Here is a 144,179-nt window from a genome sequence, read left to right as displayed (position 1 = left end):
GTATTCCTGTTGCGATAATGCAACACCATGTCGAAAATCGTATTCTTGTTGCGATAATGCAACACCATGTCGAAAATCGTATTCTTGTTGCGATAATGCAACACCATGTCGAAAATCGTATTCTTGTTGCGATAATGCAACACCATGTCGAAAATCGTACTCTTGTTGCGATAATGCAACACCATGTCGAGAATGATGTTCTACAAGTTGTAACGTATATGTCACAAGATTACGATTTTCGACAAGTTGTAACGTATAAGTCACAAGATTATGATTTTCGACAAGCTGTAACGTATATGTCACAAGATTACGATTTTCGACAAGCTGTAACGTATATGTCACAAGATTACGATTTTCGACATGGTGTTGCACTATCGCAACAACAAGAATACGATTTTCGACATGGTGTTGCATTATCGCAACAAGAATACGATTTTCGTCATGGTGTTGCATTATCGCAACAAGAATACGATTTTCGACATGGTGTTGCACTATCGTGACAAGAATACGATTTTCGACAAGGTGTTGCACTATCGCAACAAGATTACGATTTTCGACATGGTTTCTTCATCTGACATAATTAGGAACATTAAATCCAGACGTTTGAGATGGGCAGGGCATGTAGCACGTATGGGCGAATCCAGAAATGCATATAGAGTGTTAGTTGGGAGACCGGAGGGAAAAAGACCTTTAGGGAGGCCGAGACGTAGATGGGAGGATAATATTAAAATGGATTTGAGGGAGGTGGGGTATGATGATAGAGACTGGATTAATCTTGCACAGGATAGGGACTGCTGGCGGGCTTATGTGAGGGCGGCAATGAACCTTCGGGTTCCTTAAAAGTCATAAGTAAGTAAGTAAGTAAGTAGCATTATCGCAACAAGAATATGATTTTCGACAAGTTGTAACATATATGTCACAAGATTACGATTTTCGACATGGTCTTGCATTATCGCAACAAGATTATGATTTTCGACAAGTTGTAACATATATGTCACAAGATTACGATTTTCGACATGGTGTTGCATTATCGCAACAAGATTACGATTTTCGACAAGGTGTAACGTATATGTCACAACATTACGATTTTCGACAAGTTGTAACATATATGTCACAAGATTACGATTTTCGACAAGTTGTAACATATATGTCACAAGATTACGATTTTCGACAATTTGTAACGTATATGTCACAAGATTACGATTTTCGACAAGGTGTAACGTATATGTCACAAGATTACGAATTTCGAAAAGGTGTAACGTATATGTCACAAGATTACGATTTTCGACAAGCTGTAACGTATATGTCACAAGATTACGATTTTCGACAAGGTGTAACGTATATGTCACAAGATTACGATTTTCGACAAGCTGTAACGTATATGTCACAAGATTACGATTTTCGACAAGTTGTAACGTTTATGTCACAAGATTACCATTTTCGACAAGTTGTAACATATATGTGACAAGATTACGATTTTCGACAATTTGTAACATATATGTGACAAAATTACGATTTTCGACAATTTGTAACATATATGTCACAAGATTACGATTTTCGACAAGTTGTAACGTATATGTCACAATATTACGATTTTCGACAAGTTGTAACGTATATGTCACAAGATTACGATTTTCAACAAGCTGTAACATATATGTCACAAAATTACGATTTTCGACAAGTTGTAACGTATATGTCACAAGAATGCCATTTTCGTATCAGTTGCAATGTTTATCACAAAGAAAGCGGGTGTGAGACTAACTTGTTCTCCGATTACATATAACAGTAGAGAATCTCGATATGATGGTATAAATCATTTGGTACAAAATATCCCATTCAAAAGTCGGAGGAGATGTGTGCAAAAAGGGTGTAAGAGCGTTGTTCGAACACAATGTTCAAAGTGTCTTATTGGATTATGTATAAAGTGATTTTACTCATATCATATGTTTAGAAATGTAAGTATGAGTTACTTTTTTTCTTACTCAATGCATTGTATTTATTTTTAGGAATAAATATATACGCATAATTTTATGTTGTTACTATTTTCCTTTACCAAGCACATCCCCATCCCCAATGACTAGGCTCAGTTTAATCATTGACATTCTCACAATCATCCTCAAGTTATATCATACAAACATGTAATGAATCCACCGCTCCCAAATCAATAAGCTACCACTGGAATTATGTCATATTCTTGTAACATATATGTTTAGAATAATCTCAGCTTATACACCAATTCTTAAGGATTATTAAAATTTGAAAACCTATCTACCAATTCTTAATATTGGAAAAGGATTACTAATATTTGAAAGGAAATTGTTATAGGTTAATTTTCTAAACGAACCCAACCCTTTGGTTATGTGACATGGAAATGGATGGTTAAGACATAAAAGAAATTACAGTGCAAAACTATTTTCAAAAAGAACATTTATTACAATTAGTACATTCTTCATAATCAAGCTTAACATCCACCACGCTTCACCATGGTCACTTTTTTTTACACTCAGAGCATTTAAATTGTGCGATTTCTTTTTCTTCAGCTCAAACCGAGACTGGAGATGCAGTATCATCTAAATTAAAATAAAAAATAAATATTGTGAGACATTATTAACGCTATGGCTGCTATTACACTACCAAAGTTTTTTTGACAAAGATCTTTTATAAAATATGTGATAGTGTAATAGTTGTATAAATTCGAGCGTATTATTCATCATCTTGCCCCCCCTCCCACTGCTGTCTAAACTTGTTCAATGTCAATTATTCCAAACTGCAATACTTCTTTCATTACACTTCTAAATAATTCACCTCATTATCCAGCCATATTACCTCCAACCGATATGTTTGTAGCTCTATATGATACAATTACATATAACTCCTTACACATTCACACTTATACTGATATAATTAAGCAATTGTTACTCACCTTTCTTTTTCTTAAAGTCCAACTTGTGCATTTTCTTTCCATTACCTATCTCCACCTGTCCTTTGTATAGTAGAACAATGTCTGACTCATCATTCACCTTATTCAACAATGTGTCCGACATACTGCTAAATCGTTGTGGTAGAAAAACTGAAAATTCCTCTAGAATTGCGAGGATTGTTTCCTCGTATCGAGTTCTTTTCTTCTCCATGCTTTTTATTAAATATGGTTTTCCAGGTGTTAACTCTCCAATATTGTAAATCTTGTTCACGTATTCTCCGGTCCCCAAACGTGTAAGCATCGAGCAGGAATCCATATTGATTTACTACTACATATCAATTTCATAGCCTTAATATAGGTGGTTATTATGCTACATAATCAAAAACATGTTTTTTATCATTACTCAGCAATTTCATCGTCGGATATAAAATTAGCAACCTTGCATAATATTTGCACACATAGCAGATAGCTATTATTTACTTGTAATCAATACAATATTTGTGTAACATAAAACGCTGTGAGAACAATCGCCGGATGTCAATTAACAGCTAGCATATTATTTGCATCATGCAATATTTGTGTAATATAACACGTTCCAGGTGCTTCAAAAACATATTTTTATCATTACTCAGCAATTGCATCGTCGCCGGAAGTGATTCAGCAAGCTTGCATAATATTTGCACACTTATGCATATGTAATAACATTACACAATATATACATCTACATTGATTTATCTGCTACAATTACTGTATTACGAAATAATAATGTCACATTCTGATGAATTTAATGTTGGTAATAATGTATGGCTTAAATTAAATACGCTAAACAAACCACTCAATTTTACTTCAAAATGTATTACGTTGGAATAATAATAAAATGAGAAGAATGTATGTGTATAATTTACAAGTGTGCTAGATTAATTTTTTTTAAAATTGGCTTAAAGTACAACCATTTACGCCATAAATAATTCCCCCATTCCATTTTCAATTAACATGTTATAAATTGGCTTAAAGTACAACCATTTACGCCATAAATAATTCCCCCATTCCAATTTCAATTAACACTTGCGAATTTCCCTTACCCATTACTAATTATTAATTAAATTACTATTACATTAGAATTTTATCAAATCCCCCCCCCCCATTTCCAACTTCAATTACTCCAACTTCAATTACATATTTATAACGTTGCACTTTAATCTTCTTTATGACGAATAATAATAATAATGAGAAGAAGAAGAAGAAGAAGAAGAAGAAGCAATTACTATATTACGAACTGCTTCGGTAATAATGTATGGCTTAAAATAAATCCAATAAATGTTATTTCAAAATGTATTAGATTATTAATCAATCCAATAAATGCTACTTCAATACGTATTAAATTGGAACCATAATAATAATAATAATAATAATAATAATAATAATAATAATAATAATAATAATAATAATAATAAGGTGGCCATTATTCAGCACTTGCGTCTTCACCGGATGTGAATTAACTGCTTGCATATTATTTGCATCATGCAATATTTGTGTAATATGACACGTTGCAGGTGCTTAAAGAACATGCTTTTATCATTACTCAGCAATTGCATCGTCGCCGGAAGTGATTAAGGAAGGTTGCAAAATATTTGCACACTTATGCATTACACAACATATACATCTACGTTGATTTATCTGCTACAATTACTGCTCTAAATCATAATAATTTCACATTCTGATGAATTTAATGTTGGTAATAATGTATTAAATACGCTAAACAAACCACTCAAAATGTATTACATTGGAATAATAATAATATGAGAAGAATGTATGTGTTTAATATACAAGTGTGCTAGATTAATTTTTTTTATAAATTGGCTTAAAGTACAACCATTTACGCCATCAATAATTCCCACATTCCAATTTCCATTTCCCATTGCTATTTATCAATTCAATTACCAGTACATTAGAATCTTAATATTTTTTATCAATTACTCAACAATTGCCTTAAAGTACATTTTTACCCCCCCTCCCCCATTTCCAACTTCAATTACAAATTTATAACGTCACTTCAGCCACATCCTGTTTAATTTACAAGTGTGCTAGATTAATTTTTTATCCATTTATGTCCCACATTCCAACACCTATTCCCCAATCAATTAAATAACCATTACATTAAAGTCTTAAGAAAAAGAATGTATGTGTTTAAGTGTGATAGATTAATTCTTGGACACTCGCCGGATGTGATCTTGCATAATATTTGCACACATAGCAGTTTTCAAACATGTATGAACTTGCGTCTTTCACCTGAGAACAATTGCCGGATATGACTCAGCATTATATTTGCACACATAGCAACATTGATGAGATAAACATGTATGAACTTGTCATGCCACAACTTCAATTACATACCTGCAGGTGTGCATGACGCCACACTTTACCTTGAACGCTTATGACATAATTTAAGTTACGCCCCTTTCCTACGTCATAATTTAAGCCCCCCACATTGAGGAGATAAACATATATGAACGTGTCATGCCATTACATACCCGCATGACGTGACACTTTAACCTTGACGTAATTTAAGTTACGCCCCTTTCCTACGTCATAATTTAAGCCCCCACCCCCTCCGTGACGTCATACTTTAAGCTCCGCCCCCTCCATGACGCCATACTTTGGCCACGCCCACGTCTTACGTCACTTGCCACGCCCCCTGTGACGTCAAATGTAACCCCCTACCTCCACCCTACCGCCAGCCTACCTCCAGGGTTACCCATCATTTCTTATCTACTTAGGTCAACAAGAATGCCAAGGCAAAGAAGTTATGAAAATTTTGAAGGAATTGATTATGAAGGAGTAGGTATATTAAAGGCTATTGATTTATAATTAATTTCTTTATCTAAAATTTGCCTTCGAACTGAAGAAACTCTTGAAATCTGAAGGCTTGAACAGCTTATCCAGGCTCTTAAATCAGTCCGTTGAACTTTTGGATATTTATATCCATTTGAAGTACGACGTAGTATAAATGCTTGACAACCGTCATTAGTTAATGCAATAACGCACCTTCATTAAACTAATTTTTTTCAACCTTTCACACTTTCGACAATGAAGCGGTCACTTCGATTCCACCGGAATAATTTTACATTCCCGTATACACTAATTTAATCCGTAAACAAAACTAAAACAAGAGCACGATATTTATACTTAATAGGTTTTATGCTTTCAACTGTGATTCGAAACAACTTCAAAACATATGAATAAACAAAACAAACGTACCGGCGACTGGGAGACCACTCTGATGTATGCACACTCTAGCTGAAACATCTCCACCCCGCCGCCCACCTTTTTGTTACTCCCGCAAGATGTACTATCCACACATCACGGTAGGCTCCGCATTGCGCTTATATCCGAAGTCATCTAAAAAGCAGCCACCATCTTGTATTCTGCATGAAATATGTATTACAGCCTCCGAGAGGGTCTGTCTGTTACACTGAACTTCACAGAGAATCTGATATTGCAGGAGTAAATAAAGAAAATGTGTTTTATTTTTGTCATTGCCCAGCTACGAATGAGAATTTTTATTTTTATCATTATGATATCACCCAAAACTATTCACATTTTAGTAGTAGCTTTCGTACGTATAAAATATTCAACACAAAATTTTACGAATAAAATAATAAGCTTAATAATAATAATAAGAATAATAATAATAATAATAATAATAATAATAATAATAATAATATAAGGTAACACTGTTGATAAAAAACGTGTGATTACATTTTAGTTAAATTAGATGTTAATTTTGAATATTCACACACCACTACTCAGTTTCTTAAAAACAATTAATAGCATCACGGGCTTTCGTTCATCCAGAAGAAATTACCGTAATAAGAAGGAAACATATTATTAAATACAGTAAAGTAACAAAATCGAAAAAATGCACAATGAATTCATTTACAACTCCTACTGCAATATGGAGTTTGAGTATTGTAAATCACAAGTAAAAGTTAATATTGATTTGTGTTCATTAACATTGTTAGTGTGATAATAGACATATGCTTGGAACTATTTTTACAATGTACATGGTTTATTCAATCATTAGGCCTACAATAAGATAAATAATGAAATATTTGTTTTCCAGCTAAGTGCGGAATATCATAAAGCATTATTACGTAAAAACCTGTATTATTATTGTGTCACAATAATAATAATAATAATAATAATAATAATAATAGTAACAATAATAATAATAATAATAATAATTTCTTCTCCTTTTCATTATTATGGTTGTGACACAGAGTATAACTACCCTATAGCACTATTTCTATTGGCCTGTGATCTATGATCATCTTAGGAAATATTTTAGAAATATTGTAACGCGTCATAAAAGCCTCGAGAAGGAAGTTAATAAGTTGTGAAGAATGTATTATCTGAGGAAGGGAATTCGCTGACATAGGTATGAACTCTAGTCAGTCGTCAGAAGACGTTGACACGCACGTGGATAAGAATCACAGTCTTCAATGTGTAGTCATTCAGTCACATCAAAGTAAGATCGCTTAGGTATGGTCGTGTTTAATTCTAATTGGTTATTGATGACGGAATGTTAACAGAACTATTTTCCTGAGCGGAATTCCATTGTCTTCACGTCTTATAACGTTGTTAAAGGTAATCCGATGTTCTAATTTATATTCTGTGTTTATTAATATGATTTTCTTAAGACATTAACGTCTTAAGGGTATTTTGCCGACTGAAGATAAGATGCAGTTGTTGAGAATACAAAACCTGTTGCTTCAAGCCGTGTATAGGATTGGATCATTATTATTGGACTATTATTTGGTTTTTGACAAACATATATTGCGGATGATATTTCAAGAAAGTACGTAAGAAATTATGACATCAGGTGTAGCACATAAGAACGAAGATAACGGATATTTCTTCTAAGTAAATCATCATGTTAGTAAATTCAGTTAATCAAATAAAGTTTTGTTTGTAATTAATTTAATCGTGAATCTGAATTAAGAAACTAAGTAGATTTTCTATATATCCTGATTAAATCTAGCCTAATAAATGGAACAAGTATTATTATCTAAATTAAGTATAATGAGTGAAAATTAGCTAAACAAGTAAAATGTTAAGATAAGTGGAAACAAAGTACAGTCACACTTTTTCCATTATATGATATTATAAAGAAGATGTCAGAAATCCTGTTAAGTTTGAGTATGGTATTTATTTCGAATGCAGTTCTGCAAGTCATCCTACTGGCTTTAATTCTGCCAGATTAAATAAATAAATAAATTATTATTATTATTATTATTATTATTATTATTATTATTATTATTATTATTATTATTATTAACTCCTTCGAGAGACAACCCAACTAGAAGAAAAGCACTCCTATAGAACATCATGCTGTGTAGAACTAGCTCATAGAGTTGATCTAAGGGTAGGAGTCTTGAGGTCATATTCTGTAGTGCTCCACATTTGGGAGTTTTTTTCGGAATGTCGGTAGCTTTCTAAAGTAAAGCAAAAGTAGAGCTGCACCTTCCGCAGCCGTCGTAGTATTTACGTGATTTAAATGTCACGTTAATTAAGATTATTGAACATTGATGGATTCAAGTTTTATCAGTAATATATTAGGTAATTCTGCTGAAAATTAATTAGAAGTTTTTCCCTTAACCAATTTTAGCAGAATTGCTGGGTAACTTCCGGCATTAAACCTCGAACTCATTTCGCCATCTTAATTTCACTTCTCCTCTTTCATCATGATCTCAATTTCTTTACTAGGTTTCGGGCTTGCTCCGATTAAGAGTCAGATGAGGGCTGCCGCCGGCCTTGGACCCCGTAGATATGTGGTCATCGTTGTTGGTGGTAGCGCTATGCAGCGTGGGTTCTCCACCAGGGCTCATGGTAACTCGTGGGACCGGGGTTGTGGGACCGCGGTGAGGCCTAAGTGGGATTGTAAAGGGATCATGTAGGCTGTAGGGGACTTCAGAGGCGGCGCGCAGAGGGATCTGCGTGCGGGGAACTTAGGACATGCACACCATTCCATCCAGGGTAGTACATTGGGCCCACCCGAGCGGCCTGCGTACGAGTCTGTGCTTTTCCCTAAAGGAGGAATAACAGAATAGAACCAGTAGGTTAACGCCTAATACTCTACTATTGATTTATTCGGGCTCTCTGATTATATTGGATAACAGGTAGGCCTATTTAACACAGGTGTGTGTATGTGTGTGAGTGTGTGTGTAAATGTGGACCGGATCTCCTTAACGTTATCGGAAAAAGAACTTAATTACTTTTAATTTTCTTGCTTTGGTTCTATTGTTCACGATAGATTATTGTTTGAATATTTTCATGACGTGTTCTGATCGCAGCATAATGGATTCCAACAGGAGAAGCGTTATGAGATAATTAGTTCAGAATTAGCCGGTTCGTGTTCGAATTAGTTTTAAATGTTAATTATGATTTGGTGGACGTAAGCAGACAGGACGTGAGAAATCATCGCTTGCTAAGATTGGGGCTGGAAAACTGAGGCATTGTGAATCCCAACGCATTAGAGACATTCGCTTCACATTTCTTGATATATTTAATTTACTTTGTAAAAAATGCTTGTGTGTAATCTTCTGTAAAATGGTGTAGACATACCCTTCGTCTCCATGACTCGAAAAAGAAGGAACTACACTTCTTTCGTGAACGTTGTATTTCTCCAAATCCTTCAAATTAATTTCATTGAGTATAGTATGCTAAAGCGTTGCAGTTGGATCGCGATGTTATCGGACATAAATTACTGTCACGGTGTCCGGGTCAACTGTCGTTTATCAGTTTCCATAGAACTTTAATAATCTTTCGGGTTGTCTTATTGTCTAAGTGAAGATAACATTAAACGCCATTTACTTGGACAACAAAGAAGCAAATTTTAATGAACAATTAAATTTAAATAACAGAATGAAACAATTCAAACAATATATGAAATAAAACTATATAACCCGGATCACTCTTACATACTCACATACACTCCTAATACAAATTATTGCATCGATAAAAACACTAATAAAAATTGATGCAAATATACACTCAAGCCTAAAAACCACCATGTGCCAAAACCTTAATAAAACCTGGAAATAACTTTTCCTCCCCTCTTTCCTTTCATGTATCGCGCCGTCCTTCTTCCCTGCCTCTCTCCGTTGAAATAGCACCATAGGAATGTGTATAAGCCTCGAGCTGAATAGGATATATGCTAATTAAGGTTCATAGTCGATTTCAACAAGAAACTTAGAATCCAGCGCGTACAAAATAACCTGGTTCCAATTCAATATACAAGTCATCTAACAATCGGTCTGATAACACTCTTTCCATCCTCATAAAAGTCTAAGTTCTACATTTTCTGTCTCCAGAACGTAAACCCTCGTCCGCAGGCGAACAGAACGATCATATCACTTGTCCCAGACGATAATCCCTTGCTGCACAACTCACGCCACAACTTCAAAATGGCGTAAGCTCGGATATGAACTCACCATGTACGTAGGCTGGTAATGTTAATGACATACGACATTGCGAGGCGATGTCGCGGTAAGAACAGAGGGGCGGCGAGAGACTCCGTAGAATCGGGCGATCTTAACAGCTTTACAGTCCGGAACTCACTCCACCATAGTGAAGCCCGCATCAAACAGGAAAACAAAAGAATTCGTTACGATTCAAAAGATCCAATAAGAATACACAGTCTCAACACCAAAACGAAAACGAGATTAATATTACTACCTGTACGCATATAGAATGAAATGACGATACCTAACGGACAAAACCAAAACTAATAAGAAGAAGAGACACCTAATATAGAAATTAGTAACTAATTAAAAGCTACTAGAAAGAATATAGAAATGAATGTAAATAAATGAATATAAAATAATGAGAAAAAAGAAAGAGAAGAGACCATCACGTGATTTTCGTCGCAAGCCATAAGCTACAAGGGTTTTTAATGAGCATACAGTCTTTCCTGCGTCCTATTTTGAATCGTTCAGTATTCTACTGTCCGATTTTAAAATATAATTTAATCATTTGTGTTGCCAGTCTTTTTTCAATAAGTGGATTTACGTAGTTTTCAGCTCATATCCAACTCCTAAGCTCACAAGTGGACCTCACCAGTTCGCCTGTGCCTTTGTGAACTGCATCTTTTATCATCGATAGTAGAGGTCACTAGTAGTTGATAATGTAAATATAGGTTTCTAACGAAACTCCTAGTGAGACCAGTGACAGTGCAAGTCTGTGTAGGTTATGACGAAGTAAGAAACCCAAGGAAATGGATTTAAATAAATCAAATATAGCTCATTACATTGCGGAAGATTTGAAGACGACACATTTCAGGCAAAAGCAACTGTCATCACGTCACATGAGAAAGCAATCGCGAATTACATTCTCGGTAAGCAAATAATAATCATACCTGGACGATAGCAGTTTTGAATATAGGAATTCACACAGTTGTAATAAATTAAAAATATTGCCATATTGTTTACAGATGTCGTAACTGATGAAGAGCTACTATTCGAAACAAGACATACTCTTTGGGGTATTTGGGAGCAGAAGGAAGACATACACGGGATTCTGATTGTGAGGATGACGTTATAAGATCGACAGCACATGGAAGTGCATCAGATGCTGCACTTCCATCACCACGAAATCGCAAGAAAGATGTATCGCTTTCCACAGAAAAGCAAAAAAAAAAAAAAAAACCATTCTTGACTACATGACGCAACACCCAAACCATGTCAAGAAGAAAATCTGTATCCGTTTTCTTATTAATCAGTGCGTATATGAACGTGTTGTCAAGAAAAAGCAACAAGGTCTATCACGGGAAACCAGGCTTCACTATTAAGATCCAGTGTATACAACACATGTTTACATATGCGCGTGAATAACTGTTGCAAATACTGCCTGACAGTGATCTGCAACGAATATCATGACAAGTGGCTGGTGATATAGAATATGAAGATTTCAAAGCCTCTGATACCTGGCTATTGAACTTAAAACGACATTACAATATAGGACTACGGAAAGTTACAGTGTTTAATACAAGAGTTCAACACGAACGCCAACCGCACACAGTGCAAACTGCTGCAGACTATGTTAGCGGCATACAGCAGATGTTACCTACTTTTGACTACAAATATGTCTGTAACGCTGATCAAAGTGGTTTTCAGCTTGAAATGGATCGCCCAAGAACTGTGGCTGTAAAACACAGAAAGAAAATTGAAGCCGTTGCCATGAATGCATATACTATGACACATTCTTATAGTTTAATGCCTTTAATTAATTTACAGGGAGCATTGGTTGGTAAGCTCTTCATTGTCCTAAAGAAAAGGATGGAATAGTACCCGTCACGTTATAGACTGAATTTAGAGGAGATTAGTACAGAGATTTGGCAATCTACACATTATTGCCTGAACATCTGGTAAAATGTATTACAATACCTGCGGGAATGGTACCATTGTTATTGGCCAAATGCAAGTAGCACGAATTATCTTATGGTGGATAGCTGGACACCGTTTAACAATGAACATGTAGCAGCTCCGGCTGGGAAGTCAGTGCAAGTCCGACAAATTCCAAAAGGAACTACCGGTATGATTTTTGACGTATTCTTCTTCAGACAATACAAAACATATTGGAGGACTATATCTAATTTCGCAATCAAGGACGACCATTTTCATTCAAAACTTTATGACAGAGATACCATTGTCACTCTGCATTCATTTTCCTACAATCTGTTTCAGTCACCGCGATTCAAAGACATGATTCGACATACATTTTATAAATCAGGATACAATGATGATCCCATTGAATGGTTTGAAGTGCCGAAGCAGTACGCTTTTCACATACCAGGAGTTAATTTTTGCGACATTTGTGGAGGTTCTTTCTATATCATGTGCTCATGGTGCACAGCAAAGTTCTGTTTTGATCACTTTATGAATGCTGGTGACTTGCACTTTGCTCACTGTCGCATTTCTGTCCATTAAGACTGATAAATTAGCAGATACGTTCATATACAGGTTGTTTCAGGGCTGGTGTTACTAACTTTCAAGGATAATGGGGAAGGGCACATGTATCAATTTTACATAAACAACCCTGGTCCGGAAATGACTGAGTCAAAAGTTATAAGCAAAAATAGTTGTGTGGAAATGAAATAATTTTATTCCTCTGTACACCCTATTAATGTGTATTTATCTGTACATCGTACATATACCTGTATTGTATCCACAACAGGTGTTCAAAGTTGCGTACCCCAGCTTCGATGTAGGCATGACATCGTCGCACAAGATTCTGACGTATCCTTTGGAACGACCCCGGTTGTGTTGGAACATTGTCACAGCCAGCGAGAATTCGTGCTCGGAGATTTTCTTCCGTGTCGATTGGTGTCTCATAGACAAGACTTTTCACACAATCTCACAAAAAGAAGTCGAGTGGACTCAGATCGGTGAACGAGCTGGCCAGTGATCGCGTGGTAATTGAAGGCTCCTCCTCCACACGAGCAAGCACCCTTCTTCCATGACGGCAGTCCGTAAAATGCGTTGGCTTCCTTCTCGCTCGTAGTAATTTGGCAACACGTCCCTCCTTCCCTTAACGTTTGCAACAGTCGTGTAAAGATGGTGTGGGCCGGATGTCTCCTACTTAGTACCCACTACTTAGCTTGATACAATCTGTGAGCTTGTCTACTGTTCCCATTGGTTAGTCCTTATTCGAAAATCATGTCAGCAGTCCACACCTGTGGAGTAACGGTCAGCGCGTCTGGCCGCGAAACCAGGTGGCCCGGGTTCAAATCCCGGTCGGGGAAAGTACCTGGTTGAGGTTTTTTCCGGGGTTTTCCCTCAACCCAATACGAGCAAATGCTGGGTGACTTTCGGTGCTGGACCTCGGACTCATTTCACCGGCATTATCAACTTCATACCATTCAGACGCTAAATAACCTAGATGTTGATACAGCATCGTAAAATAACCCAATAAAAAATCATGTCAGCATATTCCGTTCACGTGTACTCCTTCATTTCACTAGGACTGATCGACTGGACACTGCATCTTGTACACATACACTGCTGTCTAAAGACGTACATACCAGGACCGACCATGTCCATTACACATTACGCCAGCTGCAATGCTTTAGTGTAGTTTCCTGTCCCCAGCCCTGAGACAGTGCATTGAACGAAATACTGTAGGTAGACAACTTAAACAACGTCAGATGAATACATTATGTGTAAGATGTATAGATAAATAAGGTGTACAAAGAAATAAAATTACTTCCTTTCCCCACAACAATTTTTGCTTACAACTTTCGAATCAGTCATTTCCGGACCAGGGTTCCTAATCTCAAACTCATACATGTGCCCTTCTCCATCATCCGTGAAAGTTAGTAACATCAGCCCTGACACAACCTGTATATGTCGTGAATACAGTACAGGTATGTGTAAGATGTACAGATAAATACATATAAATAAGTTGTACAGAGGATTAAAATTATTTATTTTCCACACAATTATTTTTGCTTATAACTTTCGACACAGTCATTTCCGGACCAGGGTTCTTTATCTCAAATTGATACATGTGCCCTTCCCCATCATCCCTGAAAGTTAGTAACAACAACTCGGAAACACCCTGTATATTGATGTCTTTGGAGTTCACACCGAATTTTTATCTCTATTTCCCATGACCATTAGCAGCTAAAAGGTATATAAATAAACTCTACCAATGCTTACTACGTGTCAGTACAGGTTTCATTCTGAAAACTCACAGGCGAACTGGAGAGGTCTACTTGTCAGTTTCATTTCACTATTATAGGTTTTTGTTTTATCCTATTTCCAAGTTCTTTTCTCAAATAGTAGGCTAGTATTTCTACATATAGTGTAAACATTGGTAATATCGTGATAATTTCATGAAAATTAATTTAAAATGCGAATGCGTAAATATATACTTATTCTCATTTTTTATCTAAAAGACCATAGTTTGCTGTACAAATCTGGAGACATAAAAGATAGGACATGTTCTTGAACAAGTTCCAAAAACAACTTTTACAACTTAAGCTAAAAGGTTGGTTATTTCGTGATAACCTTGGTAATTTCGTGATATTACATTGATAATTTCGTGAGAGGTAGAAGAATTGTGTAAAAATTCATTAAAGTCAAATGAAATTCTCATTTATTGTTACAAGACTTCAAACATAGTAATTCCGTCTAATATTCACAGAGCAAGAAAACATAGAAATATATATCAACACATAATAAGAATGAAATCAAAGTAAAAATTCAAATTCAAAGGCCATCTTCTTTGTCCTGAAAGGATGAATACTTTTATTACGGACTTTACTATAGCCTATATTACTAGGGTAACTCAAAAGCAATCATAACATTTGTTTAAAAATTATATTTTTATCCTACAGCTTTGGTATTTTCACAGAATGTAGATGCATCCTTTAGGAACAAAATGTCACTTTTCCACATAATCCCCGTCCCTTTCAACTGCCTTACGTAACCTATGAACGAGGGCCTGTAGACCAGTACGGTAAAAGTCTGGACCAACACGTCTGAGCCACTCTTTAGCAGCATGCACAAGGGAGTCATCTTCTTGCCTCGTTCGGCGAAGGGATCCTTCAGTTTACCAAAGAGATGGTAATCGCACGGTGCCAGTTCAGGACTGTAAGGCGGATGTTTCAGTGTTGTCTATCCGAATTTTCTGATCTGGTCTGTGGTCTTGTGACTGACATATGGCTGTGCGTTGTCGTGCAATAGCAGAACATCCTGCTTTTCCCGATGTCGTCGAACACGACTCAGTCGATCTTGAAGTTCTTGAGAGTTGCCACATACACGTCAGAATTAATGGTGGTTTCGTGTGGCATGATGTCCACAAGCAAGAGTCCTTCTGAATCGAAAAAAACAGTAGCCATAACTTTTCCTGCCGAAGGTGTACTTTTGAATTTGTATTTCTTTGGTGAATTTTCATGATGCCACGCCATTGTCTACCTCTGTCTCCGGTCCAAAATGGTGGACCCATGTTTCATCTTCTGTCACAATTCTTGCAAGTAAATCATCTAGCATTTATCATTGACACTTTGCATGATAACAAATCGAACAGAAGCTACACTGAACCCATTGCGTCCCCCTTTTCTTTTTTGTTATCACAGCTTGTCTTCAGATTTCTAAAATTCGTATTGTAATACAATTTTTAAAATGGTATAAAATGTAGCGCTTAATACTCAACAAAATTTCGCCTCAAACAGCTAAGATTTCTATCAGTAAATCTAAGCCTATATGGCGACTACAGCTGTATCTAAAATTCCAAAAACAATTCCTAAAATTTCATGAAGATACAATAAATCTTTGTACCAAATATCATTTGCTTACCTTTCGTAATAAGCCTGTAATGTAATTACGAACATCCACAAAATTTGTAGTGAAGCAGCTACAATAGTCACACAAAGCGTAGCTGTATGTTTCTGGAAACTGGACAACATATGCAATCTCTTGGCGGAAATTTGAATCTCGTAACACCATTGGTTAGTTTACCAAAGAGCAAAGAAAAAGTATCACGAAATAACCACTGCCACGAAATTACCAATGTTTATCCTATATCAAATCTCAGCATTTCAGCATCATTATATAAACTGTTTACATACTCAAGGATTTAGGTTTCATAAGCACTCATTTACTTACATTTAGAATAATATGTTTTTTTTTTCTATTTCTGTTGGGAATATTACTATGCTTCTCTGAGATCACCTTAACCACAAATCTTCTTGTATTTTATAATTTAGATGCTAATGGTACTACTAGTACTACTGCTACTACTACTACTACTCTACTTCTACTACTACTACTACTACTACTACTACTACTACTACTACTACTACTAATACTACTACTACTACTACTACTACTAATAATAATAAGTTTACAATTATAAAAATATACTAATACATTCTATACAAAATTCTAGCACTCGCCTGAAAGAGAGTGATCTCGTACTCAGGGTATGATTCGATACATAACAAAATTACATCTAAACTTAATATTCACTAATAATATGTGCTGATATACATATTTTTTTAAATTTGAAACTGTTTGAGTTATATAGATGAGGGCATTTCTTCTAGGGCCGATATTATTTCTATGATTGAAAGCAGTGCTCGTTAATCATTTGGGTTCAAACATATTTTATCCAAGCCTTTCGTTTTGTGTTTTTCAGTATTATGATCTGAAATATGTGGGATATTTATGTATAAAATTTAATAATGCATTGATATAAATTTGACGTATTTTCAAGATAACATTTCGGTAGGTTATATTTAATTATTCTTGTCTATAATACAGCTAGTGAATTAAGGTTACTTTTATAAGTAATAATCCAAAGTAATTTTCCATATTGGGATACAGACTGAAATAAGGCAAGAAGAATTATAAGTAATACATCTATTAGTAAGTAATTTCGAAACTGAACAGAATAATATGTGATATGATTCATTGTTATTCAACCGTTCGGTCCTGCTGGCCCTTCACATTCCTCTATTCGAGCCAGCATTCTCATTCTTACACAACTTACATCAATTATAAACTTTGTGAACGATTCTTGCACTTTTCTTCCTTTATTCAATGCTGTGTCTTTCAGTGTCCAATCTTTTACTTATCACTCCATCTATTTCGCACATTATTCATCTGAAACTATATCGTTCTAAAACCTATGTAAAACTAATTTCCCTATACCTACCATTCCGTTTACTATTTATTTTAGTCTTTATTTTCAATACACATACTTTTCATTACCATTTCTATATCTTACTTGTTACACTCATATGACATAAACAATATATTTTTTCGTATTCTCTATCCCACCTGATACTATATTCCTTACTTTTATAATTCTTAGTCCTTACTGACATGTAACGTCGTTAATTCATACTTCTGGCTCACTTTGCTATTTATATCACTTCACTAATTAATTTATTATCTTTACACTATATTCTTACACATTACATCATTTTAACGATTCATGCACTTGCCTTCCATTGTTCTACATTGTATCCTTCCATTTCCTTTCTTTTCTTATATTATTTCTTCTGTTTCGTACTTCACTCGTCCGACACTATTTATCGGTCAAAACCTATTTAAATCTAAATCTAATAACCTATCCCACACACTACGTTTACTATCTATTCCAGACTCAATTTTCACCACACCAACTATTCCATCCGTATCAACCTTTCTTTCCTACTTCTTAGACCTTACTGACATGTATCGTGTTACTTCCTACTCCTAGCTCATATTACTTCTTACATAACTTCAATTATAACCTTTATACTATATTTTTATACACTTCGCAAACTTTATAACTAATTTTCTGTTTTCAATATCCTTTGCCACTTTTCCCCATTTACACACCATTTATTAAATTGTAGGTTGATTTTTCTTAATATTACATTTTTGCAACACACTCTCTGTTTGCTTATCATTGCCAGTGCTTCTTTTACTTTTCGACCTATCTTTCTTTTCCCTTTATCTTCTTTCCAGTCTTCTCTTGATTCTTCACCAGTTGACAGTCTTCATGCTCCTCTCCTCTTGCTCGGCCTTGGGATGATGTCAACAATGCTTTCCTCCAAGTCTCGAAGCCGCTATTCCCCACTCTTTTTCTGACTCATTCCCTCCGTTCATTACCTTCGTTATCACGCCTGTTAAGGATCTTGGTCTCGCGCCTATGGTATTACTGGAATCTGTTGTGTCTAGATGTTTAACCGTCTTCGCACTCTCTTGTGTTCTTGACTTTCCTTTTCAATTTGTTTCGACTGTTTTCGAATGTTTCTCACTACGTATCTTACCTTGTCTTTCAGGTCTCTTCTTTTCTCTTTATTTACATTTTCCCCTAATTCTATATGGTTTATACTTTCTAGGCAAAAGTATATATCAAAGAGCTCGCCGTTGATACTCAGCTTATCTTTGTATAGCTTCACAAAATGTCCATTTCCCCTTGCCGCCAACAAAAAAAAAGGTACCACAATCTTCTTCCTACATCTCACTTCGTATTGTAAGTCATTTTCCATATTAATATTTGAGCCTTTTAATAATTTTCTCTTTCTGAATGTCTTTTCCTTTGTCATATTTTCGAACTTTACCAATATAGTTTTCTCTTCCCAACCTGAAAACATCCTTCACTTGTTCATTCCCAATGTCAAGTTCTAATATTCCCAACAGATATTCACAATCACTTCATAAGTTTCCCATCATTGTTCCCTGTCTTTTTCACCCACATAAAAAATATAAAGTTTTTCTTCCTTTGTTCATCTTCCAAGTATTCAAAATTTTGTTTCGGCTTATTATTTTTTTATTGTAGAATCTTTATGTTCCTATTTATTTCATCGATGTTCGCCCTTACAATCACTGTATCCGTTATGATCTGTTCTTTTCCACACATTTTCTTCCACTCTTCAGGTCAACTATCTCACTTCGCTACTATTGAAGGAGTTAAGTTGTCTCCTTCTACACTGTCTCGTTTCTGATTGAGGACTAATAAACAAAATAATATATAATATTATGTAATTTGTTATACAGATAGTTGAATGGAAATACGAGTAGTTGGTTTCTTGATATCCATTGCCAAACACTTAATCAACTGAGTTATTTTCTGAAGAAAACTTAACAATAATTCTACAGCATCACAGCGCATGAGTAAATAATGTACAAAAGTGTCGATTCAAAATGAATTTAAATCAATGTAGGCTATGTTAAGAAAGGGAAAGTAAATCTGCAATTTTCTTTATAATATTCAATTAAAAATAATCAATACCCTATAGTTACCCTATAAAATGGAAAAAAATTCAGAATATAGTATTCCCAAAGAAGTAAAGAAGACAGTAATAATTCAAATACCTGAAATGTAAGAACAAGATTCAAAATTTTAAATCTTGTAGCAATTTCTCCTACAGAAGAACCAGTAAAGATAAATTCAATATGAATATACAATTCGTGCAACCTTCCTTCCATAGTAAAATCATTGACTTATTCAACAATATACAGTACAAAATAAATGAAATTGTTACAAAATTGACGTAAGTACGTCAATGAGGCTGTACCAATTCCTCAAATTATTATAGATACCGAAATTACTTGATACATTATTATTGTTCCCTAAAAGAGTATTATCAGGCACGACGTAGCTAACAGAATTAATGAATTTCAATTAGATAGTAATACTACAGTACATTATGTCCACAAATACTGTATATTCGAAATAAATAATAATCCTTTAATAACTAGATAAGATACGGGTAATGTCACTGTAATTCTGAATAAAATATATTACATAAAAAATGAGAATTCATTTCAGATACTAATTTTGCATAAATTCAAAAGGACCCCACCACTCAATTAAAATAAAATTGAAACGTATCCTAAAAACAATAGAATTCACTTTAACCGACAATAAAAACACTCGCTAATATCAGTGGACCCGCAGCCACCAAAAATGAAATCCTTGCCAAATACTCTGAAAATTTTCGTAAAACCAATAATCAATGTCCGTACTGCTCCCACATATACAGTACACTGTATTATAGCTAAATCTCACAAACGTATTTTAAGATAAGTTTAAAATTAACAAAAAATACAGCATAAGAAACAACACTCATCTCATTAAAATTTTTACAGGAGAGAGTATTTAATGATGAATTCAGAATTGTTTCTTTCGATGTCGTGAATAATTATGTACACTAATATCCTTCTTAGTGAAACCTCATACACAGGGTGGAAATGAAATAACTCTGCAGATTGAAAGGGAAATAATGTACACTTAAATGAATAGATAACCCACATTACGTTTTGTGATTAAATTCACTGTTAATCAGAAAATTAAGTTGGAAGATTCAGCACTCTGGCAATATCGTCGATAACGCACCCCTCTTCCTTCAATGAACTCAGGTCTGTCTCCCTTGGTCATTCATGTCAAAGTGAGCCATAGATGACATTTTCCATAGCGTCCATAGACGTGGTTCGTATTTTCTACAGATGCCAGATGATTGAGAGCTCAACTGAAAGTTCAACTGCTCGGAGTTAAGTTGTTAGTCTCTTGTCATAGTAAACATACCAAAAGCATAGGTTGTACTTTTTGTTTTTGTTTTACTGTTGATTGAGTTTACATTTTGTAAGGTGTATAATTATTGTAACATTATAATAACGTTTCCTAGTAAAAAGTTTGATAATTTGTGAATATTGAAAAACATTTTAAGTACAATTGTAAGTCTTGTACGATACTTACGAAGTAGACATTTTCTTGTGCAATATTTGAAGTGTGAGCTAATTCAATTTCAGGGATTTCAAAAATCAAATGTTTATAAACCTCTTTTCCATACTTCAAAATTTAAAAAATAGCAATAGTTTAGAATCTATTATTCATTATGTGAGGAGGGGAAATAGTATATCATGTAGTTAATGATTAAATATTTTTCAATAAGTATGTTTAATATTACAGTTTCGAAGTAAACCGTTTGTATGAATCTATTCAATACGTATATTTTGTACACAGACTTGTAGATTTTATGTATAATATCATAAGGGTGGTATTCATAGACATTTCGCAGCACGCGCTAGGAGCGTACAAGCTAGTCCCGGCTATCCGCTGGTTACTAGTACAGAATTCAAATCATATCCTATCTCTAACACTGGTTTATGAATACGAAAAACGCTGATAATCCACCGAAAGCCCGCACTAAAAATGTCTATGAATAAGGCCCATAAATTTAAAATTCAATGTAAGAAAGTTGTTATATTTGTAAGTACCAAGGTTGTAGTTCCTAGTGGATTATTTTATAGGAGACAGCTGCTACAATTTCCATGTGAAGCAAACCCTCTCGTAGTGGCGAGTGACTTTGACAAGACTGCCCTTGATGAACCTGTCCCTCTCTGGCACTGTTGCAATCTGTTCGCATGTTTAGTGGCTTAAAATTAGTGGTTTTAAATTGAATTTAAACGAAAACCGCCTACGCTATGAACATATGCGAAAGGAATAAATTATTTTTATTACATGTCTTATTTATATGGACAAAAATTACGATCCTACTCGCAATAGTTACCTAATAAGAGGGTGTTAAACATTTGGATAGCATATTCTTTCTGAGAAAACTATGAACTTTTCACCAATATGATATTATATTTTTTATTAAATGCAACATGAGCTATTCGCTCTGGAAATCTGCGGGGTCATTTCACTTCCACTCTGTACATATATAGCCTACCGGTTGGTCTAAAAGTCGCAGTACTGCCTATTATTTCAAACGTTGAAGGAAAAATGAAAATTTGAATACACCTATGTGAATTGGGTATGGGAGCCCACCTTTCGGGGTATTATACAAATGTGGACACTATCTTAAAATCCAACATTTTGAATTTACGTCAATGTTTTTAAATGGGAAGGGGGTTTTGTGATATATCAAACATTACCAGAATTTCCCCACAAATTCATTTATGTAATCAGATTTCACCTAAATATTACGGTTTAGGCGTTATTGGCATCCAAATTTCTGAAAACCTATTTTGTTGAAGGCCACATACGATGGCGTTGTCGAAGCAAGAGCGAGTTGAGGTGATCCTGATTCTGATGAAAGAAGCAGTCGAGTCATTGCAGCATATTTCAACAGGCACCACTCAGAGAGACCACCGATTTCGCATAACACTGTTGCTTTCCTCCTATCCAAATTGAAGGACACTGGAAGTGTTTCTGATGAGCGACGTATTGGTTGTCTCACATCCGCTACTGATGAGACAACCTCGATGATGGTGTTGGCACTTGGTTCTATAGCCTTATAGAATGCTCATTTCATTCCACCATGTACATTGAGGCGCTACCGGTTATATCATGAATTATATAACTTCAAGTTTACGATATAATTTTATCTCGTAATACTGGATACCCGAGACCTGAGACCTCTTGTACCTCTATCGATATAGCAGAATCGGATCTACAACTCTAGCGCTAGCGGGTTAATCTTCCATTCACTCCGCATGGGATTAGACCCTCGGGCTGTTTGTGATGGAATTTCATCATCATCATCATTATCATCATCATCATCATCTCCATCACGGCTTAAACCTTGTGGCTCGTTCCGTCTTCAAGAAAACTGATCCGACCATCTCATCCGTTGCCTGCCGACATTTCTTCTACCTACAGGTTTATACTTATATATTATTTGTGGTATTCGATCTTCATCCATTCTTTGTATATGATCTTGCCATCTTTGTCTGTATTCAATGAATGTTTCATTTAGACTCTGAATTTCCAATTCTTTGCTAATAGTTTCACTCCTCTTTTTATGTATGAGTCCATAACCTGCCACCTGTCTCAAAAATTTCATCTCAGCAGCCTCTTTCTTCTGTTGTGAGATAGTCAAGACCCAACTTTCACATCCATAAAGCAAGGTTGGGATCGCCATTACTTTGTAAAGCTTTAACAGTGTTGCTGTATTAAAATTTTTAAAAGTTATTTTTATTGTACCACATAGTGTTCGGAATTTCTTTAATTTATTTTGCACATCTTTATTGCCGGTATATGACACAATGTAACCAAGGTAATTAAAATCACTTTGTTGTTGGATGGACTTATTATTTATGCAAATTTTCGCTCTTAACAGATCTGTTCCCCTAATTTTCGTTTCTTTCATATGAGATTTGAAGTTTATACACTTGTAATATTACTTAATTCATGTGTGGCTCTTTGTAAATTATCTTCCGAATCTGCAATTAAGATCTGGTCGTCAGCAAACAACAATGTATCAATGTTTCTCCCTTTTATTTTAAAATGTGTTTTGAGCATAGTTTACCATCATACAACAGCGTCATTAATGTATATATATATATATATATATATATATATATATATATATATATATATATATATATATATTGAATAGGGTAGGTAATAATAGACACCCCTGTCGTACTCTTAAATTAATCTCTACTAAATTATCTTCTTCTATGAATTTCTCCAATTTAAACTTTGTATTTACATACATACTTTATGTTACCCTTATAAGATGTTGAGGAAAACCGTTTTTAATCATTATTTCCCATAGCAAATTTCTTTTAACTTTATTAAAAGATTTTACATAGTCTATAAAAGCTATTAAAGTTGGTAGGTTATATTCTCGTCGTTTCTCCATAAGTGGTGTTATCGTAAAGATACAATCATTGCAGGAACGCCCTTTTCTAAATCCATTTTGTGAATCCTGCAGTATAGTTTCTGATATTGGAGCTTTTCTTTGTATTATAATTTCTGCATAAATCTTATAACCTGAATTAAAAAGATTGATTTCTCTATAATTATCACATTTAGTTCGATCTGCCTTTTTAAAAATCGGGAATATCAATGCAATATTCCATTCCTCTGGTAAATGTCCATTTTTCCAACACATATTAATAAAGTTCAAAAGACTCGTTTGGAAATTAATCGATGCATATTTAAATAGTTCCATGTTCAAACCGTCAGTTCCTGGACTTTTTTTTCGTTTTTGAAGTTCTCTAAAGTTTCTTTTAATTCATCCATACTTATTAAATCTATATATACATTTAATATTTGTGATGGAATTTGTGGTGGACAAAGTATCTTGAGATACTTTTGTTTTCCTCTATCATTCCATAAACACTCTCCATTTCCTTCTCATTTCATCTATCATCTGCAATTATTAAAAATGGCCTTGGGCAAAACATTAGCGGTACTGCGGGAACTAGTAGTGATCTGAATAGTTTAAGAATGAACCTTAGCATTTAATAAATTTTAATAAGGCAATTATGCTCATTTTTGCCCACCCTCCCGTGGACTACCACCTTATTGTGGAGGAGTGTCTAAGCACCAATGATCCAAAAGACCAGTTTAAGGAAGTCTATTTTACTAGTTCACTAGCTTACTAGTGTAAGAGGTGAGGGGGCGAAGAGTAACCTCCAGCGAATGATGAGCATCGTCTGGTCCCAGATTGAGCAGCTGCCAACGAGTGGGACTCCAGCCCGGGTTATAGGTGAAGCCCACAATGGCATGGACGATTAATTTGAGCCTTGCTCACTTCTTCGGCGAATCTGGCAGAAGTGGCGCCCCTCCCACGGGGATAGTACTTGCGTAGATGTAAGTCTGAAGGTTTAAGACGACAGCCCCGTCATCGGACTAACTCAGCGACAGGCTGGTTACCTGTTCTGACGACATTTAAATAAACTCATAAGCTTACTTCCCAAAGGAATAGTCGGATGGATTCACTGAAGACGAACTTGCATAAGAAAAAGATATGTAACTATGTAACTTGGTAAAATATGTGCAATTAAATTAGGCATATGGGATGTGAGAGGTCAAACTTATAAAGTAAACCCGTTAGAGAAAGATTTATTAAATTTGTCAGTAATATCGTGGTAATTAATGAGACGAAAAAAGAAGTAACGTGCTCCTGAAGGATTATATATTTATGTTTATAGATGTATGTACTGCGGGATTTCTGGAAATTAGCGTGTACCTACCGGGGTAACAATTGCAGAATGAATGGAAGAATCAATATATAGAGTTTTGCTTTTAAAGATCTGAAAATTATGGTATTAAGATGAAAGTATCAAAGGGAATATATAAGCATCATAGACGTTTATGATTCGAAAATGGAAGAAAATTTGACTTAAGAATTCTATGATAATCTGAAAAGAACGCTAAATAAAATAAATCCAAATTATTATTTAAAAAGTTGCAGGAAACTTAAATGGCAAAGTAGTTAACAGAATTATCGTACATGTTTTAGGAAATAAAAATGAAGAAGTAAAAAATTATTATAGCAAAAATCTTCAGATTCTGCTCTTTCAATAAACAAAGAATTAAGATTTCTATCTTAAAATACAAGAACATAAACTAATATACATAGACTGACAGAAGTCATAAAAATATAATTTACTGTACTATTGCATCTCAAATGGTAGCAAATCTAATGCAATATAAGAGAGTTTACAGGAATAAAGATTGTATGTTCTCATATAAGATTTTATTGTAATGGCAAAATGTATCTATAAACAAGAAAGGAAAATACAAATTAAAAACAAGTAAGAAAAAATCTTTGGAGTTAATGTATTAAAAGAAAAACGATTTAAGATATTGATTTCTTCCTAAACAAAATTAATGCCTCTTAGTAATAACATAAACCAAGAATTGGCAATACTAAAGGAAGCAATCCTTCAGGCAGCAGGAGAGGTACTTGGTACATGAGATGAAAGATTTAATAGAAACGGCTTAAAAATGTGGTTCATCACAAACATTACACAATAATCTGCAAAGAAGGAGATATATCTAAGTTATATATTCGACATAATAACACTCAGAACGTAATGGAATACAAAAGAATAGATAAGTCTGAAAATTATGTCAATGATGTACAACAGGATGCACTGTACATGAGAGGAAATAAAATTGTAAAAGAATATTCAGAGTGTTTAGTAGTATGTCCTGTCACTCTTCTTCATAGTGGCGGCTCGTAATATTTGATGTTGGGGGTTCACATAATGAATACCGGTACTGAATAGTCACAACATTATTTTTATTTGGGAACAAGTTCATGTTGACGAAAAAGTACTACTATTATATTAAATATAAAATAAAATTATAGAATCAAATAAACTCTCACATAACGCAGTAATGTGGAAGAGGATGGTGTTATTGTTGTTATTTATACTGGAAAGCCACCCTTATCCCTATTTTGTTGAAAATGCGATCACTTGAAATCAGTTTTCTTTTCCTCACCACGTCATTATGCATTTCAGTATTCCTCCTGAACGCAGTGCCGAGTTTTTCCCTGATATCTCTTTCTTCAAGCATTGATAGATCCTGGGATGCATTCTTATGAACCATAGATTCTTCGTGATTTTTCAATTATAATTTGTGTGAGATTATTTAAATCACACATCCTTGTTTTCAACCAACTGGCATCACTCTTTTACTTACTTACTTACTTACTTACTATCTTACTTACTTACTTACTTACTTACTTACTGGCTTTTAAGGAACCCGGAGGTTCATTGCCGCCCTCACATAAGCCCGCCATTGGTCCCTATCCTGAGCAAGATTAATCCAGTCTCTACCATCATATCCCACCTCCCTCAAATCCATTTTAATATCACCATCCCATCTACGTCTCGGCCTCCCCAAAGGTCTTTTTCCCTCCGGCCTCCCAACTAACACTCTATATGCATTTCTGGATTCGCCCATACGTGCTACATGCCCTGCCCATCTCAAACGTCTGGATTTAATGTTCCTAATTATGTCAGGTGAAGAATACAATGCGTGCAGCCCTGTGTTGTGTAACTTTCTCCATTCTCCTGTAACTTCATCCCTCTTAGCTCCAAATATTTTCCTAAGCACCTTATTCTCAAACACCCTTAACCTATGTTCTTCTCTCAAAGTGAGAGTCCAAGTTTCACAACCATACAGAACAACCGGTAATATAACTGTTTTATAAATTCTGACTTTCGGATTTCTTGACAGCAGACTAGATGACAAAAGCTTCTCAACCGGATAATAACAGGCATTTCCCATATTTCATCACTCTTTTAGCAGAGAGTAAATACGGAAAACATAATTTGCTTGTGACTTTACATCCCCTGATCCAGTTCAGTTATTTATTTCATAAATATGAGGTTCGGACACTCTACAAAGCGATTTACTCTTACGTAATTGGTCCTAAGACATTTTTAAAAGTTAAAGAGAACCCCAAGAACTTTTATTAAATGCTTTTTTCTAGCGTAAGAGTCGAAAAGGTAACTTTCTGGAGTACAGCAACACCATTTTCTGCCATTCTAATTCCTTCATTCATAGTTTTATTTCCAAAGGCTGATCATTAACTGCAAACCGATCATTCTCCAATTTTTCAATTTTTTTGCCTTCCTCTTAGTGCCGCGCCGTTTTATTACTGTTACAAGCTAGAGGTGGGACGAATCCTAAATTTTGTCGAATTCGCATCCTGAAAGTTCTCTAATCCATCGAATATCATGAATGTCGAATCATTCTAAACAACAACAACAACAATAATAATAGTAATAATAATAATAATATTAATAAAAATAAAATAATGTAATAAAAATAAATCAATATAATGATAATAAAATAATAATACAATTATAATATTATAAGAGAATAAGGACAAATTGCGAGTTAATATTAGATTATATGACTAGCAGAAGGCGAGGTCAGGGTCACGTCATGGGAAACAGATTGTCACAATTATAAACTTTAAAAGAGTATGTAATGTCACAATTTTGTAGGTCAAGATCGTATGGATCTACAGTTCACTGTTGGCATCTGCAAATGTGGGCACTAGAAGCGTCTAAAGTGGTTGGCCTGAACAATTTCACAGCTTTGATTACTATTATTAACAAAGGCTGAATATGACATTTCTTCCAGTCATATTACTATGTTCGTCACACGTAAGGACATACAAGAAGATCATACTGTATTAATCTTCAGAAGGCACAAGGGTTTGTGGAGGAATATTTAACAGACGGTAATGTGGAAAAAGAAAATATTTTGAACAGTGACCAAAGTCAATTTAATTACGAAATGCCTTCAATGTCAACACTATCTGACAGAGGAGAGAACACTACAGCCGGTGTGTTGCAGTCTGTGCATAGGTCTACACACAGTTGTGTGGCTTTATCAATGAATGGCAGATTAGCTAACAAGCTCTATATCTGTTCAAAAGAGACACAAGGCACTTTTGGCCCAAATGTTTAAAAGAAACTTCAAGCAACATTTCCACGAAAGATTCATGTGGAGGCAAGCAAAAGTGGAAAAATGACGAAAGAGCATATGAAAAGTTTTCTAACTACAGTCCTTGGTGAACATGTATGTGACGAAGAGAAGAGCCTATTGCTGTCTGGTTCCTGGGTAGGCTATAAAAATCGTTCTCTGTTAGATGAAAGTTTTTCAACAAGGTTGTTACAGTCAAGATATTGCCAGCTAAGACAAAAAAAAATATTGCCAACCTCTTGATGTGTACTTCTTTTGGCAATAGAAGTTCTACATGAGAAGGATCGTTGATTTTGTAAGACTACAATGTGAAACACCACACGAAAAGTTACTTCATTGAAATCCAACACCTGCACTTTGAAGACTGAATAGCTGTGCAACACTATCAGGCCAGTAGAAAAACTTTGTTGTTCAGAGAGCATGATTATTTTAAGCAGAGGGAGATATAGCAATATAGTCACGACATTGAAATATGTGCGTTTTTGGTCCTAATATCGATATTTTGTTTCTTCGCGTTACCAAAGTTCCTCACTTAGACCTTGAATAGGTGATCATTCAAATATCTCCCATGGTAAGATGTGCAGTTTTGCATGAGAATGATTCATACCACTGTTTTTGGGATGAGCAATTTATATTCTAAGCACATTTTCGTGCGGTTCTGAGTGTTCGAGGTCATGCACACCACTTGGTAAGGCCGTCACAAGGTAATATTGGTGGTGCGGGTACCACCGAAATTGAAATAGAATTTTTGGTTAGTGAACGCAACTATTGGACGCCAATGAATTAAAACTATCCTGTTTAAAGTTTTAAATTTTTTTCTTTACTATTCAAAAGTTCTCAATAACGAAAAATTACGATGATTCGCGTGATATGAATGTTCCATTCTTATTAGAAAAATACGTTCTTCTGTAAAACGTATTTCCAATAATATTGGTGTAACGATTGTTTTTCGGAATTTTGTTTCTCTTTTCTATATTTCTTTTATTGATCATATTTCTGTTGATCCCTTGCGATTTCCATCCTCTTCTATATCGTTTATTTCTTTCCTCATAAATGGCGCTTTCTTGGTTCTTATTTTTTTTCCCGCTACGTTCTCTTATTTATTTATTTATTTATTTACTTACTTATTTACTTATTCATTCATTCATTCATTCATTCATTCATTCATTCTCTCATTCATTTTTTGATTCATTCATTCATTCATTCATTCATTCATTCATTCATTCATTCATTTATTTATTCAATTATTTATTTATTTTATATACCGGAAGACAAGAGTACCTTCGTGTACGAGAATTTGTCTCTCATTTGTCGATTCAAATCCTTAACCGTTCTTGTGTTTTCTTGGGCGAGGCGTTACACCCTGTAGGATGGTCGGAAGTCTACCAACTCTGAGGAAACATCGGGAGTCTGCTGAGAGCGCAGATCGCTGGGCGATCAGACGTTTTCCTATTCCTACCAATAGCGTAGATCGGCAGACGCTCGAGAGATGAGTTGCTTTCTACCAGGTCCAGGATGCGAGCGGGCCTCGGCCGGCTTACCCTGAGTAAAAGTCGTGTTTCGTCATGAGGTGTATTAGCAGCAGGTGACCAAGGTTTGAAGCTGGTCAGACTGATATCTAGTTTTCATCTGTATATGGGGATCACTCTCTGTCGCTGATTTTAGTGTATCTTCTATACGTCTCGCCATTTTATGAGCCTGCTCTTTCTACGTGCCACACGTGGCATTTTACTAGTTACGATGGACTTTATGTTTTGTAAAGTGCAGGATATTGTGAGTTACAGTAAACTGATCTGAGTGTTTCAGCTCCAACTCATGTTAATAGGATTACAATATTTGTTATTAATCAGAATATAATTTGATTAATAGGGTAAAATTGTTAAATCAGGAAAATTTTCTATTTCTTTTAAGAAAGTGATTATCGCCTGATGACTTGTAACGAGAACCATCTTGCGAAGTTTAATGGGATTACTCTACCTTATTATTGTTGTTGTTACTATTATTATTATTATTATTATTATTATTATTATTATTATTATTATTATTATTATTATATGAAATTTCTTGCCCTTTTCAAACATACTATGTAAAGTGGATTCAGCTATTGTATAGCGATGGAGAGTAAGCTGTGATTTCCCCACCCTTTTTCTTTTTTTGCTCTGCATATTATGGCAGTTAGTTTTTGGAATACGTAAATATTTCATCTTATTTCGACCCTTGTGTGGTTATATATTTTATACTTTGCTCTTATCCTATGGTTGGAAGGTGTATTGTAATGCATGTGTGCGTGTGTGTTATTTAAGTGTTTTTACCATATTGTTTTTTTTTTTTCATTGCAACGGCTTTTCCGTTTTTATGACTTAAATCACTTGACTTGTTACCTATATCAGATCATATATACCCAGAAAAGTCGGCCTTATAGGCTTTGAAGTTAACAATTTTTGTCGGGTTTACTACGCTGCCACCTAGTTGTTACATAAGGAGTCACGTCATAATTCCCATTTGAATTGCATTAGCGACTGTACTGTCATCTCGTGTTCGTTTACGGCGGACGGGTGGCGATTCTGGCGGTCGTTCTCTTCAAAGTGCAGCCGATTTTAACATAGCGATGAGTTACCTGTTACATATATGATCTAGGCCTATATTAATAAATTATTGTTGAGGCAGATGGTAATTGCAGTTTATTTTCCTACTATCCAGAAAGAATTTCCGACCATTATCTAAGGTTTTAGGGACCTTTATTTGAGGAATGGAACCCCAGGCAGAGAGTGACATGTATCGCTAGTATACAGACGTTCAGTGTGTCCACGCAGCGGAAACATAATCTTACAATTTGAAACTGCTATTATATGCTAAAGACAGCATAATTTCTGACAAATTCGTAAGGAAATACTTTCTGACTGTTATCCCCTCTGAAGTGTCAACAAGGGAGAAGCCTGTTCCGCAGGTTTGGAGAATGGCAGAGAAGAGTAGTGTGTGTGATAGAGAAAGACAGTATTGGAGCCACGATTTTCGGTGGCGTCTACGGCGTTTTTCTTAAACATACTTTTCCTCTATTTCTTCACATTTTTCAATCGCCGAGGGCTCTTTTAGCAGCTCTTGCTGTTTAACTTCTGAGAATGAACCCTGAGATGCCACTGGCTGCAATATTCAATCCCACTTTACTGGTTATAGTTCGCTTATGATGTGACCAAAAGAAGCTGTTATCCTTCGAAATATCAATTATGACAGGAATGAGCAACATCAAGAGATAGGAGGTTCAGTGAACCATGAACCTAATGACGAGCCGCGCCTGCTTATCCAGAGCCTTGAGCCTCAACGAAGCAGCACCAGAGCACCCGCTTGAGCTCTGACCATGTCTTTCTTGTTTCCTCTTCGATCCTCCACGACAATCGCGGTCTTCCTCTTTTCCTCTGACTTTGAGGGTTCCAAAATAGTGCTTGTGTCTTTATGGAATTTTGATTTTTCCGGTGAGTTTGCCCTGCCCACTTTCACTTCCTCCTCTTATTTGGATATCGATTGGTTCCTCTTTCGTTTTCAAAGGTCTTCATTGGAAATGACATTTCGCTAGAAAATTCGGAGAATCTTTCTCAGACATCTGTTTATAAAGACCTGCTGGCTCCGTGTTATCTCACAGTCAGTGGTAGGGGGAAGTCTTGCAGCGCCGGTCAGCATACAGTACCGGTCAGCGTGTGTCTTTAAATACCGACAACAATTAGCAAGAAGCGAAATGTAGTGTACTTTACTTCTAACAGTCAATAATCACTGGTAAATAATTCAAACTTAAATCTACATTCATTCGTTAACAAAGTCCGTTGAAAGACTTTTCTGTTTGCTGTGTCGCGAATCGACTAAATCTAAATTGACTGACACCAAGGCAATTCGGTAAGTATAGTTATAAATCTTGTTTCATTCGATTCAGTCATCATTTATGAATTACTTTAGTGCATGATCCATCTTACATAACATAATAATGCTATAGAAAAAAAATATTATATGTTTCGCTGCGTGTCAGCCAGTACCGGTCACCTCTTGATCTTGCAGTACCGATCACATTCTTTCATGTAAGTTATGTTCGTTTAATATTTTTATAGGACGTTCATGATGCCTCCAGTGATAAGTACACCTTCCAAAGGAAAATGGCATCCAGATTCTATGAAACAAGCTGTAGAGAATGTGTTAACAGGCCAACTTTCTATCCGCAAAGCTGCTAAAATGTACAATATCCCCAAAAGTACGTTGATTGATCGTGTTTCTGCCGTAAAAGGAGGTAAGGAAATTACATTCACTCCTGACTTGGCCGTTTTAAACCCACGTTCAATACCGAATTCGAAGGAGTTCTATTGGATCATGTGAAAGATCTATCTGATAGATTACTACCATTCACAAGGAAAGAGTTTTTGAATCTAGCTTTTCAACTTACTGAGGCCTTAAAAATTCCTCATCAATTCAACCGTGACAAAAAGACTGCTGGTAAGCAATTTTATTATGATTTCATGAAACGGCACCCGAATTTGTCTCTCTGAACTCCTGAATCGACAAGCCTTAATAGATCAATTGGATTTAACAAGCCACAAGTCGATCGATTTTTTTAGAGTCTTACAAATCTAATGGAAAAATATGAATTCACACCCTATAAAATCTATAACTGTGACGAAACTAGTTTCACTACTGTACAAAATCATTCCAAAGTTATTTCGCTGAAACAGAACCGTCAAGTGGATAAATTGACTTCGGCTGAAAGGGGCAGAAGTGTTACTGTACTATTCTGTATGAATGCTGGGTGTCAGTACATTCCACCATTTTTCATATTTCCTCGACAACGCATGAATAAAAGACTCCTCATTGGTGCTCCCAAAGAGAGCATAGGTGAAGCTCAATCAAACGGATGGATGACATCCCAGTTGTTCTTGAAATGGATGCAGCATTTTGCTCACTATGCCAATCCTTCTGTTCAAAACCCCGTTTTGTTAATTTTAGACGGCCATATTAGCCATAAGGACTTGGAGGTGATCACCTATGCTCGGAACCAGAATATTCATATGTTAAGCACTCCACCACATAAGACTCACAAGCTTCAGCCTCTTGATCGTGTTTTCATGAAGCCATTTAAAGATGCATATTATGAAGCTTGTGGACTCTGGATGAGAAACAATCCCGTTGCAAGGATAACAGAGTATGAAATAGCAAGTCTTGTAGGTGATGCTTTTGCAAGAGTTTCTCGGGCTGAAATTGCAGTAAAAGGATTTCAGTGTACAGGAATTCATCCCCTCAATCCCAATGTATGCACAGAGCTCGATTACCTACCATCAATGATGACAGATATAGCAATGGATTCGAACGTGGATCAAACTGAGAGCCCAACAGTTAGGCCTATGCTTCCATTCCCTGGCATGACTTCTGCACCTTAGGCAAGTTCACATCATGAGACTAGTCCTAATAGGTCTACTCCTACTGATAGGTCTAATGATACCACTGTTGTAAAGGAAACAATTCAGCAGCTCAGCCCAATTCCGGATGCCAGTAAGAAGCGAGAAGTTAGTCAACGCCGAAAATCTGAAAGAAGTGAGGTTTTGACATCCAGTCCTTACAAGACATATCTAGAAGAAAAAAATAATGAAAAGCTGAAGAGAGAAGTCAAGAGCCTAGTGCGTGGGCAACGTTCCCTATCAGGAAAATTCTTCCCAAAAAGCTCAAGAAAGACAACTAAGAAAAATGACAAAAAGGAGGAAACTACATGCATTTTTTGCGGGGAATCCCATGACGAAGATTGGATCCAATGTTCTTCATGCCAAATGTGGGCTCACGAAGCCTGTGGCAGCATTCCTGAGACATCTGACACGTATGAATGTGATTTTTGTCAAAAGTAATATGTGACTGGTACTGCCTGCCAATTTTCTGATTGTATCGATTTTATGGACATTTAATTTGTTTATATTTTATATTAATATTAATTTCAGAATTTTTTTTGTAATTACCATTGAGTTCAATAATATAATATGTACTTACATTATATTAAAAGAGTGTGTCAAAAAGTTGAATGTTTTCTCATTTATAACCCAAAGACCTTAAGCGGTCGGTACTGCAAGACTTCAGACATCTGTTTATAAAGACCTGCTGACTCCGTGTTATCTCACAGTCAGTGGTAACTTTCCACGTTTTCACTTCCTTACAACAGTACTACTTTTACATTTGTTGTAAAAATGTGAAGTTTGGTTGATGTTGCAATTTCTCTAGTTTTCCAAAGGTAAGCATCAGTAAGCACGGATGGATACCAAATTATTTGTATCTTTCTGCAGAGAACATAGGTAATGTAAAGGCAGATTGCCGTGACGATATGAATATCAAGATTTTTAAAATGTGGCTTGTGATTAACTTACTAAGAAATTCCCTGCGAATGGAAAGGGTATTATAGTTACAAATAATGCTAGACTATTATTTCAGGCAAATTTTCATATTCGTAAAGAAATACGAAATGCTGAATTTCATTTTTTTCCAAATGGCGTATCTTTTAAGGGGTTAGGTACAGCTTACAGCAGTAAACTTTTGGAAATATTCAACATTTTTTCCTCCATTACTGTGTCTTGAACGATAATGAAGATTAGTATTTGTAAAACACTGTCCTTCTACTAGGGGATACCCGGGCAAAGCGGATAAGCTAAGAACAAACAATGCCACAGGCTATACTTTGGTGCTCCCGAAATAAAATCTTCATGACATTGGTTGTGACACATGTTGTCCACATATATAAAAAACACCACTTCTTTTCTCGTACCTACGCACAGTAATATGATTTGAGAAAGAAAATATAGTTAATTATTCCCTTTGCCCGGGTACACGGGCAAAGAGAATATCCCTATAAAATTTTCACCTTTCTATTTCATTTTTATTCACTGATAATAAAATTAAATCAACTCATAAACATGATGTTAATGAGTTATATTAGACGATAGGATATGTTATTTACAGCCCATTACAGCACGTTAGATTAGTACAAAATACAAATTGAACAAGTCGACGTTTCACTAGCACTGACGACTTGGATTTCTTCTACTTTTGCTCCTGCCCGTAAGTTACTTCTCTTTCAACTTTTTTAAACGGCATAGATGTAAAAACTTCAGAGCGCTGACATTTTCTTCGTTGAACTCGTATCTTTCGAGCATCCACTTTTGGCACTGGTATAAATCAAAATAACTGACTTGGATTCTCTTGCTGACGATGTTGAGGGTTTTGGTGTAACCGGAACTGAAAATCTGAGTGTAATTGATGTATTGAATATTTCTTCAATCTCTGACGATAACGACATCACAGAGGTGGTTGATTCTGAGTGAGCATTAACTGTTTCTTCAGCCGCTTAAGAAGCTGGCACCGCAGAATTTGTTAAATCTGAGCCAGCTGTCGTTTCGCTGATTTCTATCTCAAGTGGGCGATTTGTAAGTTGATCTGGAGCAAAATCTTCACCAATAAACACGTTATGGTTGTATGCCCAGAGAGGAGAATCAATGATTGGAAGATTTTATTTCTTTAAGTGCTTTCTTCATGGCTACTTCAGACCATTTGGCTTGTTCCGTCTTCCTCTTGAAAAATGAAACCATCTGAAAACACATTACGACCTTTTTAAGTAAAAATTAAGATCAGCGTTACTGATTTATAATTTAATTAGTGTGACTTAATCCCTCCACTATGTAAAATGATCTAACACGCTTTATTACAATAGACAAATACATACAATAATACAGCTGACACTTATATAGTCAAATAAAAGTGGCAGGGCAAAGCGGATAACTTATCCACTTTGCCCTATTCACTTTGCCCGCAGACGCCATTTCACTTTTCATTTAAGGTTATACAAACATAAACGTCAATAATCTTCTTTGTAAGTACGGCACTTTAGAAGTAATCGTATCGCCTATATATTACTATCACATAACATAAAGTTTATGCAGTATTGTGTGTTGTACATATGTTCTTACCTTGAAATATTTTAAGAAAACAGTCAATTTTCTTCAAACACACACTGACTTTTTCTCTCACTAGCTAGAATGACGACAAGTCAGTTCCAGCAGCAAAATATGGTTGTGATTCTTCCCCAACATAGCAGAAAGCAGTACCTGTTGGCGTTTCTAAGAAATAGACATTATTCTCTTTCCAGGGTTATTCGTTTTGCCCGGGTCTCCCCTATATAACAAAAATAATTTTACGATTTAAAAAATTATTTACATTTTTTCTATTTTCAAAATTCAGTTCACTGTGCAGTGATGAAGCATTTCCCACATAACTCAAAAAATTATCCAACATTCTGTGATGAAATTTTTGTGCATATTTATGCATGTCACATCTACAATATGATACAAGATCACTTCTGTACCTTTGATAGATTGTCTGATAAAAAATAAATTCATTAAAAATGGCCAATTATCTTCTAACACAAAATAAAAAGAATTTACTTATTAAGGAATGTAGTTGAAAGAGCATGATATTGTAAACATGAGTTTCAGCAACAAAATAAAGAGAGAGAATATGAAAAATTAACACGTTTGTGAGTTATGAGGGAAAAGCTTCATCACTGCACAGTGAACTACCTGTATTAATAATTAGAAAATATATATATATATATATATATATATATATATATATATATATATATATATATATACATAATTTTTTTAAATCGTAACAATATTTTTTTTCTTATAGTAGAAGGAGAGTGTTTTACACATACCAATTTTCATTATTGTACAAAGTACTGTAATGGAGGAAAAAAATGTTAAATATTTCCAAACATTTTAGTGTTTTAAGCTGTACCTAACCCCTTAAGTCCGTAATAGGCTATTACTGAAGAAATTTAAGAATAAAGTGTAGAAAAAAAATTGTTGTAGATGTCATAGCTGCCATCATGCCATTCTATATTAATTGCCATAGAAGTAGTTTGGACCAATAATGTGACGTACAGTATAATTTTAGGTCTACGCGTGTTTTCTACTGTATGTGTAGGCTAATCTACTTCTAGTGTATATGGCTTTTTTCATGTAAGTTACTACTCGTTAGTAGGCCTAGATATAATATTTCCTTTATAACTGCAACTACTACAAATGTAACTATAATTTCACGCGACTTAGTTTATACGCATCTTCTTCTTTGTAAATACAATATTTAATACTGTACAGTAATATTTAAATTTCCATCACTAACAGCGACTGAATCTAAACATTACAACTAGGCACCGTTACTTAACTGCGAATGGCTTGTATTGTCTCGGCGACTACAAAGCCGCTACGTCCATGAACTAATTCGCATCAAAAGGGATAGATGTAGCACAACTACTAATATTATTTTACCTACAAATAGTAATACTAATAGGCTATACAACTGAATTCGCCATGATGTGCTTGCATCGACTTAACTACATCAAATGGCAATGCGCTGTTCGCAGATATCCATTCCGAAACTACTGAGTTCATGCATTTTAATGTAACCTCCTCTGCATGTGCTTGATGTGAAAGACAAGCAAATATCTCACATAGCACTTACCTTGCTCGCTGCAAGCTTGGCAGACTATATAGGCTACATAGATCGTCCTCATCCTGATATCACTAGCTGCAAACGTCACATGCTCCTACATCCGGACTAACGATTGTTTTTAGAAGTTGTGTGATGCAACCAGAATATAATGTCTTACTCAAGTTTAGACATTGGTTCAGATTCCTGCGAGACCATACCAAGTTAATGATTAAAATTAAATATTCTGGAGTAGTTTTTGTCGAGTTGTTCCTTTTCCCTTAAATCGTATTATCCTGGGCTGGCGGTTTCCAATCCTTGAAGTAGAAGTTGACTGTTATATTTACTATTGATGAGGAGAGAAAGGGTACCTAAACAATACAGTTTAAGAGTACTGTGCCAAAAGAGACCAATCGGAGCATAGTAAACGAAGTAAGGCAATGCGACCCTGTGGACTATGAGCCAATAAATATCTCACCTCATTCCATAACCACTTAACACGACTTTGCTTGCGCGTGTTGTCAGAAAAACCTACCGGATATGTGTAACTAAAAGTAATGTTTTAGGTAGAAAACCGCTAGCCCTAATATTATTACACTGATTTCTGTACAGTTCGAATAATCAGGTGGTAAAAATACCTACGCCAATACTTAACATAGAAGAGCTCTGTTGACTGTTACATTTATTGTCGATGGGGAGGGGAATGGTACATAAACAATACAGTTTAAGAGTACTGATTCTAAAGAGATTGATCAGAGCATGTTTATTCTTTATGTGGACAGGAACCTTTTGAGTCCATATTCTTATATCAATGTACAGTGGAAGATCGGACAATTGAGTTTTATTCTATACTATTGGAACAACAATATTGGATTTCAATGATTCAATGACATTAAAAAACCAGTCCAGAAGTCGAGAAATAAACTTTCCTCTTTCAGAATTTGTGTAAAATTAATTGACAGTTCTGGGGTGGAGTAGGTCTACTGAATAACGAAATTCAGACATTCGTATGTCGAACCATCACTAACTTTTATAACACACATATTAAATTTCTCGCATGAAACTTACTTGGAATATTCTAGCTATGTGTGTTTTTACTCGGTATCTAGTTCTACAAACTTCGCTTAGATCCTTTTTCGAATTAAACAACTCGTAAGTCATTTTATTCTTAATTTGGAATGTGTGTGCGTGTTATCCGATTTATTGAGGAGAACCAGAATATCCGAAAAGAACTACCATCATTCCATTCAAAATATCAGAGCTAAAACACCTATGTCCCATAAATAGAACCAACTGATTTTAAAACTTCGTGTGGGGCTCTCTGTTTACAAAGGTTGATTCTGTGACATTGTTTCTTTTAGAGTGATGACGTTGGTTAACATGAACAATTTGCATACAGGAACTTGTATCCGAAAACGTTACATTTGGTAGTTGATATGTAAAAGTCAGTGTACCCTACCAGGATCGAGCCATCTTTCTGAAGTTCGGTTACGGATTTCCTGTTCCTGCAAAGTTGGTGAATTCTTATAAACATAATATGAGCTAGTTGGGATCGTAATAATGAAGTCTTGTACCTTTTCTTATAAGCTTATTCTCCATTTGTCCTTCCAAAAATGAAATACATATTATCTTAATATGAATCTTCCCGTGATAACAAGATATTCAGGGTTTTTCCGGGCTGTGTTACAAACTTTCAGAGATGATGGGGAAGGGCACATGTATCAATTTGAGATAAGGAACCCTGGTCCGGAAATGACTGAGTCGCAAGTTACAAGCAAAAACAGTTGTGTGGAAATGAAATAATTTTATTCCTCTGTACACCTTATTTATGTGTATTTATCTGTATATCTCACACATACTGTATTCATCTGACGTTGTTTACGTTGTCTACTTACAGTATTCCATTCAGTGCGCTGTCTGAGGGGTGGGGACAGGAAAATACACTAAAGCAATACAGATGGCGTAATGTGTAACGGACATGGTGGGTCCTGATATGCACGTCTGTAGACAGCAGTGTATGTGTACAAATTGCAGTGTCCAGTCGATCAGTCCTAGTGAAATGGAGGAGTACACGAGAGCGGAATATGCAGACCTGATTTTCGAATACGGATGAGCCAATGGGAACAGTAGACAAGCTCACAGATTATATCGGGCTAAGTACCCACGTAGGAGACATCCGGCCCATACAATCTTTCCACGACTGTTCCAAAAGTTAAGGGAAGGAGGGCACGTGGTGCGAAATCAGAATTCTATTTCCACACAACTATTTTTGCTGATAACTTTCGATTCAGTCATTTCCGGACCAGGGTTTCTTATCTCAAGTTGATATATGTAGCCTTCCCCATCATCCTTGAAAGTTTGTAACACTAGCCCGGAAACATTCTGTATAAAAATAATCATTGCCTGTAGATAGTACTACCAAACAATCCTTATGTGATTCAAGAACGACAACTTCATTTAAACTGAGATGGATTTCCATTACATTGTCCATGAGTTCGATACCAGATGTTGCAAACATGGTTCTTTACCGATTCGTATGAATTTCGAAATGTTTACAAAATTTTCCATGTCTATGTTTTCGCATATATTGAAGAAAACAAAGCTTCCTGTATGAAAGTTGTTCATAATGAACAAATAACTTAACCGGTATAAAAATAATTACTAGGTTTTGAGAATTTGTAAAGCAACAGAAGATGTGGTTTTGATTTAGTAACCATAAATGACATGTTCTACAAATTGTCGAAGACTGCTGATTTTTAAACATGGTCCGCTTATTAAATCATTTATTCATTGCTTTTATACATAGGTTTCTTATATCAGTGTTAAATCCTATGTCCCTCGGCCTTAAAAAGTACACACAATACATAGGACTGCATTTATAATAGCGGTTTTTTTAATCCAATGTCTTCTTAAACCTTTGAATAGAAATCAAAATTTTCTTTTGATATGAAATTGCCGTTACCGAGCGAGTTGGCTCAGACGGTAACGTTTGAGACTCTCATTCGGTAAGTCCCGGATTCAAACCCCGTACCCTGCCAATCAATCACAAAGGCAAATGTTGGATTGCAAATTTTCATCACCGCCTCAACCACAATGTAATAAACATTAATCAAGGCAGCTGCACTCGCAAGCTTGAAGGGTGGCCAAGGAGGAGGGGTTATCGGTTCGCTACGACTCGGTAGCAGAGCCTTAACTGCGATATAGTACTCCGCGCTGTTTCTTTTTTCTGTGATTGCGCTGCATTGTTGACTGTTAGTTTAATCAAAAGTGCATTTTGTGTAAAATGGCTCATACCGAGAGAACATTGAGGTCATTATCTGTAGAATTAAAAGAGAAAGTGTTTCCAATTTGGGTGTATGAAACAAAATGAGCTTACACAGATAGGACATTGACACTGTATTTACATATTAAAATAGTGGATGGAGGGAAGACGAAACATAAATTTTCAATTTTCGTGGTTTAAGAATTATCCGTGACTAACATAGTGGTCTAAGAGAAATAATTTAAATTGTTATACCTGTATTCTGTTTAGGGGTGAAAATTAGTGGTCATCATCCTCTTGTAGGATCTGTGTCACAAAAATTGTTATAGGAAAGCCGAGCAACATCTGCTTTATAAAAAGATATAAGGTAAGCAGATTTTTTAGCCTATCCAGTATATAGACCGTAGCTTCGCCACTGGTTTATAGTACTCGTCGAAAAGTTTTCTTATCCATTAAAATCTATTCATTTACTTTTCTGCCATCAAGATTATTTTTGTTCTATATTTTAGTATTCCATGAACTGAAATAAAATCAGAGAATAACATGACATAAAATGTGGAAAGTGCTTCTTAAGACATGATAGTCGTAACACTAAATTACAGATACCAGCTAATGACTTATGATCATTAGACATAATGATGGCAACATCACTAGCCAAAATTAATAAATTTAAAGGAAATCAATGCAAAAATAATAGTCTAATAAATATTCATGTGAATAACCCAAGGAACAAGAATAAATACCGGAATAATATATACCATGCTGACTATAAGAATATAAGGTATAAGTAGCACCAAAAAAAAGATAAAAAATTACAGTTTATATAGTTAATACTATTTTTAAATCAAATAAATGTAAGAGAAATCGTTATTATCAAACAAAATTGTACAGAACATACACGTCTGCATCTCGGATACCTTAAAACTATACAAACGTTACAGTAGTGTTCTACCAAGAGCAGGTCTTTAACTTCAAACCCAGCATCTCCCATACTTCCCAATTTCTTGCTTTCCTATTAATATCCCTATATAATACCTCAATGCTATTTATCAACTGATATCTTTTACCCCGAACTCTTGTCCCTTTCACCATTCCTTAAGCATCACAAATTAACAAATTAGGCATACACCAAAATAATAAAATAAATAAAATAAAATAAATAAATAAATAAATAAAATAATCACCGCACTCACACACCTACTCGCACTTATGTCAGAAATAGTGTCATATCCAGTATGTAAATATATATTTATTATTATTTATGTACAATGGCTGGAGAGGGCATCCTGCGAGTATAAGACCCTAAAACGGCCTCTGGCTCATAGCCAGTAAAGTCAATAAACATCAACATCAACACGTTACAGTTTTGTTTACTTCATAACAGGTGTATTTCTAAACAAAAATGCCCTGATTGTGGGATTTCGGTGGTACCGGTAACACTTGATTTCGTTATCGTCATCGCCGAAGTCTTCATCATCATTATCACCATTTCCGCAGATATACTGCACTAATGGAGTGTTAGAGGAAAATACGTGGGTTCGAACCTAGATATAGAGGTTGTTGGGTCTGAAGAATGCAAACTTTGACAACAATATGAAAATCATAAAAGTGTTCAGGCCACGAAAAACAATACCCTGGCGCCGCCAGGGTCAGCCAGGACTGAAATGCACTCCTGCCTCAGAATAGAATATTTATATAGGTACATTCCTGAATTGGCAGAAGAAGATTATTATTACTTGGTCACCTCATAAATATTGTCTCTTTTTCTGAGTTAGGTGTTTTGTGACAATTTAATGATTTTATTTAGTTGGGAAATGCATTTTACAGGACATTATGATTATTATTGCATACTGTGAGCATATGACAGTTATTACTTCTTAGTACATATAATATAAAATGGAGGTGAAAAGGTTTTAATTTGGAGTCCTTTAAAAGCACTGCTGAAAACAAGATTATAAAGCTGCTGCCGCGGCTCGAAAAAAATGTGAAGTCGAGGGTGAAGGTATCGTTAGTGAGAATATAGGAGTTTTGAAATGATATCCACAAAATTAGGCCTACTTGTAGATTGCCACAAGACCGTGTTTCAAAAATTACTCTACGTAGCCATATTTATAATTCACACAGAAGTTACAGCTCCGTTCTGATGAATTGATACCTAAACAGGCTCTACAAAGAATGGATATCTTTCTTTTGCTTACTACTAGTCTCATGGATGATAGGTTTATCGGGAGAATTGTCACATATGATAAAAAAATGGGTATATTACCGCAACCCTGACTCCTAAAAACAGTGGTTCGATCCCCATCAGTCTCCCTGATTTGCGCCTTTGTATTATCATCTGATTTGATCTATGGTCCAGTTCCTGCGTGGAAGTAATTTCCGAAATATTGAAGCCAACGAATTCTCCGCATCAAAAACCAGAAACTGATACCGTCGCGGGATAATAAACCTCGCTGAAATGTGGTCCAAATCCTTAGAATCTAATGGACTTTACTTTGAAGATTGGCTTAATTTCTTGTCACAGCACACTCCAACTTAAATTGAGGGCCTAGATACAATAAACGCGTAAGTAGATTTAAGTTATTTTGACAAAAAATTGAAAGACAAAGATTTAAATTTGAATAACTGAACAATAAACACTAGTATGAGGTTAAATGTTACACAGATTATTGTTAACAATCAGATAAGGCATTTCTAAAGTTTGTTCTTTAATATCTTGCATGATTTCAAGGATATAAATACTTAAATTTTCTTAACATGCGCTGTTATTGCATGGAATGCACAAATATTATTTAAATACAAGTTTGGACTAATTTATCAAATGAACATGACTGCACTATGATTGGAAAACAGATTTGGATGATTCTTTGAAGTACTGTAATTAACAGGATTATCATTCAATTAGGTTTTTATTTCTCTCATGAATTGTTACAATTAGATTCATTTTCAGAACTTTCTGACTCACAGAACACAGTTAAGATTCTTTCATACCACTCTACATTTTCAGGGTTCAAATACTTTGTTAAAGAGAGCACATCAGCTCTTTTCTGTGATTTTACACCTGGCCTTATTACATTATTTAATTTTAGTTCATTGTAAGAGAGAAATTTAACCTTCTTATTTATGAACGTAAATGGTTGAAAGTTTGCAGTGTATGTCTGAAACGCAACTACATTGTCATTGTGATAATGAAGTTTCACATATTTATGAATAGAAAATTTGTACCCTTTCACAGTAGGTACTCTTACAAACAATGGTTTCAGCGCTGAGGCCCAATCTTTTATCAAGTTGGCTGACATGCAAGAAAGGGTACTGGATTTTTTTCTAGTCAGTTTGATTATGTTCCTGTAGTCTTCAAGAGTTTCCATGTTTTCAACCTGAACATCCGAATCACTACAATTGGATACCGGTACACTAGATTCATAATTATTATTATCACTTTTAAGCACTATTCTCGCACATATCTCACTAGTCGACGCTATTTTGTCCTACTCACGCTGTAGTAGAGGTATCAATTTTATTCCGTGCAATAAGAGATTAGCACATGACAACCATTTCTGTAAGCTCCTGACTTCTAGGAGCTGCGGACTGAATTAAGAAGAAGTTTATCAGATAGCAGAAGGATTAAGGGTTTTGAAAACGATGCTTATGCAATAATAGCGTGAGTAGATCTACGCTGTTACTGTATCCAGGTCCTCAATTTTGTTCCAAAACCGATATTACTTATAAGACAGTATCTGCATGTCTAAGAAATGAAAGACCTATATTACAACAATAGTTGTATTCATCCATTTGTTCCTAAATAAACTTGTTTTGCTTTGAATCTACCCATCATTTTGATATTTAATAACATGTTATAGTATGAAACCAGATGATGGCTACACCAGCTACGAATCTCGCAAAACTACGCTTTATTTTCTTCGAGAACTATTTATTCAAGTTCTCTTCATTATTATGCATTGTATCTTGTAACGCCTGTGACTTTTTTTTCTTCTTGCTATCTCGTAATTTCATTTAGGTTAATTTGATACCGTGAATTACTATGATGCGAGCTCAGCCTGGAAGATTCAGACACATTTCTGTGAGGGCGCTACACACGTGTCGGTGTGAGTAACGTCGCGTTATGAAAATGCGATTTAGAGCATCAAAGTAAAGCCAGTGTCGAAAGAAGAGATGCGAAGAAAGAAAAATGTGAGAAGTGATGTCACACACTCCATACCAATTTGTTCATGCAGATTTTTTCACTTCTCTATCGTTTGCTTTTATTTTCAACACCTTTCGCAAGCTATTTTTATTATGTACTCTCCCTAACAACTAAATTAATCATATCTGAAATCTTCAGATTATAACTGAAATTGTACATTTTCCGGAAAATAATGAAGACCATGAGATACGATCGTTATAGTTATTATTTGTCATCGTCATCATTCATTCTCATCATGCAGGCAATATAAACTGTAATATTGGTAGCAATGTCGATACCAATGTATCCTAGATTTTTTTTCCACATTAACAACCAGCATCCGTAATAACAACACTAACAATAGACTCAATAATAGCAGCAGCAATGTTTTGACCACAGACAACAATCAGTAGCATCAATATCAGTAGCTCAGAAAAGAGCCTAACAGCAGCTGCAGCAGTAGTAACACTAATGTCCTAAAATTAATCCACTAAGTTAATGATCATTATCAGCATCAGTAACAGTAGGCCTATCACTAACAACAGGAACAATAATAGCAGCAGCAGTAGGCTATCTTTAACAACAGGAACAATAATAGCAGCAGAAGTAGGCTATCTTTAACAACAGGAACAATAATAGTAGCAGCAGTAGGCTATCTTTAAGAAGAAGAACAATAATAGCAGCAGCAGTAGGCTATCTTAAAATCATCACCACGTTATAATAGCATCAGTACAAGCAACACTTGCAACTGGGAAATAATAGCACCAGCGACACTAGCAGAAGCAAGTGTTTTAAATATTATTAAGTAACGAATTAAAGATATAACGGTATGTTTAAGTAGTTTCTTTTGTAATCCGGCAGAATGCAATCATGTGTATGAAATTACATCGGATGTTGATGCTGTAATGCAGGCATGCCAAAACCCTGCACATTGTGCAGTCGCAGACATTGTGCAGTAGTCTCTGTGCGATATGCACTTTCTATTCCCTTACCTGGAGGGAGTCAATCGCCTTGGACGGGAACGCGACAGGGCTATACAGACCTGCAGCAGCATATCAACTTTTGTTTCAGTAACGCAGTTTCAGTAGGGGTGCTGATTTGGCTATCTTTGATTGAGTTATGATAAATAAATTAAGGAGTTCACAGATAACGAAGAAGAGAATTTACGAATCATATAACACAATTGTTGTAATGTTTTCCTCAGCCAACAATAATTATTTTAAAATGAAAGGCTTTCATCAGCCATGCCGAGGTAATAGTGTTGTGACAGTTTAGATCAGATTAGTAAAGATCTCAAAATATGACATTTCCAGCGCTTATTTCTTAATCAGTACTCTCACGGCAAAACAAATTTGAAAATGGCGTTGTTTTGTAGTCTATACTAACACAGCCATCAAAGATTAGACGACTTACGACTTCCATTTCATAAGCTGGTAAGTGATGAGAATCTAGTGAGGAATAAATGCGAGACTTTTCAGGTAGTAAGGAGCGAAGAAAGCAACTATTTGCAACGCGGAAAAAATTTCTGGAAAAATATATAATGGCAAATTTTCCATCTCACGGCACTATAATATGCTAATATACTTACATTAATAAATCTTTAAACCTGACATAAATAGAATATCGTCGCTTCACAGCTTGTGAACTAAACTTTTAATTTCTTTCAGTAACGCTCCCAACTTGTCGATACTTGCTCTCAACGTTTTCCAAATAAACTATATGTGAATTTAAATTCTACGCTTAATTTATAATATCTATTAATATTAATGTTAATTTATACAGCAAGGAAATTATTTCAGTGTAAAAACTTCACAATGTCCTACTGCAAGTAATTAATTGCGAGTATATTGTCTTCAACATTTGTGGATCAATGATCCCAATAAATAATAATGCTTGACGAACAATGAAAGAATAGGGTCTATTACTTTAAAATAATTAGTCCCTACTACGTAAAATGAAATATTTGTTCGTTTTTTGTTGTTTCGAAATTATTACAATATTCATTTCTTCAAATACTATATAAAATCATGTTAATAAATAATGCTTTAGAAACCATTACTTTGTGAAGTATAACTGAGTAAGCCTAAAGTTTCCTTTATTACAATTGTCAAATGTAGACACTGATAATAACTGTGTTTTTTTCCTTCTGCTAACTGTGTTTATAATGTCCAAATGCCTATTTAATCCAACCCTAGAAGCGCAGAATATATTATTGTACACCCCTCCAGCTAAGAACTGCTAAGAACAACCCTTGAATGATGTACTCTGCACAGAACGGCGATCCGCGCATATAACTGCACATAGGGTGCTATTCATAGACATTTCGCTAGCCCGCGTTACGAGCGTGCTAAACTAGCCCCGGCTATCGACTGATTACTTGTACAGGATTCATATCACATCATATCGCTAACACTGGTTTATGAATACGAAAAACTTTAGTTCGCTGATCATCCACCGGAAGCCCGCGCTAAGAATGTCTATGAATATGGCCCTTACAGTCTGATTTCTGGCATGCCTGCTGTAATGGTTCGTATAGATTATGATTTGATTGATAGAGTATTAAGAATCATGTGCTAATTGTGTTGAGATATGAGATAATGGAAATCTTGAAAGACTGAATTCTGATTTAACAGTCACCGTTTAAATCCAAAGATAATTGTTGTCAATTTTAAAGTTGTTCAAAAGGATGAAATTTGGCATACTTTGGTTGTTGAATTGTTTCAAATATTACGAGGTTGTTTAAATAAAGGTTATAAAGTTTAAAAGGAATTTGTTAATTTAAGGAAGTGATTGATTTAAAAATAAAGGGAGAAATAAACCTGATATAAATTGAATTTATTAAAGGTTCCATTGAAATAGTAATATCACTCATTTGCGATAAGAGTGACACAAATTAAAAAGTGTTAATTTTACAGGAGAAGCATTTTAAAATTTTCATATTCTTAAAAATCAAATTGTAGGCATATGCTTTTTCCAAACGGAATGCAATTTTGCACATGTATTATATTTCTAGTGTAGTACCATAATTATTAATTAATTTCAATAGTTTCAAAAATTATTTTAAGTTGTGTCGTCCTTTTTTTAAATAAATATATGTCTGTTTTTAGTTATGACAGTGAGAATATTTACCTGACGTACAATAATTGTACAATTATTGCAATTGTACAATAACTTCACAATTATTGTGTTTGTAGAAAAGTAATTTTTCGATAAAGTAATGCAATGGAATAATTTATTGGCATGTCCATGCACAATAATATTATAACAATGCTCTGTGACATTCATTAATAAATTTAAATTTTAACAAAGATGTTATTGTATTGACAAACGAATGTAATAACATTTTATGAAAATTATACTTCATAATTAAACGTATAATTTAAAAACTATTTTCAAATACATGACTATGAATTATATTAGAAAAATAATACAGGGACATCACTTTATTTTTACCAACATTTTTAACATTAACCTGGCTATACTCGGAAACACTGTTGCCCCCTTCCACTACAGGAGTTTGATGTTACTAGTGCAATATGTAAACAAATCATTTTACTAGGTATAGGAAGAGAGAAAAGTAGTGTATCCATTTATTTTGTAGGGAAATACGATATTACGATTTTCAGTTTGATCATCACTTCTACGGAATTTATCAAAGTACAATAGAGTAGTAACATTCTTTTATCAAAAACTCAAATTTTCAGGCGGTTATGTTCGTTATGTAATGTCTACTTTATTTAGCATATTAATTATTGGTGTTAACATACAATATAGAGAGTGCATTTAAATTGAGGGGGTCATAAGTAAAGGGCTGTAAGTGCACTTAAGTTACTTTTGAGAAAATGAGGTTTAAATATGTAAGCTCTCGTAAAATCGGTGAAATTTTTATTTAAATTTTAATGTGTGATGCGATTAAAATATCTCTTTGCCACTAAAATTTTAGATACTTTTGCTTACACTGGATGCACTTAACTCATGTTATTACAAATGTCACTAGCATTCCTTTGCTTCTAGCCACCTTAATTCAAAATAAGCTGATCTGAATTTTTAAACAAGTTGCTGAAAATAGTTGCCGTTCATTACAATGCAGGCTTCAATTCTTTACGCATATTATTAAAAACATTTTGAAGCATATTCTCTGAAATTGAATTTATCGTTTCTTGAATATAATTTTTAGTACGATATTATTAATATAGGTTCTTTCTTCTATAGAAAACGCAACCATATTTATGAAACACACTATACACTGCAGTATTTACTTCACTGCTTGAAGACTTCGAATGCAACAGCGGCCGTAAGTTTGTGTGTCTGACGGGAGCAAGGACATTATTGAAGGGGTGAGAGTGAAGTACATTCAGAAATGCAGGTAAATTAAAATGCAAGTAAAAATAAAATGATGTCCCTGTATAATAGCAGCAATCTAGATTGAGAAAGCATTATACAAAATCTGAAATTCTTTACACAAAATTATTTTAGAAATAAATTACCCAGTAAACATAAACTACAGCACAACACTTTCAATACAGTTCACAACACCTCTCTACACTTTCAGAGAGATACAAATAATTATTTATAGAAGCTTGGAATGTGATTCGGTTTAATCAGATCTAGTAAATTTGCCTTTTTCCTCTCACTTATACCTATTTTTTCATTATAAACTTGTGGCAATTCTGGAGTCTCGGTTTTGGTTTTACTTCTTGAAGAACATTTTTTTGGTTGTACTTCTTGAAATTCTTCGTCGAAATAGAATGTTTTGTAGAAAAATGACAATGGATGACTTTGATGCACTGTCAAAACCTTTACTTCGTTGATTTTCCTTGTGTTCCTGAAGTAATTTGCGTTCTTGTCATTTGTTCCTAGATTCTTGATATTGAAAACGTCCTTATGGGATGTTTTCTTGGTTTTCTTGGTTTTTCATTGGTTATCAAACCTAACAAAATTGTGTCCCCAAAAGGAGCATAGTCTGTCCATCTTCAAACAATGGCAGAGAAAGGAAGAACAACAATTGTCTTGCTAGCGGAAGCGGATTCGGATTAAGCCTAAATAGGTCTCATAATGAATTTTCTACCTTTGGCATAATGTTTAATGCAGATATGTGTTACATAAATTTATTAATTTAAATTAATATGCAAGCCTTTTCCTGTTATTAGTGTTAATAACTGAAGCCTAGTTGTTCTACATTTATTGGCTAGTTTGTTTGTTAGTGTTTGTTCAGTTCATGTCTGTAAACATGTACTGATGTCTAGATTACATTAAAACATATTTTGAGTATTCTTAAAAATTGCATTAGTGTTACTGCGAAATTGCTCGAGCAGTACTGCGAAGTTACACGAGTTCCTGAAACACACACACATATTATCATCTGTGACTACGATCTCAAGATGAGGAAAAACAACTTAATAATTTTCGGGGTCGAAGAAAGGGGCCGGGAAAAAGAGATGGATACCTTTGAGAAAGTGGGAGATTTGTGTGAAGTGATCTTTAATATCGAGTTGAGAGAAGAACATGTCGACCATACGTACAGGTTAGGGAACGGGACCAAAAGACCTATCTTCTTGAGCTTTAGGAATATAAAAGTAAAGGAAGCTATTCTGAATAACCTAGAACGGCTCTGTGGTTCAGGAGTGAGAGTGGAAACAGATATGCCATTTGAAGTAAGAAATAGAAGAAAACAGCTACTACCTTATATGAAAGCAGCGAGGACGAAGGGTCACTTTTCTAAAATGTACGAGGATAAACTGAAAGTGAACGGAAAATGGTATGATCTGGAGTTTTGCCTGAGGAATGAAGATCATCCAGAATTTGGACTAACGAGAAGAACGAAAGAGGACAGTGGATATATTTCAACTCTGCAGAGGGAAACAACGAGAAGGCAACAGAGGGTCGACGTTAGCCACATAAGCGGAGAGAAGGAGCATGAAGGGTGGAAGAAAATCATCCCAACTTCAAGGACGGAACAAATGATTGTCGCAGATCAACACAAGGTAACAGGAGTGAATAGTAATGAGTTCAGGAACCCACATACTGACGTATGAGGAAGTGTAAAGATGTTGGCGCAGCAAGGAGAAGAAAACAGTAACGTGAGCGTGCAATGTAAGCGGATTCCTAGTCTCCATACGATGGCGGTAAGGTTAGCGCACTCCAGAAGGAATGCTGACAATAACGGAACAAACAACACGGGTGCTAGAAAAAAGGCGATGGGTGATAAAAAGAGAAACCAAGAGTCAGGAAGTGATAGGGAAGAAAGTAGTGTAAAGAATAAGGGTGCAAGTGTAAGTGGATATCTAGTATGTGAAAGTGAAAGCATGGGGGGAAATAAAAGAGGAATAGAAGAAGAAATAAATAGAAAGAAAGACAAAGTCAGAAATAAGGCAGAGACGAACAGTAAAGAAAGGTCAGAATTTGCGACAGTTGAGGATTTAGCAGAGATATTTGATATGTGTAAAAAAAAAGAAGTGGGGTTGTGATCAAAAAGTGCAAGTATAGTGAAACTGGAAAAGATCGAGAAGTATAGGAGAGAGAGAAAGTGTATAAGCAGATGTGTAAAATAAAATATAAGTATTTATAGGAAGTGAGAATAGTGACAATGGATTAGGTGTAAGCAGAATAGTGTGAAAGTGAAAGTGAGCGCAAATAGAAATGAGTGAAAATAGTGAGAAAGGGTTTAGAGAAATGAACAAGTGTCAACACAAAATTAGTACTAACATTTGAAGGTTGGAACAGTAATGAATAAAAGGTCAAAGAATAAATAGGCAAATAATTCAATATGATAATTTATAGAGAAAAATTGAAATTGAGATTTTAGTGAATAGTAGTTAGAGGAAAAGGGGAGGTGTGAAAGGAGTATATAATATTAGATATATTAGGATTAATGAACAAATAGAGAATAGCAAATGAAATGTAGGGAAATAATGAAGGGGAGATTGACCAAATAATAAAAAAGGTACATAGCGGAATTGGGAGTATGTGTGTAGACGTGTACTGCAAATAATGTGTTATTGTAATAATATGTTAATGGTGGCACCGGATACAGAAATGTGAGGTACACCATTACATGTAAAGAAGTGCTGTGAAGAAATATATATCAATATCAATATCAATATTATCGTCTCATGTTTTAGATAGAGCTATTTCCCTGATGAGATAAACTTAAAAATAAAATTTTTAAACCAACCAATAAAATAGTGTCTAGTGATTAACTGCCGCATGAAAGAAATTTGTTTATGCTGTTTTGGGTATAAAAATAGATAGAAAACCTTAATACTACGAAATTAGCCGAGTTTGCCTTATCGTAAACTTAAAATCACCAATTATTCTTCGTGGATTAAGTTAAGTTTATTTATATACCTCTAATGTTTGTGGTCATATCGTGTGTTTAGGATCTTTGGGTAGATATCAGTAGATCGTGTTAACTATTATTTCCCTTTCCTATTGTCGTGTGTTATAGATCATACCTTGTATTCATGTAACTGATTTTATAATTTGATTAATGTTTATGATATTGGTGATTAAGGCGATGTTGAATCATGGTATGTAAATTTCCAATCCATAACTTGACTTTGTGACTGGAAAAAAGTATGAAAAACCCCACACAGATTGGTCGGCACGGGGTTTCAACCCTGGACCTCCCGAATTCGATTCTCAAACGCTACCGCCTGAGAAAACTCGCTCACTTTCACTGAAAGAATAATTTCACCAATTAAATGCAAATTTTTAATAATTACTGTAGATTACCCTAAAATTCAAAAGACACCAAGATCCCCCACTGTCTACTCCATTAGTCTACCTTCTTCTGATCTAAATTCCCTAACTCACTTTCATTCAAAGCATCATGGAATTCACGTGTAGCCTAAAAGTTTGGACCTTACAGAATATTACATAATATTTAAAACAACATGATCTTTACTAGGACGAAAGAATTGCTCGTATCGTTGAGATGATTTTTTCCCTTTCCTCACATTGATTCACATTCAATCTGTAACTTGCAATCTTCAATCTCATGCATATAGAAGAAGACTTAAGTCACCAGAGCCATTGTTTACGTGATGATGGAGAGACAGACCTCAATGTAATTAAGTCTCGATCCTACAGTTCAAAAAACATTCTCTTGTTTAACCTTGTGCCCCAGCGTAGAGCTGCTATGTGCCTAGAAATTAATATCAAGTGTATTGGATTAAGAAATTGAGACATTCGCATTACGGTTTCCTATAAATTAATTGCTCTTGTGCTGATGTGTGCAACGATGTCACTCATCTTTGAGGTGCTAACTTGATTTACACCAGCGCCACCCCTACTCGCTGATTACGGACTGATATAATGGCTGCGCTCCCTGAACTAATTGCGCACGCCGCGAAACGTTAATGATGGAATATGCCTATATTGTTTCCCTGCTATTGGAGAGGTGCCACTTGTTTCCATAATGTTAGGTCGTTCTGTATACAGCTAACCACTGCAAATAATATTATCTTCGCTTTCATTGTTTTATTTCTAGTCATCAATACACCTTCAATAGGATATATCATTTGTTTTTACCAATCGACAAAATAGTGATGGGTTTCTACTCTTTAATCGATTAACGTTACCTATAATAAATTAACAACTTATTCGTAATGTATCGTAATGTATAATAATAATAATGATAGTAATAATAATAATAATAATAATAATAATAATAATAATAATAACAAAGATTGTTTAAGAAAATAAAAATTTATTATCTCACCGAAACTATTGTAAGAACCGTGAAAAATAAATTATAGCTTAGTCAATAACAAACAAATTAATAGCATTAGTAAAACCATAATTACTGTTGAGAAACACGTGGTAGCGTTGCAGTTAATTAGTTGTGCAGCAAGCCGATAAGTTAGGAGTTCGATTCTCACAGCTAATCCATTACTTTTTACTTATTAATGGAGAAAATTTTGTTCCGGCATCGGAAATCAAACCCAGGACCCTCAGCTTGGCGCGCTGAGTGCTCTTACCATCTGAGCTATGCCGAGACCCGATCCACAGCGCCGGCTGAACTCTTCTCCTTCGCGTCGTCAATGGCCTACTGCCTGCATTTTAGACTCATAATATGTCATACATGCAGGAGCGCATATTTTATTCCTGTGCCGGAATGAATTTTTCTCCATTAATAAGTATCTACGTGATGACTACATAAAGTCAGTCATTGATTACACAATATTCAATAGAGGACGGTAGGGTCCTCTAATAAGAATACACATACATATTATTTTTAGTCAATCATTTAGCGACGCTGTACCATATATACGTTATTCAGCGTCGATCGAGTTGGTGATAGCAAGATGGTATTTAGCGAGGTGAGGCCGAGCATTCGCCATAGATTATCTGACATTTGCCTTACGGTTGGGAAAAGCCTCGAAAGAAACCCGACCAAGTAATCAGGCTAAGCGGGAATGGAACCCACTCCAGAACGCAGCTCCACATATTAATCCACTATGCATACAAGTTCCAGAAGATAAAATTGAGATATAGAACTTATGTGAATTTAATAAAGACTGGTTTTGCGGCCTCAGATAGACTCAGATACAGGGACATCATTTTATTTTTACTAACATTTCTAATATTAACCTGGCTATACCTTTGGATCAACGATTAAGAACCGGAAACCCCCTTTCACGACTGGAGTTCGATGATACTGGCGTAATATACAAACAAAACACCTTACTAGGTATAGGGGGGAAGAAAAGTACTTCATCCATTTACGTAAACTAGGAAATATCGCGATTTTGAGTTTGATAATTTTCATTAGGTTTTTGTTTAATCTAACTTAAATACAGTACAGTATTAACAAAGAGTGTTTTTACTCACGAACTTTTTACTCACGAACTTTTTACTCACGAACTGAGCTTTCCATGCGGACGTATTCATTATGCACTGTATACTGTCTACAGCACATTAGCGTACACTATAGAGAATGAAGTTAAATTGAAAAATAATCATAATGTGGATATTTATACACATTTTTGAAAATGGTAGCCGTTCATTTCGATACAGGCTTCAGTTCTAATGTGCATATTATCGCACTATAGACTTTGTACGTAATTCCTATTACCAGGTTGAAATAATTCTGTACCTACTCTATAAAAGAGACCTTACGTACTGTAAATTCAATCTTCACTTATGCCCGATCCGAAAAGAAAATTACTCAGACATGCTATGTACTGTCCATCCAAGTGGTTACGTCGCAGCGTCGTAGAAAGGGAGGAAATCATGTGACAGTTAATTACTTACTGAGGTCCTTTTATTTAAGTTATTTTAAACAATTGTATGGGTATAATATTACGTAGACGTCCAATTTCTAACAGAAATTAATGTTCTCAGAAAAGAGCTAAGACAGCCCATCCACTAGCATTTAGCATCCTGGTAAACTGAGAGGCGAATAGAAGCAGGTGGGGGAAACCGGGTTGCGACGTAGGCAAATGAAAATGATGCAATATTGAAAGCTCTTTCATCACTGGAAAACGCGAACATATTTTTGGAACGCACTGTTTACTATGACAGTAACGCTACTATGACTGTATGGATCTGTGTGGAGAACTGTTGAACTTCGTTAGTAGAACGGGTGGGAGTGAAGTACATTCAAAAACTCAGGTACAATAAAAATTGAAGTAAATATAAAATGATGTCCCTGTATAACTGAAGCAGGTCTCCATTGTCACACTGCGGAACAAATTTTAACTTTTTTTTTTTCTTTTGCGCTGGGCATGTGATACATGTTTTTAATATATATTTTTTTTTTGTTATTTAACGATGCTGTTTCAACTACGAGGTTATTTAGCGTCGATGAGATTGGTGATAACGAGATGGTATTTGGCGAGAAAAGGCCGAGGTTTCGCCATAGATTACCTGGCATTTACCTTACGCTTGGAGAAAACCTCGAAAAAAAACCCAACCAGATAATCAGCCCAAGCAGAGATCGAACCTACGCCCGAACGCAACTTCACACCGGCAGACAAGCGCCTTAACCGACTGAGCCACGTCGGTGGCTCTGTATATAATTTGAACCATCTGAGTACGAATATGACAGTAAAAAATAGTTGTTCATTACGGTTTTTTGAGAAATTTTCGAATTCATATCTATTCAAAGTACTGTTTCATTTAATGACAATAAGGTTAAATATTCACTGTTCAGAAGATCACAACTTTCTTGTTCTGCATTTTCTTCAATATTGGGCATCAGGTACATCACTAGCTAAAGTCGAATCATAGTCTACTACCATATTGGTACTCCACTGTCCTTGGTATCTTTTTTCCACAGTTGACATTTCTTGATGAAAGAGCTCGCCATGCTCATCACTGAAATCGCCACAGTTCTCGGGGAAAAAGTCAAGATGAGAGTGTAGGACAGGGACATGTTACAACCAATAGTTTCATATGCCAACAGTAAATTTTGCACTATTTCTACATAGTTCTCACTTCTACGGTTACCCAGAAAATTTAATACAACCTGCTTGAATGCAATCCAGGCGCTATCTCTTTTCCTTCCAGCAAAGATTCGAACTTATTATCCTTCATGATTTCTCCAATTTGTGGTCCATTGAAAACTCCCTCTTTTAGTTTTGAGTCAATGATAGCAAGAAATTTTTCCCTCCAAATCATTGGTACGGCAAACCTCATGGCTCGATTCTTTCCCCCTTTAATCAGTATTGTAAATTTGAGATACAAGTTTTACAGCAAATATTAGGGGCGCATTGTTTTTATAAAAATCGTCTACTTTGCACCCGAAATATAATTCGTATGCTCTTTGAGTTAAAGGCGTTAAATTGCATTTTTGTTTAACTGTAACGAACTCACCACAAATATAGTAGAAACTGTCAGCTTTGTTAACACACTTACGAGAAATTTTGCACTTATCAGGTATAACATAAACTATTAATTTATCATTACAGCACACTTAAAAGAAATACACGTCTTACAAAGAATACTAACACCACGGAAATATCCTGGTAAACTGAAGCGATTTTATATAGCAAACTTGTTTCGTCCCCCCCCCCCCCCAATGGAATTGAAAAGAGCAATACAGTAATACAATTTCCGCTTCTAGAAGTGGTTTTGACAGAGTGGTCTATTGCAAAAAATTAACTACATCATCCGTGGTGCTACAGCTCGTGAAGGACCCTGACCGACCAGCCGGCGGCTGCTGGCCTCACGCCCAAATGCGGAAATAGAGGTGGACGATCATCCAACCAGAATGGAGATATCGTGTGGTTAGTACGATGATCCCCCCAACCGTAATAGCTGGCTTTCGCAACCGGATTTCGCTACCTAAAGTAGCTCCCCAAGTGCATCACGATGCTGGGTGGGCACCGGTCCCATACGCTGTCCGAATTTTCATGAGAAAATTTCTTCCCCCATGAGGTTTCGAACCAGCGCGTATTCCGTAACTCGAGTCCTAGGCAGAATGCCTTAGACCACTACGCCACGGCGCGGGACAAATATAAACTACAGTAATGTCATTAAAGCTCACAGTGAAAGAAATACACATCTCAAGTAAAATTAGGTAAATTCAAGTGAATTCATACCGCGAGCCTGTTTCACCCTCACCAAATAGACTCGTAAAAGAGCAATAAAATATTTTCTGCTTTTACAAGTGCTATCATGGTGGCCTACTTATACTAATATTATTTTCAGATAATGGGTCGTCACATTTGTAAAAGAAAACAATTACACATGAAATATAGTGATATTTTTAAATAAAATGCATACAAAGTGAATTATATTGCGTGTCTGGAAAACTCGAACTGATAGAACATTTTGCTTGTTATTTTTTTTTTTTAATTCAAGAGGTCGAAATTAGTAAGTATTTGTTAGTTTTATGTCTGGTGCAAAATGGCTGTTGACCAGAGTCACCTGAAATCTCAGTAGGAATATATCCCCGAATAATTACGTATCTCGCCACTTAGGCGTGCCATTAACCATATCCAAGTGGAGTTATTGGGCAGTTGTTTACGTTTCACAGAAAATCGTCAGCAAGTCAGCCATGGTACATTATTACTCTATTACTCCTACTACTATACTACTACTACTACTACTACTACTACTACTACTACTACTACTACTACTACTACTACTACTATTATTATTATTATATTATTATTATTATTAATATTATTATTATTATATTATTATTATTATTATTAATATTATTATTATTATTATTATTATTATTATTATTATTATTATTATTATTATTATTCCGACTTGATGAAAGAACGAAACACAAAATGCCTTTGAAGTAAAATTATTTAATTACTATAAACGGCAATTACTTAAGCTGATTTAATATCGGGACTTCTTAAAACGTTGTTGTCGATCCTTCGTATCAAGTTTTGCTATATCCTCTTTAAAATAAAATAACACATTTAGAAAACACAGCTTCATATCTTGACTACGGTTAGAGTAAAATTCCAGTTCTTAATTTTTGGGCGAAATCAACATCGTTGTCATCGTCATCATCACAAACAAAAAAACCACTGCTACTAATACCACTATACTATTTCTATTACCACTACAACTATTGCTACTACAACTATCAACTACCTCCACCACTACTACTACTACTACTACTACTATTACTGCTGCTATTTCTACTGCTACAAGACAAACAAGCCTATAAATGTGAATCCGATCCAATTATATGTGAATTACACATTAAGAATTTTATTCTTACGATTTACTGCTTCTATAGTTTTACCTAATCAATATGGATCTATTCTTCATGTTCTTTCCTTTTATCTTTTTTACCTGTAATCTTGTCGCCTATGCTGGGTTTGTAGTTATTCCGATTTTTGGAAGAAATAGAAACTAATATGCGACCCATATATCTCTAAATTATAATCATAATTATTATTGTTATTATTATTATTATTATTTTTATTATTATTATTATTATAGAGAGTAAAATACTTTCGTGAGTTAAACTCTATTGGGAACATTTTCACCACAAAGCAGGCACAATGGGTACGAACCAAAGAACGGTGATTTTCTTTCTGTCATTGTCTCCGTTTGATTAAAACTTTTTTGGCGTGTGTCCCTGTGGAACAGAAAGAGAGAATCTAATCTTGAGCTGCCAAGTTAAAAAGACGGGATTTCTTGCACTTACAGTGATAAAGAAGTATGAAAATAATTCCCAGAAGAGAATAACCCTAACTTTACTAGAGTCGACGGCAGTTCGGTAGGCGGTCGGGTGCTATGTGCGCCATAGCATTCCTGGCATGTGACGTCACAAACTTGTATTGCAGAACCAATCGGTATCAGTCAGTAACAAGCGCTTACCGAGTTCGTTTGTTCACGTGTGAGTGTTCAATACATTGAATAAGTAAAACTGACATATACTATGTGTGTAAGGTAAATAAATGGAATGAGAGACTGTAAGACATATACTATGTGTGTAAGGTAAGTAAATTGAATGAGAGACTGTAAAAAGAAGAGTACTGCACAGGCAGACGCGGGAAATTGTGTCGTATGGGTCTGCGAACCGTGCAAAATATTATTAATGAAAGGAACAGGATTTGTTTGGTGTTTTGCTTACAGTAATCAACGTCAAAAGTCATTATTATCTTTTGAGAATTTAAATTGTCTTCAGCTCTATTTGAACTGCATGTGCGCGTGTAGTACGATGCGGCAATGCTATACGATCCCTTCCTTACCGCCTTCCGAAATATCTTCGACTCCAGGAATCCAATGTTTGATTGAACACACTTCGCCACACTCGCAGAGCTGGTCTTGGAAGACGACCAGATCATTGTGTTGGGGAAGTAAACGCTAATCTCCATGCATTTCTGGAAAAGGGAAGTGTAATACTCGTTACGGGGAAGCAGTTTACATTTCTACTTAATTTTTATACTGATTATACATCAAAATTATTGTAATTCCAAACAAAGCACATTTTTATATGCATGTATCACGTCTGAAAGATTTGTAGCATTGCTATTGCCTTCCGTTCCATTAGTTATTAACGTAGCTATTCATTTCTAGTTACTTCTATTCAATATTTACGATTTAATTCCTCAGGAAATTATGTACCTGAAATGTAACTATTTTTACCAAACATTTTGTAAAAGTGTGATGAATTAAGGCGTTTCAGCGATATACCTAAGCACTTATTTTTTATATAAAATTGACATAAAGTAGTAATGAAACAATATAATATATCTATTGTCTCTATAAATATGTGCTCGAGGAATAGTCGGTAAATTTTACCTAGACCCCTCTAATATTGGAATAGGATATTTTTATTTGGCGTAAATACTGTATATGATATTGGCCTCTTAATTTCAGTTTCTATGCAACGGAATTCATGCTGATGATATTTATTGCCTTAAAAAGTCATCATTGCTCCGCTTCGATTTGAGGACGCGATCCTCAGTTCCAGTGATGATTAGCAAGTAGACTAGCATTTATTTTATGCTTCTGAAGACTGCCCCGTTTGATGGGTAGTGAACAGAAAATCGTACTTCAGTGTTCGTGAATTTCACGATTATTATTACTCTTTTTTTCCCTTTTTCTAATTATTATTATTATTATTATTATTATTATTATTATTATTATTATTATTATTATTACTATTATTATTATTATTATTATTATTATTATTATTTTTACTTTCACTAAGTTTAATATACATGTTACGAAAAAAAATCCTTTAAATTTACATTAGAAGCAATAATAATGTCTGATATTTTTCTCTAATCAAGTAATTTTTTTTTTTGTCTATAGTGTCCTGATGAAACACATAGGAAATACCGAACTTAAACAATGACGTAAGCCACTAGGCATGCAATAGAAATGAAATATTTTTAATTAAAATATCTGAACTTTATGTCATTCGACTCATTCATACTAAAATAGAAAATTTCGAATGTTGATACTATGCTGCTCATGTCTTTCCGTCCACATCTGTAAAAATTTTCCTTCTGACCTATTGGAGCGATTTTACTTATATTTAGAATCTATGAGAGAATTCAATATGTTAGCAAGCAAGTGAAATATCATTAGAAAATATATTTAAGATATAATTCACCCATTATTTATTCATAGTTTTCTGCCCAAGGACCGGTCTTTCACTGCAAACCAACCGTTCTTCAATCGTTCCTATTTACCGCCTTCCCTTTGCTCTCCGCATATTATGATCCATAGGCCTATATCTTAATGTTATCTGCCCAACAGATATCTTCTTCTGTCCCGAAATTCTCCAGTTTACCATTCCTTCCAGTGCATCCTTCAGTAGGCAGTATTTTCTTAGGTAGTTATCCATCCAATTTAATATTTTTTTTCTTCCTCTTCCTGGTTAATTTGAGGATTAATCTTTCTTTACCCGATATTTCTAACATAGCTACATTTCCTGTACTGTCCGTCCATTTCATACGCATCATTTTTCTCCATATTCTGAAAGACCTGTCATTTCGCAGAACTATGTGTGTGCGTGCGTGCGTGTGTGTGTGTGTATTAGTCGTTCCTCTTCATTTCGTCGAAATGTCCATATTCCTGCCCCATATAATATAATATAATATAATATAATATAATATAATATAATATAATATAATATAATATAATATAATATAATATAATATAATATAATATATAATATAATATAATATAACTTACATAATTTAACGTATGTATTATTATTGGGTTATTTTACGACGCTATATCAACATCTCAGGTTATTTTTAGCGTCTGAAAGAAATGAAGGAATAATGCCGGTGGAAATGAGTCCGAGGTCCATCACCGAAAGTTACTCAGCATTTGCTGTATTGGGTTGAGGGAAAACCCCGGGATAACCCTCAACCAGGTAACTTGCCCCGACCGACATTCGAACGCAGGCCACCTGGTTTCGCGATCAGACGCGCTAACCATTACACTACAGATGTGGACCGTATGTATGTATGTATGTATGTATGTATGTATGTATGTATGTATGTATGTATGTATGTATACCATGCCTATCTAGTATATACATTTGTGTGTCTGTAAGAATGAAACTTTGGTAAAAAAAAAAGTACGACTAAGGTCAATATGAGAAACATAGGCGTGAGGTAACGAACCGAGAACTCCCAATTGAAAGCATGCTGCAGTAGGAACGTAAGGACAGGGGGGGAAGGAAAAGATGAAGGAAATATGGCGAGGGGGATGGTAAGGGGTGGCAATCTCCTACACAGACTGAAGCTTCTTTCAGAATCTCTTTCTTTAAAGATTACATACATAAAAATGTAGACTACAAAATCATATAAAGCGACACTACAGACATAGACAGTCTAAAGCACAAATCAGAGTAAAAATAATAATACCGTGGCAATTGCGCTGACATTTTGTAAACATAAATTATCTGACGCCGAAATTAATAATGGTACTGAAAATAATGAAAAATATTTCCATGACAAAAAATACTGATACATATAAACAAAAATCATGAAACAATGAAAGAATGATCATGAAAATAATAAATAACAATACTACGACAAATGTAATTGACACCTCTTACACATACGGTAGATAATCGAAAGCTGAAGAATAACGTCGAAAAGGTTAAAAAGACATCCGGGATAACCATGGGCGGCCCAGAAATGGATTTATAGTTGCCCCGGAAGTTTTAGGCGGTCGTCCAGGTGCGGTCCGGGAAGCTTCATATTATGTTCGTTCAGGTGAGGCCCGGAAATACCTGAGTTATGGTATGAATACAAACAATATTTTTCTTCCTATTTAGCAAATTTAGGACTGCCTGCAACAATGCATTATTAAATATGAATATAGCTGTCAATAATACGTATAGTGAGATACTGTGTTATTTGCTTTGTAAACTTTGTTACAGGCATGGTTAAAATACTGTTTGTAAAGGTATAGTCTGAAGGTCCTTGTGATAGCGAAACTTGTAACAGTCCTTCACGATTAAATCAATTTTGACTTTTCATCAAATCCATGTTCTCCTAAGCATGCACGACGGACCCTAACCGCGAACTAAACAGCCATCAGAATGCATTCTGCCAGTCTGCACTACATGGCATGCAAGTATCCGTAAGCTTCTCTATAGATCTCATACATGGCGACAATAATGTAAACAAAGAGAAGATTGAAGTGGTTAAAAATTCCACCCTTTTGAATTAAGATTACTAATTTCGGCAAAATAGTGAATTACGTAAATTTAATTATGTATATATTACTTAAATTTTACGTCATGAGGAGAGTTTATTGTTGCAATGTATGTCTGGCCGCACATGAGCCATGTAATAAAATATCTCGGGCCGCACTTGGACATGTTTTCCTGGTCAACTTTTCTTCTGGGCCGCAGCTGGACGGTCCCCAAACATATACTCATGAAAAATGCATCTACATGGATTGTAGAAAGATGAAGATATGATAATATGATATGAAAACAATATAAAATAATAGCATGAAAAATGTCACTGATACTTTGTAAGCATGATTTATTATCGGACGCTAAAAATGATACAGAATATAATAAATGTATTACCATAGGAAATTCCACTGTTAGTTTGTATGGTATACATTATTGACCATTGAAGGAATTATACTGAAAATAATAACAAAAATAACATGACAAATACTATCGATACCTTGGAAGCTTGAATCGTCGAACGCTAGTGCCTAAATAAGGAAATAATAAAAATTGTAACGTAAGAAATTCCACTGATAATTTGTAAAATTTTAACATATACAGTATTATTGAACGGTAAAAGTTTAATACTCAAAATAATAAATAATACTATGAAAATTACTATTCGTAATTTGCAAACATAAATTATCGAAAGCTAAAACTGATGCAGAAAAAAATTAAAAATATTACCATGACAAACCCCACCGATACCGGTAACTTGCACATTAATTTTATCATTTACTGTATGTTACAAATCTGACTCACACTGAGTTTGCTAAAACACAATATTATACAAAATAATACATATCATTGAAACATGTTACAAGTTAAATGGTAAAACAAGAAAAAGAAGGAAGATTATGTATATAGTACATAGATTTAATTCAACACATGTAAAATGATACAGGGCATTATATTTTGGCAAGCTTGTCTGCTGTTTCATTATCCATAATCACACGATATGATGGATTCCAATCCAGGACAACTGATATACCTACAATTATATTATCCGCGCAACGCAGTTTTGCGAAATGTTTGAACTCTACATGATTTTTGGTGCAATAATAAAACCTTCACGACAATAAAATAGTATTAGTCTAATATACATGTTATAGCATAGCTGGTGGTTAAAATTCTTCTAGAACAGGCTAATTTTACTCCTTTTATTCGCTTAAAGTTACTATCTTTTTCGTTCTTTTTCGGTTATTTTTTAAGTAACTGATTTTCTCATGATAATTCATCGCACAAGGGAACTAAGTATTTGGTGGTACTGGAATTTGAAGAGTAACAGCATCATATGTTAAAACATCTCTTTATCTCTTTACCCTAAACCGAATAATTTAAATTTAAATTCTCTCCATTTATTTTCTTTAAGTTATTAATGGAACAATCACAGAGATAATTTAAGCTCTTTTCTTTCGCGGTTTTATATGTTTTAAGCTCTTAGAGGTTTCTAATAAAAAAACACAGTCATCAACATACAATAAACTGATGGGGATCCTAAAGAAAATAGGTGTGGATTGGAAAGAGAGAAGGCTGTTCAGTAATTTTTATATGAAACAACGTGTCAAAGTTAGGATAGGAGAAGAAATGTCAGAAAGAAGTGAAATTGGGACAGGAGTACGTCAAGGATCCCTTTATCATCTACCTTGTCCAACATCTACTTGGAAGATTTAGTGAAGAACTGTTTTCAGAACATGGGAGGAGTGTTAGTAGAAGGAAGAACAATAAAGTGCATTAAATTTGCTGATCATACGGCGTTGTTACCAGAAGAGGAGACGATACTAAGGGATATGCTACTGAAGCTAAATAACAGCTGTGAGCAGTATGGAATGAAGATAAATGCAAATAAGACGAAGACCATGGTCATAAGAAGAAAAAAAAAAGAAGGTAAATATTCTAATTCTAAATGAGGCAATAGAGCAAATGAACAGCTTCAAATACTTGGGGTGTACTATAAACAGTGACATGAGCTACAGCCAGGAAGTCAAAAGAATGATAGGAATGGCCAAGGAAGCTTTAATAGAAAAAGGAGCATCTTCTGCTGACCTCTGGAAAAATAACTAAGGAAAGACTAGTAAAGTGCTTTGAATGGAGTATGGCATTATATGGGGCAGAAACGTGGACATTACGACGAAGTGAAGAGGAGCGAATAGAAGCATTTTAAATGTGGGCATGGAGAAGATTGGAGCGTGTGAAGTGGACAGACAGAATAAGAAATGAATCTGTGTTGGAAAGAGTTGGTGAAGAAAGAATGATGCTAAAACTGATCAGGAAGAGGAAAAGGAATTGGTTGGGTCACTGATTGAGAAGAAACTGCCTACTGAAGGATGCACTAGAAGGAATGGTGAACGGAAGAATAGTTCGGGGCAGAAGAAGATATCAAATGATCGACGACATTAAGATATACGAGGCGCATCCAGAAAGTAAGTTTCCCTATTTTTTTAAAAAGTACACATTTTCAGGAAAACATTTATTGGCAACAGATACAGCAATGTTTCAGCTATTTTTCAACATAGCCACCATCAGAATTGAGACACTTATCGTATCGTGGCATCAACTTTTGTATCCGTCTGTCGTAGGACTCTGCCGCCTGTGAATGGAACCAGCGTGTGACAGACGTCTTCAGCTCTTCGTCGTTGCCAAAAGGCTCACCGGAGAACAGGAATTTTTTGAGGTGCAAGAAAACGTGAAAATCGCTGGGAGCAAGATCAGGACTGTAGGGTGGGTGATCAAACAACTCCCAGCCAAATTCCGTCAAAACAGCTGCTGTGCGCCGAGCCGTATGTGGACGAGCATTGTCATGGAAGAGCACAACACCTGCAGTAAACATTCCACGCCTCTTGTTTTGAATGGCACGTCGCAATTTTCGCAGTGTTTCATAGTAACGATCAGCGTTCACTGTTTCACCTCTTGGAAGGAAGTCAATGAGCAGAATGCCCTTCCTGTCCCAGAACACCGTGCACATCACTTTCCGTACCGACAGCGTCTGTTTGAATTTCGTCCTCACCGCAGATTCACTATGCTGCCAATGCATTGACTGCTGCTTGGTTTCCGGGGTGAAGTGCGAAATCCAAGTCTCATCGCCCGTGACGATCCTGTCGAGGAACTCATCGCAGTCATCGTGATACCGTTGCAGAAATGTCAGTGCTGCTCCTAAACGTTGCATTTTGTGTTCGGGTGTCAGGTTTTTCGGCACCCACCTGGCACACACGTTTTTGAACAGCAGGTGCTTAGTGACAATCTCATGCAACAAGGATCGCGATATCTGCGGAAAATGGCTGCTCAGCTCCGTAATCGTGAAGCGACGGTTCTCCATGATGCACTGCCGCACCAGCTCAACACGATCATCATTGCTGAGGGACGGTCGCCCACTGCGCTCTTCATCATGGACACTTTGACGATCTTCGGAAAACTGCCTACACCAGCGACGCACCATGTGCTTACTTTTGATGTTCGGCCCATAGACCTGACAGAGCTGCCGATGAATTTCAATTGGCGCAATGCTTTGTGCATTAAAGAACTTTATCACCGACCGAACCTCGCAGGCGGCGGGAGAAGGAATAAGAGCTTCCATTTCGGACCACTGCTGCCACGCTACTGGCACCAGGCGGGACCTGTCCGGCTGGCATATGATTGATACGTCATAGATCTGTTACACATGCGCAATTGACACGGCTAATTACGTTTACTTTCAAGGGAAAAAAATCGGGAAACTTACTTTCTGGATGCGCCTCGTATGTACGAGTATCATATGAGGAGACAGAGAGGAAGGCAGAAAATAGAAAAGATTGAATAATGCTGGGTGGGCAGTGAAAGACCTGTACCTGGGCAGGAAACTGAATGAAAGAATGACCAACACCCATTACAATTTTTACTCTCAGTGTGCTTTACTCTACTTAGTAAATTGCTAAATATTGGTGAGTGTGGTAGTCAGAACTACACCTTGAGACAAGCCTCTCGAGTTTGCCTATTTGTGAACTGAATCTTGTTATGATATGTTGAACATAATTTTTGTATTGCGAATTGTGACAGCCATTGGAACATGTCCTCTCATTCCCATGTTCTGAAGTTTTACAACTAAAAAATTTCAGTGACGTATGCTTGAATTTGCGTCACTCGCTCAACCTTCCTCAACTATCAGCGACGCGGCAAAGCTGTACTTCTTTTTACCGCTTTATGGTTGCTGTCTGTGCGCAATCAGAGGCGAAATATATAACATCGCATTAAGTAGACGATGATGATGATTATGATGATCTCTCTTTGTTGTATACGAATAATAGGCCTGTATTCCAAATTTCCGTGCATTTCCGATTTCTAATATGAAGACCTGGCTTCAGCATTCCAGATATGAGTAGGTAAGATACATCTAGGTATATTACAATATCTTTTGCAGTAACACTGTTCTATTAAGAAACAACTCATTTCATTTGTGATTACATGAAATTTATCATTCAGGACTGATGTGTACTTTTGTCATTAGGCCTAATTGTTACAGCTACTCTTTACCGTTCTGACTTTATCTACTCGTTTATCCCACCAAAAGCAACGTGAATATAATAGATTACATTGGATATTATGTATCTGCTTAATATCGAATTACAATGGACTCGAAAGAGAATTGAAAGTTCACTCCAATAAGGGTAGTGGGTGTGGCAGGTGAATTAATATAAATTCTTATTGGTTATCCATCAACTAATACAGTACTGTACTTGCATTTCCTGCCAGCCCCGAGACTTGTGTATGCGCTTCTAGTGCCACAGTGGGTTTCGACAGTTCCGTCTCACAAACGGCACAATTCTCAAATAGGAAAAGAAGAGTTCATTAATTTAAAATCAGTGATCAATATGGATGTCATAATCAACAAAATATTCTGTTTTCCTGTAACTAACGTATCACTACAAGACACAGAACTAATTCCCATGCAAATGGCAAACATACTTCTTAGTGCCCGTATAGGGGCGTGTCTAATTCCCCTACGTAAGCAGTTGAACTATAGAATGTTGAACTTAAGAGCTTCCACTGTATAGAATCAGGCAATAAATCTGAAGTTGACATTATTTGCAAAAGCATCAATTAAAAATGCGGAGAATCATTGGAAGTCAACATGAGCAAAAAAAGAAATCCAAACATTATCATATTTAATGTACCAGATGATATAACAGTGGAAAATGCAGTAGAAGCTCTATCTACACAGAATGAAGAACTTAACAATGATAAGGGAGATCTGAAACCAAAATTTGAATTTCAAGATAGGAATATGTGTAATTTGCATGACTACATAAAAGTAAAAAATAGTGAAATACGTAAATTTAACTATGTATATATTACTTATATTTTACATCATGAGCAGAGTTTATTGCTGCAATGTATATCTGGCGGAACATGAGCCATATAATAAAATATCTCGGGCCGCACTTGGACATGTTTTTCTGGTCAACTTTTCTTCTGGGCCGCACCTGGACGGTCCCCAAACATATACTCATGAAAAATGCATCTAATTCTTTTTAACATGGATTGTAGAAAGATGAACATATGATAATATGATATGAAAATAATATAAAATAATAGCATGAAAAATGCCACTGATACATTGTAAGCATGATTTATTATCGGACGCTAAAAATGATACAGAATATAATATACGCATTACCATAAGAAATTCCACTGTTAGTTTGTGTGGTATACATTATCGGCCATTGAAGGAATTCTACTGAAAATAATAACAAAAATAACATACAGTATGTATATATATCCGAAACTTCATCATAATATATTGTTCTAGAAGAGGCTCATTTTACTCCTTTTGTTACCTTAAAGATAAGATCTTTATCGTCCCTTTTTGCTTCATATTCTGGAAAAATGTAAGATAATTATCAGGAATAGTTATTATAAGCAAAATATGACACAATATTGTAATTTTAAATGTAAATTACCCGAGGCATATATATATATATATATATATATATATATATATATATATATATATATATATATAAATTTCAAGCTTATATGTAGAGGATTAAAATTAGTTAAGGTGATGCATAAATTTAACTCTCATATTATGAAAATGGAAATTGTAGCATAATATGTTAATACCATGTGTAAATTGTTCAGTATAGTGCATGTAATATTACTATGTAATGGGGCATGCAATTGACGTTCTCAAACAAAATACATGCATACATACATACATTCATACATACATACATACATACATACATACTGTTGTCACGCCAGGAGAAGTCGCCTGATGTACTTAGACGGGGCGGAGGGGAAACAGTCGTGCATGCGCACCGCGCTGTTCACTGCAATATTCCTGTTTCACAAACATCTACTACACTTGTCTATGAGTTTTTCCGACTTTGTGAAAATAATAGTGGGGCTTTTATTCTAGTGTTTATTAGTTTCAACAAGACAATTGTTTTCAGTATACCGCAAATCTTTGTATTGCTTTAGTTATCCTTTGCTTTTCGTGCTATTATTGTTGATAATAATATAGTTAATAGAATGTATGTTATTGTATACTGTTATTTAGGTTTATAGCAGTTTTTTGTTTATTGTAAATATGTCGACAAAGAGGAAACAAAGATTGACAGTCTATTGCCAAGAAAGGAATATTATTAGAAGTGCAAAATAATTCTGTGATGAAGAAAAAGAACAACAGTGCCTTTGCATTCCTCTTACGAAACCTACAGCAAAGTTAGAAAAGTACTCTAATCTATCCACAAGAACAATGCAGCGTATAAGGAATTAAATGAAAGACTGCACAGAAGAAAGTGCGTTGTCGACACCTGAGGGAGATAAAAAAAACGGAAACCTCCAGACTACCGAAACGCAAATGTAGATGACTTCGACAGCAGATTTACAAAAAAGATATAATTGAGAATTTTTATTTGAAAAAGAAAGAGGGCCACCGGCGTAGCTCAGGAGGTAGCGCGTTTGCCTGCTGATCTGCAGTTGCGCTCGGGAGTGAGTTCGATTCCCGCTTGGTCTGACTACCTGGTTGGTTTTTTCCGAGGTTTTCCCAAGCGAAAGGCGAATGTCAGGTAATCTATGGCGAATCCTTGGTTTCATTTCGCCAAATACCATCTCGCCATCATCAATTCAATCGACACTGAAGAAGCTAGTAGTTATTACAGTGTCGTTAAATACCAAGTAAAAAAAATTGTACCAAGGTGCAACAAACTGCTACCCTTTTGCAAGAGAAAATTGATTTGAAATGAAAAACAAAATTAAGACGAATACTGAAGAAAAAGGATTTCAGGTGGAAGAAGTGTGCAGCAAAAAAATAAATAAATAAATAAAAATTGAGGAAAACACTGTAAATTAGAATACGTGAAGATATCTACAGCAAATAAGAAAGCTTAGGAAAGTGGAAAAATCGATTTTGTATCTGGACGAGGTGCGGATAGATAGGCCTACTTATTTAACGTTTCCCATCTGCTGGCACGATAAAAATATTTATTGGAGTTTTGACTACCATAAATGTGTCCAGAACACTCATTGTTGTCCATCAGGATGGGGGCGGTGGGGCTAATGGCTTTGTTGAGAGATTCGAATTAATATACACGGCTGGAACATAAACAGACGATTATCAATGACAGATCATACTCCAGCAATTTTGAAAAATGTGATAATGATAGTCATAGCGACAACACCGAAGATGCGGTATCTTTTATATCTGACTCCGTTCCCTTGTAGCCAAGTAAGTGGACTGAAGTTTTCAGGTCAGATTGTAGCGTAAAGTTCCCCGTCCCGCCTATCTACTCCCCGCGCCAACTCGTAGCGCGAAGACAGTACATACATACATACATACATACATACATACATACATACATACATACATACATACATACATACATACATACATACATACATACATACATACATACATACATACATACATACATACATATTGTATGTAAGTCAAGATGGCGGAAAGCTACGAGTAACGACAACGACGGCTCGTGAACTTGCACAATTTTCGAAGGTGTAAAGACGTTGCAGGTGGAAAATATTAGTTGTAGTTATTGATTGTGGAATTGGAAGTATTATTAGTAAGAATGGGCAGGAGAAACCGCAGCCAGGAAGAGGATGTAGATGATTGTGTAAAAAGAAGCATGCTGGATGCTTGGAAAGATCCTGCCATATTACAGCAGCTGGCCAACCTTCTCAGGGACTCCCTACTGGACGAACTGAAAGCCGCGCTGGATAGAAATACGGAGGTGATCCAGAGACTGGAAACGGCCCTGATCGAGAAAGAGAAGAAAATTATAGAATTGGAGGAGAAACTTGAAGAAAAAACGGACAGCCTGGAACAAGATCAGCGACGCCAGTGCTTAAGGATCTTTGGAGTACCAGAGTCAGAGCTCGAGGATACAGACATTATCGCCATCAACATTGCAGCTCAAATCGGCGTCGAACTGGAACCACGGGACATCGACAGAAGCCACCGTGTAGGGAAGAAGGGTGAGAGGCCACGGGCAGTGATAGTGAAGTTTGTGAGCTATGAAAAGGGAAGAGAGATTTTCCAAAATAAAGAAAATTGAAAAATTCCCGAAAAACGATTCGAGAAGATTAAACACAGAGACGGCATAAGTTACTGGGCGAGTGTATATCAAAATATGGACTGAACAATGTGTGGACTGTGGACGGGAATATTTTTGTGAAAAATGAACATGAAAAGAGGATTATCAGCAGATCTTCGGACATACAGTAGATGTAAGTGCAAATCACAAGTCTAACGCTGTATTTAGATACTAGTTTATTCTCCATATTAATTTGTTTATTAGTACATAATTAACTTAGTGTTATTTTTATATTTCACTGCAATTTTCTGCACCCCTAACATTTGTTTATTAGTATATAATTAATTTAGTATTATTTTTGTATTAACTGCAATATCGTCCTATTATACCTACTTTACCAGTAGTTTAGTCATATAATCATAGTTATAATTTCGTACTTTTAGAATTTACGCCTGTAAACTTCAGCATTGAGACAAGTGAATAGTCGTAAAGTTGGCAACATTAGCACATTACTATAGAAATCCGACAGACTCTGACAAGGAAGAAGACAATGACCCTGTCCCATTCTACTCCTCTTGCCCTGTCCCCCTCTCTACCATAGACCCAAACTGCACCCCTGAAGCTCTGTATGTCATAAAAACAGCTTTCTCTAATATCCTCATTCTCTTAAAATTGCTCACGTTAATACTCAAAGTTTAGTTTCTCACATCGATGAAATTCACGCAATATTTACACCTTTGAATACTCATGTTATATTAATATCTGAATCCTGGCTAAAACCGTCACTAACTAATGCTATTGTTCATCTGAATGGGTACACGTTAATTCGTAATGACCGATTACATAGGCAAGGAGGCGGCGTTGCAGCTTACGTTAGGTCAGACCTAAACCCCAAAAATATTTATGCTTCTCCTAGTGAATCTACTGCTCACGCTTAAATGTTATTAGTAGAAATCAATTTATCTTTCTCTAAAAGTCTTGTTTGTGTTATCTATCAACCGCCCAGCATAAATGACATCACTTCTATTGAAGCAGCTTTAGTCAATGTTCTTCCTAATTATGAACACGTTGTAATGATGGGTGACCTAAATACAAATCTAATTGCAACTGAAGACTATTCTACTAGACAACTACTAACAGTTTTCCAATCGTGTAATATGACTGTACTTCCCCTCAAACCGACACATCACACTAAGCATAGTGAAACTCTACTTGACGTTATAACTACAAATAATCCTGACTGTGTATTAAATCACAGTCAGTGTGCAGCTTCAGGCACATCAGGTCACGAGATAATCTATCTCACATATTCTCTCAAGTGTCCCAAGCCAGCGCACAAAACTGTAACATTCCGTGACTTAAAACGTGTTGACGATACAGCATTAACTGCAGACGCGCTGAAAGTACCGTGGCATACTATCTGGACGTTACGGACAGTAGACGAAAAAATTGACCGACTTAATGAATATATATTATCGTTATTCGACAATCACGCGCCCATTCAGACGAGACGGGTTTAGAGAGCTCCTGCCCCTTGGATGACTACTGAAATCAAGACCCTAATGACTTCTAGAGACGTGGCACATTGTAAGTACAGACATGATAAAACTGACGCAAATCTTCAACATTATAGACAGTCACGAAACAAAACGACTCATGCAATAAGAAATGCAAAACTGAGGTTTTTCCATGAACTTATAACACCGAACTCAGATTCAGCCGACCTGTGGAAGAACTTACGAACAATAGGCTTAGGTAGACGGGACACCATTCACAGGTGACGAACTGAATGACCACTTTGTTTTGACACAAACAATTGGCGTGAACGAAACAACAAAACAACATACAATAGACGAACTAAACAGTATTACCCTACCAGAGAGGGAAAAGTTTCACTTTCTATACCTCTCACATGATGACTTAAAGAAGGCAATAAAGAGTATTTCGACCAAAGCTGAAGGATCAGATCGGATTGAAATAAAACTGCTCCAGAAAATTATTGACGTAATACTACCAACCTTGACCCACATTTTTAACGCCTCACTCATAACCTCTACATATCCTCGACATTGGAAACAAGCCCTCATTAGACCTATCCCGAAAAAAAAATTCCTGATTCCCCAAACGACTACAGACCAATGAGCATCTTACCAGCTTTGTCAAAAGCACTGGAGCGCGTAGTACATAAGCAACTGACTGACTACTGTCTTCGCGCTACGAGTTGGCGCGGGGTGTAGACGCGGGACTGGGGAACTTTACGCTACACTCTGACCTGAAAACATCAGTCCACTTACTTGGCTATAAGAGAACGGAGTCAGACATAAACGATTCCGCATCTTCGGTGTTGCCGCTATGACTATCATTATCACATTTTTCAAAATTGCTGGAGTATGATCTGTCCATGATAATCGTCTGTTTATGTTCCAGCCGTGTATATTAACTCGAATCTCTCAACAAAGCCATTAGCACCACCGACCCCATCCTGATTAACAACAATGAGTGTTCTGATCATATTTATGGTAGTCAAAACCCCCGTAACATTTTTATCGTGCCAGCACTTGGAAAACGTTAAATTGGTAGGCCTATCTATCCGCATCTCGTCCAGATACAAAATCGGATTTTTCACTTTCCTAAGCTTTCTTATTTGCTGTAGATATCTTCACATATTCTAATTTACAGTGTTTTCCTCATTTTTTTTTTTTGCTGCGCACTTCTTCCACCTGAAATCCTTTTTCTTTAGTATTCGTCTTAATGTTGTCTTTCATTTCAAATTAATTTTGTCTTGTAAAAGGGTAGAAGTTTGTTCCAGCTTGGTACTATTTTTTTTACTTGTTATTTAACGACACTGTAGTAACTACTAGCTTCTTCAGTGTCGATTGAATTGATGATGGCGAGATGGTATTTGGCGAAATGAAACCAAGGATTCGCCATAGATTACCTGACATTCGCCTTCCGCTTGGGAAAACCTCAGAAAAAACGCAACCCAGGTAATCAGCGCAAGTGGGAATTGAACTCACTCCCGAGCGCAAATGTAGATCAGCAGGCAAACGCGCTACCTCCTGAGCTACGCCGGAGGCTCTCTTTCCTTTTCAAATAAAAATTCTTAATTATATCTCTTTTGTCAATCTCCCGTCGAAGTCCTCTACATTTGCGTTTCGGTAGTCTGGACGTTTCCGTTTTTTTTTCCCTCAGGTGTCGACAAAGCACTTTCTTCTGTGCAGTCTTTCATTTCATTCCTTATACGCTGTATTGTTCTTGTGAATACCTTTGCTGTAGGTTTCGTAAGAGGAATGCAAAGGCACTGTTGTTATTTTTCTTCATCACAGAATTATTTTGCACTTCTAATAATATTCCTTTCTTCGCTATAGATTGTCAATCATTGTTTGTTTACAACAAACAAAAAACTGCTATAAACCTAAATAACAGTATACAATAACATAAATTCTATTAACTATATTATTACCAACCCTATTAACACGAAAAGCAAAGGATAACTAAAGCAATACAAAGATTTGCGGTGTACTGAAAACAATTGTCTTGTTGAAACTAATAAAACACTACAATAAAAACCCCAATTTTATTTTCACAAAGTCGCGAAGTCTCACTGACACATGTAGTAGATGTTTGCGAAATAGGAATATTGCAGTGAACAGCGCGGTGCGCATGCACGACTGTTTCCCCTCCTCCCCGTCTAAGTACTTCAGGCGACTTCTCCTGGCGGGACAACAGTACCTCAATGAGCATTGCTTACTTGACGACTACCAATCTGGTTTCCGTGCAGGACATAATACTACTACTGCCCTTTTAAAAGTGATTGAAGACACTCGAGAAGCCAGCGACAGAGGAGAATTGACACTACTGACATTACTAGACTTCAGCAAAGCTTTCGACAAAGTTGACACGGATCTCCTTTTATGTAAACTAAAAAACTATAACCTTTCTAACAGTGCCGTTGCGTGGTTCGATTCCTTCCTTCGCGAACGCCAACAATGTGTATCAGCCGGTGGTCATTCTTCCAATTGGCGTACAGTCAAGACCGGAATCCCTCAGGGCTCGGTTCTTGGGCCATTACTCTTTACGCTTTATATAAACGACGTAACAAAGATCATCATCATCAACCACAGGGATTAGGCCTGTTCCCTCTTCAAAGTTTATGTCGTCTATCCATCTTGTTCTTAGTCTACCAACATTTCTGTGTCCTCTTGGTTCATAGTTCAGTATCACTAAGGTAACCGGTCGTCATTCATTCTTCTTATATGTTGGTACCAATTATGTTTTTGTCGTTGTATTATCTCAGTCAAATTAAAAATATTTAGTAGTCGTATATTTTTGTTCTTTTGATTATCTAAAAGAGTGAGACCAGCAACACTTCGAAGGAATTTCATTTCGCTGGTTTCAATTTTCTTTTTAGTTGCTCGGTTTGTAGACCAATTTTCTGAACCATAGGTTAATAGTGGGACAGCTAACGTTGTATAAAATTTTAGTTGTGTTGAACGTTGTGTTTTATTTTTTAAGGTCCTTCGTATTGTTCCACACATCTGTTGATGTTTACTCATTTTATTTTTAACGTCTTGTTCTTTTAAGCATGATATATTGCAGCCTAAATAGTTAAATGAGGATACCTGTTCTATGATTTCATGATTTAAAACTATTTTACATCTTCTGTGATCAACTCCTTCAAATGCCATTGTTTTTGTTTTATGATTAGAAATTTTAAGATTATATTTTTCCATTATTAATTGTAGTTGATAAACTGCCACCTGTAAGTCATCCTCCGATACTGCCATCAAGATCTGATCGTCAGCAAAAATCATGGTCTTCAATAATGTCGTGCCTATATCTTAAAATATTCAAAACACCACCTATAAGCTGACGAATTAAAACTTTGCATTCATTCCCGAACTTGTACAATCAATGACTCTGTGACAAGAATTAATGAAGATCTACCATCTTGAAGCAGTAATTAGGAGAGGGAGAGACCGATTTATTAGCGAAATGATATCTCCATATTTTTGTTACATGTATTCGCGGGGATGTTCTGGCGACTTCGTTAGAATTAGCTTCCCCACACAGGTGTTTCGTCACTTGTCAGCATCGGACAGATTTACAGCCACCTTGTGCGGTATTGTATATAGAGACTCGCTGAAGCGTAAAAGCCAAAGTTAGACTAGACCCGTGGGAAAGTAATTGGAAGCTTGGGTTTTCCAAAGAACGGGGTTCTCCAAAATCGACAAACTAATTTGATGTTGTGGGAAGTCGAAAGTTTAAATTTAGACATGACGTATTTCGCGCCCAATAAGAAGAGGTCGTTGTTCAGCTTATGAGGTCACTTTGGACCAATAGAGAATAGTTTTTAGGCCGGTTGAGTGACGTAGATTTTAACCAATAGGATAGTTAGGTTTAGCATAGGATAGGTTTTTATAAATAAGGGTGACGGGGAGCGGAAATGGATCACAACATCTCATCGTGTCGGCGGCCCTACATACAGGGCACAAACACAACATCTCATCGTGTCGGCGGCCCTACATACAGGGCACAATCACAACTTCGTATCATGTCGGCGGCCCTACATACAGGGCACAATAACTACTTCGTTTTGTGTCGACAGGACTACGACTTCTTTTCGTGTCGACGGCACGACACACTGAGTTTTTGGTGTCGGCGGCCCAACGTAATAGTCTTTCTTCCGGCGAAGACTCGATAGTTAGAACTTTGTCATCGGCGAGACTACTCGTCGACGTCTAGGAGCTTCGGTCATAGTGTACTGGGCAGAGTATTGAATTTATAGTATCGGATAGAGCTTATTCAGAGCCGCCATAGAGTCGATACAGAAGTGCGACCAACGATTGAATTATAAGTCAGCCGGAAATACATACTCTAGGGTTTACCAAGTGAATACGATAATAAACTTATAGTTTTGGAGTTTACACTGCCTTTTATATAAGTAGCCGGCTTGGTAATATCCCTGAAATCATCCTACACCACAACCGTACCTCGGCTACCCTGAGTGAATCTCACGCAACACCGAGACGCACCCACCCTCAAATGGCGCTTTCCAACGTGGGGCCACAATAACCAACCCACCCTCAATCTGTAGCTCAATGGGCGCAAAAATTTGGACTCAGACTAAATCCAGACAAATCACAAGCTATAATAATGGGCCACCAACGAGCATTAAACAAAATAGATCTAGCCACTGTATCAAATACAAAAATAAATAATACTTCAATAATATATAGTAAGACAGTAAAAAATTTAGGGGTATATTTTGATTCAAATTTAAATTTTCAAAGTCAAGTGACCTACATATGTAAGAAAACTTTTTCCATAATTCATTCCCTCAAACACTTAACCAACGTTTTACCTCTCAGCCTTAAAAAGAACCTGATCCAAACTTTAGTGATGCCCCACTTCGATTATTGCGATTCTCTTCACGAATCCAAATACTGATCTTGCCCATAGACTACAGCGTGTTCACAATATCTGCGTTCGTTTCGTTTGTAACATTAGAAATTTCGATCATGTAACACCGTCACTAGAATTGTTGTCTTGGAGTCCACTTAAAGAAAGAAGATTCTTCAACTCTCTCTTATTACTATTTAAAATCATCCACACCTCCACACCCTCTTACCTAGCATCTCGTTTTGTTTACCTTTCACTACCTCGAACCTGGAACATGTACCTTCTCTCTATTCCTCTGCACAGAACATCCTTCTTCTCATCGTCTTTCAGCATATCTATTCCACGCCTCTGGAATTCTCTTCCTGACCATGTCAGAGACTGTCGGATATTATCAAAATTCAAATTTAAATTAAAAAATCACATTCTAGTTCGCGAAATTGCTTTTTGTACACATGTCAGGTTGCGCAACTTCACCTTAATCCATGACATATAGTAAATATTGTAACTATGCTGTTGTAAAATTGAAAATTAATATGTAATGTATTTACTATTATTATTATTATTATTATTATTATTATTATTATTATTATTATTATTATTATTATTATTATTGTCAGTTATCAGTATCATCATTGCTATCTCTGTTTTCTTTCTTTTTTCTTGTATTAGCTCGATGAGAGCTCTATAGTGTTCTTTTGACTGTGTTGACCTTCTATAGGGCTTTAACTTAATTTGTATTATTTTCATCAGTGTTTGTATTTCTATTTTGTATTTATATGTGCTATCTGGTAGGATGGAAGAGAAGGCCTTATGGCCTTAATCCTGTCAGATTAAATAAATAAATTATTATTAAATTATTACATACATACATACATACATACATACATACATACATACATACATACATACATACATACATACATACATACATACATACATACATACATACATACATACATACATACATACATACATACATACATATAGTGTGGGAAGAAGCTATCTTCAAAAGAAAGAACATGCTTAAATATTAGAGAGTGCAAAGGTTGATGAATATTAAAATAATGAAAGCTTATCGCACAGTGTCATATGAAGCATCTTGTGTTCTGGCAGCAGTTAAGCCAATAAACATAAAAATTCAAGAAATACTGGAGATATATAAAGGTACACAAATCGCCAGCGAAAATGGTACACTGACATCGCCTGAAGACGCCCCGAAACTAAACGAGTGGCCCCACCCAGCAGTCAGACCAAGAGTCCAAGAGGCACAAGAAAACCTACAATACAACATAGAAATATTCACCGACGGGTGTAAGATAAATGGGAAAGTCGGAGCAGCAGCAGTTATCTTCCAAAAAGGGGAAGTGATTAAGAAATTGAAGTACAAACTAAGCCCGCACTGCTCAAATAACCAAGCAGAACAGATAGCGATTCTACAGGCACTGAAGGAAATAGAAGTCAACAGGGAACTGCAGAACGGAGAAAAACTAGGTGTCGTCAACACAGATAGCCAGATCACAGTAGCACTTCTCAAGAACAGTCAAATCCACAACACAACGATAGAACAAATAAAGGCTAAGATCAAACGTCTGCAGGACAATGGTTGGACCAGGACGAATAGTGCACGCACTCCTATGTTCTCTCATTGTCGGTGGCGGACCTGAGAACTAGTGGCGCTTCGATCGCTATACTCCATCGTTTGTCAGAAGTCAGACACTTCGACAATACAATTTCTCGCGCGTTTAATGGTGAAAGTTGCTAGGGGTTGTTAGTATGCTTTGTTGTTTTTGGTTGTGTAGAATATTGTGTGGTGGTTTACAAAATAATTGCAAAAATGCCGTACTGTTTTGCTCCGGGTTGTAGATCGGGATACGGTAGAAATAGTGACAAAAGTAAATTTTTTCACCTCCCAAAGAAAAAGATGAGTTTGGGAAATGGGCCAGAGCGATTTCGCGTAAAGATAGGCAGCTTTCGGTAAAGAACCGTATTTGTGATGTGCATTTTTCCGAAGATATGATTATAAAATCAGACTGTTTCATTATTAAAGTTTAAAAGGCAGAAATACCGCGAGAGCGTTGGAAATTAAAACCAGGAGCTGTGCCTCACATTTTCCCTAATATACTGAAATATTTATCAAGTCAGGTAAAACATCGGAAATCACCCACGAGACAAAAGAATGGTGAACCCGCAGGGAAAAGAAGATTGCAGACATTTATGATGGAGATCAAATTGACGTTCAAGCTCAGTCTAGCAGTAATAAAGATAATAAGATTCAAATTCAAGATAGTTGTCATGCTGATAAAATATTACATTTGAAGAAGCAACTTAAAAATTTGAATCGAAGGTACACAAGGGCTAAAATCAGTCTGTCCTCGGCGAAAGCCTGAATTTGTTTAATAGAAAAGCAGTTAAAATGTAAAAAAATTGAGGATAGAGGTAGTAAATTCCTTAGTAAGAAGCAAAAAAAGATTATAGATACAATGATAAAGAAATGTGGACTCAAAAATCCCAGTGGAATGAGATATAGTGCTGACTTTATTTTGGAGAGTTTGCTGTTTAGAATAAAATCACCAAAAGGGTACAGACATTGTTTGCGACATGATTTGCTGCCTCTTCCCTCACAAAAGCATTTAAGAAAACTTTGCCGAGGACTTAAGTGTCCATATGGTGTAAATCCACATTCCTTGAGTGCTATTTCAGATTTCTATAAAGATGAATTAGATGGAGTGGTAATATTCGATGAGGTCAAACTCAGAGAAGAAATTCATTTTAATAACTCTTCCCTTAAAGTGGACGGATTTGTTGATTTTGGAGATCTCACGACTGATGTCCAAAAGAAGCAATTAGCCAATCATGCACTAGTATTTATGTTTGTGCCATTTATGCAAGATTGGATTCAACCAATTGCTATTTACGCTAGCAGAAACGCTACTCCAGGTGATATTCTTGTTAAAATTCTTATTCAAGTTATACTACAATTAGAAGCAGTTGGGGCGAGAGTAGTCGGTTTCACTTGTGATGGCAGTCAAACAAATAAAAAGGCCTGGAAATCTTTAGAAATCAATTGAAAAAAATTTCCAGCACAATCCTATATTCCTAATCCGTCCGACGAAAAAAGGAAGATATGGGCATTCTCAGATTTTGTGCACATATTGAAATACATAAGAAATTATTTCCATGATAAAGTCGAACTCTCTTACAAGGAGAAAAACATCAATTTCAGTTTTTATAGGAGACTTTTTGAGGAAGATTTATCTGGATGTGCCGGTCTTAGGGTTTGTCCCAAGTTCACAACAGCTCATCTAGATCCTTCGTCCTTTCAGAGAATGAATGCCAGACTTGCGTTCCAACTCTTCAGTGACAGTGTCGCCAAAGGTCTCAAATTTTATCGTGAAGTAGGGTCATCGGGTTTCGAGGGCAGTGAGGACACTGAAGAATTTACGAGGCATTTAAACTGCATTGCCGACGCATTAAATTCACACACTCCTGCTAAGGCTCTTTATAAAGACTCTTCTAACCACAAATTCCTTACTGATTTTCTTCAATGTCTCAGAACTACAACAAACACATTTGCTTCTGGTATAACAATGGAGTCTTTAGTAGTAACCTTGCAGAGTACCTTAGAAATGAGTGAATGGCTCTGGAGCAAAGGATACAAATATGCCCTAACAGGGAAACTCACCCAAGACTCCTGGAACGTCACTTCGGAATTTTACGTTCACTCAGTTCAGATGACCATCCTTCGAAGATAGATTTCCTCCATATGCATTTATTACAATGTATTTATGTCCCTGCAAAACAGGTCCTTAACATTGCAGGTAACTGTGAACCGAAAAGTGATAATAAACTACTCACATCTTTTGTGAACCAAATGCGAACATTAGCGCGAAATGCGGAATTACGTAACAAAGCAGTTAAGAAGTCTGTAGAAACTTGTATAAAAGAAAAAATTGTTCTTTGTGAAGATATGCATGGTCAAGGCTGGGAAAGTGCTGTGCCCGAGTTAGTAAATACCACTCCTGCGTGCTGATTGACAGATGTTTAGTGTATCATGTGGCAGGTTATGTCGTAAATCATTCCTCTAAGTTTATTGCGTGTACTCTCTGTGTCCAGTCCCTTTGACAGAATAGTAATGTGTCTAAACATTGTGCAGCTCTCACCCAAATCAAGGACTACGGATCAGGTAGGAACGTCAGTTTTTTAACCCATCTCTCCCAAGCTGTGTACGACGTACTTCTTCAAACAGAAATGAAAATTAAAGAAAAGATTAGCTCAGCGAGTGCAATGTGGGGTGATATCTTCTATGACTGTCTTGACACTATTGACGCTCTTACGATCCAGTCTTCGGGAGCAGGTTGTTGCAGAGAACACATCATGGTAATTATTCCTAAATTGGTTTACCACTGCTTAAAGCGCCGATTCTTCTTCAGGAAAAAGGAAATCGGAAGAGAATTGCAAGCTCGTAAATCCGCCAAGTCATCTTGCAAAGTCTCGAAGGTAGCAGGCAACTAATCATTCATATGGTGAGTAATTTAATTAATTTATAAGCACGTAAAATATCTTTTAACTCTGGATTTATTTAACATTTTGTAGAGATTTCTGTCCCTGAATTCGCAACTTGTTAAATACTGAACTTATCGCTTTCATAGCGTTTCAGATTCCATTGTATTTTTTGTTACGAACGTTCATGATAGTGTTAAGTGAGAGAAGGCTATTAATTATGAATAAGGGACTATGCAGGTATTCCTAAAGTTACGAATAGACGGGTTAAATGGTAGAAATGTGCTTTTAAAAAGGGCTACTTTTAGCGTAAAAAGAACTGTGAACTTCCTCCGAGTCAGGAGTTTCGCGATAGAAGCGCCGCGTTGCGGCGGATCCGTGTAAACTCGCTGAGTGCGTACACTATTCCTTCTATTCGTCCTGGTTAGACTATCCACATAAACTGGGTGAAGGCACACGTGGGGCTGTACGGAAACGAAATAGCAGACCACTTGGCGAAGGAAGCTACACAGGAATACAGTGGGGAGGTAATATACAACAAAATCCCTAGAACTCACATCATTCGGGAAGCAGAGGAGAAAGGACTACGCAGGTGGCAGGACCAATGGGAGAAGACAATCAAAGGGAATTCCAGCAAAGGGTTTTTCCCGGTAGTGCAGGAACGACTAAAAATGAGGATGCCACTTAACGGCCAAATCACAGCCATCCTATCCGGTCACGGTAAGACTAGGGATTACTATTACAAATTCAAAATTGCTGAAAGTGCAAGGTGCAAGTGCGCTCAACAAGAACAAACAGTGGATCATTTGATATATGAGTGTTCTTTACTCAACAGTGAAAGGGATGCATTAAAACTAAACATTAGACTAAAAGGAGGTCAGTGGCCGATAAGTAACTGTGATCTCGTCAAGGTCTACTTGAAAGAATTTCTAACATTTGTTACCAGAATCGACTTTGGCAAACTTTAAGGCAAAATTACAATATTGGTTCTTATTATAACTAGAGGAATTGAAATGATAATTGTAATCTAAATAGTTAATTCGTAAACCTAATCCTAATTGTAATTCAAAGAGTTTAAAGTAGTTAAAGAATTGTATGTAGTGTTACTATGTAACGGAGTATACAGTATAATAAAAAAATACACACATACATACATACACACATACATACACACATACACACAATACACACACATACACACACGCACACACACATACATACATACGGAGTGGAAAGAGTATAATTGCTTTAATTTTAAGAACAGAATCTTTAGGTTGTAAGTAACCAAAAAATCAAATGTAATTTTGGTATTTGAATAACGAATAGTGTCTGAAGCTTGAATCCCACTTATGGTAAAACTATTGCCTATTGCGACGTAGGCTATAGGTGGTAAGATATCAACGGGAAGAATAAACTAAAAAAAATATTCCTTCGTCAATTCTTCGAAAAAAGCTTCTTTGTTAATTAACTGATTAAAAACGCATTTAAAGTGTGATGGAACCTCCAGGGAAATCTGGCATCGCTGCACTTATGGGTTTGTCGGCAAGTGTGCGCTTTTTACCTGCGTTCTTGCGTTGTGCCTCAGGAGTAGCAAGTTTTATGTCAGTCTGTTCGTAGAATTCTAAAGGTGAAGTCAATTATGAACAATGCCAAAATTTACTAATCGACGTATGCTTTTAATCAAGGCAGAATTCCCATAAATCAGTAAGGCTGTATCAGATAAGATTTCCTAACAGAATAATACCAAATCCGAGAATATTTTGTTGCTGTGAAACAAAGATTGTTAGAGACTGGATGTGTGATTCCAACCTGAAGAAATCGAGAGCAGCAGTTACTAACTTACCTTTATGTGTTATAGCTAAATATTATTTAATGTTGTAATATGTTCTGCAAAGAGTTGATTATTACCCAAGTTCAAGTGCAATTTGTTTTAATTTCTTGCAATGTAGGCCTAAATAAGCTGAAGGTATGGATAGGCTATGTTAATAAATTGTATTAATTCTATTGTTCACAAAATCTTAATAAAATGGGACTACTTGTGTTGACAATTAGCCTACTATGTTTGGTCATTATGAATTTGCAAAGTTATGTTTAAGCATTCCGTTCTCTTTAGTTTATTCGTAAAAATAACAGGGCATGTATGAATTTTCGTCTTTACAAAGCACACTGACCTACAAATCACCTTTTATCTATCTCTTCCTCACTGAGAGGCATCTAAGAGCTTTCAGTGCAAGCAAAAGCGAATCCTTTTGCTTATCACTTCTGCATTAGGCTCCGTATTTCCGCAACTGTAAACAAAGCATTGCGTTGTTGCAACGTATCAACTTCCAATCTCTCAATAGGAACTCGATTTTCTTCCATAATTATTAGAGATAGAGAAACGAACTTATCTCTTGGTTTTATTGATATCTATTAATAGTTCAAATTAATGCAGTTATACCTCTTTCACCTTGTATATATTATATATGTCGATTTTCATTGTTTTTTAACTTCTCAAAACTTCTACTGGATCATTAAAACTTGTGGAAGAAGTGGAACTGGATTATTCAGAAGTGCGCATAACGTCAGAGTGTTGAGGTACAGTCTCACATCTATATCTACTATTTTTGGAGGTTTGTGGTATTAATAATATTGTAATTGACTGAATGATATTAATTAAAGAATTGCCCGTTTCATAACTAGGTCCAGTCCCCACATTTCAGAACTGAATTTTTACTTACATTCTAATTGGAATAGAAATTGTGCACAGAGGTGACCATTCGCTGCTGCTTTTCCCTACTTAAAATGCGTTTCAATAATAATTATTTTCAATATGATAACAAATGTTCCCGTTTGGGCTGATTATCTGGTTCGTTTTCTTTCCGAAGTTTTTTCAACTGTATGGCGAACGTCAGGTAATTTATGGCGAATCCTAGGCATCATCATGCCTCAGAATCCTTTCGTTATCACCAGTCACATCGAAGCTAAATAACCCGGTAGTTGATACAGCGTCCTAAATAACAAAAAAATGAGACTGAATTGAAAATATTGTAAATATAATTATGTTGTTAGGTATATAAACTTAATTTTAGCAAAAGCATTCAAAACAAAACAGAATTAAACATTTGTCACTGCAATTAATCATTTGTAACGAATACATACTAATATACGAGTAAATCTAAATAAGACACCGGTCTTTAAGTCTACAGACCATCGGTATCAGAAATAGTTAATTTTTATTAGGGATAAGGCTATCATGGAATTGTATGGATTTCCTGATAACTTTCAGGTGAAACATATAAAGCAAAAATTAAATTCCTACTCCGCAAAACAGATTTCGCAAAGGTTATGTTGTGAGCAGCGTGGTCTGCGGAGTAATCTACCACACAGGTGAACAGAGAACAAATCTTACTAGTCGGAATTCAAAATTTGGTTGAAAATAATGATTTCCTGACATGTTTTCTCGCGATATTACTGTCTTTCCTGCCATTATTTTCTGTGTGTCCATATCTTAGATTCAGTGGCTAGAGCACTGCACTTATAATTATATTAATCCTGGTTGAATTCCCGATGTACCCCCGATTTATGACTTGTTCATGGTCCCGGTAACACAGGAGTTTCTCCGGGAGCACTGTTTCCCCTGTGGCATCCAAAAAACCTCCATCATCTCGTGTTATCGCAGGTGTAGAGCAGATCAGTCTCCTACGGTGCAACTCTGTCGGTAAATTGGGCTACAGAACAGGCTTCAAGTAAGTGATTCACGAAATTCTCCCCCGATTTGTGCAGGAGATTCCTGAAGTTATTTGGAACAAAAAATGTAAATAAATTAATGGGATCATAGCCTATTCATAATTACAGAGTTACAACACATTTTCGAATTGCGTCTAATAGGAAATGGAGAACTAAACATGTTCGTTGCCATATCTACGTGCACGTTGTTGATAGTCGCTATTTATTAAATTGAAACGTCGTGTATCAGGTTAAGGTACAAACATGTGAAGCTGCGAAATGCTACACGTGCGGTTCACAACTGTGCGGACCGTTGCCTTGAGATTCAGGAAAACATTTTCGAAAATGTGGTTTAAATTTACTCTAAATGAAAGAGATTTATACATAGACAATCAATGGTTTTTATTTTAATATGAAAATGGAATAAGTCCCAGTTTTGGTAAAAATGAATTAAGACTGTAGTCATACTAATTTAGGTATGCTGCATAAAAAGGGAACAGGTCCCACATTTCCTTAGTTTAGATTTCAGTACTTTAGTTTTCATGTTTACTTTGAAAAGAAGCTTAGTCCACGACTTGTTCCCTTCTCATAAGAAATTCAAGTTTGTTGTTCCTGTCATCTAGAGCAGGGGTTTTCAAACTTCCTGCTGCCATGGATCCCCTGAGCTTCGGAAAGTAGCACAGGCCTCCCATCTCGACAACTAACTTTTAATATGCGATAAGGAGAGATAAAAACTTCTTCCATATGTTTATTAACTATTGAAACACTTGGAAATATGAGTTATTAATGTTAGAAAAACATAAATTTTTAAAGTTTATAATTTGCTGTTAAATCACTTAACGATAAAGAACCACCAAGTCGGTGGGGTACGAGCTTGGTTGGTTTCACACAGTTTAACGAATCTGGGTTCAAATTTTCAAATAGCAAGGCGCATCTCATTCTGAAGATTTATTCTTGATCTAAGTTATATTTGGACTTGATCACTGCCATAGATGAAAATCCAGTTTCATAAAGATAAGACGTTGTGAAAAGCAGTAGACTGCGTAGGGCCTTCTTACTTAACCCTGGATACTTATTCATCACGGAACTCTAAAATATCATCTTCACTGTGTTGTCTGATAAAAGCTCGATAAGATTATCCTTTTCTGCTGTGGTGAGATGTGATGGAGGATCTGTGTTGAATGTATCCCTAATCAAGTTGTGCTCTGTGACCTGTGGAAAATACTTTTCGAAGTGGATGGACATGAAGTTGAGACATTGCTGCACAAACACAGATTTGATTTCCTCATTCAATATTTATTGTAATTCTGTTTCTTCTAATAACGTCCTCAATGTAGGAAAACAATCAGCACTATGTTCTTCCTCAATCTTCTTCTTCCAAAGCAATCAATTCCTTTTTAAAGATGACACCTTGTCTGATAGATGTAAAATGTGGGTATCATTCCCTTGTAGAGATACATTCAGAATATTAAAAATTTCTGGAAAATATCAGAATGGTATGTCAATTTGTGAATGAAGTCATTGTCAATTACTTTTTCGGCATAGGCAAGATTTTCTTCTGCAAGGTATGAGTTCAATTCCTGTCTCCGTTCAGAAACACGGGAGATTACATTTGCCGCGAGACAACCGACGCGACATGATTTGCAATAATCCAGAGGAGAAGTGCGCTCAGCTCCCATATCAACATACATTTGTGAAAAAATCTAGCCTTTTTGGGCCTAGTTTTGATGTAGTTTACCAACTATTGTTGTGACTGACAATACGTCGTGTAACTCAATGCTGAGGTTCTTTGCAGCAAGGGACTCTCTGTGAATAATGAAGTGGGTTCACAGTGTATCAGGAGTTTTCTTACAGATAAGAGCTTGCAGCCCACTATAACATCCTGACATGGCACGAGCACCATCTGTGCATATTAACACTTTTGTTCCAGTCCAGTTGATTTCCTTTCATGAACTTGTCGACAATTTCAAACAACTCGTCTGTTCTTGTGTCGAATATCATACTTTCACAAAACATAAGATCTTCAAAAAATGTGTCGTTTTCAGTTATGAATCTCACATAACAGATCAAGTTCGCATGACTGTTGCTATCAGTTGCCTCATTCAATTGGATAACAAATTCCTTACTCCTAAGTTCTTCAATTAATTGCTCCTGTATATCAGCAGCCAGGTCAGCTATTCTACAACTGATGGTGCTATTAATACTTCTCAGTTGTTTAGCAGCAGATTCACCATAATCGAGACCTTATCAACTGCTGAAGGCAGAATCAGTTCTTCGGCTATGGTGTGGGGTTTCTTGCAACGTGCTACATGATATGCTACTTTACACGACACTAATATTTTTTTTTTTTGGCATAGACACTTGTTGAGAAAATGTACTTTTATGTCGTTTTATTTCCATTGCTTTACACGAAAAGTACTGTTGATCCTTAACTTGTAAATTGCTGTGTAGAGTCTCAAAATGTCGCCTCAGCTTATTAGGTGGCATATTGTCTGCTGCCAAAACTTTAAGACAAATGACACATTCTTTCATTACCAACAGTAGCACAGATGAAACCGAAGTCCAAATATCTCTCGTCATATTTTCTATACTTTCTTGGTTTCTCGAGAACACTAGGTTCAGCCTTGTCCAGTTCATATTTCTTACACGTACCGGTTTTAAAAACTTATCCATTGAAATAGCACACTCACGAAATGTTAAGTCTCAAATGGAAAACAGACGTAATGGAACAAGCTTCTAAACATCACTACACTTGATGACACTGGTCACTAATGCTGCTCGTCTACTCTAGTTACAATCAATCTTAAGGTGCGTACACACTTAGCGAACGAACAACGAAAGAACGACAAACGATTGCATTCGTTGATTGAAATCGGTACGTGTGTACGTCGCAGCAAAGGCAAACCGATCATTTGGTTTGCCTTCGGAAGTGATCCGTCGCTTGTCGGTACATCAAAGGAAGTTGGTATTCGTTGTGGACGGGATTTGCCACTAGCTTGTAGTTCGTAGCAGAACGCAGCGCTTAGTTCAATTTCACTAACAGGATGTCGAAACTGGAGTGGACGAAAGGCGCTGTTATAAATCTTATTAATGCATATAGGGAGCAGGAAACTTCAGGGAATCCCAAGTATCCTACTTACCACAATAAAGTAAGAAAACATGATGTTTGGGAACCTATTGGAAAGATGTTCAGCTGCAAGATAGGCGAGTCAAACACGTGCAAAATTTGAAAATTATTTTTGTTTATTTATTTTCAGTGGATATATGATTTTGTTTATTGTAGGGAGCAGAAGTCAAAAAGAAAATTGAAAATTGAATCCCTACTGACATCATTCCGGAGGGAAAGACAGAAATCCACAAAAAGATCTGGAATGGGGAGTGATGAAGTGTACGAGTCAACTTGGTTCGCGTATAAACATATGTCATTCCTTTTGGACAAATTCACGCCCAGAAAAAAACAAAGTTCCAACCTTGTGCACACAAAATAAATTATTGGCACTGAAAAGTGTCTTTTCGTAAGCGTGATGCGCATACGACAAACACAGACAAATCTCTCTTTTTTAGTATTTTAAGATAATTATTGTCAGTGAGGTATCCGTGTACTGAAACGTTCCCCTGGGGCCTATTTCATAAAAGCAATAATTTAATACCATTACTGAAAAGGTAATAACATTAAGTACTGTAATATTATTACTGTTCTGTTTCATAAAAGTAATAGTTAATATTATTTATTACTGTAAACGCTCATATTATTACTAAAATAAATAACAATATTACTAAAGTGTTTCATAAACCAGCAAAGATAATTAAATTTATTAATAATATTAACGTTAGTTCCATGACTGTATTTTAAGTAATAGTTTAATAATTTGTAAAAAGTAAATGCCAATGTAGGGTTAGATTTTGAAGATAAAACCGTGAAAACATTTGAAATGGATAATTGTGACTCAAATAGTGATGAAGAGGGAGTGTTTGTCCGACGTCCAAGAAATTTTAGACAACGAATATCCTACAACCATATGCAAGAAAGTTACGAATATAATGAAATAGTTGACCTTTCAATTCGAGAACTTTTCGCAAAAAACTCTGTTTCTTCAAGTTATTTTCACGTCTTTTCCCCATTTTAAAAAGCATCAGAGACAAAATGAATGACTAACAAAGTCCCTCTCCATACTTACAAATATACTTACAAACTGTCATAGGCGCCAATGTAGATGGACCAGGCTGAAAATGAAAACTATCTTATCTAATTGTAAAAGAGGAACAATTGGAAAGGGTGAAACCTAAATTAAATTCAATTACAGTATAGAATTGGTAGAAAGTAATTACTGTATATGTTACATTATTTTATCTTATTTGAATGATTGAACTTAACGTTTTTTCCCTCCTTTCTCGTCATTTTTAAAATTATAATTGTTCAGAAATATATGCTTATGGGACATTTACATCACAAAATACAGTAATATTAATATTTTCTGTACCTATTGAAATGTTTTTTCAATGTATACTTGTGACAACCTGAATCTATATACCTAATTTTCACTAATTAACATTGTGAAGATCTTGGTGAGCCAAAATCTTTTGCAGACATATATCAACAAGTAGATCTATTACAAAATATATGGACTACTTTAAACCATCCCTATAGAGGGCATAAACTAAAATTAACTTACGAGATTTATAGGTACCGTATCTACAATTCCACATCACAATCTCTAATTAGAACATATTTGCATTTTGTATAGTCAGGTAACTTCTTGAACATACTACTTACAACATAATCAGTAATAAAAACCCATTAAGACAATTTCAGTATTTTTATTAATTTCGTCATAACATTAATCTTCTACAACATCCACACCTTCAAACTCAAACACGATATTTTCTAGGAACGACTTCACCGCGTAAGTACTTATGTCGTTATTGCATTACTTATTTGTTTTTGGTAAAAGAGTAATTTTTATGTGTATTTATTTACGCTTGCACCAATAATTTTTAAGCCTTTTTATATAAGTACTTGCGCAGTATTCCGAATTATAACGGAACTTGAAAATATCTTACGTAAGACGCTTTGCAGGGTCCACTAACCCTGTCGTTAACCCTGTCCTTAAGGCTGGTACAATTTTGTCATCAAAAGTTTTCACTGCTTAACATTTTCATGTGGTACTTCTTTAGATAACGAGGTGCAAGTTTTATACACTCGCGCGCACACACACGCTTCTGTCACTGATACACTGTTTTTGTAATTGCAAACGTCACAACAGCAGAGATGTGAACAATTAGGAATGATAAATATCTGTTCACAATATTTTAGATTTATCATATTGTTTCTTTTACTCGTAAATCAACTGACTCAAATAACAGAAACAATAACTTCGAGTTGCAGTGATTTACAATCTTATCTGAAATAAATTGTCTCCCAAACCTTCACACATATTACGACTTACTCTGTTGTTGTTATTAAAGATAGTACTTCAAAACTTATTTCATTCAACAACTGTTAACAGTGAGAATAATATAAATAGCTCTAGAGTGCAGACCAACTTGGTTATGTTAGTCAGCCTTAACCTCAAATCATCTGGTTACTGTACGTATTTTATGACTCGTGCAAAACGTTTATGAAACAGAATTTAGTCGGTTAATAAAATTGTTTTCATGACTGTAATACTATTACTTAATATTATTACTGTGTTTATGAAACAGGCCTGCACTTGCTATAATTATATTTTCGTCTGCCTTTATAGCGGACAATCAGCGAATGTGAAGTTTTCTGACAATTTTCTGTTGATTTGTACGTCGCTTCAAACAGCGAACGAAGAACGAAGTTTTGCTTCATCATTCGTTCGTTGTTCGTTCGCTAAGTGTGTACGCACCTTTAGACATGGACGCTGTTTGCCAGACTGCTCGTCTACTCTAATTGCAATCACGCTGAGTCATGGACGCTGTTGCCAGACTGTACATCCTATGCATCTGATTGTTATCAAGGAATTATGAAAATAAAAAAGTTATTACAGAGCAGTTTTGTTTTATTTCGAATATAATACATACTGTATTTTAAAATTTCGGTACAAAAATCGAGTAAATTCTCGCGCCTCCCTAGGTAAACATTGTCGCCTCACCAAGGAGGTGCGCCTCACAGTTTGAAAAACACTGATGTAGAGGAATAATATGTAACATGAGTAAAATGGCGTCAAATGATGGAAGTAGTGCTTCTTCAAGTCCTGCAAAACGCAAGAAATGTGTTGTAAACAGTGATCACTACAAACAAAATCGAATAAAAGTGGCTAAATTCAGGGGTTTTGTGTAATAAGTAATAACCAACAGCTTTCGACGTTTCTATGTGTTATACTTTACTATTGTTCATAAATTGACATACAATAAAGCTTTTGATTTCAATAATAGAGATAACGATTATTGCGTTTTATATTTTTTTGAAATATATTTCATTATATATGAAAGGGGAACAAGTCCCCACACAAAACTTGTTTCTATAAGGCAGGATAAATTGAGAAATACGCATGTTTTGTTACATAAATATCTTTTATAGTCACGATTGGTTCATAGAATTATTTTCGATGCAATTTGTTTATATTTCGTTGTGTGCAGATATCATTTGCATTTTTCTCAAAACTAAATGAAGGTGACATTCCTTTTTCGTATTTAGTGATTCAATTATGTTTTGCAGTTTTGTTAGTGAATTTTTTTCTACCGTTTTGGAATTACTGTAACTCCGTAATTTTGAATATGATCCCATTAATTTATTAACTTTTTTTAGTTCCAAATTGCCTCAGGAATCACCTCCATAAACTGGGGGAGAACCTTTGAATCACCCTGTAAATATATTTGACTTTATTTATTTGCAATATATATCAACTGAAAACTGTCAATCATATCGAATTCCTACAATATGAAGAGAAATTAAATTTCTATTAACGCTCAATTGCGAAAATAACTATAGCAATATCACGGGCTCAGAATGACAAGGTTCTATCTGACATTTTTTTAAGCAAAATTGAGATTTTTGTTGAACTGAATTCTGCTACTTGACAGCTATCTACCATATAAATTATATGTTGATATCTCAATTATTGTTCGTGATAAAGTTAGTTTGAAAAGGTTCTTATCTGCATTGATTTTATTAACACCAAACTTTTAAAATGCTCTCCTGTAAAATTTATGTAGAACCTTGTCATTCTGAACCCTCGATATCTAATAAAAAATATATAATAATAATAATAATAATAATAATAATAATAATAATAATAATAATAATAATAATAATAATAATAATAATATCCGAAAATGAGAGTAATCAGGCGACAAACTAATGTAAGAAATGAATGTGACGGAAGTAAGACTTTCCCATTGTAGGGCCTACCACGTTTTAAGCGTTTCGAAAGAATCCAACTCCATTAAATAATGCGCATTATATCGTGATTTAAGGTTTATTATTTGAGAACATTTCAGTGTCCGGGTTAGATCCCTACATGTAACTGAATCGGATTTAAGTAATTACGTAAAGATACGATTTAGGTATTGAGGTCAAAAGAAGGAGGAAATAAGAATTTACCTAATAAACACAGTGGGATACATATTAATGTTGTTAGAATCAAATACAAACCGCATAAAATCAGACGCTGATAGTTCAATAAAATGTATACAATAATAATAATAATAATAATAATAATAATAATAATAATAATAATAATAATAATAATAATAATAATTATTATTATTATTATTATTATTATTATTATTATTATTATTGTTGTTAATTAAAGAAAAAGAGCACAATGAATGAATTATATATTTGTATTTTTCTACAACAGTGACATAAGCTTTATAAAAAGAAACCAACTGATCAAGGGACAATAATGAAGTAGGCCTACTATAACTAATCATGTGCAAAGACAATAGTGTACTGTTATTTTGTGATAATAATAGTAATAATAATAATGATAATAATGTTATTGTCATAATTATTATCATTATAATTATTATACAATATTAAGTTTCAAATGAGCCGTCTATGCTTATCTGATTTTATGAAATACTAATTATAACATGAAAGTTTTCGGCACCAGTGTGCCATTTTCAAATGTAACATCTAAACATCGACAATCTGAAGAAAACAAATACCAGGTATTACAATAATTAATCACCGCAACTTACATTACGTGTCACACACCATGTTTCATTATTGCGAAGTGCTTCATTATGTGAAAGTGATCAACAAAAGACAAGTGGACCTTGATCAATAAGAAACGATTTCATGACTTCCACAGTTTAATTAACATTTTAATATTTTATATCGTAGTGCAACTAAACAACGTTTTTTAATATGAAACTGGATCACTCCATTTGACACAGTTACAACTTCAAGTTAACCACAACGTTCATCACACAACGAAGGACATTATAATAGCAAATCAATATTTTAATTTACTGTTTTTAAGTGTTTGTTTTAATTAACTATATGTAAGGGTTTTGTATTTCATGTTATAATTTAAGGGTATACATTATAAGTTTTTACACACATAATGATCATGTTTTACGTGTATCTATTTGACAATGTAACTAGGCATCATATTCTATACATTTGAAAATGGCACACTGGTGCCGGAAACGTTATAATTAGTATTTCATAAAATCAGATAAGCATAGACGGCCCATTTGAAACTTAATATTGTATTATAACTTGCTTATCGGAACAACTCATAACAAAATGAAATTATAATTATTGTTAGGAAGGTCATTTCATAAATAGTACACACTTTGGTAGAACTGTGAAGTGGATGAAACAACACCAATGTGGGATAAATTACGTCAGTTGTAGTTGAAGGCTTGACGAACAAGCACGTGTGTTCGTTTTGTCCATAGCATATACTCTACGTCTAGGCAACGAGAGCTAGGACATATGTGTCTCGGGTATTGTGACAATTGAAGATTAAAGATCGAATTTTTATAATATGACAAAAACGCCACAGACAGTGCTTTGAGTGCAGTTTGTGTTGAATTATAGTGGATAGTAGTACAGTTTCTCATTGGATTACTTGTTTCCATTATGGTCGTGTCAGCATAGATCAGAAAGGCCGAAAACATTAACATCAACAAATGAACAAAGTGTGAAACTTGTGGTGCATACTCTTGAAGGACATCGTCAAGGGGCGTGGGAAAAAATTTCAGAAGCTACGGGAAGTCCACGAACTTCAGAATTCATTATTTTGACAAATGATTTGGAGAAGAGACAAAATTTATGCGCGAATGACCTCTCACTGTTTGATTTTGAACAGAAACAGAAACGCCTGAACATTGCAAACTTACGGAAACAAAGATTCGATGTTGAAAGTAAAGCATTTTTTTATAAAGAATTGTCGCTATTAATGAAACGTGGATAAGATACTTCGAACCGGAGTCAAATGAGTTTTTACCATGTAAAGATTCGATCTTAATGTACGATCTTTGATCTTCAATCGTCACAGTGCCCGAGACCTGTGTAGGCTCCATTTATATTTCTCGTTACCTACAGTAAATACAGAGTATGCTATGGCCGAAACACACATGTCCTATTTCCTTAAGCCTTCAAATTCAACTGATGTAATTTTCATTGGTGTTGCGATAATCCACTTCACAGTTCTACCAACCTGTGCATTATTTATGAAATAACTCTCGTATTGAATTAAATTATGTTTTATTTAACGACGCTCGCAACTGCCGAGGTTATATTAGCGTCGCCGGTGTGCCGGAATTTTTTCCCGCAGGAGTTCTTTTACATGCTAGTAAATCTGCTGACATGAGCCTGTCGCATTTAAGCGCATTTAAATGCCATCGACCTGGGCCGCAACCTCTACCCTTGCATTAGAACTCAAGAAATGAAGTGTACTTTGTATACAATTGATGTCATGACACATATTTTACCAGTTTAGTTTTTATATTATAGTGACCGGCAGTCGGTGACGTCACTAAGTAAAGAATTCCACAGGCGAAGTAATACAACTGTGTCAGAAGATGTAGTATACAGGGTTGAAAGTAACCTTTTACAATCCTTCACACACATAATAGATCATAATTATCATTTGGAAACGTTGTGTCAAATAATATTTTTTCATACTACCAATAGTTTTTGTAATATTTTCAAAAAACGAATGTTGCAATGTTGCAAGTTGTAGACAGTAGCAGTGTTTATCCGCGAGATCATTGCACCCCAGCATAGCCTATTGAATCCCGCTCCATTCAACTACTTGACAGGGAGTTTGAGAAGATATATACACATACTGTTTTGTAAACAAAAACATCTGTTGAGAATGCAGTCAAATCAAAATTTATGTAATCGTAACATGTTAATTACATGAACTATGTTAGAAAACTATGGCATCTCGTTGTGTTTAAACTGTTCCGAACTGCACATAGCCTGCAACTAATGACGAAGTGAATGTAAGTGTATCGTCCGCACCGTACACATACCTCGGCCACATGGTTTGCGTACGTCAGAAATAGTATTGCCAGCGTGTCACTGCCCTGTTCCCATCCAATGTGTCACGATTATTCACGCGATTTATTCGACACCTGTGTTATTTTCCATGCAAATACTACTGTATCATGGTCCATACATAGCTTACTCTATCATCCTACATAAGATAAAATCCACTTTCGAGCAGTTTCATGAAAACCTGAATCATAATTTCTAGTTACAGAAAATAATTCTTTTCTAAAGCCACCCTTCTGGAAACAAAATATAATTAGACTTTCTTGTTTGTCACAATTCCAGATATCATATCCCAGAAGGATTGTAAAAGGTTACCTTCCACCCTGTGTAGAGCAGTACTATGAAAAGGAATAGAAAGAAGAGCTTGATGCTGATTTCATAGAGTTGTGAGGAACTGAAAGCGTAATACAAGATAATTTAGAGCAGAAGGGTGTACAATTTTAAAAAGAAGTGACATAAAATAAAATTATCATTCTTTGTTTCTTTAACTGTATCCACGAAAGCAACTCGAGAGCCAGTGTTATACAGTGAATTTTTTCTAACAATATTTCTCACTAGTCAAACAAAACTATGGCATGACTTTATGTTTGGAAAATAAATGTGTGTTTTCGGCTTTCAATCAATGGCAAGTCTACCAAATAATGTAAAATTTGTATGAATGACTCCCTAATCAGGAAGTGTTGAATTTACGTTACGTAAATTGAGCATGGAATACGCCCTTTCAGTGTGGAACATTAAAACCAAGGTATCCCATATGTTCAAATATTTCCACTAATTGATATATTGCGATTGTTATACTCATGTTGGAAAAATGGTGCAATTATAATAAAGTTAACATATTCAATAATTTTTGGACATAAGAAATTCCACTCAGGCTCGTCGAGAAAGTAAGAGAAAGAAAAAGAGAGGAATTTAGAGAGTGAAGGGAGGGGGGGGGGTAATATTCATCATGCACGGTTAATTATAGTGTTTGTGTTAAATTATCACACTGGCTACAACTTTCTCCATCTCATTCATTTCATGGATATTAGTGAATTGAGAAGTAAGAAACGGTAGCAGAGGAAAGGGTGGGATCTCGTTAAAATATGTCGCTATACAGCAACGGCTCGAGATCTCCTACACTCTTCAATCGCTCGCTTTCAATTATACCTCTCTACTCCTCGTTTCCTTCACCGTTTCATAATCAATTATTTTCGGAAGTGTCTTTGAACGACTTCTTTCCATTTCAGATGTTTGTTCGTATTTTTCCATTCATGTTTTGTTCATAAGCTTTTCTTTGTATCTTTTCTGCCCTCATTGATATACGCTATTAATAATAATAATAATAATAATAATAATAATAATAATTACTTACTTACAAATGGCTTTTAAGGACCCCAAAGGTTCATTGCCGCCCTCACATAAGCCCGCTATCGGTCCCTATCCTGTGCAAGATTAATCCAGTCTCTATCATCATATCCCACCTCCCTCAAATCCATTTTAATATTATCCTCCCATCTACGTCTCGGCCTCCATAAAGGTCTTTTTCCCTCCGGTCTCCCAACTAACACTCTATATGCATTTCTCGATTCGCCCATACGTGCTACATGCCCTGCCCATCTCAAAAGTCTGGATTTTAAGTTCCTACTTATGTTAGGTGAAGAATACAATTCGTGCAGTTCTGTGTTGTGTAACTTTCTCCATTCTCCTGTAACTTCATCCCGCTTAGCCCCAAATATTTTCCTAAGCACCTTATTCTCAAACACCCTTAACCTATGTTCCTCTCTCAGAGTGAGAGTCCAAGTTTCACAACCATAAAGAACAACCGGTAATATAGGCCTAACTTTTATAAATTCTAACTTTCAGATTTTTGGACAGCAGACTGGATGATAAGAGCTTCTCAACCGAATAATAACACGCATTTCCCATATTTATTCTGCGTTTAATTTCCTCCCGAGTGTAATTTATATTTGTTACTGTTGCTCCAAGATATTTGAATTTTTCCACCTCTTCGAAGGATAAATCTCCAATTTTTATATTTCTATTTCGTACAATATTCTGGTCACGAGACATAATGATATACTTCGTCTTTTCGGGATTTACTTCCAAACCGATCGCTTTACTTGCTTCAAGTAAAATTTCCGTGTTTTCCCTAATCGTTTGTGTATTTTCTCCTAACATATTCACGTCATCTGCATAGACAAGAAGCTGATGTAACCCGTTCAATTCCAAACCCTGCCTGTTATCCTGAACGTTCCTAATGGCATATTCTAGAGCGAACTTAAAAAGTAAAGGTGATAGTGCATCTCCCTGCTTTAGCCCGCAGTGAATTGGAAAAGCATCAGATAGAAACTGACCTATACGGACTCTACTGTATGTTTCACTGAGACAAATTTTAATTAATCGAACTAGTTTCTTGGGAATACCAAATTCAATAAGAATATCATATAATACTTCCCTCTTAACCGAGTCATATGCCTTTTTGAAATCTATGAATAACTGATGTACTGTACACTTATACTCCCATTTTTTCTCCATTATCTGTCGAATACAAAAAATCTGATCAATAGTCCATCTATTACGCCGAAAACCGCACTGATGATCCTCAATAATTTCATCTACGTACGGAGTTAATCTTCACAAAAGAATATTGGACAAAATTTTGTACGACGTCAACAAAAGTGATATTCCTCGAAAGTTACCACAGTTGGTTTTGTCCCCCTTTTTAAAAATAGGTACAATTATGGACTCCTTCCATTGTTCTGGTACAATTTCCTTTTCCCAAATAGCAAGTACAAGTTTATAAATTTCGCTATATAATGCACTTCCACCCTCGTGTATTAATTCTGCTGGAATTTGATCGACACCTGGAGACTTGTACTTTTTCAGATTTTCTATCGCAATTTCGACTTCTGAAAGCGTGGGTTCGGGTATAAATGGCTCAGCAGTTTGTGTTTCAATTTCGTCCCGATCATTTCTATTTGGCCTATGTACATTTAGTAGTTGCGCAAAATAGTTTTTCCATCTGTTTAGAATTGATGGAGAGTCTGCAAGCAAGTCACCATTCTCATCCTTGATCACGTTTACCCTTGGCTGATATCCGTTCTTAAATTCCTTTATACCCTTATATAAATCTCGAATGTTTTTATTCTTACTATTTGTTTCTACCTCATTCAGTTTTTCCTTCAAGTAACCTCTAATTTTTATTCCAAAGTGTACGACTTGCTTCCCGTCTTTCATTGAAATAATTATCTCTCTTCTCCTCAACTGGATCCTGTAAGAATTTCAATATTGCCTGTTTCCTTCTTTCTACTACCATGCAACAATCTTCATCAAACCACGGTTTCTTTTTCTTAGTTTCATAATAACCTATACTCTGCTCAGCTGCAATTTTGATACTATCTCTGATATTTTCCCACACGCTATTAACATCTAATTCTTTCTCAACTTCGTCGGAACTTTCTAAAGTGGCAAACCTATTCGAAATTTCGACCTGATAATTTTGCTTAGCTTCCTCGTCCTTTAATTTCAAAATATTGAATTTAGTAATATTAACTTGTTGCTCTACTCGCTTGGTTACTGATAATCTTCTCTTAATTCTCCAATCACCAAATAATGGTCAGAATTACAGTCTGCACCCCTGAAAGTTCGAATATCTACTATACTAGTATGTCTCCGTTTATCTATCAAGATGTGATCTGTTTGGTTGTGTGTCAATCCATCTGGAGAAGTCCAAGTATATTTATGTATATCCTTATGGGGGAATGTTGTACTTTTGACAATTAAATTTTTCGATGTGGCAAAGTTGACTAATCTAACTCCATTGTCACTATTAATTGCGTGTAGGCTCTCTTTTCCAATAGTTGGTCTAAAAATATCCTCCCGTCCTACTTTAGCGTTCAAATCCCCCAATAAAATTTTCATGTGATATCTAGGGAAATGATCAAAAGTATGTTCCAATTCCTCATAGAAGCTATCCTTTATATGGTCGTCTTTCTCTTCTGTAGGGGAGTGAGCATTTATAACTATGATGTCGCACCATCTACCCTTAAGTACTAAATATGATAACCTGTCACTGATAAATTCGACCTTTTTTACTGCTGATTTTATTCTTTTATGAACAAAGAATCCTGTTCCTAATTGGTGATTATTGTTTCCTTCCCCATAATACAACAAGTAATCTCCTATTTGAGATGATGATGATGATAATAATAATAATAATAATAATAATAATAATAATAATAATAATAATAATAATAATAATCATCATCATCATCATCATCATAATAGCATTTTGATCCTGTTGATTGATGTACATTGTACATCAATAAAACACAAGTCAACCTAACATTAATACACATATACAAATTAAATAATATAAGAAACATAAACTGGCAAAAGTTATGATCGCTAAGTATTATGAAAATCTTTTGAAATATCTGAAACAATTTTATCTAATATAACAAGTAAATAAATAATAGATTGTAGGAAACAAATAATTATAAAATACAATTCAATTGAATTAAATTTACTTAGTCTTTCAATGATATTGGACAAGTCCATTAATTATATACAATACGAAACAAATTAATACGGTCAATATAAATAATATAACACAACATGTTTAAAAAACACACGATGTTAGCTCCCAATGCAATGATAATATTATTATTAATATACATTAGATAAAGTTAAAATGAAAATACAAATTTACGTAAAATATTATCATTAAAAAATAAATTAGTATCCCTTTAGAAACTGAGTCCCGCGCCGTGGCGTCGTGGTCTAAGACATCCTAAGACTCGCGTTACGGAATGCGCACTGGTTCGAGTCCTCATGGGGGAAGAAATTTTCTCATGAAATTTCGGCCAGTGTATGAGACCGGTGCCAACCCAGCATCGTGATACACTTGAGAAGCTACGATAGGTAGCGAAATCCGGTTGCGAAAGTCAGTATAACGGCTAGGGAGATCATCGTGCTAACACACGATACCTCCATTCCGGTTGGATGATCGTTCATCTCTGCTTCGGCATGTGGACGTGATGCCAGCAGCCGGCTGGTGGGTCTGGGCTCTTCATGGGCTGCAGAGCCACGGATTATTATTATTATTATTATTATTATTATTATTATTATTATTATTATAAACTGATGATATTAAGTAGACCTTGTAATTGGTTATCATGATAGTCATTATGTTACAAAGCAATGTTCAAATAAAAATCAACGTAAAGAGTATTTAAATTTACTCAGAGCAAGTATTTCTTTAGGATACAGTAATCTAATAAGTGGTTAAACAATATGCGAATGCAATTTTAAATAATATTATTCCTAACTAAACAGGGTTGTATTGAAATAAATGACAAACAGATTTTCTTTGTTTCTTGTAGCCTATTACATGAATGACATTATAACAATCTAAGTCTGATGGATGTCAAAATTTTAGGTTATTCGTAGCATTCATAAAACTCATATCACATTAATTTTTGTGCAACACATTTTATGCTAAAAATGCAGTGATTTAAACACAGGTGTCTGAGTTAGAAAGTCTAAATTAAACCTTTCGGCTAACGGTATAGGTATCACAACAGTAAATGACAGGATAAAATGGAATAAGAGTGTAGATAACTTCCCTGTACCCAGTTACATTACGAGGTAATTGAACTAATTGAAGCACACTTCTTACAAGACTTCGCAACATCTCGGGACGAGCAAATGTTAAGTTATCGTTTGATTCGTTACACGGCGACGACAGGAGTTTCCATTTTCAAACACGAGAAGTACCGGTAGATACGTATTTGCGCTTCGAATTGCTTTTATCATTTTTCTTTTCATCTCTCCTTTAACTTGCAACGCTTGGTGCGCCCGTCTCGGCTCGGGTCAGACTTGATGAAGGTTCGCTCGGAAAAAGAAGCAGAAAAGTTGACAGATCCGGGAACACGACGAAGACGCGCCTTGAATAGGAATAAAAAATAAAGGAGTGGGGTGAACAAAGATTGGGCATAGAAAACCGAAGACTGAAAAACGGACAAATCGAGAACAAAAAGAAAAAAAAAATTGGCATGGCAAAGAAAGGGGGCAAAAGGGGGATAGAGGTAAGACGAACGAGGTCAAGTTGTGAGTGTGTGCAGAATATTCTAGGAATCCTAAAACGCAGGTCTGTGGGAGGAACCCCTGGAACAGTAATGGGAATGTGTACTTTCAACTAGAAGCGTACTACTTCCTAGACTTTCTTTTATCATGATAATTTTTATTTCGGTTATGAAGCAGAATGAAATTCTAACGGCTCATTATGTGACCAATTTTGCATTTGATATTGTTACGAAAATTAAATTATTGTGATTTGTTCTCGCATCATGTATTGTCACATAATTATAAATTTTCCTTTTCAAACGAAGCAGTTATGTTATATTTATCTCATTTTATTAACCCTCTGATAATAACCAAGCGGTTGCAAACACACTCCAAATGTTGTTTCTTAAAGAATTAAATAAAATAATGTCAATTGATAAGGAAAATACCTATACTTCATTTTGTGTTTCATAATAATAATAATAATAATAATAATAATAATAATAATAATAATAACAATAATAATAATAATAATAATAATAATAATAATAATAATAATAATAGTTTTATTTCCCCTGGCAGTGTTAAGGCCATCAGACATTCTCTTCCACTCCACCAAGATCAAAGCACATACAGAAAAATATATACCGGTATGTTGTTGTTTAGTCAACTGTCCGAAGAAGGTCTGAACCTCTCAAATGATACCAAGAAGGCATCACTTATGAGGCAACTAGGTCAGGACATAATGGGATAGGGTGGCCAGTTCATTTCCCTCTCAATTGCATACATCGCCGACTAGTTACATAATATATTAACTATTAATTGAAAAGAAAAGAATGAATGCATATGAATATAATCACATGTATTCATTCATTTTTCTTTAAGTTAATATTTGTATTTGAGAATGTATTTTCTGGTATGTGATTATATTCATATGTATTCAATCTTTTTTTAAGTCAAGTTTTTTTATTCTTTCTACATTATGAAACTGTATAAATAATTAATATCAAACTCGCTGATTCCAAATTTCCATTTCTAATAAAGAAAAATGTGGGATGTGTCTGCTGCACCCCTGTTTGTGAACTATGTATTACTTAGGCCTACTTAATGTTTATTTTCTCATTGTTGACTTCAAACTAAAAACTAATGACTTCTTAGTAGGCCTAGCGATGAGACAAAAATAGTCTATTGTTGACTTCAAACTAACAATTAATTGTTGTAACAAACTTATTGTTTTATTCATTTTCATTGGTTTCGCAGTCGTAGTATGATATGAACACAGACTATTTTTCTCCTTATGAAGTTTAATAAATATGACCTAAAGAGTGGAAACTTTGTGAAAGACGACATCTTTGCAAAAGAACCGGGTTCGTCACAGCCTCTTATAGTGTAAAGAGACTGAAGCAACCCTAGATGATATCCTGGTCAACTACGATTCTGATGTAACAGAAAATAGGTTAAGGAGAAGAAGAAGAAGAAGAAGAAGAAGAAGAAGAAGGAGGAGGAGGAGGAAGAGGAGAAGAAGAAGAAGAAGAAGAAGAAGAAGAGGACGAAGAAATTCGACAGGTATGATGAGAGGGAAAGTGTAAATTTAAGTGCAAGAAGATTCTATGATGATGTAATAATTTATTAGGTAATAATGGAAGTGGCGCAGAAATTGATCCAAGCGCAATTTACATATATTATTACGGAATAGATGGTGAAATATGAAAGACGTCCACTTATTGTTGAACTAGAAGAACAACCCGCAATATGAAAGTAGTTGGCCCTGCATTACTTTGCTACAACGTGATATCACAGTCTAGTATATACAGTCACGAAGCTCAATATGTAGGGAATATGCATCCATAGATAATTGCTAACCACTATGATCGCTACTATCGCCTCATCACATACAATATGAAACAGTACCGGCACAGCCTATTGTTCCCAGAACCCTCATCAACTCAAACTTCGTGACTGTACATATTAGACTGTGGTGATATGTTCAATATTTTCAAATATTCTATTGACAGAGATATAACTGACTGAGATTAGTGTGCTATAAGGTTTGCGAGTGTTTTTGTCTCCGAAGATGATGAGCCACCAAAATACCGTTACGTTGTGCCTGATAGTAGACAAAATTAAGCCCTCACTGTGACCTGATGATATCCACTCCTCTTCCCATATGACTCACAACTGCAACACAGTGCCCCATGCCAGAAAAACAAGTCCACTTGAATGACTTTACTTCAGTTTGTATCATTTCGGATTTCTGTTTGTAGCCATTTCTCACACATTCATGAGTCATATAAATTAATCCACCAATATTTAGTACTAGTAGACGAGTATTATAGAGTAGAAGAGCAAATATAACAAATGGAAGAACCAGAATGCATTACTTACTGATCAAATAAGAGGCCTATAGAATTTGTAGTCTCACAAATACTTCAGCTAGATCTCTTATCAGGAAAAATGGTGATTCTGCACTCCTCATTTCAAGACAGTTTACGAAACATGCAGGATCTTATGTCTATTGTTCGAAAACATTTTCTTAACGCTCACATGCAATCTTCAATGACCTGAAATAGCTACTATTTTTCACTGACACATGAAAAATCCGCTGATCATCCTAACATTTACTTGTATTTTCTCATTAAATCTCAAAGAAATGAAGATGGATAGCCTATGTTCAAGAAAAAGCATTTCGCAGAAAAACCGTTCACAGTGGAGCTTTAAAAAATTATTTTGATAAGGTTACACTTCAATGAGTTATTGCGTTGCTTTCAATGTTACATCTTCCGTGGAGTATATTTAATTACTGTGAAAGCAGATAACTTTCAAAATATCCGGTATTCTTTCTGGAAAATAAATCGGAAAAACCTTACTTGAATTTCTATTGGAATGTGCACTTAGTTTGCAGCATTTTCTGCACAAGCCACTAATATATATATATATATATATATATATATATATATATCTGAAGGAGGCGTGGAAGACAAGACCTGACGAAGATAGAAATATTAACAAGGGCAACGGTCCCATTGATGAACAAGTGATAGATTGAATAAAAGGAAAAAATAATCCTTAGAAAAGTACTTCAATCATATGATTCTTCAGCATAAATTCCACTTGAACTAGCAAAATTTGAATCTAAATTTTTGGACAAGAAAAGATGATACCACATATTTCTCGATGCTGTGTAATTTTCACTCAAATAAAGTTGAGTCCACCGTACTTTCGATGCATCCACATTTTATATCTAATAATATCGAGAGCGGCAGATGTTTCTGGAAAAATGTTCAATACTTTTTATTTTATATGCGATTCTCTCAATTTGTTTGTTCCCTTTTCTTTCTTCCTTTTTTTTCTTTCTTTCTTTCTTTCTTTCTTGTTTTGTTTCTTTGTTTCCATTTCTTCGATGGATTAGATTTCTACGATATAACAAATGCATGGTAACATTTTACATAAATGTGTTATCTTTTCGCCATAGAAAATAAATATACTTAATAACATTACATTGTAAAATAATCATCACCGTGGTAAATTAAAATTTGAAATAGCATCAGTCATGAGGTTAGTTCCCCAGTAGCGGTGCGTGAGAGGTGTTTCTAGGGAATTTGGCATAGCCTACTGTATTTGGGTTAGTATTGCCACCGTCCATCCAGAATAGATCCAGTCAGGAATAAACGTGTCAATAGACTTCAGATAGCTAACTAAAACCGGCAAGGTATGGTATCGCCCAGAAAAATAATGTATTTAAACCTAGAAATTCCTTACTCCTTAAGTATGACATGATCAATGAGACGGAGAACATATTGGTGAAGTGTAAGTAACTTCAGTGCCCTTTCAAATATTTTTGTAAGTATTTTATTGTGTAACTTTAGAAGTTGTAGTATTGAGTATCGAAATCCTGAAAACGATACGCGTATCGAGTATCGATAAATTGTGCTATCAATCTCTCTTTACACTGAAATCGATTTGACAGCTTACATAACGCGAAAGAAGACACATTAAACTTACGGTACATAAACGGTTGCTGTATTTTATACATATCATTTCTAATAATTATTATAATAATAACAATAATAATTAATTTATTGATATGTGTGCTGGACAATAGCCATTGGCCAAAAAAAGTCCAGCACAGTGATACAATTAATACAATAAAATGAACAACTATGGTACAAATTAAATAATTAAGATAACAACAAAATGAAGAACATAGATTACAGTGATTAATTTACAAGAATTAATGCTATAAAATTTTATGGAAAGGAGTTGATTCTTACAAAATTATTACCAATTTGTGTATAAGGATTATGCAAATAATATTAGTAAAGACATTGCCATATTTTAATACTTCTATACATTGAATGGATCGAAATCGCCTACATTTAAGTTAGCATTTTTAATACATCTAGAGACCGGCGAGTAAGATTTAGAATTTCCAATAGAGAAGAGTTTGTGATGTCTCATATCCTTTATAGGAATACGAAGGCTGACACTGTTTAAGAAAGATTGACAATTAATGTCACCTTTAAGGATCTTACATAAGAAGAAATAATCGAGATCATGACGTCTAGCACACAAGCTTCGACATTTAAAGTATCTTAAAGATCATAGTTATACCCGGAGTTATTAGGCAGAAATCTATACGAACATAATGAAACAAATTTTCTTTGAATATTTTTCAATTTTGCCGAATCAGTACTAGTAACAGAGTTCCAAACTACAGATGCATATTCGAGTTTCGATCTCACTAATATATAGTATAGTATTAAAAGAAAGTCAGGTGTTGAAAAAGAATAACTAATTGACCGAATTATTCCTAACATTCATATTACATGGTTATAAATATAATCAATGTGGTTGTGGAAATATAATTTATTGTCAATTAATACACCGAGGTCTCTAATACAATCTTTTCTGTTAATTAATACATTTTTTAGATGGTAGTTATGTTTCAGTATAGAAGTATTCCTTGAAAATGATATTACGTAAGTTTTGGATTCATTAATCATCATCCCGTTATCAACTGACAAATTGCTTTTTGAATTAATGTCATCCTGAAGAAATTGACAGCAACACTGTTGATTTTTCGAAAAATTTTAAGATCGTCGGAGAATAATAGATAGTCAGAACTTATAATAATAATAATAATAATAATAATAATAATAATAATAATAATAATGATGATGATGATGATGATGATGATGATGATGATGATGATGATGATGATGATGATGATGATGATGATGATGATGATGATGATGATGATGATGATGATAATAAAGTAAAATCCATGTTTAGCACTCAGGTAAATTAGTGAGACAAACGAAACACTCGTATGTGTACTAGGTTTCATTATATATGAAAGTACATACTATTAAGATTAAGTTTAGCAAATTCGAGTGACTGCTCCCACATTGGATGCATATAACTGAAGCTGCTAACTGTATAGAGATCTACGTCCGACATGAATGGGTTGATCTCTTTTATTCTCGTCTCTTAATTTCTTTCCAGATCAGTCGTTCTGAATAAGGCCAAACCCTACGAAAGGGTTGCAACCAGCAAGTGAAAATATTGCTGTCCTCTAAGGCCTAGAGAGTCTGTGCACTGCTGAGATTTAATTTAAAAAAGAAACAGGAAGCTGACTTCAATCCGGGGATTGAACGTCTATAAATCAGACAGTTCAGCCCGCGAGCTGATCAAGCTACGCTTTGAACTGTAGTGAAGCTGCGCACGGAGCGGACGGGGAGACACTTAAAACCAATTGCGCTGGAATAGTCTTGCCTGCCACTGAAGCACAAGAGAGGAGCGGTTTGATATCACTTTATACCAGCAAGAATCTTCCCTTTCCTATAGTATTGCCTCACACGAAATGTAGAAATATTTACAGCACATTTTTTTTGTATCATGAGGAAGATACATCTCATCGTACGGTACCGTTTATGAAATTAGATTATGACAAGTTAAGATATTCTTCTTTATTACCCGTATATGATAGATGTATCATACTATATGAAAGAAACACAGACACGATGTCCATTTGGTAATGTCCATAAAATATATGTTAATCATTTTCTGCCTATTACTTGAATGTCTACGAAATGAGGTCCACGATAAAGAAGTTCAAATACAGTAGCTACCATACCATAAAATGTGCACAATCCCTGAAATCCACAAAAAGTAATAGGTAACCATGGAACATGCACTTCTAGTAACATCATTGATAAGAAAATGTATAATATTAATCTAGACCTATGTATAAAAATACAAATATTCCTTGAAGTAAATAAGAGATTTCCATCAGAAATATTATATAATAAATTGTACTAATTCCGTTGGAGCTCCTATCTTCATATAGGTCTATATCTTTAGATAATTAATGTTATTTTCAATTTTGTATACATAATAATTCTGAACTATTTGCTCTACATGCAGGTTAAAGACATATGACTTTTTAATGTCTTGTCTAATATTTTGGTGGTCGCTAACCACCTGCATAATGGTAATTTTGTTATTCCCTTGATGTTTCCTAACGCGGTGTTTCTCAATCGTTGGGCCGCTGTCCGGTACCGGCCTCTGGTATCAATTATACCGGGCAGGGCCGCGAGATATTCTTCCGAAATTCGTCATGTTACTCTTCTAAGCATTTTGGACGAATGAGTATTTAATATTGAAAATATTCTTATGAGAATAATTATCGTTATTGTGTCGAAAATGCAGGTCTAGATCGTCACTGAACTGTAAATTCTAAAATTTAAGTAAATAACATCTGTGTGATATACGTCTGTGACCAAGCCACTTATTTTTAATGATCTGGAATTTTTCGGACCTAGGAATGTTTCGGGAAAGAGAATAGCGCTGTTTATGACCGGTTATCAAAATTGCTTGCAAACAGATTACAATTATGAGCGGCGAACCCTCTGCCCTAAAAAATGAACGTAAAAACATCTGTATTGCAGATAGCATTGACTAATAATTAGTTGAGAAGTACTGTATAAACAAAAGTGTTTTACTTAAATTGAAGTTTAAGACAATCTGTATCAGTTCTCGATACTGAATAGTCATAGTGAATACTGTTTCTTCACAAGTTCGCATTGCAGTGTATAAGGCGACGGAGCACTGAAATTTGTATTTTCCATAGTTTTTAACCAAATGATTTGAAATTTTTACTTCATAATTCATTTTGTAAGTGAAACATCTGTACCAAGTTTCATTACATTATCTCGATTAGTTTTTAGATATTAATTATTACATTAATTTATTCATTAACGTATAAAAATTGCTATTTAAAAAAAAGTTTTTGGAGAAAATCAATAAAATTATTTTTGTATACTCCTAAGAGTTGCACTAACAAAGTGACATATACTTTTTGTTTTATCATGTTTCTTTCTTCTAAAAAAAAATATTATTTTTCATATTTAAGAAAAATAATGAATTTTATTATAATTATTATTTTCTTTTAATGATAGCACAGCTCCTGCATGCAGATTGGAAAAAAGCATATGTCACTATTTTTATTACATTTTCGTTTATATGTGTGGCAAATTTCAAGTCTATTGAGTCACAACTTCTTTTGTAATAGGCATTTGAAGTTGTCAGCATATTAAAAATTTTAAATGGGAGAAAAATAACATTGAAATAAAACATGCTTCTAACATGATATGTTACCTTAGAATTGCCCAGCTCCATATGTGGTTCCCTCTGCTCTCTTTTTCTGGTGTTGAGAAGCCATTTTAGTGAACTTCAACCTTTTCCCGATTGAACGGTGTCCAGTATTGTGTGTTACTTCACTCTGATTAATTCTTCGCTTGTCACGTTGCACACTTACTTTCACTCCACTCTCACTCATGTCCAAGCCAGTTGCAGATTCATTTAGTTTTTCACTAACCTCACAACCCATGTTAAAAACACTAACAGCTGAAGTAACAGCAACGTCCACTTTCTTTTTTGCCACAAAAACAGTCTTAGGGCAATAGTTCCATATGACACTATGCAGACATTCATTGGTGTTTTGTGTCTTGCCTTGCTTGCACCTTTCAAGAAGATCATTACTGGCAAGCTTTTGGTACACTGGTATTATTTTAGCTACTACTGAGGAATCCAGTACTGTTGTCATCGTGGTCTTGTCATGTTTTGGTGGTATTTCACCTCTGGCTGTAGCACGATTGTAGAAGCACCATGATGATGCTCCGCCGGGACACTTTAAGTGTTGAGGCTTTTCATCTGTAGACATTGCATGGTACAGAGTGGCATATATTGCAGTCTTCATGTGTTGCACATTTGGAATATTGTTTTTAATTGCCTGCCGATAATACAGCTGCAGCTTTAGGATTGTTTCCTTTGTCAGTCTGCCTGTTTTAGTACCACCGACTGTCACACGCTTTGCTCTCCACTCACTCACTATATTGTTCAATCCTGTCACCAGTCTTTTAGATACATGATTGATACATTCATCTTTCTGTAACTTTACTTCGTTTCCATACACCTTCAGGGACTGTAGATGGTTGAAGGCCTTAGAGTCACCATCGGAGAGCATAGTAACATATCGCATGCCACATACATTTACTGAACGTTTCCACAGAACTTCAGCTATTGCCACCTCCATCGACCCTGCAGACCCACTATAATTAGCCTCACATTCACCACTTTCTTTATGGTTTTGCATCCATTCTTTATATGCCTCACTGTCTTTATTGAGAGTTTTTACATTGTTACTGCATGTGGCACAATATGTGGAAAGTACCTCAAAATCTATGACAAGACCAGTCAATACATCAATAACTATGCCTACACCATAGTGTGACATATGGCCTCTTTTGTGCCAGCTTCCATCATAAGACACAGTTATGTCTACAACATTTTCAGGACCCTGATCTTGATTCAGACCTGTATATGCTTTTCGAACAGCATTATGTGCCATATCTAAAACATTATGACGCAATATTTTGTCATCTTCTGCCCTATCTTGTAAATGTGAATTGTAAGTTGACTTGCTCATGACATGCATCCCCATTGACATGCAAAATTTTTCAATGGCTGCATACCCCCTACCAAAGTCTGAAAAAGCAGACACTACCCTTTTGTTTACCTCAAATGGTGGTCTAGATGATGATTCACAGGAGACACGAGGGCTTGTATATGTCTGTGCACAGCATGTCTGGCAGGCAGGACATTTCACAGTTACATTAGCAGCAAAACCTTGAATATCTTCTACCACTGTATTCAGACCTGTGGCACCACACTTGACACATATCAAACTTTGAAATAAATTTTCCAACATACTTGTATGGAATAACACATAATGATTTGCCCTTTTACTCTCACTTATAAGAAGGCCTAAATTATCTTGCTCTACATTGAATATTGATAATTTTCTCACACTTGCTGAAGGACGTGAATCAGCTGTAGCTATAGGAATAGCAGTAGGCCTATTTTCTTCAACTAAAGTAGAAGGCTGGGGTTCAATGTCTGGTGTAGGCCTATCATTCTTATTCCACCTCTTGTGCACCAATAATCTTGTTTTTAATTTCTTTTTTGACATTCTACCCATTTTAAATTATAATATATCACTCGAAATAAACCTAAGCTATGTAAAAATCTAATGAACACTATATAGAAAAATTTTCTAACCTACACGTGATTATGTAAATTATATAACTTTATAACTTCACTATATACACTACTATAATAACTGTAAAAACGAGTTTATATCAGAAACAAGTAAACAAAAATACTATAAACACTCTACAATCTAATATAACAACCAAATTAACCTGGAACAATGAAGGTACTGTGAAACACGTGTGAAAGTACGACCAACAACAAACAGCGTTTCTTTTTTATACAAAAACAAACTTGGAAGCTCTGCTCTTGCAGTGCTGACTCTTACAGAAATATCCCTCATTCTTGCAGGCTTACCACACACATTGTCACCTGACCTTTTGCGGGAAATATGAATTAATAACAAACAAATTACATTACTTTCATGCTTCTCGCTTGGCAGGTAGCAGGGAGATGATACGCCCACGCCTGTGTTACGCACCAAGGCATTTAAACGGCCATTTAAAGACCTTTAAATGGTCGGAGGGCAGAAGTGAAACCATTTTTAGAAAGCTGAAACATCAAGGTAATTTTATATGCATAAAACAAAAAATGCATTTTTTGGCCATTTTTTCACAAATATGAGTGCTCCCTCGCCATAAGTGCTTGTTTCAAAATCCGAGTGTCGTGATTTTTATAAATTATAAGTAATAGGCATACAGATTTGAATATTAATATGGATATAAGACAAGGGATTTTGCTTAATTTTGGTATTAAGTCATTTTGTACTGGAGTTTGTGACGCAACAACTAGTGATCCATTCACCCCAAGTCCACAAAGCGTTCTCCAGAATAAGCAAAAAGAGGAAAAAACTACCAAAATACAGAAGAAAAAGTCTGAATTCACTCTTAGGTACATGGACAACCACTTAATATTTAGTTTCGTACAATGCCCTGACACTGACCAATTGCCACGACCTCAATGTGTCATTTGTGTTACTGTTAGAGAAAATGAATCTATGAAGCCAACACGACTTTTTCGATATCTCAACACAGAACATTCCGATTTATTTAATAAACCCATTGAATTCTTCATGTGCAAAAGAGATGCACTTGAAACAGAAAAGCAAATTATTTTCCTAGTTTCAAGCATTGCACTGGTACTCCACAAGTCTTAAGATTACGTACGTCATACTTATGTTAGATAAATGTATGAACTTAAAAAAATGTTCTAATGTAAACACTTCACTATCACTATCAGAGGAATAACATGCTATCTAGTGTCAACATAACAACTCCTAAATCTAAACACTTCACTAGCACATTCAGAAGAATAATATGTAACCTAACATCAACACAACCATTTCTACAATGAAAAAAAAAAATGACTGCCGAGCATGCGAAAGATTGTTTGCCGCCTAGAAGAGCAGTTAGTGCTTGTGGAACTTTGAATTAGATTTGCGTTTCGTTCTTTTAATGAATGAGTATAAGTAGGACATTAATAGTTTCGTGTAGTGCTCCCTGAAAAAAAAGTTTCTATGCGTAGGTATTAGGTAGATAGGTCTGTGCTAAGTACACCTTAAAATGCCAAAACAATAGTCTCAGTCGTACCGTAACTCTCTGTCTGAAAACAAATCAAAATTAGGAGACCTAATAAGAGTGAGAAAGAACAGAAGAATCGTTTACGATGAAGAATTCAAATATATATATATATATATATATATATATATATACATGTTTTTTTTCATATGTGAGGCCTCGACGTCCACATTGAATAATCAAGACTATAATTATGTAGTCAATGGAGAAAAATTCGTTGCGGCACTGGAAATCGAACCCAGGATCTCTCAACTTTGGGCACGGAGCGCTCTTTCCATCAGAACTATGCCGAGACCCGATTCGTGTTGACTACATATTGTTTAAAACAATTCAGTCATTTTAGCGGTTCTAGCAAGAGAAACTAGCATAGAATAGTTTGAACGACTTGCCTATAAGAGATTTCGAACTTACCAGGCTAAAGAAAAAGAAAAGAGCACTGAACGTTCCCAGAGAATGAACGAACAACGAGACCTTACAGCTCATGCATTTTGTCAAGACACTCGCGCAGTAGGGGAACAACGTTTTTGTTTAGAGGGTAGGAGTAGACGGGAAGGTCGGACGTTCAAAGCAAGGGTTAACCAATTCCCCTATAATTCGTAAGTAGACTCATCCGATCTCGTGCGCAGCCTATAGGAAGAGTGGGGGAGTGTCTGGACATAATGCATGAGCTGTATGACTAGAACTAGAGAATGTAATCGATATTGAGGGTGGGTGCGTCTCGGTGTTGCGTGAGATTCACTCAGGGTAGCCGAGGTACGGTTGTGGTGTAGGATGATGTCAGGGATATTACCAAGCCGGCTACTTATATAAAAGGCAGTGTAAACTCCAAAACTATAAGTTTATTATCGTATTCACTTGGTAAACCCTAGAGTATGTATTTCCGGCTGACTTATAATTCAATCGTTGGTCGCACTTCTGTACCGACTCTATGGCAGCTCTGAATAAGCTCTACCCGATACTATAAATTCAATACTCTGCCCAGTACACTATGATCGAAGCTCCTAAACGTTGACGAGTAGTCTCACCGATGACAACGTTCTATCTATCGAGTCTTCGCCGGAAGAAAGACTTAAGTTGGGCCACCGACACAAAAAAAACTCAGTGTGTCGTGCCGTCGGCACGAAAAGAAGTCGTTGGCCTGTCGACACAAAACGAAGTAGTAGTTGTCCTGTCGACACGAAGCGAAGAAGTTATTGTGCCCTGTATGTAGGGCCGCCGACACGATAAGAAGTTGTGATTGTGTCTTGTATGTAGGGCCGCCGACACGATGAGATGTTGTGATCCATTTCCGCTCCCCGTCACCCTTATTTATAAAAACCTATCATACGCTAAAACTACCTATCCTATTGGCTAACAACTACGTCACTTAACCGGCCTAAAATCTATTCCCTATTGGTCCAAAGTGACCTCATAAGCTGAATCACGATCTCTTCTCATTGGGCGCGAAATATGTCATCTCTAAATTTAGACTTTGGATTTCCCACAACATCTAATTAGTTCGAAGATCTTTCGAGAACCCCGTTCTTTGGAAAACCCAAGCTTAGCAGGATCTTTCCCACGGGTCCGGTCCAACTTTAGCTTTTACGCTTCACCGAGTATGAAACCCCGCTCAAGGTGGCCATAAATCTGTCCAATTCTGACAAGTGACGCAGACGAACACCTGCGTGTGAAACTAATTCTAACCAAGCCGCCAGAACATCCCCGCGATTACATGTCACAAAAATATGGAGATATCATTTCGCTAATAAATCGGTCTCTCCCTCTCCTAATTACTGCTTCAAATGCCCATCTACATAACCATCGGAAATTGCCGAGTTTCCAAATTTATGAGATGTCCCCGCTTTCTGCCTATAACTAGCCTCGTAGTTCCCCTTCGCGGTCAGCCGGTGATATATTATTTACAATACAATCAGATTACAATGTCACTACAAACAATTACAATAAATATTACATATATCTTCACAAGCCTTTCTATGTACACAACTCTCACACAATAAGCACAACAATGTGCAATTTATATTCACATTTACATATGTACAATACCAATCATTCACATATTTACATTTATTTATTCATTGATCAATTACACACTCTGCGTGCTTGGATGTACCAGCCGCGCTGTACAGGTTCACCTGGCTGTACGCGTGAGACTAACTACCCTTCCTCTTTCTCATTCCTGCCTCCTTGCCTCTCCTGTTTGAAACGCCTCAAGAGTTGCTTGTGGTACCTTCCAACAGGTTTACTGTTTCCCCTTTCTACCATTTCGAAAGTATGATCTCCGTATTTACTTTTAATTTCGTAGGGCCCCTTGTACAGTAATTCCATGCGTGAGTAACGTCCTCTAAGGGCGGAAGATAACCTCACGTCCCTTAGCAATACCAAATCGCCGGTTGTGGGCTCCCATTTGTGGCGATATCTTTTGACTGTACCGAGTCTATACTCAGCCTTTTTCCTGATTCGGTCGAAAGCTAGTTTACACAGAACTTCATCACTAGGAGGCTCACCCTCCTGTATTGCCTGCGGCAAACTCTTTATCATGGGATCAGGATCGATCCCTAACATCAGTTTGATCGGAGCTATTCCGGTCGCTGGATTGATAGAGTGGTTCATGACTCTCTCAATCACCTCACATTGCCTAAACCAGTCCTTATGGTTTCGGTGACATAGAATACGGAGGTACAATGATATATCCCTAAGCGCTCTTTCGCAGGGATTACCGCTGGGGAAGTATGCGGAGCAATTGTATAGCTTCACGCCCGCATCTTCCAGCCTTTTGCATAACACTTTCGATTTATGTACCGACACATTGTCACTGAGCACCGCTGTTACCGGACCGTAAGTCGGTATGTAGTCACTAACCAGCTTATCAGCACACAACTTGCTAGAGATATTTCTTAAAGGGTAAATCTTTACAAATTTTGTGAATACATCGTACGTAACAAATATGTACCTGTGTCCGAAGGACGATGTGGGCATTGGACCGTGTTCGTCCACTGCTACAAGTTCATTCTTTTTACCACTGATAATGACCTGTGGTACATTGTCATACCTTACATTTAGAGGTTTCGCCCTCTGGCAGACCTCGCAACGAGATATTACCCTTTTAACCTTCTTTGACAGTTGCTTAATATAAAATGATTCTGACGTAGTTAAAATAATCCTATCACTCCCAGAGTGACACATAGATAGGTGAAAGTTATTTATAAGTTCATTCTCCATACTCGCAGATATGTATATCTTCCACTTCTGGATATCCGTACCATGCAATTTATACAGGATACCAGAGCGCAATCCATACACTTCATCTTTCACCTGTGAGATTTCTCTAGCTTTGTCCATTAAGGCCCTTATCGTGGAATCCTCCTGCTGCAAATCTGCAATTCTCCGAAATTTTCCCGTCAGAGCTCCATTCCTCGTGGAATCAATTTCATCACGGCAATTTCGTACGCGGGGGCGGTGATAGTTTCCGGTAGCCCCGATTTGGAATTCAAACGAGAGAGACAATCACCAAAGATATTGCCTGCCCCCGGAATATGTCTAATCGTCACATCATGAGCCAAAAGTTCGTGCACATATCTAGATATTCTAGAGTTCGTCAGTTTGCATCTACTCAGAAACGCTAGGCTGACATGGTCAGTAAATATGATGATCTGCCTATTGAAGATATACTGACGGAACTTCTGTAATGCGAAGTACACAGCAGAAATCTCTAGTTCCGTGATTGATGCGTTGCTTTCTGTACGCGACAGTCCCCTAGAAGCTGTGGCAATCACATGTCGCTTATTATCTTCATCGGTCTGACATAGAATTGCTCCATATCCATATGAAGACGCATCAGTATAAATCTGAAAAGTTAGGCTGTCGTTAGGCCTTTCCAACAGAATTGAGTCGGCGAAAAGCAGTTTCGTTCGATCGAATGCTTCCTGCTCTGCCGACCCCCACCTGAAGGGTGTATCCTTCTTCAATAATGCTCTGAGTGGGGCTACATGCTTAGCATAATTGACGAGAAACCGATTCTGGTATTGTAGGATACATAGATATCTACGAACCTGTTTCCGGTTCCGCGGCGGCGGAATCCTCGAAATGCTCTGAATTCTCTCTTGGTCCGGTCTAATTCCGTCAGACGAAATTACGTAACCCAGGAAAACTGTCTCAACTTTAAAAAATGCTGTTTTCCCCAGCTGGACTGTCATACCAGCCTCTCTCAATTTAGTGAGTAAAAAATCAATATCTCTAATATGCCTATCAACATTATTGCCATATATAAGAAAATCGTCAATGTACTGTGCCAGAAAACCTTTCGTCGAATCACCAAAAATTATGTCAAGTGCCCTTAGTAGCGCAGATCCAGAACTCGCGATGCCGAATGGGCATCGGGTATACTGATAAACTGTCCCGTTATGTAAGAACGCTGTGAATTTTCTCGAGTCCTCGTCCAGAGGGATCTGCCAATACGAACTGGTCAAGTCCAAACTAGTGAATGTTATGTTTTATTTAACGACGCTCGCAACTGCACTAGTGAATATAGAGCAGTCACTGATACGGCCTAACAAAGTGTCCACTGACTCCGTCCTGAAATTATCTTTAACTGAAAACGAGTTAACGTTTCGGGCATCGATCGTTACTCTTAAGCTTCCATTGGGCTTCCTAACGCAGCACAATGCATTTACGTAAGGCGAGTCTGATACTTCTATAACGCCATCTTTTTACATATCATTTATGACTTCGTCTGCCTGATCCCGTAAAGATAGGGGGATGGGTCTACATTTATGCCGAAATTCCTCCATTCCTACCACCTTAATTTTGTGTGTATACACTCTACACAGACCCAGCGCGTCTGAAAAGACATTTAAATGGCTTCCTACAACATCCATTAAGTGTTTTCTTTCACTCTCACTCAGGCCGTGTGCCTGGTTAACTTTATCTCCCACTATTTCGAAAGTATCTGTCCTCGTATTGTTAGACGCGACTACCTGCATAAGATCGCCCAGCGAATCCCCATTACAATATCTGACCCTACCGCTAATGAGATTACGTCCTATTTGTCTCGCTTGGACTAATTCGCCGATACACAACTCGCATTTTCCGCAGTCTACTTGACACACTCCCCTAGTTATCTCGTTACCTTCCCACGGATTAACCTCTATAATTACATTCTTACAAATTTTGAGATGCTCTACGAAAAATAACTCTTCCTGTAATTCTATCTCTCCCGCGGTTCTCTCGTCTATCTCTGGTCTAGAGCTATTGCTACTGAATGGGACATGGCCTACACTGCCGTTACCTGCCGTAACCCCTAGTCTGTTTTCCCTGAAATCTAACAGCGCGTGCCATTCATAGAAGCTTTCTACTCCAATAATGATGTCGGTAGTCAACCTTTGTATCACAAGAAAAATAGCATTTAATTTCACGTCTCCGCACTCTAACTCGAACCACACTTGATATTTTACCTTTTCCTTCTTCTTGCTTAGGGCGCCCGCACAGTACAGTGAACATAAGGATAACGTTTCCAGTTTTATTCCTGAATCCCCAACCTTTTGAAAAAATTCCAGATTGCATACATTATTTGTGGAGCCCGAGTCCAACAACACACAACACTTTATCCCAAATATTCTAGCATCTATATTTGGCAATATATAAGTCCCATTATTTTCTAGCCCTGGGTTAGTAATCTCGCTCTGTCTCTTTACGCTTACCGCGTTGGTGGATTCTTTGGTAGTGGGTTACTGCACTTAGCTACAGAAATCTTCGAACCCTTAAGACCTCTGTCTAGCAGTTTCCCGAGTGTGATGCATTCGGTTCCACTGCTATCTCGTCTCTATTTCTACTATTTATAGGCTCCCGGCCCATATTCATTCTGACCGGACTTTGCTGACGTCCGTTCATATCTCTATTCCTACTTTGTCCCACATTACACTGTGGAGGGGGCCTATTGCACCCTTGTGAGGCCATTTCTTGTAGGACGTCTCGCCTACCTCTCTCCTGCTCTTGTCTCCTCCAATCACCTCGATTTTGCGGTCCCCTGCTAAAATTAGGCTGCCAGAATCCCTGTCTGTAATTTCTGTTTCGAAGCCAATGTGGTTGGGTTCTAAGCCTACTATTTCCGTTCTCTTGTCTTCCCGTGTACCATCGTATGTGGTTAACTCTACGCACGGGACCAACACCTCTATCGTTTCTCATCCTGTTATAACTGCTCTGGTTATTCCTGATATTATTGTAAGGACCCCCAAAGGACGGGTCACTCCTCCTCTCCCTGTTGGGACTATTCCCTCCGTTCTGACCATTGTGGTTTCGACTATATGCATTGTTGGGGCTCCTGTCACAACCCCAGCTACTCTGCTTTTGGGCTCCTGTCCTTGGGGATGAAAAGGCCGTACTTGCCCCCTTCCCCGCTTTCTGGTCGGTGGGGCTTGAACCCTTTCCTTTATCATGTTCATAATCTGCCTGTCCACTACATTTATAATGCGTGGCGTCCGAACCGTCCAGCGCAGTCAATTGATCTATTGTTTCCCCGAAGTCTCGGGGCCCTGCTACGATCAGATTATATCTGATGTTCTCTGGAAACTGCGATATCACAGTTTGGATCAGCTCTGAATCCGGTATTGGCGGATTTAGGCTTTTCCCTTTCTTAACAAGTTCGAGAAAATAATCTATCATAGAGACGCCTCTTCCCGCGTCAAACCTGCTCTGATTAATTTCCTTCCTAATTCTTTGTTGTTGTCTTTGTCCCCAGTATCTCTCCGAAAATTTTTCTCTGATTTCCTCATAGGTGACATTATCCCCTAGGGCCACTAGCGCCCAGTTGAGTGGTCGGCTCTTTAGGCTCTTTCGTACGACAGTCATTTTTAGGTCATCCGGCACCCCTCTTACTCTAAAGTACGTTCCTAGCTCACTTATGTAATTATGTGGGTTTGAAAATTCAACCTCATCAAAAATAGGGTAACCAATCTCATTCATAATGTGAGTGGGGTACAGAGGACGGCCTAAATATGCCTTGTCGTTTACATTTATCAACTCATTACGCACATCATCCTGTGAGGTCTGACATTCCTCACCAACACAATTGTTGACATATCTTATATTTATGTTACTACCTGATCCCGAGCTCTCACTTGTGCCCTCTTGCTTAGAAACTGCACGGTCCGAGCTGCTATGTCCGCCTAAATTTGCGGGACTACCCCCATTTAGTACGTCGTTTATTGAGTTTAATTTACTTCTTAATTCTTCCAAACATTCGTTATCCGCCCTTTCTTTATTCGTTATGGCTCGCTTGAGACCATCCACTTCCTGATCCATCTCACCTATTTTCTCTTCCACCGAATTCTGAATTTCTCGAACCTTCTCCACTATCGCTTCCTCAACAGCTGATTTTAGATCGCTATCCTCTCTCGTAGCGCTACCTCTAACTCTAACTTCTAAATCCTTCACACTTTCTGACATCCTATCCATAGCTATCTTCAATTGGTTCTCCATTCCGATCCTATTCTCGGCTAGTTTCCCCTCTAGCTTCTCTATTTTGTCCTCCATCTTGTTTCCTCTTTCCGCTAATTTCGCAATATGATCTCTAATCTCCCTCGAACTTTCCCCCCAATCTATTTTACGTTTATTTTATTTGTTCTCTACTTTCCCTTGAATTATTTTCTAATTTAGTTTCCATTTGTTTTATTTGTTCTCTACTTTCCCTTGAATTGTTGTCTAATTTATTTTCCATGAATTGTCTCATCTGCGCCCATAACTGTTCTAGCGTCATTTCCCCTTTGCCACTGTCTCTACTCTGTTGCTTTTCCACCGTTCGCTCTCCCTCTATTTCCTGTCCTGCGTTATTCTCGACCTCCTCCCTAATTTCCATAATTTCCTCGTCCTTCCTTTGCTCCATGGTTCCCTTGTTTCTATTTCCTCGTCTTTCTCGTATTTTCCTAACTATTTTACTCCTATGGCTACGTAGTATCATCTATATGCTACTCTGTCATCTATCCGACGCTTGCTTTCCCAATAATAGTCTAACTAGGCCTGTATTTGCACTTTACTCACTTCCAACAAATTACGCAATACACTTGTTTCACTCTTTCCTCCAAAATCCCACGCAAAAAAATGCATATATATATATATATATATATATATATATATATATATATATATATATATATACACCCAAAATATCACACCAGAAATTGAAACATATACACTTTATAATTATTCCCCAAAATATCATATACATATATACACATTTATACGTCCTCCCTTCATACTTGCCACCGCCTCTCCGAGTTGCCTTCTCTGGTGGTCTCCGTGTTGCCTTCTCTGGTGTTGTCGTGATGTCGCGATGGCCTGGTTCTATTCCCGCCTTCCAGCGTCGTTACTCGGCTATGCAGGGCTGAACTGCTCCGTCCGGTCCTCCGCGTTGTTTGGTGCTGTGTTCGCACCCGGGGCCGGTCACTGGAACAGCTGTCTTCCTTCGAGCCCCACGTTGGAAAGCGCCATTTGATGGTGGGTGCGTCTCGGTGTTGCGTGAGATTCACTCAGGGTAGCCGAGGTACGGTTGTGGTGTAGGATGATGTCAGGAATATTACCAAGCCGGCTACTTATATAAAAGGCAGTGTAAACTCCAAAAGTATAAGTTTATTGTCGTATTCACTTGGTAAACCCTAGAGTATGTATTTCCGGCTGACTTATAATTCAATCGTTGGTCGCACTTCTGTACCGACTCTTTGGAAGCTCTGAATAAGCTCTACCCGATACTATAAATTCAATACTCTGCCCAGTACACTATGATCGAAGGTCCTAAACGTTGACGAGTAGTCTCACCGATGACAACGTTCTATCTATCGAGTCTTCGCCGGAAGAAAGTCTATTAAGTTGGGCCGCCGACACCAAAAAAAACTCAGTGTGTCGTGCCGTCGACACGAAAAGAAGTCGTTGTCCTGTCGACACGAAGCGAAGTAGTTATTGTGCCCTGTATGTAGGGCCGCCGACACGATACGAAGTTGTGATTGTGCCCTGTATGTAGGGTCGCCGACACGATGAGATGTTGTGATCCATTTCCGCTCCCCGTCACCCTTATTTATAAAAACCTATCCTACGCTAAAACTACCTATCCTATTGGCTAACAACTATGTCACTTAACCGGCCTAAAATCTATTCCCTATTGGTCCAAAGTGACCTCATAAGCTGAATCAAGATCTCTTCTCATTGGGCGCGAAATATGTCATCTCTAAATTTAGACTTTGGATTTCCCACAACATCTAATTAGTTCGAAGATTTTTCGAGAACCCCATTCTTTGGAAAACCCAAGCTTAGCAGGATCTTTCCCACGGGTCCGGTCCAACTTTAGCTTTTACGCTTCACCGAGTATGAAACCCCGCTCAAGGTGGCCATAAATCTGTCCAATTCTGACAAGTGACGCAGACGAACACCTGCGTGTGAAACTAATTCTAACCAAGCCGCCAGAACATCCCCGCGATTACATGTCACAAAAATATGGAGATATCATTTCGCTAATAAATCGGTCTCTCCCTCTCCTAATTACTGCTTCAATATTTAATACTCAGAACTAACATGTTAGCATTCCATTACGATCTGAATTTAGATTATGATCATTTTGGTACCTTAATAGGTGAAATGGATAAAAAAATGCAATAAATGCAATGAAAAAATTGAAATAATGGGCCAAACGAGTTATGTTGCGCGGCTGGAAAAGTTATTCTTCCTGTACTTCAAGAACTCCCACAACAAATTAAAAACTTAGTTATAGTAGTATTTCCGTTATCAACACACGTTTTAAATAATGTAAGGCAATACAACACTTTATTCCAAATGATATCGTTTGGTGCAAAAATGACACAAAGCCTTCTTCCGTGGCTAAAATTATTACATTACATTACATTACATTACGGTAAACAAAATATATATTCTGAGTTTATGAAATTCATATCTTTTACCATAACTCTCAGTAAAAATTTGTTTAAGCTAAGAAAATGTTCTTCTTGCGTCACAAGACGTTACAGTGACACAAATATAATAACAAAAATCAATATATAAATTAAAAATATTTATGCAATTTTTTTTAATATTAAATTTAACACAATGAATACAAAATACAGATCAAAATTTAATGAAATATAACATAGAATGATAAATTAAAATAATATTAACAGAAAAGTCTGAATGAAAATGCAACTTACTCAGTACCGTATTAGAATCAGATCACAATGTAGTCTTAACTTGGTGTTTTACATAACTTATACAACATTGACGATGGAGGGCCTGTATTGTACTCTGATTCATAGTCTATTTGTACTTGCTTATAATATTAACCTGCTCGATCCGCTGTACGTTTGGTAACAAAAATGTGTTTCCTGATTATAATATAGCTTGAAGTATCCGTTGTTGTTCCGGTTTTCTTCCTGCTTCGCTTTTAAGAAAACTGATTTTTAGTATAAATTAGCAACGCAACCGTTGAAAATCATAGTCAAATCTCAATATTGCTCACCCGATTAATATCCCCCAACTCCACTCATTAAATATTGGCATTTATAAAGTTGTTGATGAAGAGTAAACAAAAACGTTATGAGTAGGCTTAAGGTCCGAGACAACTTAAGAATGAAGTGAAGTTACAGTGCAACGGAATACAGATGAAGTGAGGTGGCACGTTGAGTTTTGTTTACATGTGCGATCCGGTTCGTGATCAGAAGTACAGTATTCTTCCGTCTCTCCCTACGAAACAAACTCAGGCCATCACAGTGCATTTTCAATTCATAGTGAACAGTTTTTCGAACTAGTTACAAGTATGTACCCGTACATAGTTGTTCATTGTAACGCTAACGCCTTCAACGTGACATGAAAACTTGTGAGGTATGTATCCTACTTCATTTTCCACCGCCACTAGATTGTACTATTAACAGTAGAATATAACGCAGCACATTGACGTCGTTGTTTACATTCACAGTATGTCTATCTAGTATGTTCAAGGAACTCTATAGTCAAGTTGTGCGTACATTAGTTGCTAAAGTGTCCTGGATCCTAAGCCTGATTATAATATAAGTAATATTCTAAAATTTTTAAACACCGAATAATAAAACTCGATCTCTATATACTCGCTTACTCTTGACTTAATGATCAACAATGACCTAGGACTGTACTGACATCCATTCCATGTAATTTCACACATATATATGTTTTAACTTTACCTTCAAAATCAGCTGACGATATATACAGTAGGAAATTCCCTTTTTTTCCAGTCTGAACCCTATGGTGTGTCAGTGAGCTCAAATCTATCTTTTTATATGTCGTAACATAGAACCAAAAAATATGCATATATAGAATATAAAATTGCTTTTACATTAGAGGACTTTAATCTTTCCACCCCTTGACTCTGCATGCCGGCTTCAGGGGGAAAAGACAAATCAGAGAGGAAAGACAAATCAGAGGGAAAAGACAAATCAATCTCATATTTGTGTTATACGACACAAAAAACACAACATATTAAATTGTTCTTCGATTTGAGGACTTCGGATATTTCTCCTCCTCTTAGCAGTCATTCCATAAAGCGGCAAGTTGAACCAAACATTCCTCTCTTTGTATAAAAGAACCCAACTAGAAACCGATATACCTATGTATTAAAGTGATAGGGTAATGAAGGCTGGGGAGGGGTGGTTTGTGTATATTTTAATGTAGCCTGTATTTTTTCTCTGATTATGAAGGCTAATTGCACTAAATTTGGTAGATAATGAAATTTCCTTCAGGTTATTGGAGGATCTTGGTACCTATGCGCCGGCTTAGGTGTTTAAATTAGGAGGGAAACAAAGAAATCGATATTATAATTGTATTTCACAACACAAAACCCAAGAATCTCAATTGTTTTTCGATTCGATAATTTCGGATTTTCCTTCTCCCTTTAGGAGTCACACCATGGGTTGTCGTCGTGAGCTAAAACTTTCCTCGTGTCAATGAAAAGAAAAACTCGTCTTCATCGATCGTACACGAGAACCAAATATTACTGATTTAAATGATAACGGGATGAAACCAGAGGAAGGAGTGATTTGTTGATATTTGAAAGCATCCCATATTTTTCTTGCTTTGAAAATTAAGTGAGCCGCCTAGAATCAAACTGCATTATAACCAAAAATATGATTTGTCAGGAAGGACGAGAAACTAGTGCAGTTAGACTGCAAACGATGATTTTACTATTAATGTTAATGCAGATAAATTACATTTTGACTCCTGCATAACTCTGCAATGAAATATAACTTAATACCATATTTCATAATAATTTAGAGAAAGTGCAGTTTGATTCTAGGAGACTCAAGCGTGAAAAAATTCATACAAACTGTGTAGATATGAAATAAAAAGTTCATGTACATTGGAGTATTTTGAACTTTCCACCCCTTACACCCTTGTGGGCCCGCTTAGGAGTTGAAATCAGGGGAAATCCAGACAAATCAATATCATAATCGTATTATACGCCACAAAAGCCTCTCAATATCAAATTGATTTCGACTAGAGGACTTCGGATTTTCATCCTCCCCTCAGGAGAAACCCAATGGGGTGCCATGGTGAGATAAATGTCCTATGTTTTCGTATCAAAGGAAAACAGAAAATCGTCTCTCTCTGTCATAACCCAAAATTAAATATTCCTGCTTTAAATGAACAACGGCATGAAGGGCGGGGAGGAGGTTGGTCTACATTTTAATGAATCCCATATTCTTTTTTACCAGGTTTTGAAGACGAAGTGTGAAAAATTTGGTAAATAACGCTCAAATAGTGCAGGTATATGGTGGACCTATGGATTTTCTATTTATTGACATCTAGAGGACCGCATAGGTGCTGAAATCAAGGGAAAAACAGAATAAATCAACATAATAATGTTTATGCATAAAAAAAATGAACCAGGATTTCAAAATGCATTTCCACTATATGATTTCGAAATTTGCTCATGCCCTTTGGATTTATCCTATGTGGAGTAATATCGATGGCTAGGAAGTGATACCTCGTATCTAGAAAAATTATAATTTAGTTCAAGTATAGGCCTACTATTATTTAGAACTAGCTGAAAGCAGCCGGCGTTACCCGGGTTGTCCTCTTTGCTTTTTTTTTTTTAAATTAAACTAGTTGTTAGACTTTTCGGAAACTTCAGAAACTCAACTATAGACAACCAAAACGAATTGTCTTTAATAAACTTTCCTCGTCTCTTACATGAATTAAATAACTTCATAGCCAAATACCTGAAAGGATTAACTCAATTTAAAACAACTGCAGATCAGACAACGAAAGAAAACATTTCATCACGTGCCTTACTTTCAAATGTATTTTAATTTGTATATGTGTTTATTTATTTATTCTGGCGTAGGTAAGGCCATCAGGCCGTCTCTTCCACATAAACAGAAAAACAAATAAAATAATAAAACAAATCAAATTATAAATAAGATAAAACCAAACGAACATATATATATATAGGCTACAGTCACAGAAAATTTAAAAGAATTAGCATTGTCTTGAAGTTTTGAAGTTCAGCTAAAAAAAATACACATCCTCAGTCCCTATACGCCTACTTAACATTGTATCAATGTTTCACAGATCTTACATTTTATCTCTGCCGGTCAGTGACTGTTAAATTTCAAGTGGCTTATCTTAGTCATGGGAGTCAACGTATTAAAAATCATTAAAACCTTTCCGCCGTTTCCTTTCCTCCCCCGAAAATGTGACGTTGCACAGAGGCACAGATAAAATAATAATTATAAGATCTGTACATTGATCTGAAGCTGTGCATTTCACGTAATTTCATGTCGTGTGTCCTTTAACTTGAATTTCAGAGACAGTTGACGGTAAACAGGGAATTTTCTTGTTCCCAGTCGGAATCCGTTGGAGTTATTTCTCTATCGGTCGTACCAAAGAATCAATATATACGTAAATAATTTAATTTATATTGGAAGATTTTTTACCCCTTGACCGCTATACGTCTATATTTTTGTAAAATGACTTTAAATTCTTATTTTATACATAGAATACAGATACAATATAAACTCGTAATAGGTCATATTTTAACATAAAGATTAATATTCTGAGAGATGTATACCGGATTTCTTTCTTTTTTTTTTTTTAGAGATATTAAGATACTGTTATTTTCACAACGGTTAACATACTACATTGACAACGTGATTATAGGCCTACAGTTAGAATTTCGCAGTATAATATTTTGAGAGATGTATATTTTAAAATAAATAGAGTGTTATTTTTAGTCGCCTTATGTACATTCACACACTACATTAGTAATGTGATAAAAGTATCATTGAATTGCTTTTTGATGTTTGTAAAACCTTTTTTTTTTTTTTTTTTTTTCCTATTTCTTTGTATAAAATATAGTCGAGAATGTGAAAAACACAAAGTTTTTAAGTAAATGTCTGCAACTTTGAGCGACTGTCTTTCAGCATAATTTTAATATGACCATTACAAATGCTAGTCGCACTGAAATTGTTGTTACTTACAATCGAAAGGCATGTTAGTGGGTATTATAGGAATGCGTGGAATAAATACAACTTCTCCTTTCGTTTTGCCAGTTAATACTGTCACTTCTATTACTGTGCTCCAACCACGAGAAAGTCTCTGCCGGATGAGACGAAAGGGAGTAATGCTGTGAATGAATTTTGATATTATAAGATGTCATAAGGTCACACACGTGAGTACTCATATCTCTATTGACTCGCTGTCAGAGCACAAACAATAACATTGATTCACACATGTTTATACTATCCTAGTTACAAAATTAGATCACTGTTAATCTCCTGGTCTTTTAATCTCTCCATACAGGAAATAACATATGCAGGAGAGCGCATGGTTTTTAAACTGACGTTATAACGATAATATTATATATCTACTTCGCTCCAATAGATGACGCAATAGTAAGCACATTCCTTTCACTGTTATCTCCTGGTTGGAGAAGAGTACTACGTTTTGAATGAGTTATTTCACACCAATTATTCTTCCCTTGCATAATTTTTGTGGCTCAATATTTCGCAATAGTGCTATTGGTGATTCAATATTAACTATTAAGTTATATGGTAGCAATCCTTGTGGTTTCAAAGAATTCAAGAATTCAGTTTGGATAAAACACAGTCTGCTCACTATCTACAACTGCATCGAGAAATCCATAATACGGTCCTGGACTGCGTAAAGATATTTATTGCATGAATTATCTAGTTTTAACCTCCATGTTGTGTATTAACAGTGTTATTTAATTTCGTGTTCTAATTATTTGCATGGCCTCGTGAAAGTCGATATTGAATACAACAGACAATAATAAGAGCAATTCTGCAGTGCTTGGGAAAAGTGACATAAGTCAGTTTCCACAAACCTTTTTTGATAATTTATTGACAACTTACACTGGTTCATGTCGATTTGATTTTTTTCTGTACGAATTATTGTAATGGGAGGAATACCTATGTATTTTTTTCCAAGCGAACAGATGTTCCGTAAGTTGTGAATAAATTATCAAAAAAGATTTGTGGAAACTGACTTGTGTCACTTTTCCCAAGCACTACAGGATTGACTACAGAAGATCACATTTTAATATTATGCATGAAGGTTTGATCCTATTTATTTTTATTTTTTATTTAATTTAACGTCCATTTACACAATTTTATCGCCTATGTTTTTCTCCTGGTTTTGAAGATTAAATGTTCAAACTTCGACACATAATGGTCAAAGCGTGTAGATTTGTATAGAGAACATACAAACTTACACACATACATAGATAGACCATACATAGAAATAATCTAAAAGTAGAGAATCTTTTTAATTCGTATTTACAAAATGTTTAAATTAAGTTTAATATTTCTGTGTTGTTTGGGTAAAGAGAGATAAGTCACAAAAATGAGTTTGGAGATAAATGAAAATTAAACTTCAGACTCTGTTTTGCAAATAATTTTGTACACAAATAAAATACATCAGGTGCTAGTATTCTTTTGATTTTTGCACACTCACTTCTAAAATAAATTTGACTTGTGTGTTCATCTGGGGAACAAAATTCCATTCGTACAAAAATATTACTTATTGCCATTTATCCAAACACCACGAAGTTAATGCTCAAAATGTATGGAAATGAAATAGATCCAATTCACATTTCACCATATTATAAACTCTATTTACAATGCTACATCGGAAATAAAGAGCTGATCTTCTGATGCGAGTTTGTACTGCATCGTGATTTCGAGTACTTTTGGGACTGTTTATCTTCCTGGGATTTTTCGTATATTTTCCCCAAATGTAGTGAATGGTTAATTCTTGGTATCATGTGGACGAAACATCATCTGGCTATCATCTATTAAATCAACTCCAATCAATGTCGTAGTTGATATAGGTTTATCTTCCTTAAATAACCGATTAAAATGCTTCACATCAAATTCGGGGGAGACTTTTCTTCGTTATGATATCAATTTGTCGTAATCCCAACATTATGTTTGTTCAAATACGTGTGAGTACTATAAAATTTTCTGATATGCACGTAGGCAGAAATCTGATACCGGATTGTGGCGTCATAGAAGAAAAATATTCACTTTAAATATACTTAGTTGCGGTTAACATAAAAATAAACATTTAAGTAGCCAAATATAATTTTATCTTACAAATTTCAAAGATTGTAAATAGAAAATCTATCCGCATCAGGTAAAGAACAACTTGTTATAATCACTCCTTCTCTACTGCAAAAGTAAGAAGGAACGCCACAAAAATCCTGAACTGAAATTTCGGTTATTTGAAGTATTCAGTGTGGAATGCGAGGTAGGATAATAAGCGAAACCCTAATAAACGTGAAATGTTGCATGTGTTGTTATTTGTTCAATGATATTAGAGATAGACTGTTGTTGCACATTAACCCTGGATATGCTCTAAATGCTGTAAGGCGTTGTTAATGAACATTACTAAACAAACATGTTAACGGATGACCACGTCCAGTGTAAGCGGAATTTTTAATTAATAGCTGTAATAGAATTTTTTGTTCACTTATCGCGTAAGTTTTGTAAATAACGCTTAAAATATTTGCTCCGACCGTAATACTTTAGAGTACCAAAGGCAAACACTGTACATCTCTCTGAAAAATCTATACATTCCGCAAATGAATGAACTCACGGAGTAAGTGTCATTCGCTGAATGTAAACCATTTCCAGAAATAAAAAATCAATATTACATGTGGCTAGTGGGAAAAATATTACAAACACCGTAGGTGTCGTAATGTCTGAGTGCTTAAGTAATTTGTCTTTTAGGAAATAAGACCGTTCCATTTTAGGTATTAAAGAAAAATACAAAATTATTTCCACATAGAAATGGATACCAATGAAAGATGAGTATAATATACATATTTGAAAAGGAGTTCGTAAATTAGCACATACGTGCTTAAAAGAACTGTTCTCACTCAGAGCCAAAAGAAATTCAATTCTTTAAGTCACAGGCACTTGCTGATAATTTTAATATTGACTTGATCATTCTTCATAATTTTGGTCGGCTAAGACCTAGTCTCAGTTTCTCGAGTTAATTGAAGTATCGACAATTATTTAAAGAATTAATTATCTCAGAATTTTTTTTCCCGTGTGCTGCGTCACTATGCTACGCGCTTCACAATATTGGCAAAGAAATTACTTGTCTACTAATAAGTTTATGGAAAACACATATAAAATGATTCTTTCTTGATTTGGAATATTTTATGGCTACCTCAAAAAAGAAAGTAACATTTATTAGCCTTTGAATTGTGAAACATTTAAATCAGTCAGGTACCTAAGTGTAATCTGTATCGTGTTTCAATTTGAGTAGCAAATTTAATGGCAATATTTGTTAGGATAATTCAACAAAATTAAATGTATTTACTACTGATTAATCGGTCAATTTTTGTTGTAACATTAATCGATCAAAGATATTTAATCGAATAATCGAGTCGACTCGATTAAAATTACTCGGTTGTAGTTGATATTAATCATTATTTTGTTAATACAAACTGATACTAAAACTTCCGACAATATTTCTCTCTAGGAAATTGCTTACTTAAAAGCACAATAGTACTGTTATTTTCTAACTGCAAGCCAGGTAGCGTAGGAAAAATCTTTGCACACTTCAGAAAGAGATGAAGATATGAGGACAGTGACCTAGTCTACCTCTATTGAAAGTTGAAACACAATGCGAAACAATTATTAAGTTTTATGGTTTTCCAAGAAAACTCCCACCTTGTTGTCAACTCATCTTCCTAGCATATGAAATACATGCTTTCCTGGGATTCGTCCTCTTCTCTTATAAAATAGCCATGTCTACACTGTGTGCAAGTGAGAGCGTAACTACATTCTTCTCTTTCTAAATTATGGTAATTCAATTACAATAGGGACCAGTCTTCTGTTTCGACCGCTGTACTTTTTGCACTTGCAGATTCTGTACTGAGTGTGTATATGAAGGTTTTGTGTTTAGTTTGCTAAAGAAAAAAAATCAGTTTTCTGTGGTTTGTGAAAAGTGTAAATTTCATTATATCATATGAGAATTTGAGAGGTAAACTTGGTGAAACGATTGGATTTAAATTGAACTATCGTGTAGAAGTGCTTGACAGAAAAAAGATTTTTCGTGTTTAGTGATGCAGGAAACATTGTTACTAAACGCAGAGCGGCACTTAATTCGGAGCATGTGAATGCACTCACATGTTTAAAATCATGGATAAAGTAGTATTAACTAGGTGAGTCTTTATACTTTTTATTATTTATGTTGGTCTAAAATATTCCAAGAGAAATTGGCACAATAAATTATAAGCCTCATCATAAATAAATGTTAGTAAGTAATTGAAATAGTTTTGTAATATAACGATACAATATATACAGATATACAACATTTAATATTTATGCTTATCACCGAACACAAATTAAATTTAACAATAATTGTGTATTACAGTATATTAAAACATTTTTCAACTCGATAAAAACTCGATTTATCCATCGATTAATCGATTAAATTCAAATAGTTAATCGACTAAATATTTTGATCGATCGACAGCACTAGTATTTACGTACATGCTATAATAATATCCGCAATCGCTACTGAATTTTTTTCCTATTGAACCTAATTATGTGAAATACTTAAATCAGTTACGTACCTAAGTGTAAACAGTAACTTGTTTCAATTTCAATAACAAGTTTGGTGAAAGTATATTTAGGATATTTCAACAAAATTAAACGTACTCGTGTTTACGTATACAGCTATAATAACATCCGCAACCGCTACTGATTTCTTTCATATTGAATTTGTTGTCTCAGTATTAAAGAATAATCATTAAATTTTTAAATTGAAATATTAAAGAATAATTGAGGGGTTGGGTGCAAGAAAGGCACTTCTCTCAAATGCAAGTTTTAAGAAAACCGATATTGAAAATTCAAACCGTAGCAATGTTAACCTATGAACGTCTTTACATTTTGGATACTCCTGACCTCTATGATCAAAGTGATGAACTACAACTTGGTGATCATATGCATAACAGATCAGAGAACACAATAAAGCATTTTACTCAAAAAGGGCACATCCTCTAAAATCCCCTTTTTGCATCCAGCTCATCATTTGAGCCTGGGTCTGGTGGAGTTCCTGGGTAGCTTGCGCTCAGCCAAAAGTCCCGCGTTCGATACAGAGCCCAGGAACAATTTTTCTCTTGAAATTATTCAAGTCAGCTTCACAGGGAGCTCAAGGTAGAAAGCAAACTACGCCTATCAGTGTACTTTCATAAAAGACACAATTATTGTTATTTTATAATATTCATGCTTTGAATGTGCCGAGATTCCATATTGCACGAGAATCAAAAGAATGTGTAATACCGTACAATAAATAAAAATCTATAGACTCAGTGACACACTTGCAACATGAAGTCAATTTCCTTTAGTTGGCGAAAATCATGAAACTCATCCCTGTTCGTTCATTCTCACTATTGATCTACCATCAGGTTTATGCTTGTATGTGCATAGGAACATATGTTATTTGAATTACTAGATTTCAGGAACTGTCTGTTCGGATCTGTTATTTATACGATACGTTCAAGTGAGATTTGAGACTACCATATATGCTTATAATATGGATCACTGAGAATAAATTTGACTTTACAGCAAAAATCTATCGCAATATAACTGTTCATTTTATAATTTTTTGTTAAATTAACTTTAATTCTATGTTATGATTGAATTTTCCCAACATAATGAGGATCTTATTTTCTTAAACTTTCTCCAAATTATTTCTCAATAGCTTGATGAAGTCCAACGTGATAAGTAAGTTATATCTACTTTTGAATTCCGTTGAGTCAGAATAAAGATATTTGGAAATGTGTTTTTGGATTACTTCACCTCAAAGCCTCTAGTAGTTTCTCGAAGAGTTTGGTGAAGTGGTCGAATATTTTCTGTAAGATTTTTTAAAACTGTAATAATGGCAGGTCATTAATTTTGAAGCAAGTTTCTCGCCATACCTCTTGTCTTAACGCACAGTATCTTACTAAATCACTTAGTATGTGTATACAAGCTGTAACCAAAATCTTTCTGGTAATTTTCGCTTTTACAAAAATAATTGGTGTTAACTTACAATTAACCATCCTGAGACCAAAAATCGCATTTTTTTTATCTGTCTGTCTGGATGTGTGTCACACGATAATGGCTGAATCGATTTCTATGAAAATTTGTATATAAATTAAGTTAGTTCCAACTTAGATTTTAGGCTATATGGCATTCAAAGTACTTTATTTAAATGGGGGTTATAAGGAGGCCTGAATTAAATAAATCACAATATCTCGGTTATTACTGATTTTTATGAAAAATGTCTTCTTCTTCTTCTTCTTCCTATCACGTATTAAGTCTGGCCGCCTGTTACGTTCTCACTCTATCGTTTCAGGGGACGGCCCAAAGATCTTTTTCATAAAGGGGGATAATTTAGTGCTCGGAGTGGTGTCCTTGTCCTAGGCATCCTGAGTAGGTATATGAGATTTCCATTTCTGTCTATAATTTTGAATTTTCTCTATAATTGGGTCAATATTTAATTCTTTCAAAATATCCAAAATTTTCTACTTGTTTAATCTAGTATAGCAAGCAGTTCTTCTTAAAAACTTAATTTCATTGGCAGGTGATAAAAAATGTTACAATAAAATTTTCTTTAAAAACTGTTTCTGGTAAGTTTTATTCCATGGAAAATTTCGATAGAACTGGTATTTAATGAGATATACAAGTTTAAAATAACAATGCGGTTTATCAGTGCCGCCTCAGACTAATATTATAATGCAGCGGTTCCAAAAGTGTGAGTCGCGACCCTCCACGGAAGTCGTGTAAGGCGCTGAGAGGGGTCGCGATATGATATACAAAATAGATTTAAAAGTTTCTTATTAACATTTATTTTGTATTTAGAAATATAAACAATACTGAACATAAGAATACAAAATGTTTCAGTAGTAACAAAGTAAATAATAATTAATGCTATTAATGTGCCCGGTTTTTCAGAAAGTAGCTTTCCAAATCTGGACTCAGCAATTCATACACACAGTGATATCATTTAAAATTTCAAAGAAATGTCTCATTGCAACTATTTGAAAACTTAAGAATTGCGTATTTTTGCAAGCTCGAGCTATTCTTGCATTCTTTTGATCCAAAACTGAACTACGGCCTGCGAAAAAAAGTATAATTTAAACATTCCACTTCTAGGCACACATTTAAATGAGATTTTCCTTCATACTTTCTGGTATTTCAACCAGTGGAACGCAAGTGCTTAAAATCGATGCACCATCTTTGCGATAATCGTAATTGTTTTGAATTTCTTCCGGAACGTACTGTTGATTAAAATTGTGGAAACTTAGTTGCATGTCTGCAAAAGCACAGTATTTGCCTATCATATGTCGCGAAATTTTTTGTGAGCTCTTTAATACACTGCAATGAGTCAAATATATTTTTGTCAAATGGTATTGACAAGAAACCGTGGTTTGATGAAGATTATTCCATGGTAGTAGAAATAAGGAAACAGGTAAAATTGAAATTCTTACAAGATCCAGTTGAGGCGAATAGAATAATTATTTCAATGAAAAACGGGAAGAAAGTCGTGCACTTAGGAATAAACAGAGATATTACTTGAAGGAGAAACTGAATGAGGAAGAAACAAATAGTAAGAATAAAAATATCCGAGATTAATATAAGGGTATAAAGGAATTTAAGGACGGATGTCAGGCAAGGGTAAACGTGATCAAGAATGAGAATGGTGATTTGCTTGCATACTCTCATTCAATCCTGAATATATGGAAAAATTATTTCGGGCAACTACTAAATGTACATAGGCCAAATAGAAAGGATCGGGACGAAATTCAAATACAAACTGCTGAGCCATTTATACCCGAGCCCACACTTTCTGAAGTGGAAATTGCGATAGAAAATCTGAAAAGTATAAGTCTCCAGGTATCGATCAAATTCCAGCAGAATTAATACAAAAGGGCGGATGCGCATTATCTAGCGAAGTTTATAAGCTTGTACTTCCTATATGGGAAAAGGAAATTTTACCAGAACAATGGAAGGAGTCCATAATTGTACCTATTTTTAAGATGGAGGACAAGACTAACTGTGGAAACTTTCGAGGAATATCACTTTTGTTGACGTCGTACAAAATTTTGTCCAATATTCTTTTAAGAAGATTAACTCCATATGTAGATGAAATTACTGGTGATCATCCGTGCGATTTTAAGCGTAATAGATCGACTATTGATCTGATTTTTTGTATTCGACAGATATTGTACAAAAATTGGAGTATAAGGGTACAGTATAGTACATCAGTTATTCATAGATTTCAAAAAGGCATATGGCTTGGTTAAGAGAGAAATTTTTTGTAACATTCTTATTGAATTTGATATTCCCAAGAAACTAATTCGATTAATTAAAATGTGTCTCAGTGAAACTTACAGCAGAGTCCGTATAGGCCATTTTCAGTCTGTTGCTTTTTCAATTCACTGCAGGTTCAAGGAAGGATATGCACTATCAGTTTACTTTTTAACTTCGAAATGGAAATTATAAAAATTGGAGATTCATCCTTCGAAGAGGTGGAAAAATTGAAATATTTTGGAGCAAGAAAGTAAGTGAGTAAGTAAGTAAGATATGGACCAGAAGTCAAGTTTGTTTGTAAACCCGTTAATTTTATGAAAGGACTGGAGTGAGTTTGTTTTCATGTGATAACTTAAACACAAACACAGACTTTTAGACAAAGCTTGACGTTTTTTTGGAAGAAAAGGAGCTTAAAATATAATGATTGAAATCTAGAAAAAAAGTCACTCGTATAATACATGTGGAAATAATAACAATGGCCAAATGGACTGAGTGAGTTTTTGGATCATCATCATCATCATCATCATCATCATCACCATCATCATCATCATCATCATCATTCCCATCATCATCATCATCATCATCATCATCATCATCACTGACGTGAACCTTTTAGTTTGACTTTAGCCTCCCTTTCACCAGCCATCCATTCATTTCGGTTTATGGCCCTTGCTTTCCAATTCGTTATACGTATCTTTCGTAAATATTTCTTTACGTCATCTAGCCATCGTAACCTCGGTTTTCCGACTTTCCTCTCGCCATCTAGTTTTGCATTTAATATCATTTTGATTAAACGTGTATCGTTCATTCTGCATACATGACCTTTGGCCTATTCAATACATCTAGCTTTAATGTCTATAACTTTCTTTTCTCAATCGTACTATCAGGAACTGGAATGCTTTACCTGCAGACTTACTAAAGGCTTTACCAACAACCAAAAATGTATTTAAAAATAGGCTTAAGGACCTTACTAATAGACGGTAATTATACACAGTACTTAAAGGGTGTAAATGATATGTTGTTATTGAAGTGTTGTATCAGTGAAGAATTATGTTGTGTCAGTGAAGTGTGTTGTATCAGTGAAGAAGTATGTCGTGTCAGTGAAGTGTGCTGTGTAAGTGAAACGTGTTGCTGTCAGTGAAGCTGTATAGGTTATAGTGGCAGTGCAAAGTATTTGAACAGTGAAATGTTTTTGAAGTGTTAGTGAAATCAGGATAGAATCAGTGAAATGTGTCGTAGTTCCAGTGCAGTGAGTGAGTTGACAGCGAAATGAGTGTAATGTTGAAAGGTACTTGTGCAGATATGAACATATACTCGTGGGTTTTAGTTCGATCTTAATTTTAAGATACAAATTAGAATATTTCAAATGTTATTTTAAGTGATCGTTTCATTTAATTTAGTATATTCCCTGTTGTTATTATTATTATTATTATTATTATTATTATTATTAGTATTAATTATTAGTATTATCATTAATTGTATTTTTAATTAATAAGTTTATTATTGTCATTATTGAGTGTAATTAGTTACCACTGCCACCGGGTATATACCCATTGCAGTGTGAATAAATACATACAAATACATATCATTATCTTATACAGATCGTATATTTCCGGTTAGTTTTGGGATCACATTCTCCAATTGGAAAGTAGGTCTGCAGATATTCCGATTTCTCGTCTTGTACGTACAGATGTATTAAAAGCTGTATTCTTAACTGTAAAACACTTTTGGACACGTTACCTCATGGATTCACATAAGGAATCCATACCTTCACAACTCTGCTGAAAATACGAGTTTGCAACATCCTTCCTTTGAATTTTATCACTTTGTATTGAACTATTACCGCAGCGCCACGGTGGTAATTTTTGAAGTACCAGAAATAATGTTCACCTAACATATTAAATAATTTGGTCATAATTTGGGTGGTATCCACTAATTTTGAGTAAAACTATCATTATTTTTTATTTTACAAGGATTTATATTTTTCGAATGTGGTTTAGTATCGGAATGGCAGTGGAGGAAGGGATCGCAAAGGAAAGTCTCGCCCAAAAGTGGGTCGCATATTCAGAAAGTTTGAGAACCACTGTTATAATGCAATGAAAACAAATTACTGCGTCTCTTTTAGGCGGCCTTGCACAACATACGGAAGATAGCAATATTTTTTTACGGATGGGAATATATAAACGTTTATCAATATTAATATTCAGAGAATGTTTGTGTGTTTGTATGAAGTAATCTCACAATCTACCTAACCGACTTTGATGACTCTTTAACCATTGAAGAGTGTAGTTTCTCTAGATTAACATAATGTTACATGACATTATAACTCGTGAGTGAATTGTGGACTGAGGCAGGAATAAAACAGATCCTTATGCACAGAAAACGTAATATTCTGTCGCAATATTGTACTAATTTATTATTTAAATTTTATTTGGTTCACATAAAATACTATAATTTTATACACTTCAATTTCTTTTTGTCCACAGAACATAATAGTATTTTTACAACTTTTGTCGTAAAGATAAGTATTTTCCCTGGACAAAAAATACAGAACATATGGAGTAAAAGTTAGTATTTTACCATTGAGTTCATTGGAGCTAAGTTATTTTATAAAATGTCACTAAATGATGTTCCACCGCTCATAATTTACCCATATTCGTTTCCTGTGTTTCTTAAAATAATATTTCTGTACCACTTTCATTTCCATTTCTTTATTTACATAAACAGTGATGCACAACCAAGCGAGTTGATTTTATTATTAATGATATAATTTATTTTATTGAATGGGATATTATTAGATTTAATTCTGGATCTGTTGTTAGAAAATTATTGAATATAATTATTGAAAATAAAGAGATGAAGATAAAGGAAGCTCCTTTATAAACATTTTTTATTCCAAGTAATGTCTTGAATTCTACATATAGATTTATTAATAATTTATTTAATAAAATATAGCGTTTGAAATTCACATTCGGGAGGTCCCAGGTTCAAACATTATTGTCGAGCAATCTGACTGCGGATTTTCATGGTTTCCCTTACTCACAAATAAATGCCTTATTGGAAACTAGCTGTACCCGTGCGCTCCGCTGCACTTATTAGAAATAAATGTAAAGTAATTACATAATTAAAATAGAACATTGGGTCCAGGGAACATTCGTGTTTGACAGAAGAATAAATCGTTTAATATGATACTTAATTTAAATTGTATTTAAATAATTAAAATGCTATCATTTTGGTCCAGAGACCACTCATTTGGTGCAAAGATAATTCGTTTAACATTTTTCTAAATTAGTCTTGAATGCATACTTTAATAAATCACTCCAAATTAATAGAGTTGATTGTGTACGAAGATCATTCTTATGTTAACCTTACAGTGCATCTTTTTTTTTTTTTTTTTTGTTAAGTTTATTGTATTCACGCCTTAACATCTGTGGTCATGTCGCATATTTAGAATGTGTGGGTATATCAGCAGGCCGCGTTTACTCTTGTTGAGTTCCTGTTTCTATTGTGTGTTGTAGTAGATGGCTTGTGTTCATGTAACTGATTATAGACTTTGATTAATGTTCTTGGTATTGGTAATTGAGGCGGTGATGAATAATGGCATCTATCTTTCCAATCCGGCATTTGCCTTTATGGCTAAGGGAAATCATGAAAAACCCCAGTGAGATTGGTCTGCCACGGGGTTTGAACCCGGGACCCCCGAATGCGTGTCTCAAATGCTACCGCCTGAGCCAGCTCGCTCGGTTGTATATCATTGTTTATGCAAATAAAAAAATGAGATACACTACATAAATATTATTTTAAGAAACACAGGAAATGTATATGGGTAAATTATAAGCTCAGAAACGCCATTTCATTATACATTTTAAAATAATTCAGCTCCAGTGATCTCTATGGTAAAATGAACGTATAAAATTACAGCATTTTATGTGGACCAAATAAAGTTGCAATAATTAAGTTATACAATATTTCGACAGAATATCAAGTTTTCTGTGCGTACAGATTTCTTTTCATCTTACCTCATTCCTCATTTGTAGCATTACATCCGTCTAGGGAAACTACAAATTTCAAATAGTGAAGGTTAATTAGCTTCTGAGATTACATCATACAAACACACAAAATATTCTCTGTATATTAATATTGATAAACGTCAAGGCCGCCTTAAATAGACGGAGTCATTTGTTTTTATTTCATTGTAGCCATCGTCGTCGTTCCTGCAATTACTCCTATGTCACATATCGATGTTCAGATTTTTGCTCTATTAAATAATTTAAATAGTGATGCAGCAAATAATACAATCTACTATATATAACTTAATTATATTTTTTTTCTTTCGAAAATGTAAGAATTCACGATCTCCTATGCACAACTGCCATAGAATGAATAAATTTGTTTTTCTTCCTTCTAAATCTAAACTAATAATAAATGTTGTTAATGTTATGTTTTATTTAACGAGCTCGCAACTGCAGAGGTTATATCAGCGTCGCCGGATGTGCCGGAATTTTGTCCCGCAGGAGTTCTTATACATGCCAGTAAATCTACTGACATGAGCCTGTCGCATTTAAGCACACTTAAATGCCATCGACCTGGCCCGGGATCGAACCCGCAACCTTGGGCATAGAAGGCCAGCGCTATACCAGCTCGCCAACCAGGTCTACTACTAATAATAAATCTGTAGCCGAAATTTTTCTGGTAATTTTCCATTTTTCAAAAATAATTGGTCCTAATATATATAATTAACCACCCTGAAACCGAAAATCGCTTTTTCGAAATTTTTGTTGTATGTCTGCCTGTCTGTCTGTCTAGATGTTTGTTACCTTTTCACACGATAATGGCTGAACGGATTTCGATGAAAATTGGAATATAAATTAAGTTCGTTGTAACTTAGATTTTAGGCTATATGGCATTCAAAATACATTATTTAAAAGGGGGTTTATAAGGGGGCCTGAATTAAATAAATCGAAATATCTCGCTTATTATTGATTTTTGTGAAAAAGTTTGCATGACAAAAGTTTCTTTAAAAATCATTTCCGATAAGTTTTATTCTTTGAACAATTTTGATAGGACTGATATTTAATGAGATAAATGAGTTTTAAAATTAAAATAACTGCCATCTAAGACCGTGTAATGAAAAAAAAAATGACTTCGTCTATACGGGACCTTGGAGAACAACAATCGAAAGTTATGAAAGATAGTCTACATAGAATGTTTCTGTGTTTGTATGAAGTAATATCGGAAGCTAAATTAACCGATTTGTATCATTAATTATTATTTCACCATTGGAAAGTGTAGTTTCTCTAGATATACATAATGCTATAATGTTATTACAGTAACTTCTGAGTGAATTGAGGACAGGTAAGATTAAATTAGCTTCTTATGCACAGAAAACTTGATAGGCTATTCTGCATATTCGTTTCCTGTATTTCTTAAAATAATGTTTATGTACACATTTATTCTAATCTCAGAGAATTAACGAACAACGAGAGTGTATTGATTTAGTACGCAGTAATAGTATGTTAGCTTAGTATTCCATTATTTTATAATCCAAGTTTTGACTATGCTCAATTGAATCGTGTTAAAATACGTAAAATACATATGCATTAAAGGCAATGCAAAAAAAAATTGGGTAATGAGCCAAGCAGATTATGTTGCGCTGTTGTAAAAGTTGTTACTCCTGAGATTCAAGAGCCCCCACAACAAATTAAAACTTACTTATCGGAGTACATCCGTTATCAACACACTTTTTATATAATATAATGTAATATAACATAACATAATATAATATAATATAATATAATATAATATAATATAATATAATATAATATAATGTAATATAATATAATATAATATAATATAATGTAATATTTTATAATAAAGTTATTTAAGATATTTGAAGGGTTCAGAACCATTTATTGAATACGTAGAAAACAAGGGTTAAAATTAAGTTATTACCATAATTCAATGGAAACATATAGCAAGTAAAATAAAGTATACACATTAAATCTAAATGACGTCAATGTTCATTAAACTATGGTAGCATGTAATAAAAATTAAGAAACATGTTAAAGGAATTGTCATTGCACCAAATGAGTGTTCTCTTGACCAAAATGATCGCATTTTAATTATTTGAATGCAATTTAAATTAAGTAACATATTAAACGATTTATCCGTCTATCAAACACGAATGTTCCCTGGATCAAATGTCCTATTTTAATTATGTAATTACTTTATATTTATTTCTATCGGGTGCAGCGCAGCGCACGGGTACGGCTAGTAATTTAATATTTTGCACATAGAAGTTACGGAACAACGATACTATAATCTGAGGCGGAGGTGGAAATGTATTGTATTGTTATTTTAAAACTCTTGTATATCCTTAAAGATCAGTCCTATCAAAATTTTGCCTGGGATAAAACGTATCGCAAATCATTTTTAAAGAAACTTTTGTTATGTAACATTTTTCACAAAAATTAATAATAAGCGAGATATTTCGGTTTATTTAATTCAGGCCTCCTTATAACCCCCCTTTTAAATAAAGTATTTTGAATGCCATATAGCCTAAAATCTAAAATATAGCGAACTTAATTTATATTCCAATTTTCATCGAAATACGTTCGGCCATTATCGCGTGAAAAGGTAACAAACATCCAGACAGACAGACAGACTTAAATATCAGTCCTATCAAAATTTTGTCTGGGATAAAACTTATCGGAAATCAGTTTTAAAGAAGCGTTTGTTATGTAACATTTTTCACAAAAATCAGTAATAAGCGAGATATTTCGGTTTATT

This window comes from Periplaneta americana, chromosome 7 (genome assembly GCF_040183065.1).
Source record: "Periplaneta americana isolate PAMFEO1 chromosome 7, P.americana_PAMFEO1_priV1, whole genome shotgun sequence".
Taxonomy (NCBI): Eukaryota; Metazoa; Arthropoda; class Insecta; order Blattodea; family Blattidae; genus Periplaneta; species Periplaneta americana.
The sequence above is the reverse complement of the archived record's forward strand: the minus strand, read 5'-3'. Positions refer to the sequence as shown.